General features: G+C 40.1%; 1 protein-coding gene and 1 long non-coding RNA gene across 5 annotated transcripts; one reads left to right on the forward strand and one right to left on the reverse strand.

Moving 5' to 3' along the window:
* The first annotated feature begins 294 nt into the window (after positions 1-294).
* RASSF7 (Ras association domain family member 7) lies at positions 295-61,626 on the forward strand. Of its 4 annotated transcripts, none has more exons than XM_032221246.1 (6): positions 296-659; positions 47,875-48,029; positions 50,113-51,020; positions 57,268-57,436; positions 59,408-59,515; positions 61,547-61,626. In XM_032221246.1, exons 2-6 carry the CDS (start codon positions 47,927-47,929, stop codon positions 61,576-61,578), a joined length of 1,320 nt encoding a protein of 439 aa, XP_032077137.1. In that variant the 5' UTR covers positions 296-659; positions 47,875-47,926; the 3' UTR covers positions 61,579-61,626. The 4 variants fall into 4 exon arrangements, with proteins under 4 accessions (XP_032077161.1, XP_032077137.1, XP_032077145.1 ...); XM_032221254.1 differs by lacking the exon at positions 296-659 and adding an exon at positions 37,106-37,176; XM_032221262.1 differs by lacking the exon at positions 296-659 and adding an exon at positions 37,227-37,336.
* Positions 61,627-78,748: 17,122 nt separating this feature from the next.
* LOC116523789 lies at positions 78,749-88,023 on the reverse strand. The gene is made up of 2 exons (XR_004257152.1): positions 87,686-88,023; positions 78,749-83,279 (listed from the first exon to the last, which is right to left on the reverse strand). It is a non-coding gene; the product is annotated as an uncharacterized LOC116523789 (long non-coding RNA).
* Between the last annotated feature and the right edge of the window lie 17,845 nt (positions 88,024-105,868).

Raw genomic sequence — 105,868 nt, forward strand, 5'->3', positions numbered from 1 at the left:
TACTATTAGAACTGTGTAATTGGCCCTTGAAAGGAAGCGGGTCCTGAAAACCATGCCATGCTCTCTTTTACAACGGTTAACAGGCAGGTAAAGGATGGGATTAAACCGAGCGCCTTTAACATAAATTCCATTTATGACCCCGATCCCCCGCCTCTCCAAACTTCGCCCAGGTCCTGGCCGGCCGGACAGTGGAAGCAAACGGTGGTTGGTCCGCCGGGCTGTCCTTCTGGCTTCCCTGTTCCATTGTAGCTCTGCCCATACCTGCTGGCGGAGAGCAGCATTCGGGGCGGAGCTTAGTCCGGGACGGAAGGCGGGGCTCACCGAGCAGACGAAGAGAAGAACTTTTCTTGCCCGGACCGGTTGTGGCGAGCCGAGGCTGCAGGTTGCGGGGCAGAGAAGGAAAAGCCGATCGCTCCGGTGCCGAGTCGTTACTCCGCCTTGAAGGAGGAGCGCAACCAACTTGCAACTGGCGGGGGGACTCCCTCTCGGCGGAAAAGAAGCAGGAAAGAAACGCCAAGTATCTCGCCTAGTACAGCGGAGCCTGTGACCTTGCGTAGTGGAGGAGAGTGGACGTTCCGAGAGAGCGAGGAGGAGGAGGAGGAGGCGAGGAAAGAAGCCGCGCAAGGAAGAGGATCTGCTTTGCTGAAGGATTCGTCCAGGTGAGGACCTGAAGTGCTACGAACAAATAGATCGCGAAGTCTCGTTTTCCCTTCCTATTTCGCCAGGTCTGCATATATATATTTTGTCCTTACTTTTGTAGTCCCAAACTCCTGGGTTTGTAATCCGGAACACGCACCTGTGAATTAAAATCCTTGGAAGTCAATGCGGACTTCCATCTACTGCTATCTAAGTAGGATAGCAGGGGACTGCGCTTTATCTCCAAGGTCTTCTCAAGGGACCCGCGAAGTAGAATTTGGACTCGCCTTTTCTTAGCCCGATAACCTTTCTCCTTCCCATGTCTTTCAATATAGGGTCGGACTCCTTGCAGTTTAACAGACCTGACTTCCGGGATAGGCTTGCCCTTCCACAAGTTAGGGTTCAGCTAGTTAACAAATTAAAGCTTTTTAATTTTTATTGTTGTTATTATTATTTTGTCGTCCCTTTCTGAGGGAGGGTGGGGCCACTTGGCAATCTGCCTCTCTCCTAAGTCCTCTATGAGTGGCTTAGCCTGTTCTTCCTGCTTCATTCTCTCCCCCCTCTCCCCCTTGTCAAGAGTTGCAGATCCTGGTAATTTTAGCGAATATTTTTGGAGGGCAGAGTCGCTTTTCTGTCATTATTGTTTGTTGGCATTTTAGATTATTATAGCAACATATGACATCAGGTTATCTGGCGTTCCTCTTGCATTATTTGACAATAGTGTGAGGTTTTCTCTCAATCAAAATCTTGAGGGGAAAAAACTAAATTATTGAAAGTAAATTATTGAAATTAAAGGATGAGTGTAGCAATGAAAATTTTAACCTCATACACAACCAGCTGAGGTTCAAATTGTGTGTGTGTACACACACAAACACGCATTGTACATACATACACCTTGCTACCCTTGATTTGTAAGCATGTGGCCTCTTCCTTGAACTCTTCCATTTAGATATTTGGCCCAGCCTATCCCTAAAGGCTTAAGAGCATGTATCAACAGCTATTGTAACCTAGTATGTAGAAGCATGTGAATTGAAATTTTTAATAAACACAAACATGCATAGCACCAGGGTCTAAAATTACAATTCTATGTACTTTCCCCCCAAGTAAAATAGTTATACTGATAGTAGCATTTTTTTTTACCCCCTCTGCCTTTGAAAGTGCCAGGTTTTAGAGATACAATTACTTGTTTGTTTTGGCTCAAATTTCTCTAAATTAGAAATATTTTATTGTTATCTTTCAGTACTTGGCAAGAGATTGGTAAATGATGAAATGAGTGGGCCCAGGTGGCACCAGCAGTGCAGCAGACTTAGCTTTCATGGTGCTAATATATTTGCTCTCACCCTGGCAACATGATTTCAGTCTTCCCATGGCTCCATCTAGAAGTTAAGGAGATGAAGAAAATAAGCTTTTTATTATGTAACTTTATACAGTTCTTAGCATTAACCGAATCTCTTTGTAACCAGTGCAGAAGTGCCAGTTGCTTTCTACTTGCTCTGATTTGTAGACATGAAAAATTGCCTGTCAATGCAAACAATGTATCTTTTAGGTGCTGGCAAATTCTATAGTATCTGTCATTTCAGTTTGGAGTTGATCTGCTTCTTCTTATTTCTGCCTGCATTTTTCCTAATGTAGCACTGTACCCTTTTCAACTTTTTGTAGGATATATGCTACATTTTAGAAATTACTGTGTGTATCTTCTTTCAAGATTTTCCATGTCAGAAAACTATCCTAAGTATTGGAGGCCTAAGTCATTTTGTTGTATGTTATGCAGATCTGGCTGTTCACTTAGGATTTGTCTATATTTGCCTGTTTTCTTATTTTCTATAGTGATATTCCATATTAGGTAACACTTGAATCATGTGCCTGAGGACTGAAATTATCTAAACTCTTGTTTCCAAATTCCTGTTACTGACATTAATTGTAATCTTATTCAAGTTGATCGTCCTCTTTTAAAGAAAAGTTAAACTAATAATGAACATCATCAGGATTACTCTAAATTGCTCAGACTTACTGGGTTCTAATTATAATCAGCCTGACAGAAGCAATGTTACTGTTGCTAAGGAATATTTTTGGTCAGTGAAAGACAGTGCAAGATGTAGCAGTGGATATTAAATACAAATACAATTCTGTGATTCATTTTTTGGTACAAAGACAAGATATTGTAGTGCAAAGGGATGTGGTTCATGTTGTTGGCCCTGTTCTGTCTAAATCATACTCTAAGCCGCAGTGGTTTGTTGCTATAAAGCAACTTTCCCACTGTATGAACTACAGTAGATGGATTTGCAGAAATACTAAGCTAAAACCAACTATTGCTTAGCATAGTATAGAAATAAGCACATTCTTCAGATTACTTTCACACTATCACTTTATTGTTATATACATCCAGAGGGAGTACTGTATTGATATCCAAAGCATCACTGTCTTTGGGATAATATTATTATAAAACAAAAGTAATTAAAATATATTTTATAACCAAAAATAAGCTGGAGGAGTAGGTTTTGTTTTCTTCTTTAAAGACAACATTTTGATAAAAGCTAGAATTAGTAAAGAAGTTAATTTTATCAAGTAATATCAGACTGCTTTTTGCTTTTACAGCATGATCAGATGGCTTATCGCTAACTCCTTATCATTTAAGTAGGAACTAGACAACCTCTGACCCATTGCATCATCCTTTCAGAGATATTTACTTACTAGATTCCTCAGTGCCTTCAACAATGACACAACTTCTAATGTACTGTCTTCATTGGAAAAGTTGGTATATATTCAGAGATCTTGAATATATCCCATGTTGAATGGTTTAGCACAGTCAAACAACACAGGAAATGTTTTATGACACTTTGTATGATGTCATAAACTGCTTTATCCTAATGTGTGGTGAAGGTGTTGGCCAGTTTGGTGTAATGGTTAAGGGCTATCTTAGAAACTATAGTAGGAGAATGTGAATTCCAATCCCATTTAGGCATGAAAAACCAGCTGGGTAATTTTGAGTCAGTCACTCTGTCTCAGCCCAATCCACCTCACAGGGTTGTCGTTTCTGTAGGGAAAGTAGAAGGAGGAAAGGAGTATTTGCCATCTTGTGTTGTATCTGAAAACAAAGGATAACAATCTTACACAGATAATTTACATTTAATTTTTCTGGTTTTAAATATCAGATTCTGTATAATGGCTAATTATGCATCTTAAAGTAGATAAAGAGACAGCTAATTTTGTTGATTGGGAGTATGATTTATAAAGTTTATAAAAGCATATGCCCACTCATTACAAAATAAATGAATATAAATGAGTTCTTTAAATTTACTTGGCTGGATTTTTTTTAAACTTCTCTGATCATTGACCAATTTTCTTATCTGACCAAATAGGTATCTTACACTTCTCAAATTGTTAGTCCAGTGTATCATCTGACATATCATATTTTGTGAATGTGTTGATGCTAATAGATTGAAATTCCATCCAGAAATATTGACTGTTCTCATATATTTTTTCATTTTCTATTTCTGTGAGAAAGCCCTGTTCTATGCTTGTTATTTACATGCAGTGAATCATACATAATCTTTTTTCCCAGGATTCTACTATATGTGAATCACAAGCATAAACTAGGGCTTTCTCACAGCAAGCAAGGGAAAAAAGGACAATTTGCATCAGATTTTGAGTTTGAACAGTCATATTTAGAGTAATTTGCTCCTGCAGAAGAAAATTTAAATTGTTCAAAATTTGCATTTCTTGTGGAAATCTATACAAATGACAACCACAGGAGAGGACAAGTTTGGTCTGACTTGATTTTAATTGAAAATGACCCGCTTCATTTACATGTTGTTAGGATTATCCTGACAGTCAGATTTATAAATCATACTGAGGTTCAGAGTATTTAGCTTTGGTTTATGTGCTGTGTGTAACCCAGTTGTGATTTATTTAATAAACAAGTAAAACAAGTAGTTTACTGTAATATGTGACCTCAACCTGCATATCATTTGAACATAAATTAAAGTTAAGCTTATCATTAGGCAGTTGGTTCACAAAGGACATAAAGCCAGTATCTAACAAACTGCAATATAACTTAGCTGAATGCATTGATTGTCAATTTCAAATGTAAGCATTTAGAATGCTGCAATTACAAAAAAAACCACCTAAAAAGCTATATTTGTTAAATTAATCTTTTCACCTAATTTAAACAATAATTTTGTAGTTAATTTTGTAGGGGGGAAAGGTTTAGAAACTTTATTAATTGACTTTTATTTAAAAGATGTTATAAAGGTATAATGTTATTGGAGGATTTTTTGAAATAGCTAATGAATGCCATTATGTGGTTGTGTCTTTAAGTATGAATGATTTGAGGAAAAAGCATGTTCAAATAATTGTAGTCAAATGAGAATTGTGGTACATTAATAGTAAGATATACAAAGATTTTTGATTTAAAGTGTATAATCTAATATGAAGTATAAGTAATGACACTGGAAGAAATGCACGAAAGCTATCTGTAACCAATCGACACGCTTTCTACAAGATGTAATGAAGGGTGATTCTTTTTTGTGTTTTTGTTCAATTAAAATAAAATAAAAATTCAAAAAAACCCAATAATTTTGTAGTTAAGGCTATGAAAATGTCTTGCAATCTTCCCCAATCTGTGTGTATATGAGACATGAAAATATTCAGCAATAACCATGCTTGTTACAGAATTTGGGGATTTAAAATCCATAAGTCTAGAAATCCTCAGGTTGGGAAAGTTTATTGCAGCAAATTTTTTTAAATGTGACTTTTCAGCACATTTTTGTCAAAAAGCTGTTTAAATGACAGCTAGATGTTGATACACATGTCCAAAAGATATTTTCAGTATTTTCTTACTACCTGGAAAGATATGATTTACCACAGGTTTTTATCTCCAGACAACTTTGTGTAATTAAAAAAAAACACTGCAGAAAATAAAACATTTCTTCTTCAAACTTACAAATGACACCAAGCCAGAATTGAAAGATAAGATAAAATATTCAATGTTTTTGTGTATATGTTTGTGTCAGTGAGTGGCAGTAAAGATCTTTTCCCAGTGATAGCTCCTCTATTGTCTTAATAAAGGATGTTTTTGGGGGTGGGGGGAGGAAGGAAGGTCAATCTTCAAGATAATTTCGGTCTTCATCAAAATAATCTTGAAGATTGATCTTTGGGGAATAAACAGACAACTTATTTACCAGAACTTGCCTCTGGGAATGGGGTGATAGTACTGGGTGTTGCCTATTAAAGACTGATACACTTCAGCTTGTAATGGAAGAGCAGTCAGATGCCATAAAGGCTTATTTGCCTGGTACAAAGTTTGCAAATGTTGGCATTAAAGGAGAAACCTATCTCTGTCCTGGAAACCAAATTCCAATTGCTAGGTTAAAGATTGAAAGCCAGGATAAACCTCTTTCAGACATAATTCCCTTTAAAACATCATTTGTTGGTGAAAAGGACAATTTTAACTTCCTTGTTTAGAGAAAAGATATATTAGCTGATGACTGAAAGCCTCTTATGGTCTTGTGTAAAAATGGGGGGAAATGAAGTTGTGATTTAATGGTTTTGATGATTAGATAGAATAGATTATTCTTAGAACCGGAATATATAAGGTTAAAATTGTACTTATCACTGCTGTGAAGAATATCAGAATCCACTTCTTTATATCTTTTTTCTTTTCTTTTTCTATTTTTCTTCAAGTTTTTTCCCCTGCAGTTTTTGTTTCTTCCTTGATTTTCTGTTTCTTTCTTTTCCCTACTTTATATTACTTTGTGTTAGGGTTTTTTATTTAGAAGTCACAGTAAAAATTATATAAAGAAATAATAAAATGTTACTTGCAGCAAGAAAGTTAAGTGCATTCATAAGATTCTGCTGAAAGGCTAATAATAGTAATATCCCAGCAATTCTAGGTGTTTATAAGTAAGATTGAGGTGCAACTCAGAACAAACTAGGAGTAATAGGCTTCAGCTACAATTAATCAACTACTAATAACATTTTATTTTGTCTTATACTTAACACAGAGAGAGAAAGTAACAAAGCTGCTTTAAAAAATTCCTAGGAGAATATCAGTAGACAATGGGAAATACCTGGTGCAAAAAGAGCTATCTCTAAGGATTGAATTGGAAATTGTTTTGATTGCCCAGATAGAAAGGATACAGAAAAAAGACATATGCAGTCTGATTGGCTATGTGGAAAAATGTATCTGCTAAAGATATTTAGAACAGAACATCACTTGTAGACATTACATGCATTACTTAACAGCTTGCTAAGTTTATATTTTAGCTATTGTTTTATTGAAAGTATAAATTGATGTTCATATATACTACTAAATCATAAAGCATAATTTATATAATTCAGCATAATGTAGTGCAATATGCGAGCCCAGTTAATGATGCCAAACTGAGAAACTCAAAAAAGCAAACTAGAGTTAGCTCCATATGCTGGGAGCTATAATCCACCCTAAGGCAGATGCTCAGGGTGATATGGGGATGAAGAATAAAAGAAATAAGACATCCAAAGTAGAAAAGGTGGTAGCAGGAAGTAAGTTTAATTAGGAAGTAAAACAAACAGGATAAAAATTAACCCAGTGATAATGGAGATTAGTTTTCTACATTTTCTAAATGATTGTGTTAGTGGTTATAATGTGTTTATACTGATTCAGGATAATTATATCAGTGTTGCTGATGTTATTGAAAATATTACCATAAAGATAAATCTTTCTGTCAAGCTCAATTTCTTTTGACTATGTGGCACATGACACATAATTTATTTGGCAATAATGTGGACAAGGTTTTGTTGTTAACCTTCTACTGGGATGCTTCTTCAACTTCTCAATCTGTTCTACAGTCCTAACAATCAGCTAAGATTTTTTAGGTTTTATAAAAATACATTGCACACAAACTACTATAATGTTATTCAATTTAGTTCATGTTTAAGAGGAAAATTGACCAGAAATCCAGCCTGATTAGATCTAAACTGTGAAGCCTGGTTAAAAAGTAAGAGTATAAGGGATGTTAGATATCGTTCACTATCATAGTAATATGGTTCTATTAAATATAATCCTTTAACTATTAAAATCATTCAAAAACTTGTGTTTTATGCTGTTTTGTGACACAAATTGTGAATATTATATTTATCCCAAAGAATGTTTAAGCCACTCAGTACAGAATCTTAACACTCCAAGATCATGCACGCCAATGGGTGGCAGTATAAAACATACTTAGTACAAACATACAGAAAACTATCCCAGAACTTTTGTACACTTCTTGGAAAGGATGCCGAATTTCAGTTTTAGTTACACTGTTCAATAATGGAAGATTAGCTAGGACACATACTGCAAGTCAGTTACATTGCCATTAAAATTAACTAATTTATGTCAAGGAAGATACCGACCAAAGTCTTCCTTCAAAAACGTAAGTTTGGGTCAAATGGGGAAAAAAAAAGGAATAAAAAGTTTGCACAAAAGCAATGCAAATAGAGAATACAGAAAAGGATTCTGATAGTACAATATACAGTTTCTTCCTTACTATCATGGCGATTTTTTCTTCCAAGTTGGCTGAAAAATGTGTGGCTATCACAGGGGTGGGCTGCTGGAGGTTTGCAGGGGTTCAGGAGAACCTTTAGCTAATATTCTGTGCAGTTTGGAAAAACCCCAAATCCCACTCCTGGCTAGCCCTGCCCACTCCTCCCCTCCCAGGAGTCCTCACGTGGCCGGTTTTGGATGCAGATAAGTGCAGGGTGCGTGTGAAGGCTTGGGTAGGGTGAAAAATGGGCCTACCAGAAGTTCGGGAAGGCCAGAAACAGGCTCATTTCTGGCTTCCGGAGCCTGAGGACGCCGTTTTTGCCCTCCCGGAGGCTCGAGAAAAGCTTCTGGAGCCTGGGGAAGGCAAAAACAACGCCCCCGTTGTGGTGCAGGAGGCTGACTAGGCCATGCCCACCAGGGCCACGCCCACCCAGCAACCAGGCAGAGAACCCCTTGCTAAAATTTTTGAAGCCCACCCCTGCTATCCCATGAGATATTTAAGAGAATAAAACCATCTTTGCATTTCACATATCAAAACTCTTTTACTTGATGGAATTCTGCTCTGTTGTGCTGGCTTGCTATTTGAAATTATGCACTTGTAAGGTGGGGTCCCCAACCCCCAGTCCATGGAACGGCTCCAGTCTGTGGCATGCAAGAAACCAGGCCACGCAAACCAGTGAAGCCCTATCCACGGGATGCAGGCAGCACACGAAACCACACCCTCTGGTCTGCAGAAAAACACCTCTCCACAGAATTAGTTCCTGGTGCCCAAAAGGTTGAGGCCACTGTTGTTGGTTGATGGCTGTATGTTTTTTAAAAAGTCATTTTAGATTTTGTGTTGCCACCCAGCCATTTGCACTTTACATATACCGTGTTTCCCCAAAATTACGACATGTCATGATAATAAGACCATGCCATATTTTTCCTGTGGGCAAAAATATACGCCCTCCCCCAATAATAAGCCCCCTAGACAACGCTCCCCTCCAGTCAGGCAGAGCAACACTCACCAACCTAGCGATATCCCAAAGCCGCAGGAGCCGGGGGGGGGGGCAAAGGCGCTCACATTGCTTGACGCCTTTGGGATACTGCTAGGTTGGTGGGTGGTGCTGTGCCCAGCTGGGCAGGGCGCCACTCACCGACCCAATAATACCCCAAAGGCGCTAAGCCGCGTGGCGCTCTGCCTGGCTGGAAAGAGAGGTTGCGTGAGGACTTGTTCTGCCTCTAGCTCGCATCCCTCCCTGCTCACCATGCCCAATTCTCCCTGCAGGGCTGGGCCAGGGTGCTGGTGCTGCCCTGCTGCCGCCGCTGCCACCATGCTCCAAGCATAACCAGCTTTCAAATTCCGGAGATTTGCTGCCGAGTCTTTCAGCAGCGGCTGCTCTGGGACTACGCTCTATGGTTGTGGACTGGCTGTTGGAAGACTCTTCCATGGTCACCTCATGGCGGCTTTGTTGCGCTGCTGCGACAACGCAACATAGCCGTTTGCCCCTGAGGCTGTGCCCGGCTCTTTGGGCACCCGCTCACAAGAGAGCAGCCACCCGGCAACCCCGAACCAATAAGCTCTCCCTCTCAATAATAAGGCCCAAGCAAAATTTTTTGGGGGGGGGTGTCAAAAGAAAATAAGACCCTGTCTTATTTTCGGGAAAACATGGTACTTACTTATCCACAGTGACTAATTAGTTTTAGAATTGAGTATGATGTAAATATACACATTTTCCCATGATTTGCATTTGCCAGAAAGTATTTTGTATTTTCAATCTCACATGTTTACAGCTTAGCAAGTATTAGTTTACTAATCTGTATCTTACACAGTTGTCTTGACTTGTCGTTGCTGATATTGCTGCACTGAAAAACATCTGTGAATTGTGGAGGTGTGAGGAAAAAAATGGGATTGTCCTCCTTTCCCTTTCTGTTTATGTGCTGTGTAGAGACTCACAAAAGCTCATCTGTAAAATGTTTAAGGACAATATAATATTATTTAATTAATGGCAAGTCTAGGTAGAACCCTGGTTGGGAAATAAAATTAACAGTGGCCTTGTTGATAGTGATCTGCTTCTCCAAAACGTCAATGCTGCTATAGTCAGATCATTTCAGTTTCATTCTAAAACATAAATACAGCATAGGAAAAAAAACCTAAATCGTTTTAATAAGTGTTACTGGTTCCACCACAAAACCGCGGTAGACTAAAGCGCGTGTGACTAAAGCGCGGTGACAAAACCGCACCGTCAAAAGCGCCTGACAACAGCGCGCCGACAGAAGCACGCTGTAACATAACCCTAAAAATAACCCTAAACCTAACCCTAAACCTAACGCTAAACCTACCCTAAACCTAACCCTAAACCTAACCCTAAACCTAACCCTAAACCTTACCTTAAGGTAAATCGCGGTTTTAGCGCCGCGGTGTTGTCGGCGCGCTTTTGACGTTCGCTGTTATGTCGTGCCACGAGTGTTACTAGCCGTATTATACTGAATGCACAATGAGAAAGTATTTTTCAGGTGACCAATAATAATTTGTCACTAGGTCATTAAAAAGTGGTTCTGTCCTCAATATTTTTCTCAGGAAATAACTGAGCTAAAGGAAAGTTGCTTTTATGCACAGCTAGAAAACACTGAGGCATTTAAATTTGTTTCATTTATTATTAACTATTATGAGTGGGATAGGAATTTATTGCAAAGCCTTGTCAAACACATGACTTCCAATATAAAGATAAAGACTTATTTAAGTTAAACTAGAGTCTTGTTCATTGTGTGATATACATTTTTCTCAGTAGCAAAACAGAAGTGGTTTGTCTTTTCCACCTTCTGGCATCTTTTTGTTGTCTCTAACTAACTACAGATAGTACTTGACTTACAACCATTTGTTTTTGATCATTTGAAGTTAGAACGGTAGTGAAAGAAGTGACTTACAGCTGGTTTTCACATTTACAACCATTACATCAGCCCCATGGTTACATGGGTCAAAATTTGTGTGCTTGGCAGTTGGTATGTATTTATGACAATTGCACTGTTCTTCAGTCATGTGATCACCATTTGTAAGCTTCCCAGCTGGCTTTGTACAAGCAAAGTCAATGGGGCAAGGCAAATTTGCTTAATGATCGCATGATTCACTTAGCAGCTGCAGTGATTCACTTAACAACTGTGGTAAAAAAAGGTTGTAGAATGAGGCACACTTCATTTAACAACGGTCTTGCTTAGCAATAGAAATGTTGGGCTCAACTGTCATACATTGAGGACTACCTACAACTTTCATCACTCAAAATCCTAGTGCCACTTGCTTAATAAATTAAAAATTAAAAAATACTTATTTTTTGTTTTACGTTTTTCCCGTCTTCATTATTTTCATACATAACTCAAATGGCAAACATACCTAACACTCTTTCTTTCAAAGAAAGAACAACTGTGTGAGGTGAGTTGGAGAGAGTGATTGGCCCAAAGTTGCGCAGCTGGCTTTCATGCCTAAAGTAGGACTAGAATTCATAATCTCCCGCTTTGTATTTATATAAATTGTATTTCAGCTCAAAGTCAATTGCATATTTATTAACATTGAACTGCTAGGTAATAATATATTGTGAAAACAATCGGCAAATCTCCTTAGAATTTTAATATCTGGATATACATGATGCAGTATCAATTTTTCTATTCACCCCATTTATGGTAAGTATGAACCAGCAAGGTGCTGCAGTTACCAAAAAAGACAATGTAGTTTTAGGTTGCACCTACAGAGGGATAGTATCAAGATCACATGATGCAATAGTGCTGCTTTATACTACACTGGTGAGACCTCACTTGGAATACTACATCCACTTCCGGTCACCAGGATACAAAAAAAAGATGCTGGGACCCTAGAAAGAATACAGAGAAGAGCAACAAAGTTGATAAGGGATTTAGAGGCTAAATTGTACAATGAACTGATGAAAACAAGGTATGTCTAGAGTCTAACAAAGAGAAGGACTAGGGGGTGACATGATAGCCGTTTTTCAATATTTGAGGGAGTATCAGAAAAAGCGGTGGCTGACCTATTCTCCAAAGCATTTGAGGGCGGGACAAGAAGTAATGATGGACAATCATTATAAGACAGATCTTGCCTAGAACTAAGAAACTTACTGATTTCAAAAGCAATTCATCAGTGGGACTGCTTGCCTGCAGAAATTGTGGGTGCTTCGTCACTGGACATTTTCATGAAGAGATTAGACAACTATTTGTCCGGAGTGGTATACGGTCTCCTGCTTGAACAGAGGGTTGGACTTGAAAGCCCCCAAGTCCCTTCCAACCTTGTTATTTTGTGTTCTGTGTTCATGACTGTAGCTTTACACTTTTTCCCCATCCTACAAATTCAACAGATCTTCATGTGCTAGTGCTGGCTATCGTATGCTAATAAAAACTGGATTGCTTTTTATCACCTAATTGCAGACTGCAGCTGCTAACATTATCATCCCTGCCTTTTGTTGTGACTGAATGTTATGACTGAATGTCCATGGCAAACAGCTTGTGATAGTAAATATACATACAGCATATTAAGGTAGTGGCAATAGTTGGAAGTAATTGGACCTGATTTGAAATAAATACTGTACACACATTACTGGCTCTGAAGGTGATGTGGAGAGACCTTCAGCTGCAGCGGAGGACATATTGGTGCATATTTCTTTTCATTTTAGAAGCTAGGTAACATTTGATCTCTGCATCAGTCTTCTCACCATTGTATTTTAGTAGGTTCTCTAATCCTAACTATTAATGGTATTTTATACTTGGTGAGGATCTTTCTATTTTCCAGAGAATGAGCTGTTAAACACTCATTTGCACATGCTTGAAGATACATGCTTTGGAGATACTACACATGCATTGGAGATACTGTAGAATAGCAGAACATGTTTTTTTTATAGGAAATTTTTTTATTTTTGTTACATAGACAACATAATCACATAACAATAGAAAAAGAAAGGCAGAGGGAGAAAAAAAAAACACACACACAAAAAAAAGAAAACAAAGCCCATCATCCCATACAGTATGTCATTTGATTACAGGTGTTTTAACCTTTATCATTCTTATACATTCATTGTTTCATTTAATAGATTTTGATTTCGTATAGTTTCTTACTCCCCTGCCTGTAGCAATCCATCCCTACTACATTTCCCTCATACACACACCCCGTGTCTCTCTGTTATATATTTAATAGACACCACAATAACCTAGGGTTAAAAAAAAAAAAAAAGGAAAAAAAAGGAAAGGAAAAAACACAAAAAAGAAAAAAAACATCATCACATGCAGCATGTCGTTTGGTTACAAGTGTTTTAACATCTACATCTTCAAATAATATTTACCGTCTCAAATGTTTCATCTAATATAACTAAAGGCCTCATTTTCATTCTACAATATATATTCAGTTAACATTAGCATTATTTTCCCCCAGAAAGTATACTTATATTCATTGTTATCCTTGCATTTCATACCTTCAAACAGAGATCTTATTCCTTCATTTTTCAACAAGACGTCGCTGCCTATATATACCAGTAATAGCAGAACATGTTTGATATTTTTCCACTGTTAAACTGAATAGAAAGGGAGGAAGACATTTGTTCATGTCAAGGTTCACTTAACAGCCTCAGAGCCAGATTGAACCAGATCAGTTGGCACTGATCCCTGGGGAGAAAGCCAACAGGTACTTGGGCAGTAACAGGTTCAGAAGGGTGTAGATGTTTCAAGGCAAAGCCAATGTTAAATGTGGATTACTGGGAGACAAAAAGGATATGGAAAGGGCTCATTTCAGCTATACTTAGAAAAAGGACATGTGATATATGACCATTTATATAAATGACAGAAATCCGCGAGCCAAAAGGAGACACTTATAGAATGTTTAATTGTGAATGCAAACAAATACTGGGTATGGCAGAAATCTGGTAGAATGGAAACATGAATGAAATACGATTGCTTTTGGGTGTAAATTCTGTAAAACTAACAGAAAGTACACACGTTAAAGAGAATAAACTTGATCATATTATAAAATATTGGACGATTAAGTTTCTTTACCAAAAAAACCCTAATGATACGGTGACCACATAAAAACTTTGAGGCTTGTCTCCATTATACTTTTTAATTAAATTGCCACTAGATATTTACTGTCATTTATTTCCCATATTGTATATATAGCAAAGGGTGTGAACGTCATAAACTTTTATAGTTGTCATCAAGTAGTTTAACTTGATGAAAAGATAATACTTCCACATTCTTCTACAGTGCATAAGCTTTTATTTCACAGCTTTTATTACTAACCATCACAGAATTTAGTGCAGACTTTTCCTGATCAAACTCAGTGCATTGACCAAATATAATTTTACTTGTGAAGGCTTAGCTATCATGTACCAACAGATGATTATTGAAGTAATTCAGACCATAGTTTTAGAAGTCAACTATTATTCACTGTTGCCATTTCTGCAGCCATCCATTTGCAATATTTTCCCTTTTAGTTCTTTTCCATGGATTGAGAAAATAAATGAAAACACTACCTGAGCCCCTAAAGTCTTGAATTTCCTTCCTAGATCTTCAAGTCTATAGTGGTGGGGTTATAATCTGTTGTTTGCCACATTGCTTTTCTGGGCAAGGATTTTCAGGCAGAAAATTATGGTGTTCCTCTCTTTGGAATGCACTGGATCCATTCCTTTATCTCATCCTTTTATGGTTTGGAACCAGGTTACCTGTGGGAACTGGAAGGAAAGCCTTTTTTGCCATGGCACCCACCTATGAATATCATTCCACCCGAGATAAGGCTGGCCTCGACTCTGTTGGCCTTTCATTGGGCTCTCAGAACATGGCCTGGGGCTTTGGGTATGTGCTGGAGCCCCACTTTTGGCTTTGTTGGTGGTTGTTTTTCATGATGTTCATTTTTATTAAGCATTTATAGATGTTTGGCTACGATGGATTTTAATTTTTATTTAAATTAAATTAAAATAAAAAACAATGTTGCTTGTATCTTTACAATTTATATTATTTGTTTCCTAGTATGAATTGATTACTTATTAGTAACCTATAGCTATCACTAAGTGTTGTATCTTATGATTCTTGATTAATGTATTTTATTTTTCTTTATGTACACTGAGAGCATATGCATCAAAGACAAATTCCTTTGTGCTCATTCACATTTGGCCAATAAAGAATTCTATTCTATTCCTTCCCATTCCCATTCCTATTCCTATTATATCTTGTGTATTTTATATACAGTGTTTTGTTATAAGCTGTCTACAGTCACCTATGTGAGATGGGTGACTACATGAATTGAAAGAATGAATGAATGAAATAGCTTACAGACTCATTGCCTGGCAGAAAATAGGAACAATTGTAACATTATATCAGAAAAAGTTACTTTGTAACTTTGGATGCTTTAATAGTTTTTTTAAAAATCAAGACAAACTTCATAATAGCCTAATGGCTGGGAGGGCTTTATGTATCCTTCAAAATGTATAATCCCTCCCTCCTCAGATTTTATGAAAATAAGGTTCTTGATTTTACTTAGAATGTTGTTTAAAATTGTAGGAACTTTCAAGATGCTATTATTGTAATTTAGCCATTTAGATTAGATGTAATAAAGCTGCTGTTTTGGAGATAGCAGAATATGTTGTCTGGTTGTGCTGTAATATATGAATGGGCAGACTTACTCCATCCCTCTAGTATCTATTTATATTTAATGACAAATTTCCTAAATGCGTACAGGTAGACTTTGCTTAACTTTAGCAATTGGAACCAGAATTTCCATCAGTAAACAATGCATGCTGTAAAGTCTAACATCATGTGACCACATTACTTAGCGATTACAATCCCGGCAGTCCCATTGCCACTGTTCAGCAAGGACCATTGGTTATTTAATGAGGATAATAGCAACTTGCATCTTCTGACTTCCAACAAGGAAAGCTGGCAAGAAATCCTGGATGGGTCCCAAGCAGGCTGGCATGTGGGTGAGTGCACCTGGGTGTGTGTGTGACACCACAAGCGTGAATGGATGGGGGAAGGCTAGTCTGGAGTGCCCAGGTGTCTGGGTGCAGCATGACTATGGCTAGGCAGGAGAGAGGGCTGCTGCGGAGTGCAGGAGGGTGCATAGATTAGGAGGGCCCCTGCAGAGCGCAAGATGGAACATTGATGGATGTTGTGGTATATTACAAACATGGCTGAGAAGGGAAAGAGGTGCTGTGATGCCACACAAATGCAGACAAGTGTGTGTGGGTTGGGTGCTGCAAGTGAGGCACATGTAACAGAGTAAGAAATCTCATAGTCTGTGGCTGGGCTACTTGAGACAAAAAATGGCAGAATGGTAGCAGCTTGCATGAGTGACTTGTGACCTTCCCTGCTGGCTTCTCCCTGGAGTTTACTATGCAGTGGCGGATAGGGGCTGACAAATCTTGGTGCCCCCCTCCTGTACAAATCTTCATTGTTTTTTTTTTCTTTCTCAACTTTGTGGTGCCCCCTTGGGCCTGGTGCCCTAAGCACGTGCTTAGTCTGCTTAATGGTTAATACACCACTGCTACTATGAGAAACCTAGCAGGGAAGTTTGCAAATATTGATCATCTGACCATGAGACGCTGTTATAAGTACAAGCCAATTGCCAAAAGCCTGATCATAATCACATGGACATAGGAGTACTGGGATGGCCAGAACTTTAAGGACAGGACATAAATATCGCTCGTTCATTGCCAGCCTAACTTTGAATGGTTGTTAACTAAGGACTATCTGTATGCAGAGAATGAGGGCAATGTTGAAAGAAGTTTTAATGTTGGTCTTTTTTTCTTTCCTTTCCTTTTTGATCTTTAGATCCATGAAGAAGGATCAGGATTATCTTGTAGTTCCAGCATTATTTGCTAGCCAGTGATAACCTTTCAAGAACAGAGATAAAATCCTAAACAGTATACGGCTTTAACTGCTCTTAACTTTAGGTGGGTAGGGAATGACCCTGTTTGTCTAAACGGCAAAGACATCATGATTGCTAGAATTGCTGCAGGAATTAGTCATACATAAGAGCACAAAACTAGTTTCTTAGTTTCTCTATTGCGCCCAAAAAATCTTGATTCATAATATTCACTTGTTACTTCCTCCAATATATGATTGTGCAGTTGTCTTCCACAATACACATTTATTTGATGGTGATTACATGCCACCAAATAGTGGTCACTCCTAGAAACTACACAGATTTTCACCATGATGATGTATGATTTTTTAGCTTTTTCAACAGTATACTCATTGCTGATGTAACTGAGATTTGTTTGATAACAGAATATATTATTTTACAATCCAAATTAAAATTTTTGGGAGAGCAATGCACAGTCTTTCCTCTGGGGAAAGGCATTCTTTCTTAGAGGACATTACTGCTGATAGTGGTATCACACGTTTCACGTTCTTCTGTATATCAAACCCTTTTCCAATTTGTTTTCAACTTATTTTATTTCTTGTCTTTCAAATAATTATATCTCTGTAAGGTCAGGGAACAGAAATGTAATGGAAACAGAAGGGCTTCTTTACCTTACCAGGAAAAATAATAGCAACCTTCTGTAGAAAGAATAAATGTACGGAAGTCAACTATCTGCTGCCCACTGTAGTGGGAATTATCAAACCTAAAGTAGTTTCTGTTCAGGTTGTTTGCTTTTGAAGGTGAGAAATGGAGAATATACCTGTGACATGATGTATAAATGAGCAATGAAGATTGTCTTTGACCTTCAAGTTAGACATGGACTCAATTTAGACTCTCTGTAAAAAAGAACTATCTTTTGTTTCTACCTCACTGGTTTCAAGTATAAGAATATCCTTTTATCATTAAAAAAATAACTGGATCCCATATAACCATGATGGTGATCCTACAGTACACATACCATAGGTGGCACACACAGAACCATATTTGCTGGCATGCCAGCCATCAGCTCCGGTGCCGGTGAGCTGATTTTCGACCTTTTGAAGGCCGGGGGAGGCTGTTTTCACCCTACCCAGGCTTCAGAAAAGCCTCCAGAGGCACACAAACAATTGTGGCACGCCATAAAAAAAAGGTTCGCCATCACTGCCATATAATAATTGCACTTCTGTTGATAGAAATAAAGCAGAGTAAAAAAGGCTATTTTTAACTAATGTTTTAAAATGATTTCTATATTTTATTTATCATATTATCCATATAGAACTTAAAAATTGTGTCCATACATTTATTCATTCTACAGAGGGTTGCTGTTATTTTTCCTGGTAAGGAAAAGAACAAATAATTGTAGCCAATTAAATAATCAGTGAAGGAACAAATAAGTGTAGTCAAATAATAAACATATATTTTAGATAAATTAAAACTTATCTGATTTAGGATTTGTGCTATTTGAAGAATTAGTCTTCTGATTTGAAGTTAAATAAAATAAATTATTCTGGATTGATTAAAATTTCATATTTTTCATATTTTTTAAAAAAGATAAATGACATACAGTAGAATGCTTCTCAGCTGATTACTGAGTGACCAGTGAGACCAGTTGTCTCACTGAAGATGTTTTATGTCTTGTTTAAATCATGATGCCTATTGAGAGTTGTTGAATGAATTACTGAATTGAAACTGAATTACTGATATTGACATTATTGATTTGTGTCTCTCTATTTGTGATGTATTGAACTTTTTTCCCATACTTTAGGTGCTGACAAAAACAATTCAAAAGTAGAGTATTTTATTGCTTAGATTTGAGTCCATAAGGAAATACATGCTTTTTACTGTGATATAACCATTGTAGATGCTTCTGTGAAGTGCTTGCTAACATATCTTAGGATCTTACAGTATCTCTTTTCTTAGATATTTAAATATATTAGAAATTATTTCATATTATAATTATATACATACAGTATTGGGCTAGCACCAGAAAGACCCACGGTGCACATTCAGCTCTGATACTGAATTACTGATATTGACATTATTGATTTGTGTCTCTCTATTTGTGATGTATTGATCTTTTTTCCCATACTTTAGGTGCTGACAAAAACAATTCAAAAGTAGAGTATTTTATTGCTTAGAGTCCATAAGGAAATACATGCTTTTTACTGTGATATAACCATTGTAGATGCTTCTGTGAAGTGCTTGCTAACATATCTTAGGATCTTACAGTATCTCTTTTCTTAGATATTTAAATATATTAGAAATTATTTCATATTATAATTATATACATACAGTATTGGGCTAGCACCAGAAAGACCCACGGTGCACATTCAGCTCTGATACTGAACTCAATAATTGATTTTGGACTAATCATAATCCCTCGATTTAATTTATCATATCTCCCAAGTTTGTTCTGGGGAAAAATTGGAGGAAGGAGTATTATATATATCACCTTGAGTTCTTGAAGGAAAGATGGTATATAAATGTAACAAAATAAATCAGTGATTCCTAGGGGAAAAAGAAAGGTGTAGGATTATTTTATGCTTTTACCAACATAATGGGGCTACACCATTTCTGTCTTAATAGGATTCTTCTAAGACCATCTCGCTGGAGACTGCAATAATGGCAATAATATTAGAAAAGCATTAGCATTATGCTCCATGCTTCTTGTAGTGGTGGTTGCATAAAAATTTCTTACACTTTTTGCCACATGTTTCCATTCTGAATAAGCTAAAACAGTGATGATGAAGGAGGGAAGAGCTCGATTTTTCAGTTGAATTTGGAAACCATGTGTTAAAAGTGGTAATTGGGAACTAAAACCCATCTGAGCACATAATGTTACAAGATTATTTCATGTAATGGCTGTTCTGACATGTTAAAGGTTACTGTAGAGTATTTAATGAACTAAGCCTATTATAGCTTATCCAATAAATCATGAAAGAAAAAGATTAGCATGTTGTGTACCCGTATATTTTTTTGTCTAACATGTTTTATCCCAGTTTCACGAGTGCCTTCTAAGCCTATTCCGCACCAATAGTACGGTAATTAATTAAGCTTAACATGATTTTCCATCCTTGTTTTAAGAATTTAAGCACTCATGTAATTGGAGAAACAATTGTGTCACTGTAAATTGTTAGCAATCACTTTGGCTGTCTTAGAAGCCTATGGATAAATTGGTTCATTGATTTGGCAAAGAATGAGCTGTTTAATAATTAAGAAGAAGACATTTTCAATAAATGAGCAGAAACCCATACTTCACTTTAAAAAAAGTCAAAACTGATTAGAAACCTGGCACAATAACTTCACCAGCTTTGAACTTTCCTGGAATCTTGTTGAGGAGCTTTTTTGTTTACAGAGATGGAATCATTGTATGGGAAAGATGATGGGCATGTAGAGTAATTTTCAGCATGAATAAGTTAGGTAGAGAGTGAGCAGAGCTGGAAGAATGAGCATATTGTACCAGGAAGGGGAATATGTTGATCTCCTTATACTATGAACAATGCTGTGTATAATATATACACTCTCATAAAGAGCATGTTGGAATTTTTTTGATTGAGGGCTTTCTGGTATCTGTAACATTGCTGCAGCAAATCTGCAGTTCATTTGATCTGCTTAATATAGGCCTATTACATTTACTATCTGTCTTTTGTCTTAAAGCATACCATATATTATCAGGTTAAGTGTGCCATGTAATACAGCCTAAACAAATTTGAATGTGGATATTTGTCCATTTAGTCTACGCTGTTTCTAATTAGAATGTAACATTACAGCATCTATAGCCTGAATTTTAAAAGACAAGATGTTTTAAATCTAAAATGTTTACACCCAGAGAGAGAGTGAATATACAAATTGAATTCATATGTCATTACTTAGATCCTTCATTCACTTTCTTTCATTACATTGCTGCTGTGTGGGTGGGTGGGTGGGTGGGTAGAATAGCTGTTTTAATTTGGCTTTTATACTTATTGCCAAAGAAGAGTTCTGTAAAATACAGTACAGGTAGTCCTCAATTTACGATCACAAATGAGCTCCAAATTTCTTCTGTTAAGTGAGAAATTTGTTAAGAGAGTTTTGCCTCAGTTTACAACTTTTCTTGCCACTGTTGTTAAGTGAATCACTGCAGTTGTTAAATTAATAACATGGTTGTTACGTGAATCTGGATTCCCCATTGATTTTGCTTGTCAGAAGGTCACAAAAGGGGATCATATGATTCTGAGACACTGCAACTGTCATAAATGTGAGTTAGTTGTTGTCAAGCATCTGAATATAAATTACGTGACCATGGGGATGCTGCTACAATGGTTGTAAGTGTGAAAAATGGTCATAAGCCGCTTTTTTCAATGATGTTGTAACTTTGAATGGTCATTAAATAAACTGTTGTAAATTGAGGACCTATATAACAACTCATATTCTAACACTTTATTTTAGGTTAATAAAAGCTATAGCTGCTCTGAAAAGATGAGAAACATAGAATAAATCAGGCGGATGGAAAACATATTTCAAAGATGTTCTGTGTACATAATTCTGCCAGAACTTCTTCTTAAACTCATTATGGGAATGAGTCTTTGTATCAGATAATTTTTGTCCACTTTTGTCTCCATTTCATTATCTTACATTTTTCTTCTGAATTTAATTTTAGACAGATCCAGCAGGTTGTCATCAGCTAAGTGGCTTATGATCATGTTAATGTTACAATTAGAGTTACATACTGTCGAATAAGCGTCCTCCTATCTAGAAAAAAAAAATTCCTCCTATTTTTGTGTGCTTAAATTCCAACTGGCTATTCATTTATTTTTAATGTTTACAAAACCCATTTTGTAAATATACTTTACATTTATTTTTTTACAAAACCCATTCATATCTGCATAAGGATGTCCATATTTACTGCTACAGATGTGAATGGGTTTTTGTTCAAGGCCCAAACATCATTATTTTAGAACCTGGCCCCTTTCACTTTCATACAACAATTTATACAATAAAATTATTGCACATCTCCTCATTTAGTTTTATTATTTTTAATTCCTGCAGTCACACTGCCTATCACAGTGCTAGAGAATGTATATCTGGAAATGTTATGATGGATAGCATTTAATCATATGGAATAGACATCTAGCACTGTTATTATATGCTTGCCAGCTGTGTTGCATTTGTTACTTTTTTGAAGGTCACAACACCTTGTTGCAATGTAGCTGTCTCTTAGGGGTTATTATTAGGATTTTTTTTACTATAGGTAATCCTCAATTTATGACAGTTTGTTTAGTGACCATTCAAAGTTACAACGGCACTGAAAAAAGTGACTTATGACAGGACTTTTTTCAGTTACAACTTTTGCAACATCCCCATGATCAAAATTCAGATGCTTGGCAGCTGGTTTATATTTATGACCCCTGCTGTGTACCAAGGTCATATGAACACCTTTTGCAACCGTCTGACAAGCAAAGTCAATGGGGAAGCCAGATTCATTTAACCGAGTTACTAACTTATCAATTGCTGCAATTCACTTAACAACTGATGTAAGAAAGGTCATAAAATGGGGCAAAACTCACTTAACAAAAACTCATTTAACAACAGAAATTTTGAGTTCAAGTGTGATCATAAGGACTACCTGTAGTACACCAAACCGCTTCTGCAACTTGAATATTGGCAAAGCAAAATGTTATATACCGTATTTTTCAGAGTATAAGACACACCATTTTCCCTCAAAAAAGAGGCTGAAAATCTGGATGCGCCTTATAAACTGAATACAGGATTTTTTGTCTCCTGAAACCCTGCCCCCTTCACCAAAATGGCTGTGCATAGCCTTTAGAAGGCTTTCAAAGTGCTCCTGGGGGCTGGGGAAGGCAGAAATGAGCGAAAAATGGGTCATTTTTTGCTCTATTTTGCCCCCCAGCCCCCAGGAGCATTCTATAAGCCTCCTAAAGGCTATTCATGCCCTTTTCCCCCCACAGGAGCACTCTACAAGCCTCCTAAAGGCTATTCATGCCCTTTTTTTAAAAAAATGGGCCCGTTTTTGCAAAAAACAGGCTGTTTTTGAAAGGTCTGCATAGTGCAAAAACTTTTTTTAAAAAGTTGCTTCTTCAAAATCTTGATGCGCCTTGTACTCCAGCGCATCTTATACTCTGAAAAATACAGTATATTCAGATTTTCATCTTAACTTTTTATTTTGTGGTAATAGATTTAGAACCAGGTACTTGTATCCTCTCCACCATCATGCCTGAGCTTTCTCTTTAAAATTTAAACCACTTCACAACAGCATTTTAGTGTGATATTATTGGACAATCTTGATAGAAATAGCCAAGAATCAACTTTCATTGATTCTTTATTCAAAACTGTTGAAGGAACCCTAGATTTTTGCAGGGTTCCTCTTTTCTTGAAAAGAGAATGTAAGTAACAGAGCAAAATCATTTGAAGTTGTTCATTAAATATTACAAAGACAGAATAGGTGGATTGAGGAGTACATGTGGTGGATGCCCTGAAAGTCAATTTAGCAGTTAATCATTTACAGCATGAAAATTACAGGTTTCTCCCAGGCTCTTTCGAGAAGCGCATTTAAAATAATCAAGCTAGAGCTCCCTCTCTGTGGCTACATAATTGCCATTTATATTTTTAAGAAACTAGAAAAAGATGCTGTACTCCTACTAACCACCAACTGTAATAAAGATTTCCTAACATATTTTCTAACACATTTCACTCCTTGAATGAAATTGGCAGAGTGATTTGTATCCTTCCTTTATGAAATTCAGACTGTTTTAGTCAAAATGCATATTATTCATGATGTACTTTAGAAATGAAAACTAAAAATGCAAAATAAATGTTGGGTTACTACTCAACTTGCATAGTTTCTATGTATTGCAAATTCATTTTTCTTAAGTACAATTTTATTTACAATAACAAATACACCTGAGTCATATGTAGGTTTACATGCAAGTAAATATTTGGGGAAGGTATGCATGGTTTAGTTACAGTGTATACAACTGTCTGGAAGCAGGTATCAAATAAATTATTTAATTTCCCCAAACATTTGGAAAAGACCTGGAATTGATTGTGTAGTGTGAAAATTCTGACAATTAGTGCAAGAAGATGCTTTTGTCTCCAAAAGACACACCTTTGAATATGCCAGCCATTCATTTTCTGATTTGGTTATCCCTCTATATTACTTTTTAGAATAGCATGCTACGTAATACCATTAATGTAGAACTGAAATCTGGAACCTCCTATATATATTTAGATTGAATCCAGTTCAAACTATTCAAGCTATTTCTCCTTAGTCCATTTCAAATTGATCTTAAAAACGTGGGGAATATAAACATTGTTGATTTCAGTAGGATTTAAAGGCAATTAATTGGAATCTAACTCGCTATCATATTTATTTGTTTGTTTGTTTGTTTATTTATTTATTAAATTTATAGGCCGCCCAATCCCGAAGGACTCCGGGCGGCTTACAAAGCGAAAAGAAGAGAAATTAATAAAAAAATAAAGGAAAAACAATTTAAAAACATCACACATGCACCCAATCTGATTGGGGCTGGACCCCAGCAATGAGGTCATATCTGTAATGTGTACTGTATCTGGGTACAGTTGGGTTTGTTTTCAATTTTTTAAAAATGGCAGCATCCAGGTTTCCCTCAGCATGCTCATGTCAGTTTCAGTGCTCTTCTAATTTGAGAATGGGGGCTTCCGACCTTCAGCATCAAGTTCTAGCTATGCTCTTTGTCTGCCTTTAAATGTCTCTCTCTCACATACTTTGCATATGTTTTGCTCAGGCATACACTTCCTTGTTTTTCCACTTGATTATAAGCCAAATGTAAACTTAAGCCAAACAATGTGATCTCATTAGTCCATCTGGTCTACATGCCTCAGATGTTCCTATCTGAAGTGTCTGTACCTGGTAACGTTTTTAAGCAACAACAACAAAAAGATAATTGTATACCATCAAGTTAGTGTCTACTCTTAGTGACCACATAGATGGAGTTTTCTCCAAGTTAATAAACAAAAAGCTTTTGGATTAAATCATATCCTACTGATGTGAAATATCTTTAAAAGAAGGATAAAGTTTACTCCTCAGTTATTTTTGCTAGGTATAAGTACTGACTTTACAGCGGTAGAGACTAACTTGATCCTGCACTTAATAACGGCAGCAAGACTGTTGGTGGCGCAATACTGGAAGAAGGAAGACCTGCCTACAACTCAAGAATGGACATTGAAAGTTACAAATTTAGCCGAGATGGCTAAAATATCAGCATATCTTAAAGATCACTCAAATGAGAGATATAAACGAGACTGGAAAAAATGGATTGACTATATACAAAATAAATACGGGACCAAGAAATTCCAGTTAGCCTATGCTTAAGATCAGGAATGATTTAAATTGTTTAAAGTTAGCTTAGCAAGAAGAAGCTAAGATCAATGTAGAGATGTTATTAATTTTTTTATTTCTTTTTTCTCAATAGATTTTAGACTGTGTTAAAAATCTATACCGTGTACGGGTTCTGGGAAGTCGGGGGAGGGGGAAGGAGGTGGGGGGGAGGGTGGAGGGTGGGATATATATTAGGCTAGACACGATGTGTTAGATCTCAATGCAATGTGACTTCACATGTATACTGTTTTTCTTTAATTTTTCTTTAAAAATAGGATAAGCCAAGTACATTAACATATAGTGGAAATACACCAAGGGGAGGAGGAGTAGGAAAGAAGAAAGATGGGTAGAGAGGGATGAGAGGGAGGGTGGGGGGAAGGTGAAAAGGAAGGGGGGGAGTGGATCTGGAGAGAGGAGTGGGAGAGGGGGAGGGGAAGTAGGGTAGAGGGGGATGATGGAGGGAAGATAGAAAGTAGGAGGGTGGTGGAAGAAAGAGGTGTATGGAGAATGGAAGAGGTATATTGGGCTTTTATTTTCTGGAGCATTGTTGACAAGAGGAATTGATGCAATTATTGTTTAATACTGTAGGGTGTATACATGTGAGTGTATGAAAATGAAAATAAAATATACTAAAAGAGAAAAAAAATAAAGAATAAAAAAATTAAGAAAACTACTGATGTGAAAGTGGCACTTTTTGTTTTGAATCTCCAGATTGGGATTCCAAGCACTAGTCTTTTGACTTACATGTGAGTTTGCTTGGAACTTTAAAATAAAGTTTTAAATCCTATCAGATACAAATAGCTTTTATAACATATAAAATGTTTACAGCATCATAATAATCTGAACAATAATAATAATCAGTTTAAAAATGAGTTGCAAAAATGGAATGAAATTGACTTCATCTTGTTTTTTCCAATGCTGACATTTTCTTCGACTGATAGTCCTTGATTTACGACCACAGTTGAGCCCAAAATTCTGTTTTTAAATGAGACATTTGTTAAGTGAGTTTTGCTTGCTCCATTTTACGACCTTTCTTGGCAAAGTTGTCAAGTGAATCACTGCAGTTGATAAGTTAGTAACTTGGTTGTTAAGTGAATCTGACTTCCCCATTGGCTTTGCTTGTTAGAAGGGGATTACATGATCTTGGGACACTGTAACTATCATCAGCATGAACCAGTTGCCAAGCATCTGACTTTTGATCACACGATCATGGGGATGCTGCAAAGGTCGTAATTTTGAGTCATAATAAGTCATATGACTGACATTTTTTTCAGTGCTGTTGTAATATTGAACGGTCATTAAATGAACTATTGTAAGTCAAGGACTACCTGTTGTCACGTTCCGGCGTTCACGTTGAAAATAAACATAGAGTCAGTTTGTTTGGTGAAAAACTTTATCTCTATCTAAGAAACTATGTGATAACCAGCACTAAATGACTATGATACAAAGATAAGCAAATCCAAGTCAGTTCTAACAAAATTAACCCTATCACTGTATATATACCATTACCCCACCCAGTTCCACCCACAAATCCACCCAGTTACCCAGATGATACCCCTAATCACCAGCACCAATCACCATGACCCTCAGCCATACCCCCGCTCAGTGTCATCATTGCCTCCTTCCTTTTCGTCTGCACCTGAGTAGAAGAGTTACTTCAGAGTAGGCAGCTGCACCCGAGTAGAAGAGTCACTTCAGAGTAGGCGGCTGTAACCGAATAGAAGAGTTACTTCAGAGTAGGCTCTGAAGTGCAGCTGCTGTCCAGGAGGCGTACTGCCGAGGACGTGGGTGGTGCGGTGCGCCTGCAGAGTTGTGAGGGAAGCCATGTGGCCCTGAAGCATTGCCACATGGCTGCAAAGAGTCTGCTCCAGAGGAGACAGCCCAGGGGCCGCGCTACTCGCATGCAGCCACAGGCTCTGCCGACATCAGAGAGAGAAGGGGAAGGGCTTTGGCGGCATTAGTGGCACGAGCTCTGGTGGCAGCAAAGAGCAGAGGGGAAGGGCTTCGGCGGCAGCCCTAATGGCATTAGCGGCAGTGTGTAAGCATGGCCGAGTGGGTGTGGCATTGGCAGCAGCCGGGCAGGTACGCCGCTGCTGGCAGTGGTGATGGTGGCGTGGAAGCCCTTGTCGAGGTTGGGAGGTAGCAGCGCCATGGAAAAGCCACTGATAGCTACCCTGCAAATGTCAGCACGATGGCTGACACCTGTATTAGACCCTTTACTTTTGCAAAATAAAATCAAATGACTAAACCTTCCTTCTCCCACTTTTATCTCATATACCAGCAATTTGCAATGCTGCTGGCCTGGGAAGTGAGTAAAAATTTACACTTTCTGTTGAAGCTATGAGCAGCCCTATTAGTTATATAGTACTTAGCAAATGTATTTTGCTACTACATTTGTTGTTGTTTTTGTTCTAGAATTATTAGATCAACATTTTAAGAATAAAGATGTAATGTGTGTGTGTGTAGAGAGAGAGAATGCTTGTAGATTGGGCCAAAATATACCATCTGCTGTAGAAGAGCAGTGGATGCTGACACGAAGATGATTATAACAAGTTTCACATTGCTAATATATGAAATGTTTGTATGTTTTATTTAACACAACCTCTCTTGGCAAAAAGCAAAAACAAATAATTTTTCTGAAGGCAAGCTTGTTTTTTTAAATTGCTACCCTTCTTTGGTAAGTATTGAATTTTATTTCCTGGGTCTTTATGAGAGGCCTTGCTAACTTTATGAGAGGCCTTGCTATCTCAAGTACCTGGGTACTTGAGAGACCGCCTGCTGCCAATTACCTCCCAAAGACCCATTAGATCACACAGGGTCGGCCTCCTCGGGGTTCCGTCCACCAGCCAATGCCATCTGGCTACTACCCGGGGAGGGCCTTCTCTGTGGCAGCTCCAGCCCTTTGGAACGAACTCCCCGCAGAGATTCAGACCCTCACCTCTCTCCAGGCCTTCCGGAAAGCCGTCAAAACCTGGCTGTGCCAGCAGGCCTGGGGTTGACGAGTTCCCCTCCCCTCTTGACCTGTGTGGCTGTGTGATTCTTGGCTATTTTAACTGCTTGTATTGTGTTCTATGTTCCCTTTCCCCCCTTTGAGTTGTTCGCCGCCCTGAGTCCCTCCCGGAAAAGGGCGGCATATAAATAAAACAAATCTATAATCTATAGAACTACTTATGAAGAGACATTTCCATTAAAACCACAGACATTAAATCAAACATTGAATGACAGGACAAAAATGTTCTATCCTTTGGAAAGATCTGCTAATGAAAATTGTTTGATAAAATTGGTGAATTTAAGATTGGGAATTTTTTTAATGTGCACTCTTGGACAATGATATTATCTTAACATTTTTAAACAACTTGTTGATCTTAGATCTTTTCACTGAATACTCATTGCATTGGAGTTCATAAAAATAAATTGAAACATTTTGTCCATTCTGGTCCAGCAGAAAGGTGTTATGTAGTATTTATATTAAACTACCAACAATTTTTTAAAAAGACATTATAACTAAGATATTTTTGATCTTCCCTCAATTTCAGTTACTGCTGTCAAAAATAAGAAACATATATAAATATCTAATGAAATGGGAATCTGTTAAGTATTTTAGGACATGAGGAAATATTGCAAATATTATGGAGCAGTATTAAAATTTTCATTCATTAACAAGAGTTCTTTGCTGATCTACATTAACATCTTCTTGTGCCAAATGTTTTGGAATATCAGTACTAAGATCAGCAAGTTGCATAATTCTATCTTTTAAACAGTGTAAACTTTGTTCTGTAAAACAGTAAGATGAAAGGGAAATCCCCAGTAGTACTTTATTTGTTTTTTATCAATGTCACAGTGTGCCCTGATACTCCCAGAAAAAGTCTGGCATTTCAGTTTCCCATCAACTTCTTCATGAACAAAGTGTTTTCCAGATTTTTTATCTGATGAAGGGGCTTCTGGAAGAAATGAACGCCATTATTAGAATAGTGCCCATGTTCAAACGATTATACCTCCCTTCAAGATCCAGATCGCTTGAAAGTTCTGGAAAGATAATATTGTTTACTCTTTAGCCTTTGAAGACATAATCTATGTTTTATTTCTAAACTCATGTTGTTTCTTTCTGTAGAATGAGTCCATTTTTTTGGTATCTATCATAGAGGCCATATCTGCCAGCATTTCCTTAACATCCTTACATGGGTTCTAAACCAGATCTCCTGAAAGCTTTATCTTGTTTTCGGTTTTATTTAATTACTAAGCATTATAATTTAAATATCTATTTTAGAGATTGTTTTCTCCCAGATTTTGCAGGCAGCATAAATTTGTTAGATTATTAAAGAATTGTTATTAAACATTACTTCTCTTTCCCTTCCCTTTCCATTACCTGTTTTGCTGAAAAGAGTCTCTTGATAAGTTATGGGATAAGTGTTAGAAGAGAACTGCAGTATTCAGAAAAGCTATTTCATACTATTGATAACTGTCATTCTGGCTTGTATCACGTATCCTCCTCTCTTTTTATTTCTGGGTTTCAAAGAGCAAGTTATTCCATTATTTTCTTCTAAATCTGACCATGTTAAAGGAACCCTTGAGAATATATTTTAAATGAACCGCTAACTGGAAGTGGCATGAAGAATGAAACAAGAATAGACGAGGAATTTATCATTCTGAGGAGTCAAATGAGCAGATTCAGTTTACTTGAAACAAGGCTTTTAAAAGGAGTGGGGGCTGGAGTGAGTATCCTGTATAATGAGTAAGTCTCTCTGGAATTAGGGATAAAAATAAAGAAAGCCTCACAGTTGGAGAGATAAAGAGGTTTTTGTTACCTGTGATCTGGTTATTGTAAAAAAAAAAAAAAAAGTATTGTAACCCCAGTCTGAGATGACTTGATGTTTTCCAGCAACTGGAAATACCTGTTCTTTGAAGCAGTGTTGCAGGCTTTTATCTTTATAAGAACTTGTTTAAATGTAAATACACTTGCTCATCTGGTTTGAGTTATACTTCCTGGTATCATGGAAGTGCTGATGTGACCTGCTGCTAAAAATCACAACATAATGTACATGTGGGGAATGTTGGCATGGCTCTTCCTACCACTTGGGAGTCACTTAATTAAACCCCCGTGAATGATATAAACATTGAACATAATCCCTGCACTCTCTTTCACAAGGATTAATAGGCTTAGTATTCTAATTGTTCTGCTGGTTTTGATTGCAAAGAAGAGAGAAAAGAAAAAAAAATAGCCTGTTAGATGTTTGGACGAAGCCAACCATTTATATATGGGGGGGGGGGGGAGTATTATTTTGTGCCATGTGGTGAGAAGGCAGAGTAAGTTATTAGTCTCCCATTGGTTTATAAGCAGCAAATTGTTTCCTGCTCTCCTTTCAGTCATATTTTTAAAATTCTTTTACACCAATTTGTGTGCCAAACTGAAAACAATTGGATCCCTTCAGATTATGTTTTAAATTTAACATATTGCCTAAATTCTCCTTGATTTTTTTGTTTGTTTTGTCACAGACACACACACCCCTCTCTGTGTGAAAATTACTTCCGCAGAAGGAGGCCCTGGTTATAAACCTAGCATTGTTGTGCCCTTTATTTATTTATTTTTAGCTTGGGCCAGTTTTCTGCAGTTAGACTACACAATTGTGATTATGGGGCAAAGAATCCACAGGTAATGCTTTCTCTTAATGTAATTCCCTGCTGGGAAGGATTTCTCAATTGTGTGTCCAATGTCCAGAAAAAAGTGGGAAATCTAAGATTACAACTTCTTCCATTTCTCAGCATAATTTAGAACAAAGTTGTCAAACTGGAAAAAATATTTGACCGGTCATTTATTTGCTTGCCTTTGCTTCTTTAGTTTATTACATTTAACAGGAAAGATTTTTCTTCCTCAGTAGCCATCTTGATAGAACATTTGGATGTCAAGGGATGAGGTGGGTGACCACTATGGTATATGAACTTTTTCATCCTATAATACCATGGTAGCATTCAGAACAATACTACATGGGGGCGTTCTTGGTGCTCTCTGAACCTGGTTGTTTTCTTGCAGACATTTTATTATCCAAACTAGGTAACATCATCAGTTTTGGTAATGAAATATCTGCAAAAACAAAACAATACACCAACCTCAGAGAACACCAAGGACCCCTGATTTCAACCCTGAGCTACAAACATTCTCCTTTATCAATAGAACATGTCTCCCTATAATGATTTGCAAAATATATCAGAAAGTTTTGAATCTTCTTTTTATTGACAATATTCATTTTTAATGCCCTGGGGTGTCCCAAAAGTGCTTTTCAAAAGACAACTGATTTTTTTCAAGGGGAGAACCAAGGAAGTCCAGTTACCTTTTGAAACGCATGTTTGGGACAACCATGACCTGGATGATTGAGAAGCTCCATAAACACTCTAGTGCAGGGATGTCAAACTTAAGGCCCCCCGGCCAGATCTGGACTCTGGGTGCTTAAATCTGGCCTATGGGGCCAGCCTGGAAGTCTCAAAGTACCAGCTCCCTGGGTCCCTGACCCCACTGCAGTCTGCTTTCAGCCTCCCCAACCTCCAGCAGCACTCTGCTGGCTGAAAATGGGCCCTGTGAGGCTCCCGCAAGGTCCGTTTTTGGCCTCCCTGTCCTCTACCAGCAGTCTGCTGGCCAAAATCGGGCCAGTCCTGCATGGCCCGTTTTTGGCCTCCCCAGCCTCCAATAGCACTCTGCTGGCCAAAAATGTTTTCAGCCAGCAGAATGCTGCTGGAGGCCAGGGTGGCCACAAATGGGCCATGTGGGGCCTCTGCGCGGCCCATTTACAGCCAGCAGAGTGCTGCAGGAGAACTGGATTTGACTGGATTACAATTGTGGCCTCAAGTAAGTGCCAAATCTGGATAGAAAACAAGCAACACCCTATGTTAATACTACAGTTTAATGCCAGATTTTACATACTGTAGGTCCCTTTAAATCTACAATCTACAATCTATAATTTCTATTTGTAAATGGTTATAATAAAGAACTGTGGAAGGAAAGAAGGGAAAAAATGCATCTTGAGCCTATGTCAAACACCCACCTTGGCCATGCCTACCCTGGCCACACACACACATACCCTAGCTCTCCGAGGTCAAACACAACATTGATGCAACCCTAAATCAAATCGAGTTTGACACCCCTGTTCTAGCATGTCATTTCCTTTTGGATCTTTTTCTGGTCGAGAGTATCTTTAGTACATTCACTGTCTATGGCACAAAAAGTTGTTTTCCTCTAGAGAAGCTCAGAGGAATGTTCATGTGTAAACTAGAAATCCATCCAAAAACTCACTTTGCTGATTCATGAAAATCAGTAGTTTGCAGCTAGATTTTAGTATGCCCCAACTATCTGGATAATTGAAAATCTAGTCACAATCATTTGAAGAGTACCATTTTGTCCTAGGTAAGGAAGGTACAGGTAATCCCTGGGTTATCAGCATTCCCTTAGCAAACGTTTGAAGCATTAAGCGCCCCCTATTTACAACAAGTCCCAAAACTACCAATCTTGCAGTACCACAGCAATTGTTTGCCCTTATGAACATCCACAGAGGCTCTGCAACATTTGTCCTGCACTTTGCCAGCCAAAACAGTGTTTCCACCTTTCCAAATGGCGTGCAAAGTGCTGGACGAGGCCTTCGCAGGCCTAAACGGAGCTTCTGAGGGGCGCACACATCTGAGTAGCTAGAGAGCAGACAGTTTACTAGATCTTCACAAGGCAAGTGACCCAGCATGGCAGGTGTGGGGGGAAGCAATTGTGGGCAGCATGAGGTATTTCAGGGGGGTCGGGGAGGCCTTGGGTGGTCTTAGGCAAGTGGCCTGTTCCATCACTAGACTCGCCTCCATGACCTTCCCCACCCTGAAATACCTCATGTGCATCTAACGAACCGCACATTCAGTTAGTGAATATGTGGGCAAAAGGAGGGAGTGATGCCATTCAAGGTACGAGATTCACTCCCACTAATCCTCAGGTTACGAATGGAATGGGGAGGCTCCTTTACATTTGTAACTCGAGGACTATCTGTATCTTTCTTCAGGGCTTTTTACAGAAGGATTTGAGGTTGCAGACTCAGACCTACAAAAAACCAAAATCTAGTACTATCTTACAACTTCAGTTGACTTGTTAATGGATCAGATGGTTGAGGGAAGGGTGTAGTGCCTGATTATAGCCATTTGAACTTTGACTCCAGAAACTTTGCGATCATATATCTTAAAATAAGGCTGGGGAAAAGTCAGTTCTTTCACTGTTCTGTTTCTACTCAATGTTAATCTGAATTTGTCTTCTTCCAAGTATTGGTTTTTAAGAAGATAAAATTGAGTTCAGTGGTCATATATCTCAGTAGATTTGGGACTAAGTCAGGTACTGGAGCTGACAGGACATAAACTTGATCAGCTGTTAATCAACAGCTGTTATTTTAGAGGTGTTTCCTTCTCCGATATGCTGAATAGTGACATTGTTATTACATTCTTAATATCTCACCTGTGGAAGTAGTTCATTTATTGGAAACTGACTAATTAATGGGAGTCAGGGTAGTGTTGGAAATAAAAAATGCAATTTCAGGAGATTTTTCTTACGGTAACTGCTATAGGTATGCAGTGTTGCTAGAACACTTCTCAGTGCTAATTTATTTATTGATATCCCACTATTTTTTTAAAAAAATAACTCAAAGCAGTGAACATGCATACCTTCCACTTATTTTCCCCACAGCAACCATGTGTGGTGGGTTGGGCTAAGAGAGAGTGACTGTCCCAGTGGTGGGTTTCAAATTTTTTTAGAACCTATTATGTAGGTGTGGCCTATATTGTGGGAGCGGCTTCACGGTCATGTGACTGGGTGGGAGTGGTTTGGCAGTTATGTGACCGGGTGAGAGTGGTTTGGTGATTGGGTGGGCATGGCTGGGAAGTCATGTGACAGGGTGCACGTGACCAACTTGTAAAATGTGGTGAAACTCACTTAACAGCGCTCTTGCTTAGCAACCAAAATGTTGGCTCAGGAATTCTGGCATTTGAAGCATGCAAGTCTTAAAGCTTTCAAGTTACAAGACCCTTGTAAGCCTAACCCTTTACAAAAAAAACCCAGGGGCGTTCAAACTTGACAGCTTTAACATTTGTGGACTTCAACTCCCAGAATTCATCCTTCCCTCGCTCAGCTGCTATCACTGAGGTGAGGCGTGCAATAGCCAAGGGCGAAGGAGCTCTCCTTTGCCCTTGGTGGCAGAGATGTTTTCTCTCATGCTGCTATCACTGGGGTGCCGCCAGGAAAAGTGAGGTTTTGGGAGGGACCTTCCCTCCCCCTCTAGAGAACCCATGCCAGGAGAGAGAAAGCAGGCTGGTTTGAATGTGGGCGATCGGGCGGTTTAGTGGCCAGTGAGTGCCTTCTTCACTCATTCGGGCAGGTGGCGAAAGAAAGGAGGCGTGCGATAGCCAAGGGCGAAGGAGCTTTCCTTTGCCCTTGGTGGCAGAGATGCTTTCCTCTCATGCCTCCTTTCTTTCGCTGCCTGCCGAACGAGCGAAGGAGGTGCCAACCCCAAACCATCAGCTTGCCCACATTCAAAGCTCGCCCAGCATGGGCTCTTTGGAGCGGGAGGGAAGGTTTTTTCCAAGACTGGCTTCTTTCCTTCCCTCCTGTGGTATCAATCCGTAGGGGGAGGGCACAGACTGTTCAGCAGCGACGGGGAAATGGAGACTTCTTTGCCAACCTCCAAGTTGGCAAAAAACACATTTTCACAGTGGCGGCTGAAGCACAATCCCGGACACTCAGTTCTGGCTCAGCCTTCCACAAACATGATCCGTTGTTGCTGGAGCGCTGGCAGCCGCTTCTTGCCATCGTCACTGCGCCGGATATCGCGCACCTCCTTTCTTTCTCTGCCCGCCCGAACAAGTGAAGGAGGCACTGCCATCTGCCCGGCCCTCCTCTCTCGCCACATGGGCTCTCTGAATGGGGAGGGAAGGTCTTTCCCAAGACCTGCTTCCCGTACCTCGGGCCCAATTCCGGGACAGTGGAATATTTTTTTTCCGCCGGTATGGGAAGTAGCCTCGACCCCTGCCTTCCTGCCGCCTCCAGTCCAGCAATCTCCCCGCCACCCCACTGACCTGGGGACACTCCCTGCTGCAGTTGACATTCTCCTAGTGATCCTTCCTGACTGCGCCCCCAGAGCGGTCACATGGCAGTGGCATGTGGGCTGCTGACCGACACAGGGCCTGCCTGGATGCCCAGAGAGGAAGGATCGGCAGGAGAAAGCCAACTGCTGCTGGCAACGGGGCACAAAGGAGCAGCTGCCCAGCAGCCGCAGTGTCCCGTTGCAGGTACCCAGGGTGGCCTTGATGTCCCACCTCCCTGCCAACTCCAGCCCCACACAACCTCCCCGCCAACCCACTGACCTCGGAACACTCTGCTGGATGGCCTGTCCTTCATGTCCTGTCGCCGGCTGCAGCCGCTTCCGGGCAGATGCTTCACCTCCAGAGTGGTCACATGGCAGTGGCACATGGGCTGCTGACCATCCCAGGGCCGCCCAGTTGCTTCTGGAGGGGGCAGGCAGACAGGCAGCTTCCCCCCCCCCCCAATCTTCCTGGCCATCTGCAGCTTCAGAGCCTCGGATGGGTGAGCGAAGGAAGAGGGTGGGCGGGGCAAGCATGGTATGGATGGGCAGGGTGAGCAATGGGTGACCGGGCGGGTGGGGGGAGCAAGCGAGGGCCAGGCCAGGGGAGCAAGCGTTCCAGTACAGGGCGTCCAGAAGATCAGGTACAGGAAGGCATGGTAAATTTCACCAACTGTTATGCCTGTACATACCAGTTGAAACCCACCCCTGGACTGTCCCAAAGTCACACAGCTGGCTTTCATAGTTAAGATGGAACTTGAACTCACACTCTCCCATTTTCTAGCCTTAATCACTAGACCAAATTAGCTCAAATCCTCTGAAGGCAATTTGAGTTTCTCCCATTCCTATCCTCCTCTCTCTCCCCATGTTGGTCACATTGGTAGTATGATTATATTGCTGTTAATGCAACAGTTCTATTGCTATTAATGTAACTGTTCCAACACCTAATGGCATATTGATCCCATTCATATCAGTACTCTGTTGGGACCACTGTCTTCCATTTTTATTTCTCTGAAGGACAGTCTACAGTAGTAGTTGGTCTTATAGCAGAGATGTGTTATTTATCAAACAATCATTGCAATTGAGGTAGGTCCCTGTTGCCTGTTTTGTTATCTTTCCTTGGCTGCTGTCTTAAAAGCTTCCTTCTTCACTCCTTAAATCTGTAGAGAGAATAAATATTGTTCATATGGGAATAACATTGTCTGCAGAACTCATTTCGAACAAATTCATCTATTCAGTCATAACAAAAGTGCTGTTGTGCCTCTTTACTTTTTAAGGACCACTCAATTGGTAGCTTGAACCAAGTTGGAAGATTGGAACCCTGGCCAATTATGGACCTGGTGAATGGAATTTTTCACCAAAACCCCAGATAAAAAATAAATTTCTTGAAATAGTTTTTCTGTGTATACGCAGATGGGCAGAGCCAACAGGAAGCAGAGCAGGGAATAAAGGAGCATTGTGATATTACCTACAAGGAAAGAGCAATTTTGATCACACAGGTTGTTTGGAATGGTCCCCCCCCCCCTTTCATTTTTAGTGAAAACAATTGTATGTTAAAAGTAAATGCAGTTCACTCTATTTTTCCTACATTTTGGATGGAAGTAGTACTGCAAAAGAAGGCTGGTTAATGATTGCCATGGGTAAATAAGTGACTAGGGCAGGACAGCAATGAAGCAGTAAGTCGAGATAATTTTTTCCTGTTTGAAATGTTTGAAACAAATTTGATAATGTAAGTATGTAAAAATAGCTGGTTCTTTCTGCCTGAATAGATTGAACACAGCTGCAGTTAGCAGCAGCTTGTGTTCTTTAATGGTGCTTCCTCCCCTGCCCCCACTCCACCATTTATTTCTGACTTTCCTCCTCCTTTAGAAAGAGAGAAGCATTGAATGGTTCGTAATAACTGCATGGTTTTTTTATTTGCTGTTTTGCTTTCAGGAAATGTAGCATTGTTTATTAGGACGTGCCACATAATGCTTAGGACTATGAAGTGGACCAAAAAATAACTGATTTAAGTGCTGGATTAGTTAGTGGCAGGCTAGGGAAAAGAAAAAGGTTTATAATTGAAATATTCTCTGCCAGTTTGTTATTAGAATAATTAACTTCCTCAAAATACAGTCTTTTGTTTTCTTTTATTATTTACTAAATTAGAAAAGTGCATGTTGCATCTGACTCGATAAGGAACTAGAAAATTTAGTATTGCTGAAAACTCTATTCACCAAACAAAATAATCATATAATGTAGTTTTTAAATTACCAAGATTTTATGTTGTTTGTATAGCAAGCTTGCTGAGCTTTGCTACGTAGCAGAGATTTCAAAAGTTCTAAAATTACATAGAATTTTATATGTCAATTAATCTTATCTTTGAGTGTTTATTTAGTCAATGTATATCTCGTGTCTTTCATTCAAATGATTTATGAGTTCCTCATCTATTTCTCCCCATGGTAACCTGTGAGATGGCTTGTGCTGAAAATGAGTAACTAGCCCAGAATTGCCTAGTAAACTTCCATGGCTGATAGTAGGGTAGTATTTGGTGCTCTCTGCTCCTATTCCAACACTTTAACCTCTATACCACGATGCCTCTTTTGGTGCACTCCCTGAGCTGCTATATACAAGTTCTATAAATACTTGGCTAGTAGATTAATGAGCTCTCTGGCCTGAGTTGCAGAAGCTGATTAGTGAAGATCCCTTCAACTTGATCTCAACTACCTAGACATTGTTTCTTGGAAATAATACAGAGGTGGTTTGTCATTGACTTCTCATGTTGACTTTCCCATCTAAGAAATGCCAATATTTTCACTCTCTTTGGAGGGCATTGTGGTTTGTGTGGGAGTCCAATCTGAATTTGTATAGATTCCTAGTTGTGCACATGATTAAACATTGTCTTGCCTTGCCTTGCTGTCTTCTTCCTTCCTTCCTTATCTTTCCCAAGCCACTATTTGTTGTTGGTAACTCATTACGTGCACAATTTTCTTCATGGTTATAAATCACATAATGAAATTAGATTGAGATTTCACATTGTGAAAGGACCTAGAAGGCATAATTACCATAAGAAACAACGGTAAACACTAGATAGGTACATACACAAAGAGAGCTTCTTATCTCCCATTAGTGCTGATTTGTAGAAGGCTGGGTTTTTCTCCCTTACAATGTTATCTTCTCTTAAAGTGAAGTGAATCATTTGCATGGGTTACCTTAATTATAATACCTGTGGGTAGATGTAATGGAGGCCTGGTTTATAGATTATAGGTTAGCATTCACTGTGATGAAAACAATATCACCTTTATTAGACATCCATTGCTGTGCTTACAGAGTGGAGCAAAGCAAAGTGAGCTTCTATTTTTCTGTTTTAAGGTAAAAGTAAAGCGCATAGGTGATAGTTTGTCCAGACTCTAGGGGGTGGTGCTCATCTCTGTTTCAAAGCCAAAGAGCCAACGTTGTCCGGAAACATCTCTGTGGTCATGTGGCCGGCATGACTGAACGTTGAAGGCGCACGGAACGCTGTTAACTTTCCATCAAAGGTGGTTCCTATTTTTCTACTTGCATTTTTACATGCTTTCAAACTGCTAGGTTGGCAGAAGCTGGGACAAGTAATGGGAGCTCACTCCATTATGCAGCACTAGGGATTCGAACCACTGAACTACCAACCCTTCTGATCAACAAGCTTAGCCACTGTCTTAGCCCCTTAGTCTTAGCCACTGAGCCATCATGTCCCTCTGTTTTACTTCTTGCTTACTAGCTTGAGGTTTCCAGATAAAATGTCAGTGATCAACCAGCTGCTACCCACATTTTCAGTAATCATAATCTATACATGATTTCTGTAGAGGCTAGTAAGGTGAAAGTTTCTGATTCTCCTGTGCGCTACTTGGAGAATCCAAGCATGGGTTTAACTTCAGTTTGCCTGCCCAGTGACTGAGTTGGTTTAGAGTTTTTAGCCATGCCTCCTAGGCTTGACTGCCTCAGATTTCTCAACTCTGTCAAGCCCATTAGCTGTGACTTTGACTCTCTCTGAGAGTCTCTGAGCAGAGAAAGAGAAATTGGACTCAATCTGGGGGGAAAATCTCCAGCAGCAGCCTTGCTAAACCTTGAATAGCCAAAATAGACTCATCTGACAATTGGTGGCTGTCAATATTCTCGGCGAACTTAGGAGGCCTGCTTCAGTCGCCACGCAGCTGTCAGTGTGCTCTGCACTGTCACCAGGCTCCGGAGACAGCGAGGAGCTGAGAATCGATTGCACAGCGGCCCTAAATTTATCTAAACTTTTTTAGTTTGCAAACTGAGAATGTCTGTTGTTGGTGAAATGAAGAGAGGTTGTCAGATCACTGCTCCCATTACTACAATAGAATAGCCAGAGATTAAGCAACTATTAATAGATGCCATTGCAAACCTATTGTTCATGAATCAAGTCACCAATGCCTTATTGGTGTGCTCAAGATGGACCAGTTAATTGGCTTGTTCAGCAAGCACAATTCTTTTATCCTCCCCCCCACCCTTTATATATTTTACATTTCTAGTTCCAGAACAGATTAATATTTTGTCACATAAGATCATATTTTTTCTTCTATAAACTTCCCCAACCTTTCCCCCCCTTCTCTCCCCCTCCCTCTTCCATTTTTGAGTGTCTGCCCATGTGAGATGCTTGAAGCTGAAGAGGACATTTCTTCTCTTAACATCTCTAATCTATGCTCAGCATTCATGAGGCCATTTGTGCCTGCTCAAATAAATGATATTTAGGAGTCCTGCATCTTCCCCCTTCTCTTCTGTTGGGAACAAAGAGAACTGCATCAAAACAAACAATATATATCCCTCCTCTGATGGGAAAAACCTGTTATCTCTTCCTTGACAGCTAGCCAACTGGACACTTTGGAAATTTAAAATGAACCATCTTTTTTTCCATGTCTTACTGTGGTCTCACATTAAAGTGATATTGATTCTTTTTTCTACTACACCATGCCACTTACCCACAAACTAACTGGAGTGTTGTTGACTCTCCTCTCCTCAATATCCTCTCCCAGGCCACGTGTGCAGAAACACCAAATAGTAGTTTGAAAGGAGCATTATTAGCAAAAACAGGCAGCAGTAACAAGGCATTTGTACGCATATATAGGAGCAAATTCCCAAATCTTTGGGGAGGTTACCCACTGTTGAGTTTCAAAGAGCCAGAGTCCAAAGTGGGAAGTCATATCCTAGTCCAGAAATCTACATAGGTCATCAACTGGTCCAGATTCTAAGGAATAGGGGGGGTTGTTTGTTTTTTATTTCTTTTTCTTTATTGGGTTGTTATAAATCTTGATAAATTGCATTATTTCACTTCATTGAAGTTTATTTAATATTAATTGAAGAGGGCTGGGAGGAGATCCTAGATCCAGATGCTAATGCTGCCTCCAGATGCATGTAAGCCTGAGGTGCCTGATTGCTAGGTTAGTTGGTTGGTTTATTTTTATCAAATTTATTGGCTGCCCATCTTACCACAAGGTAACTCTGGACCCTTCCACTGAAGTTGGTATTTGAGGCACCTTAGGTGACTCCATCTATCTCAAATTCAACTTATCAGGGACCTTGGTACACATTTTCTTTAACCGTTTATTAACCTTTTATTACTGGCCTATCCCGTGTCTCGGCCCTGGATCATTTAGCAGTGTCTGATCTGGCTCTACACTGGCGTATTTGTTTCTTTATTGTAACTTCCCTTTTACTTTTGAGATAGCTTGTCTATTTGTTTGACATGTTTTCCAGAAAGATAGCTTGCTCAATCATCTGATTTCTGATAGAGGCTCACACACTTTGCAGAACATTGTTGGAAATCTCTATATCATTAGATGTACAATGTCACCTATTCTGTGCCCATCATACACAGTGGGATGGTAAACAGAGAGGACAAATTCTACATGTATTGCTAGGTTAACTATCAATTGACCTAATCGTTTACTGAGGCCGAGTTCACTGAATAATTCAGTTCATATCTTTAATCAGATGTCATCATTTCAGCACACCTACAGTCACTGCCTGAACCTGCTACTTAATGCTTCCCAGTTCCTTCCCATCCCAGAATCTTCTCCTAGGCGCTGCTTGGAGTGTCCAAGCTCGGGTTAACTTCAGCTTGCTGCCCAAGGAACTGAGTTTGAAACTTTGTTGTAGCTCCGCCTCCTGGTTGCTCCAGAGGCTCAGTTTTTAAAAACTCAGTCGCCCAACAGGACGTATTTCCAGGGGCTCCAGTCCTTGTGCAGCAAAGCTGGACCCCAATTTAGTATTTCCTAGAGAGTTTGTAGCTCCTTTTTTTGCTAGTTTGGATAGATAGGTTGCAGTTAGGGTAAATTTATCCTGCTTTTCTACTTCTTCGAGAATTCTGCCTTAATCCATCGCTCAGGCAGGTTCCCTGGGGCGATCGCAGCCCAGCCACCACCTGGGCTGTTTCTAGGTCGGGTCTCTCAAAACGCCGGTTCAATGAGTACGTGGGGGGGGGGATTCGGCTGCTAAAGCCTTCCTGAGCCCCTGACAGGAGCGCTAGGCTCCGTGCCGGCCCAACAACGCTCCAGGCGCGCGGCAAGAGAGCCACCATTTTAAACGGCCCGTTTTGGGCGCGCTTTCATTTCCAGGCCTCTATTCTTGCCGCGCAGCCTCCCTTGAACAGCGGATCGCCGCGGAGGGCCGCCTTAAGCCCGGAGACTCACGTGGGGTGCTCACGCTGTCTCTTGCCCTCCTTCTTCTTCCAGCGGCTGCAGGGAACCCGGGCTTCAAACCCCCGCCTACCTGCCTACAGTGCGGATCCGCAGGCGCTAGGCCGATTCTCTCAGCCAGCTCCAGCCTCCCTCTCCTCTCTTCAGCCGGCTAGGCCTCTGAGCCTTAAAGGCCCAGCGTGTGGATGGCACACATGGCTTTCTACAGAACTTCTCCCCTGGACGTACCTTGGATGCCAAATGTACTCAACAGTTTCTTATATTTACACACTGCTCTGATCCTGTTTTATGTGTTGCTTCTGCCGACACTGAAGATACATCCTGTTTTCCTCTATCTTCCTAATGTTGGAATGTCATCTTGGTATCTGAAATACTTCTATTGTATCACTCCCTGTTTTGATGGAGGAAGAAAGAATTCAAAGTTGTGTATATTGTTGACCCAGCGCAGAAGAGGCAAATATTTCATTCACTTGGAAAGTTACCCAGAACTCAGAAAAATCCTGGGAAGTAATAGGATGTACCTGTCTCTTCCTCTTTCAGTAATTGCAGCTGCAGTATCCTCACACCTTATATCTCCTGACAAGCTGCATATTCTGGCCTTGGCATCTCTTAACAGAGGGAATATGAATCTGTTTGGGGAGTGGGAAGGTGGCATTACACGACCCCGCGGCCAGGGGAAAGGGTTAGAAAAGACCATGAGGGTATAATCCCCTTCAGATCCAGTCAAGAAAGAAATGGAAATTTCCTTCCCTCCTGATATCTGTACTTGGCTGGAAGAAATGAACATTCTATACTCCTGAACATGGAAGAAAGAAGGAATGATTATTGGGGCAGTGCGGAGAGACAACCTCTTTAAGCCTTTTGAGTCTGCTTGGGAATGCAGAGTGGGAAAAGATGCTAATAGTTCTATCTGGTACAAATCTTGATGGTCCTATCCCTGATTTAAGGAAAAGTGAAAGACTTTTGTATAGTCTCTGGTGACAGAGAAATGTATGATCCTTTTGGAACAGGGCCGATAAATTGCTTATGCCTTCTCTGCTTAGTTGCTTTTGTGAATATTAATTCTGCAATATAATGTGTAACTACGCAACTGTTTTATATGGATGGATGGGAGGGAGTGATGATGCTTGGAGATTCTTACTGAAACATTTGTGGAATCAAAATATTTTTGAGGAATGGTAAAGCTATTTTGCAACTGGAAAATAACCTTTACCTCGAGAACGACCATTCAGGTAAGCCAATGGTCTACCTCACCTAAAATATGAGTTTCTAAATATGTCTTCAGCAAGATACTCTCTGACTAGCTAAACCTTGGTAGCTGAGTTCAACTTAGAGCAGATAATGTGCAGATAATCTTACAGGCTGTAAATAAGCAAATTAGAGACAAACGCTTCTGATGCTATGGAACATTCATAAAGCCAAGTAATAAAACCCCACCCTTTTCAGTGATTGTAATTCATTTTAGAAGAGGGGACTATTTAGAAGCACAAAAGGCCTTAATTGCATAGTGGTATATATATACAGGCAATTGCAGTTACTAGAGAGTGTGTTTTGTGTATTTGTGTGTGTCTGTCTGTGTGTTGGATGCTAAAAACACCTGCATATTCATGCTATTTATGTACTCAGTACTTCTCTTCTTCCACCTCCCCCAATTGTGTCTTTATCTCTCTCAAGAAGTGAATATGTACATTTCATCTTGTAAATGAAAATAAAAGAATGATCAAGTCAGATCTGTTACGATTATATCCAGATCACGTAAGTTGAGCTTAAATATATGTATGACTCCTGAACTGTCTGGAGTCATCTTCCATAACTAGCTACTGGGATGTTTTTCAAGTTTCCAGTCTTGCCTACAGTCATGTATTCCCTGATAGTGTTCTGTCTAAACATACAGTAGTCTCAATCCTCTTCATTTCCAATCTCAGACAGAGTAGCCAAGTACTACCATCTGCTGAGATTCTTCTAATCTCCAGCCCCAGAGAGCCATTTTTTAATTTAATGTCAATTTCTTCACAGGTGCTATGCTCTGGGCACCATTGATGTCAATCCCTGTTGCAGCTGTAGACAGCATTTATAACATTCAGCTCCAGGACAATTTCAGCTCATAATAAATAAAAAATGTTTTCAGGTTAGCTTTCCCACCATGTGCTGCTAGAAATAAGGTTAGGATGAGCAATTTGCTAAGCTTTCTGTCTTTCAACAATTGTAAAAGTGTACATTTCCTAGAAAGGTTTACAGGTGAAGGTTATGTGGCTGCTCTCCTAATTTACTTGATCCCTTGACATTTATGCAAATCTCTTGAAAATCTTAAATCATTTTTCTTTTATTATATTAAAAACAGTAGTTTTTACCGTAGGAAGGTATTGCCCAGCCCTCTCCCAGAAAAGTGAAATATCCTAGGAAATATTGAAAAGGCAGAATATTTCTCTGGATGTGAAAAGGAAGAAACATGTTTTAAAAGACAGAATAGCTTCCTGCAACTTCCTGCCCATCCCCCTTTGTCAATGAGCCATTAAAGCCTGAGCTAGTCCACTTTACATAATAAAGAGTTCTCCCCTTCAGCTCCAGGGGGATGGGATTAAGGCATGATAATATTGGCCCTTTACCCAACTCACCACATGGCATCTGAGAACTCAACCAAACCTGGATTCAAAAGGCAGCTTGGAGAGTTGCCCCTGCATGGCCCCATGGGAGTCTGACAACCAATCAGAATACAAGCTCAAGATCAAAGGCCAGAGAGGGCATAAAACCAGGGACTCAGCATCTCAGGCTTCCCTTCTCTTTTTCCCCAACAACATTGAAGCATGTGATCATCTTTTCTGTTCAGGACTCAAGCCATGTGATCCTGTCCACCAATAAACCATCTTTCCAAGCAGCCTTCATGTCTCCAGTGTCTTTTTCCCCACTTGGAGCCGAACCCAGAAGGACATTTCTTCCAACATTACAATTACATTGTCGATTCCATTGGGCTGTACTGTTAACACAGAGCATGATTGGAAAAATGATCACAAATTTGTGAATTAATATTTTTCCTACACCGGAGGAATGTACTAGAGATCCAGTTTAGAGCTCTGATAAATTAATTTTGGAAGATGCAATGTTATAATGTTTTGTGGCATGGTACAGATAAAATTATCATTTTTTAAAAGTGGCAGTAGAAAACTTAATTCAAAGTAATTATCTAGGAACATATCTCTGTTTATTAAAAGTTTTTCAGGTATAATTTATTGTATCAAAAACATGAATAAAAAGAAATAAATAAGAAAAAAATAGACCAAAAACAACATAAAAATGCAAAAAAAAGGAGAGAGTAAAGGAAGGATGCCTTTCAACTTTTTTTGGTACAGATAAAGAATGCATCCAGATTTTACTCTAAAATTATCAGTAGTCTATATTGTTCCTATAATCTCATACAATTCTAATCATCAAATCCCAAAATCAAAATTATATATCTCTTAGTTTATAAGTCCAAAAGTGGCTTCATTAACAACTTGATGTTAATAGAGGTATCTATTTACAGTATCTTTTCATTATTCAGAAGAGGTTGGCTCAGCTTTCTGCACAATGCCTTCATGAGTGGGTAGAGAGAAATTGTATTTGGCAACATAAATAAAAATATATTATATAATAAGAATATAAGTCAAAAGTCAAGAAGTTCTTTACAACAGCTTATAGAGGCAGCTCAACTGGGAATGGGGATTTTTTATGAGGAATAGCTGGGTGGATTATTAAGTGGATAGGAAAAGAATGCCTGTGATAGTTCATAGCCAATAGCTTGTAGTGAAAAATAGTATGTAATTCTCAGTGGTGGGTTCCGGATGGCCCCGGCGTCACCCTCATGGACTCGTGCAGCACGCGCATGTGTCGTACTTGCCTGCGACGCTTCCGCAAGAATCCGTGACACTCCAGGTGCTTGGCAGAGCGTCACACAGGTGCTGTATGCGCCGTGCGCAGAAGCACCAAACGCTTAAAGCACAGGTAAGGAGCTTGGGCAGGCAGGTGGTACCCGGTGTTTCGGCAGGCTCTGGTACGCCCGTACCGGGGCATACAGCCTGTAACCCACCACTGGTAATTTTAAAGTGAATTGTTATGATTTTAATACTTTTTTATTATGTAATACACCCTGTTCATTAAATTCAGGTTCAAGGGAAAGTTGAGGGGGAAAAAACTATTCATTGTTCTTTTGTTAATAGTTTAAGGATTTTCTGCTACTGATTAAGTAACATTTGTTTTGTTCTAAAACGATATTGATGCTCTCTAAAAATATATTTTATGCATGCTTATTACATAACTTTTGTTTTAGTTTGTTGTCATTGGAAATGCTTCTATATTTGCTGCTTCTTGTTTATGATTCATTTGAGTTCAAAGTATGTTGACCAAGCCTGATTATTTCCTATTAGGCTGTGCATTTGGACTTTGCTCAATCCCACACATCAGCATCCTGAAATTGAAATGAATCTTCTCATCCATTAGATAACAGTATAATGTGATGTATTCTGGTAAAATGTTCCTCTGTTTGAGGGACTGTCCCATACACATGATATCTAAAGACACGTCCCTGAATAGGACGATTTTGGAAATGGCAATGCGAATATAAGTGTGCAGAAATAAGAAATATGTTTCACTTTACACCCAGAACAAAACACCCCTGTGAAAATATTCCATTGGAGTCATCTGACTTGGCTACGGGCAAACATTTCTTTCTTTATTTGACTTGTATGGCAGCCAAAACAAAAAGGACTCAAAGCTTAAGAAAACAATATGACCTCAGAATAGATCTTCAACACTTATTTATCGATTTGCAATAGACATATACTTCTAAATCGTATAGATTCATGGCAGTTTATAAACAAGTAAAACCAGAATAAAATAAAATTTCAAAGTTAAAACAATCAGGACAATAGCCAGTAAAGCAATGATAATACAGTACTCATGTTTGATAGCCAAACTATAAACAGCAGAATGAAGTGGTAAAGTATGTATTTTTGAAGCATGGGATTTACATCTTTAAACATTAAGATGATTTTTTTTGCCATAGCTGTATTTACATGACCTGAAACCCAAAATGAACCACAATATAATAGATCAGATGATAAGAGAGCCTTTGAATTTCTTTCATTGCCAACATGAAACATTGACAACCATGTATGCTAATCAATAATAAATAGAAGTTAAATCCACTATATATCCATATATGTTTAGTTGACTACAACTCCACAGCTTACAGAGTGACTCTTAAACTGAGCAATTTAATTCATTTCAGCACTTTTATGCTTACAGGTGGCATGCAGGCAACATATATTGCTCATTATTGCAATGAGCTAATGGCTAGAAAAAGAGAACTACATTGTCCAGTCCTGTTACTTTTCATTGATTTAAGGGCCCAATACTGTTTTGTATTTGAGAAATCACACACAAGCAAAAATAGCATAATTGTAGTTAATATTGACTTGCTTAGAGTATTGAACATTCGTATTTATATTATGTAACATTTTGGAGTAGTGGATAGAATATCTATGAAGCATTGAAACTGAAAAGTTTTCTTTGCTTATCCTTTCATCTGAACTTCTACTAGTGCCCTATCTAAAACTGTTAGAGCAAGAGAGCTAGAAATGTGAAGTGTGGAAAGAAGACATGTTCAAGCATTCCAAAGCATTGCTTCTATGTTTCCTTGCTCATACTGCTTACATGTGAACAAAATCAAATAACATAATGTGCTTACATTTCGGTTTGTGTTTTAATTGTTGTTGCAGGAACAAATCACAGAAATGATCCAGAAAGTTTAATCCTCTCTACCTTGTTGTGATGGAGTTGAAAGTCTGGGTAGATGGAGTCCAGCGAGTTGTATGTGGTGTTTCAGATCAGACAACGTGTCAGGAAGTTGTCATAGCACTGGCACGGGCCATTGGTAAGTAGTTTTTATATTCATGATGTCTAAAAGAATTTATGCAGTCCAGTCCTAAGCATGTTTACTTCGAAACATCTACCACTGAGGAGGTTTACTTCCAAGATAAATGTATATAGAATTGCAGAATAATCTCCTATCCAAAATTCTTTTTAAAAAATGATTAGAAAAATAGTGCTTTATTCATGTGATAACCATGTCTTAGGGAAAAGGAAATTGTAAATTTATGCAAATTGTTGCATAAATACAACAGCCAAAATATGACAGAACTGACTGATACTGTTCATAATACAAGCATGGAACACAGCATGTGGTATGGCTATAACAAAAGCTGGTCACCTAGACTACAGCTCCTTTATCTTACTAAATAGTGTTATTCAAAACCAAGAAAACCATATCAGAGGTCAGTATGTAATGACTGTGATATGCAGATACTTATTATTTGGAATGTAAAAGAAATTTAAGATAAAAAAACTTGAATTCACAAATAATTAAAAAAAATTAAGAAAGGACGGAATAGATCTGCATGAAGGTGTTTTCTAATCTTGTAGTTTTCTGATCTTGTAGAATGGAATTCATGAATAGATGCATGGAAGTAAGGATGTAATTTAATTATGAATGGAAGGGCAAAATTCAGTATCAGAAAGTATAGCATATGACCTATCTAGATTGGTTTGAGTAAATATACAGGTAGGAATTCAGGGGTTGGTAATAGTTTTAAGTTATGTTACGGTTGAAGTTTGGGAGTGTAACATTTTGTATGAGTGCAGTTGAGGTAGGGTGGGATGGATTTTTGTTAAATGACATGAATGGAAGTCTGGAAATAAAAGAGTACAGGAGGGGTGGAGAGAATGACATGAATGAATGGGAATGATTATGAATAACTGGTTGGAAGAAGGGCTGTTTGTTTTAAAAGCTGTTTCTTTTAAATACATGGCTTAAACTTATGTCCTTTCATGTATTCATATGGTAAAGGAAAGAATCTTGAAGCAAGATGGAATTGATTGATTATAATGAAATGTTGAGAGAAGTTGATGAGAGACTGTTGAATTTGGGACAGACTGCTATTCATACAGTCAAATGAAGACAGGGGGCATGGAAAGGGCATAAAAGGAAGGAAACTTGAGTGCAAATACTGCTATAAAAGGACTCCAGAAAGAAAAAAAATGGAGTTTGTTGAGAAAAATTGAATGTGAAAAAGCATGTATTCTTGTATACTATGGAATGAACTGGGAATCCAACTGATTTGCAACAAATATCAGAAAACTATATGATGGAACAAGGAACATATATCTGAAAATTAATGTAACAAAGACCAAGTTAATTATTTTTCACAATTGGACTGAACAGTTGGAAGTGATACATGAATGATGAAAAATAGAGCAGGTATTCAAATTTGTTACTTGGCAGGATATTTGTTACATATGGAAAAAGTAAGACTTCAAAGTATGATAGAAACATTTTGGATAATATGTGTTGTGTTGTGAGGAATATTTGTTAAATGAGCAAAAATGCTGCACAAAAGAGCATACCCATTTTGTTATAGTGACCATGAAGAGCACATATAAAAGTAATGCATTTAGTGTGACGTTTTTCCCAAGTGTTTGTGTAAAATTAGTATATGAGGCATCAACATAGATACATAGGTCTTGGTGAAAGTCATGTCTAAATTGAAGAAATGTTGCTGTATGAATGCATAAGCCACTTCTCAAATTCTCACTTCCCAAATCACAACTGCTTTTAATAAAGCAATTGGTACTTCCAATTAAAAAACTGTTTTTCTAAGGCTAAATCTTAGTTCTCTGTGAAGGCATCTTATTAGGTATGTAGATACAATTAAAGAAGAAGAAAAAAGACCATTGGCAATTCTGCTTATTACTTAAGTATTCACAGGCTTAACTATGTCTCTTTGGGAATCAGCTGCCCAATTCTCCAAAGTTTTTTACCTTCAGGTGGCAATGGGTGTGGGCTGGCAAGGAAAATTACTGTGGAATGTGAGCCTGATATAGCTGGATAGGAGAAAGGAAGTTTACTGGTGTTTTTGTAGGGAGGGAATCTTATCATAATATCTGCCTTGTTTTCTCAGGTCAAACAGGCCGCTATGTTCTCATCCAAAGACTACGTGAGAAGGAGAGACAGCTTCTCCCACATGAATGTCCTGTAGAGACCCTATCCAAATGCGGCCAGTATGCTCAGGATGTGCAATTTATATTGCAACGTACTGGCCCCAGCCTCATAGAGAGGCCTTCTTCAGACAATGCCGCCCAGATACCTGAGAGGACGTTTGTCAGAGCTAGCTTGCCTATTAAACCTAGACCACTCAGTACAGAAGTACCTAGAACCAGGCAGCCCAAAAAATCTTTAACCTTCAACTTGGGTCCTGTGAATTCAAGTGACGCCTCTGCCAAAAACAAGCTGAGACAGCCCAGAAAGGACCCGATGTGTGTGAGAGATGGAGCCAGAGGGGGGGTACTTTCCAAAGAGGAGCTATTCAAGGCTGTCCTACACCAACAGGAGCATCTCTGCACCCTGGAAATGCAAGGTGATGCCTTGGAAATGGACATCAGGCATTGGGAATGCAGCCAAGGCTCTTATCAGGAGGATGAGATTTTGCAGCTGGAACAGCTGATCCACCAGAATGAGAGCCAGATGAGTGAGGAAGAATTTTGGCAGCATGAGCTACAATCAGAAAAGGAGCATGAAAGGGAGCGGCGGGAGAAAGTGCACAGCTTGAGGGCCACAATGGAGGAGTACACCAAAAAAATCCATGAGCTTATGGTAAAAACAGAGACCTTGGAAAGAGAAATCCAGTGGGAAATTGCTGAGAGAGCCAAGAAGACCAAGGAAACTCCTACCCAGAATCCTTCTGAGCTAGAGGGGATAGCAGCTAAAATAAAGAGAGACCTGGACACCAAGGCCAAGCAAAGCGCCCAGCTTCAAAGCAGCCTGGATACTGTGGGGAAGGCCTTGGAGGAAACAGAGTACAATCTGCAGGTTTGTGCTTAGAGCTAAGGATCCTTTTCTTAGCAAGCCATGTGTGAGTCCAAAGGATTGTTCTTCACCATGTGTGTTCATGATTTTGCTTGCTTCTAATGGCAAGAGATATTCCACACTGCCTCTTTGCTACTTACATGTGTTTTCTCCATGATAAGTGCTGAGAAGTAGAATTGGATGCCTATAATAGATCTCTTTGTGAACCACCTTCAAATTATGTTCAAGTATGAGATAATCTGACCTAAACAAACATGTTGCAAATCAACATAATAACTAAACTGCATTTTTAATTTAAGCTGGATATTAATTTCCTCTCTCTCCACCTTATACATATGCTCCATGGCATCATGAAGCTATCTTATAATTAAAAGTTAGGTGATGTTAAAACAGTTTTCCAGAATGGGAGGAGGGAATGGTCACACGTGGGTTTTATCACAGCCTGATTGGTCCAAGGCTGAGAGGAAATCTATAAATACCGGTGCCTGTCCATTGCTAGCCCAGATTCTCTCTCAGCCTGGTCCAAGCTGTAGAGTAGTTGGATAGGGATTGTCCCGTGGGCCAGACTCCATCTTCGGCCCCTTCAATGGGAGCTTATCCCCTATCAGAGGGGACGAATGAGCAATTCCCTTCGGACTCTCCGCATCTCGACGGGAGTCCGTGCATCCCTGGTGTGGTGGCTCTCCCCGGCCATCCAGCGGGGGTGTCTGTTCTGGGAGCCGAACAGGGTGACCGTCACCACGGACGCGAGTCTGTTCGGGTGGGGGGCCCTGGTGGGCTCTCGGTTGGCTCAGGGCAGATGGACGGCCTCGGACCTCCGTCACAACATCAATTGGCTGGAACTGAAGGCCGCGCGTCTGGCTCTGAGTCACTTTCGCTCCTCGGTGGAAGGGAGCCACGTTCTCCTCCTGACGGACAATGTGGCCACCAAGGCGCACATCAATCGTCAGGGCGGGACCCACTCGAGAGCCCTCTGGCTGGAGGCTCTGCGATTGGGGTCGTGGGCGGAGAAACACTTACAGTCCCTGGTGGCGGAGCACATCTCGGGACTCTCCAACGTCCAGGCGGACTGGCTCAGTCGAGCAACTCTGGACAACGGCGAGTGGCAACTCCACCCGTCGCTGTTCCGGGAGATCTGTTGTCGGTTCGGGTCCCCCCGGGTGGACCTGTTTGCGTCTCCCGAGAACACACAACTCCCGCGTTTCTTCACCCGTTTCCAATCCAGCTCGGCAGAGGGCACGGATGCCCTCAGGAGCCGGTGGCCCCCGGGCCTCCTCTATGCTTTCCCCCCATTCCACTCATCCCGGGGACCGTCAGGAAGGTGGTGACGGAAAGGGCCCTGGTCATTCTGGTGGCCCCCGTTTTGGCCCAGGAGACCCTGGTTTGCGGACCTGGTTCAGCTGTCAGTGACTTCCCCGTGGAGGATTCCGCAGGGGGAGGTGGTCTTACGGCAGGGGGCCCTGATTCACCCAGAGCCTCAGTGGCTTCAGCTGACCGTTGGCTCTTGAACGGCGGCTTCTAAGGGGGGCTCATCTGTCTTCCGGGGTCATTCGCACCATCGAGGCGGCCCGTCGTCCCTCAACGACCCGCATTTATAACTCCACCTGGGCAGCGTTCGTCCGCTGGTGCTCCCCCAAGGGCATCTCTCCCGTCAGAGCCACCATCCCCAAGGGATCCCGACATGGTCATGTTCTCTGCCACGGCCACCAACAAGGAAGAGATCCCTGCCCCTCCCTTGTTCCTAGAGGTTCTGACCGACCAGTGGGCTAAACCTTCCACTTTCTCTTCTCCAGGTAGTACCGACCGTCGGCATTATAACATGGAGCAAACCTTTGCTCAGGCCATTCAGCTCCCGACGGTTGACACCCCTGTGGCCGCATTGGTGTCCTCCTCCCGGTGGTGTCGGGCGATGCGGCAGATAAGATGAAGCCGGAGGATAAGCGCGCAGAGCTTACGTTGCGGAAGAACTTCAACGCCACAGCGTGGGCCATTAAGGCGGCGGCCTCGGCTTCCTACTTTAATCGTGCCACGGTCATGTGGCTCAAGAAGCTGCAGGCACGCATTCCCATACAGGAGGACCGGATCCATCAGGATCTGGTCAAGATTCTGGCGGCGTGTCAGTTTTCAGCTGACGCGACCTTGGACACGGTCAGGTTTGCTTCTAGCGCCCTGGCCACCTCGGTCACCTCCCGTAGGCTCCTGTGGTTGCGCCATTGGCAAATGGACAACAAAGCGAAATGGGATTTGGCGGCTGCCCCCTTCAAGGGGCCCGATCTCTTCGGGGAGGCTCTTACTCGCATCCTCGTGGAGGATAAGGACAAGAAGAAGGTCCTACCCTCCACGGCTAAGAAGGCCGAGAACAAGTCACGTCCCTTCCGTAGGCAACGGTATAGGGCCCCTAACTTCGGCTATAACCAGCGCTTCTCTTCTTTCTCTTCTGACAGGCATTTCTTGGGGCAGCCCTTCCAGGACAGGAGCCGTTTCCAGGGCCAGGCTCGGCGGCCCTTTCGGGGGGGAGGCGGCCGTCCCTTCCGCAGGGGGAAGTGACTCGAACCCGAGTCATCCCATCGGCGGCCGCCTCGCTCTTTATGCGGACCGGTGGGACGACATCACGTCGGACGCCTGGGTTCGAGCCACGGTTCGTTACGGGCTCAGGTTAGAATTTCTCTCCACTCCTCCAAATCTCTTTCGGTCGTTCCCTCCACCCCGGAGTCGAGAGCGCCGCCGCCTGATGAGTCGGGCGATCGCCCACCTCCTCGAAATCCATGCGGTGGAGGCGGTTCCCGCAGGGGAACGGGGCCGGGGCCATTACTCAAATCTCTTCGTGGTCCCGAAGAGCACGGGGGGTTGGAGAGCAATTCTAGACCTCAAGCGCCTGAACAGGTTTCTGGTCTACAGGCGGTTCAAAATATCATCGCTCAAGTCCATCCTTCAGGGCATCAGGAAAGGCGATTTCCTGGCCTCCGTGGATCTCACGGAGGCCTATCTTCATATCCCCATCCTGCCCGCTCATCGCCGGTTCTTGAGGTTCTCCCACGGGCCCCACCATTACCAGTACAGGGCTCTTCCCTTCGGCCTGGCCTCGGCCCCGAGGACCTTCACAAAGGTCCTGGCGGCTCTGGCGGCCCATCTGAGATCGTCCCGGTCCGCCTCCAATGTTATTTAGACGATGTCTTGCTTCAGGCGGGCTCCCTGTCTCAGGCCGTTTCAGATCTTCAGATTACCATTCGAAGCCTCCAGGCCCTGGGGTTCTCGGTAAACTTCGAAAAGAGCCATCTCACTCCCTCCACTCGCATTCTGCATCTGGGGACAGTCATAGATTCCAAGTTGGGGGAGGTGCGTCTGTCTCAGGAGAGGCAGGTCAGCCTTCGTCGGCTGGCAGAGAGCGTTCGCACAAAGCGCTCCGTTTCCATCCTCTCTCTGTCGCAGTTATTGGGCAAGATGGTCTCTTGCATAGGGGCATTAACAGGGGCCCCGTTTGAACCTCTCCGCTCGGTGCACTTGCGCTTCTTATCACTGAAGGTGGTCTTCCTGGTGGCCATCACTTCCGCCCGGCGTATATCCGAGCTGGGCGCCCTGTCTTGTAAGGACGACCTCTGTCATTTTCACCAGGACAGAGTGGTCCTTCGCCTTGACCCGGCGTTCGTCCCCAAGGTAAATACCCCCTTCACAGGGCTCAGGAGATCGTCCTGCCTGACTTCTGCCCGAGTCCGTCCACTGACAGGGAGCGTCTTTGGCATCGTCTGGATGTCCGCCGTGCCTTGCGGATCTACCTCCGGCGGACCAAGGATTTCCGCAAGTCGGAGGCCTTGTTTGTCTCCTTCCTACCTGGAGCTCTGGGTTCGAGGGTGTCCTCGGCTACCATCGGCCGTTGGCTGCGTCAGGCCATCTCGGAGGCCTACGTGGCCTCAGGGCGGCCGGTTCCGTCAGGCGTCACGGCGCACTCTACAAGGAGCGCGGCAACCTCGGCAGCGTGGGCCACGAGGGCCCCGTTTGAAGACATCTGCCGGGCGGCTACCTGGGCCTCTCCAACCTCGTTCATCCGGCATTATCGTCTGGATGCTTTCGCGTCAGCGGACGCGTCTTTCGGTCGTAGGGTCCTACAGGGGGTGGCAGCTGAGGCTCCCCTTGGTTCCTAGAGTTCCTGTTCTCCCTCCCTGGGACTTTAGCTTGGGTATGTCCCACGTGTGACCATTCCCTCCTCCCATTCTGGAAAAAGGACGTTGATCTTACCTGAACGTCTATTTTCTGATGGGAGGAGGGAATGGTCACAACCCGCCCTGAGTTCTGTCTGTTGGGGCCAAGGGGAGGGCCCGGGGGGTGTTTCCCGGGGTTTGTTGTGTTGTTTCTTGTTTTTCAGTTGTACCGTTCATGTTCGAGAATCTGGGCTAGCAATGGACAGGCACCGGTATTTATAGATTTCCTCTCAGCCTTGGACCAATCAGGCTGTGATAAAACCCACGTGTGACCATTCCCTCCTCCCATCAGAAAATAGACGTTCAGGTAAGACCAACGTCCTTTCTAGCTACTTTCATGTCCTATGAGATTTGAGCAGAGGGGGGATGGTAGTTTTCATTAATTGCATGTGGTAAGCTAATTTTGCCTTTCCTACAGTTCTGATATGGAGGCACTACAGTGCCCAATATGTCCAATCAGCACATTCATTTTTTATGCTGACTAGAAATTCTATAAATTATATAAACTTCTTATCCTCACGGTTCTTTGTTTTGAAAGATCAAGTTGCTTTTCATTTTATGGTATAATGAACATATAAGAATATATTACCAGAAATATACCAGTAGTAAGCCAGTAAGTTAAAATAAATGAATTTATTTTTCCAGTTAAGTATAAGGATTAAAGCATTGGATGTATTATAAATCTGCAGCACTTCATAATATGTTTTCTTTGATATAGGTTTTGTTTGCTATCTGAGAATTTTCATTCTTGCTGAAAGGAAAATCTAACTACATATTGTACTAGGTCATTGGGAGATTTAAGACAGTTCTTTGCTCCCAGTATAAACATTTTTTTTACTTCTTGCGCCATACAATTTATATTCACTCCTCAAAATATGACTAACATAAATATGTTATCTTATTGGCCTTTTTTTGATTGGAGGCTGACTAATGAGAATCCCATAAGAACGCACACATGATGTTCAGCTATTGTCTACTTCCTCACTTCTTCCAAGATTCATCCAGTGTGGCATCTGTATTAATTGATTATGACCTCTATCTAAAGTAAAGTAGTAAAGATCTTCACTACTTACGAATGGATGAGAAAAGCAAAAGATGATACTTTCTAAACTGCAATTCTCTGCAATCCTGCATCATATTTCATTCTCTGCTCAGCTATATAATAAGCCTGTAATATATTTAACATTATTTAGAGTATTATTCAAGTTCTGGGTGCTTAATTCCACTGGATGCACAGTTATGAGGCAAAGATATTTGTGTCCAAATACTTTCTTAATCTGTTGCCTACTCCTACTGAAATGTTACTGGTTATCAGATTCCTAGATTTTCTCTGTCTCTCTTTTAACATAGGGACTACATTAGAAACAGTGTCTGTCTGTAAAACATGTCTTTATATGCACTGAAACACCCTCCTCACAGCATTTCTCCTTCTTTATGGTAGAATATTAGCATTGTCCACCGAATTCTCCATGTCCATGATAAAATTGAATATAGGCCCTCTCTTTTCCACTTTGTAAATAGAGATAGATTTATAGCAGTTGATCTTAACCAAATCCCTGAAATGAGGAAAGCACCCAAAGACCCACCAGGGTGATGTAATGTGAGATGGGCAAGACTATCTCTGCTGCCTTTGCCAAAGGGTATTTGACTGGAGGAGAGCTGATCTTAAGATATGCATTTTGATATCTTACATATTACAATAAATTGCCTTGAAGTATTAGATGGATTTCTACTTCTATCCAGCACCCTCAATAAACACCATCACAGGTAATACCAGACAATGGGCTGCCAATTTAATTGTCTCTGTAACAAAGGAGACAATTGTCTCCTCCACTTTTGAAGGATCAGATGGGTGTGTCTGGTTAGCATTTACCAATTGCCTTGAAAACTCTGATTGATTTCTACTACCTATTTGAGGAACAAAGAGAAAGGAGTTAAACCTTGGATGAAGGTTAGATGAAAAGAAAACTTTTATTCCCTGCAATTCCAGATTATTATTTCAAATAAAGACGAGATTTGGAATTTACTCTGCCTGTTCCTCCTCTGTCTTTCAGGCCCAGAACCAAGAGCTGGAGGAATTGAATAAGGAACTCAGGCAATGTAATTTACAACAATTCATCCAGCAGACAGGAGCCATGGTGACTACTCCACAGGCCAGATCAGAGGCAGAATCGCAGCTGGATCAAATTAGCCAAGAGTTGCCAACTCACCAGAGAAACGGAGGTCAGAATATAACTCAGTGGGCGGGAAAAAGGAGGGAGACAGGAGAATTGTTTTAAGGCTTTCCCTAACTGGTAACCCCTTCAGAGGTGCTTTATAGATTATACAGATAGTGGCCATGTCATTAGGCATTATGAGAAACATTAGCCAACATATCTAGAAAGCACTAGGATGTGAGAAAAAAAGAGTATTATCATTAGTGTTTCCATCAAACCATTTTTGATAGCTGTAAATAGAATCCATAGAGAAGGTAGTTTAAATAATGGAATGAGAGTGACTTCTATTTAAACCTGAGGTGAAAGCATCTTTCAGAGAAGTAAGTAATTAGCAAAAACAAACCCTTTTTGTATAAAATAAGATATACCAACTATAAATTTCATTAAATGCTCAAATTGGCTGCTATTTTGTTCTAATTACTTTCTTACTTGTTAAATCCATGACCTTTGACCATTTAATGCATAATCTTTGAAGTACAGTAACATTTTCTCTGCAGATTTTTTAAAACCAATAAAACTTATTGTGATTGAGCTCCACACTGTGTACACAGAGCATGTGAAAGAATAATTCATTGGCCATCTTTTTTTTTAACTTCTGGATAGATGTGGAGGCTTAGCCCTATTGAGTATTTAGTGCACTGTTGACTGGATTAAAACTGCAGAAAATTGAAACAAGATAGTGCATCGTGGAGGTTTTGAGTTAAACATAGCAATTCAAGAAGGAGAAATTCAATCCTAGTTACCTTACATCCAATGAGGGATGGGTTTCGGCAGGCACTACTGCTAGTTTGCTCATGGATGTGCTGCATGCGCGCATGTACATTACAATAAAAATTGTTCTGCACATGCGCAGAAGCAAAAAACAAGATGGCGGTGCCTATGGCACCGCCAGGAGTAACAGTTCGGGGGCGTGGCAGGCCTTGGTCGCTGCCAATTCCAGCGACCCAGGCCGCCAAACTACTACTGGTTCAGCCGAACCGGTAGCAACTCACCACTGCATCCAATCTAGTCCCTTTTCAGATGTGTTATGCTTTGGGGGGAATAGGCATGATATTTATACAGATTTTAATTTTTCTCTGCAGCAGACAGACATAAGTGTGGAACATTGAAGTCTTGGTAGTGATATTTGAAATATGAATCCTTTCTTACCTCTACAGTACTTTTTTACTTTTCAGATTGGTCTCAGCAGGTGTCAGAACTTGACTACTATTATTTATGTAGGCTTGGAAGTTATGCAAGGCTAAATGTACTTAGGTCTTGAATAGGAGACTGTCAGGAATTCGAAGACTGCGGGTTAGACTAGGAACATTTTTAAAAATCCACACTTTGCCTTCCAAGAAAACTGCCTAGGATGTGCCCATTTGGACACAGGATTTGTGCTTGACTAGAATTTAGAGTAAATATTATAGAGGTTTAATCTGTGTTAACGTCCCATCTCTGCTTTAGAAGAAACACCGAAGAGTATTGTGATAATAACCCTGATGTGTAACCTTCAAAAGTCTCATTTTAAGTAAACAATCACTATAAAGACAATATCCTTTTTGGAAAGTGAAGCATTTGACTAGCTGTCACTTAACCTGAGTTAAACTCTCTGAAAAATTGGTATCGCCTATCTGAGTCAAAGCTGTTGTGAAACCTGCTGATCTACTGATTTCCCTGGCTCTGTCTTGGCCTAACCCATCAAGTGCAAAAGATATTGTAAATTATATTTGCCTTCCTAATTGTTAGGCTTCAAATTCAGGCTCAGAAGTAAATTACAGGTAGTCCTCGACTTTCGACCACAATTGAGCCCAAAATTTCTATTGTTAAACAAGGCAGTTGTAAAGTGAGTTTTACCCCATTTTAGGATCTTCTGTGCCACAGATGTGATAAGTGATCCTTGTAGTTCTTAAGTGAATCATATGATTGCTAAGTGAATCTGATCAAAGAAATGCACCTTTGGTTCAAAGAAGCTATATTAAACTATCATTTTCTTTAGATTGGTTGGAACTCAACCGAAACTCACCTCCCAGACCTACAGCCAAGCATTTCCTCGGCAATCCACGGAACCTCCAGAATCCCCTGGTGTCCAGCTTGAACCCTGAGGGTGTGTATGTTTGAAGGGACCTAGGTCTCTTTTGTGCTTAATGCCTGGTCTTGTCAAGCAGGTCTCCAGACATAATATTTTTCCAGTGGTAGGGTAGCTTCCGTCTACAAGAAAATTACAAATGCCTTAGCCTCTCACCTTTCTTTCCTCTTTAGAGCTTGAATGGTTTTGTCTTTCCATGGTGATCAAAGCCAACAATCACACCTGGCAAGTGGGGGAGGGGGGAAGCTGACCGCAGGAGTAAGTAGAGTTTCAAGAACGGCTCCTGTTGTTTCAATTGACAGCCAAGGGCTGAAGACTTGATACGGTCTACTGCTAGCATCCTTGGGAGATGACTTGGAGAGTGACGGATATAAACATCCTGCTTATGGTTATTCAAACTGCACCATTTTTGAGGCAGTTGCTTGAGCAGTTTGCCACTTTAGCATTGTCCGTTCAGCTGATTTGGGAGGGTGGGATTGTGCAATCACTAGTTCAGAATGCTTTACAACTTCACTAACAAGGTCATTGCCCTACATGTGCTTATTGGTCATCTGGGATCTTCCTATGAAATTCCTTCAGTGTGCCAGATTTGGTTTATGTGTTTGCACTTTAAAAAATTGATGTCACAAGAGTGTTTGTGTATTTTTTGTTTTACAGTATTGGCCATATCTTGTAAATTTATCATAGCCTTTCCTTTTTATTCCACTTCCATAGTTTTCTTTCAGAAGTACTTTAATATATGGGTTAAGAACATAAGTCCTGATTTTTTTGAAAATATACTAGAGTAGTACAGTTGGTCCCTGACTTATGGCCACAATTGAACCACTATGTATGTTGTTAAGTGAGACATTGTTAACTGAGTTTTGCCCCATTTAAGACCTTACTTGCTGCAGTTGTTAAATTAGTAACACAATTGTTAAGTGAATCTGGCTTCCCCACTGACTTTGCTTGTCAGAAGGTCAGAAAAGATAATCCCATGACCCCAGGGCACTGCAACCATCATAAATATGAATCAGTTTCCAAGCATCCAACTTTTGATCATATGACCATGGGGATGCCGCAATGGTTGTGTGAAAAACAGCCATTTTTTTCAGTACCATCATAACTTCAAATGGTCATTAAACAAATGATTGTAAGTCAAGAACTACCTGTATATGTTTTTGAGGTGCTTTTTAAAAAAAAAGTAATGAAAGAATAGGAAATGAAAGGGAGTTCATTCAAAGGCCTTAAAAACAGTTTAAACATCTGAGGAACTATATTCCACTGATTTTAAAAATGTACTTGGGAGGACATGTACTATAATTATAAACAGTCTAATTCATAGTGAATAATTGTTCCAAATGAAAAGATAACTTGTCAGAAAAACCTCCTACTCCATGATCTTGAGTTAGATAAACTCAGAGCAGGGTTCAGGCTCAAACTCCAGATTTTAATCTTGGAAAACCTAATTGATCTTAATTGGTGAAATTGTCTCTGATGCTTTGAGAATATATTACTGTAAACTGATACTGTACTGTGTATTTCTCCTGGGCAAGCCCCTTTTATTTAAATCTACAATAATTATTCCGCTATCATATTCTTAATCCCAGGAACCTTCATTAGAATGCTTTGAGTATATTCCTGAACCATGATCCTAGAAAGAAGAGGCTAAAGAAGACAGATCTTCAGTATTTCTTTCTTTCTTTCTTTTGATTCTACTTGGTTAAAGCAAATTAGTTTCTTCAAACTGTTTTTCTTTTGCTGGAGGATGTTGAATGTCGAGGTTGTTTTTAAGTCCAGGAGCCCATAATGATGAAATCCCAATTTTGGCTTGCAGTAGATAGAAAGTGTTATGTTTACTAAAAAATGGAGTTACATACTGCATATCAGATTATTTAAAATATGTAGCAACTTCCAAATCTGGAGTTTATTTCTGAACGAATCATCATAAAGACTATCACTATTTTTCATTAAATCTGCAGTTGCACAGAATGACATAACACCCTTTTGTTTCTCAGACATTCAGCTTTAATAATGGGTTCACTTTGTTTATTTTTATGTGTCTTGCAGTTGTATCGGCAAAGCAGAGCATCTGGAGGTAAAAAGGCCAGCCAAGGAGGACTGATAGTTTTGCGAATACAACAGATATACAGATAAAACTCTTACATATGTATATTCTCCTTCTTAGATGGATATAGATGGTTGAGCAGAATATTTTTACAGGCTTTTTTTTAAGTAAAAAAGATCTTCAGAGGAAGTAAACTGCTTGTATTTTTTTTAAAACGTGCCTGTTATAATTTCAAATGGAAAAACTGGAACGGTTTTGTTGAAAATGTATATAAGACTCCATTCTATAGACAATGCTTTGGACTGAATAGCAATTGCCTTGGGCGACTATCAACTGTGCTGGAGAACTGCTCAAGGCAGAGAATAGCACATCTCTAGATCCATTCAGCTGCCCAACAAAGGAGGTGTGTATTACCAAGCAGATTTCTTTACTGAACTCTATCAATGCACTGGAGCATTTCTTATTGTTTATTGGATGATAATTTTTTTTGTTGGATAATGATTATATTTCGTAAAGTAAGTGGGTTTTTATTTTTTTGTTTTAAATTTGATGAGAGAGAAATTATTCCATTCCTGATAAGAATATAAAAACAAGAAATACTGCTGTGGGACAGAAGTTTTGTGACCATCCACAGATGCCTTTTATGGTGTGGTTGATCCTGAATCAGACATATATATATATATATATATATATATATATATATATATATATATATATATATATATATATATATATATATATATATATATATATATATATATATATATATAAAATCTTCAGATCTGATGAAAAATGGGATTGAGGTGCTAGTCCTGTCTTGCCATTTGTGTCTCATGCCAAGTATTTTGTCATCCAGTGTTGTATGATGTAATTTTGCATATGAATTGCTTCAGCATAGAAGTATGTATTCTCTTCTCACACAGTAATTCTGGAATCTAGACTATTCTTAAAATCCAAGGTGTAAAAATAAAATTTTCCAAGTGAACAAATTTTTGGTACTTTCATACAGCGGGAAATAAATGTGTTCCAATGGAAGCCAGTCACAAGAACGACTGTCTAATTGTTCTAATTAAGAGCAACTGACCCTTAGATTCGTCTGTGGGTCTTTCTTCTTTTCAAAGCAGCTTCTGAGTTGCACAAGAGAATGGCCAATGCAGAGATGGTGCAACAGAACCGCAGTACCTTATGGTCTCCACAGGGGATGAGCAATTCGAAGCTTTTCAGATGTTTTGGACTATAAGTCTCCTCCAACTGCTACCATGACAAAAAATAGGAAATGGATGGGAATTGCAGTCCATAGCAATAGCAATAGCAGTAGACTTATATACCGCTTCATAGGGCTTTCAGCCCTCTCTAAGCGGTTTACAGAGAGTCAGCATATTGCCCCCAACAATCTGGGTCCTCATTTTACCCACCTCGGAAGGATGGAAGGCTGAGTCAACCCTGAGCCGGTGAGATTTGAACCGCTGAACTGCTGATCTAGCAGTAGCCTGCAGTGCTGCATTTAACCACTGCGCCACCTTGGCTCTTTCAGTCCATCCTGAAATGTGAAGCTTGTCTATCCCTGATCAGTCTTTTGGCAAAAGCCTGAATAGCATTTGAAAGGTATTTCTTATTAATAAGACACTTGCTTCGGCTTAAGGATAGAGAACCAATATTGCTACCTCTGTTCCTCTGACTAGCTGCAGCTTATTTGGTCTTCTAATGGACTTAATTCATTATGCATTGGAACCTGATTTGAGGATTTTAAAGCACACAAGGAAGGAGAAATCTGAAAGAAGCAACAAAAGCAAGGAAAATATACTCTTCCCTTTCATTCCCAGGAGCAACTTAGCTTTATAATACAATTTGGACATGGTGTAAGGAAAGAAACGAGGCCATGTGCATGCTCAGACAAATCTGTGAGATGGCCACTGCCCAAAATTACATATGTTGTTCTATGATTATTACTTTCTGGCTGCTTTCAATAGCTTCTTCCTTTGTTGGTTGGTTTTGACCACTCTCAGAATAGACTGAGAAGTTATATAAATACTGATGTGGATATGTTGAACTTCGATTAATTTGTGGAATAGCTAAAGTAATCTTTAGTGGAACACTCAATGAGCCAGATTATTTTCCAGATATACCACCCATGCCAGTACAACCATTTTTGAGGTCGTTACCCAAGCAGGAAAATCCTTAATATTTTTTTAAAGTGCTCTTCCCAAGTAGGCTAACAATCAGTTTTGGACAGAGAATCAAATCATTATTTGTTTCTGAACTTGTGTGCCATTTTTGTACAATTCAGAACTTAGCATTTAATACTTTCTATAAACCGATTGTATTTCCGTAAAAATGAGCTAAAATTTTTTTCAAGTTGAGACACTTTCAACAATTTTTTTTTAAAAGAAAAAAAACCTTCTGGACTTTCCTTTTTCTTTTAAGTGCTTACATTTTTGAAGGCAAGTGGTGTTCATGTTACCACTTTTAAATGAAGACTGCAACACAGATTAGAATGGGGGGGTGACATTATTGCACTTAACTCAGTAATTAACATTTTAGTATCATCTTAACTTGCAAACTCAATTTACTTCTAAATACTAAACAGCATTATGACAGTAGCACAGGGGAGTTGCATTAATGGAACCAACTAAAAACCCATGCATATTACTGAGCTGTGTTCTGCGTAACCTAATCATGTCTCACTGACAATAGACAAAGATAGCGCCATGTTTTGAAATGGCAGCCCACACTCTTAATAACTGCAGATTACTGAACTAAGAAAGTAATTCCTGGTAGCATTTCTTGCCAATCTCTGTTACTAGGCCAGTACATTTTGGAGGGTTTGTATGTATTTGTTGCTGACGGCTGATGTATGACCAAGAAAAATAAATGTATGCATGAAAGCCTGGGGGACTGTCTGGGGGAACACAAATAGCCTTGGAATCCTTGAATTTATTTTTTAATGTTTGATGTACAGTATATCATGTATATGAAATATGATTTACCTGCTTAAAAAGTGGGGGGAGGGCGTTACATGTAAGAATGTATATATATCTCATGAACTAATGATATTTTCTGGATTGAGATTGTAATAAAATATTGGAAAGTGTTTGCAAAGGTGTCTCTTGTAATTTGTAGCAAGGATTGCGAAGAACACGACTGCCATCCTCTTGTTGTACATTTGCTGCAGTGGAAAGGTTTCTATATTCTGTGCTTGCAGATGGTTCTAGAGAGATTCTCTCTAGTCATACAGACGGCTGCTGGAGGCCTGGGATATTTCCCAACAAGAATCTCCTTTTAGATAATAGATTCAAGTTGCATCAGGCCAAGGTAGGGATTGCAGTGAACTTGGAGAACTCTCATTTGTAGCGTTGCCCCGTTTCAGATAACACATGTGAAGTATGTAATGTAGGAAGTTCTCAACTTACAACCATAATTGAGCCCAAAATTTCTGTTTAAGTTGTTAAATGAATTTTGCTCCATTTTACAACATTTCTTGCTGCAGCTGTTAAGTGACTCACGACAGTTCTTAAGTTAGTAAAATGGTTGTTGAGTGAATCTGGATTTCCACATTGACTTTGCTTGTCAAACGGTTGCAAAAGGTGAGCACTTGATCTTGGGACCCAGCAATGGTCACAAGTATGAACCAGTTGCCGAGCATCTGAATTTTGATCACATGACAATGGGGATGCTGCAAAGGTGAAAAATGGTCATAAGTCACTTTTTTCAGCACCATTGTAACAGTCATTAAATAAACTGTTTTAAGTCAAGGACCACCTGTATTCATTGCATTCAAGCAGCAGGAATAAGAAGCTTTTAAGCATGCACCAAACCCATTTAGCCCACAAAGCTAGCAGTCTTCGCCAAAGTATATTGGTAGTTACCTATAGGTTGCATACATCATTCAGCCAATCTTTTAGGAAGATGGGATCAAGAATACGAATAGTTGCCTGTCTACATATTGTGTTGTGCGGAATGGCTCTCCTCTCCCCTTTTAAAAAGGAATATATTGGAGTCGCATTTAAAAACTTGGGAAGTTGGATAAGATTACAATACAGGAAATAATCATTGACTTCATCATAACCAAACATGATGAAGAGAGGTAAGCAAAATTGCAAGCAAGGAGAAAAATTCAAAAATATATACAGTACTTAAATGGCCAAAATCTTGACAGTTTAGCTAAACCTTAAAAAATTGCCAGTGGGTGCCACCTAGTGGTATTGGATACTATAAAATATCTCTCCCTCTCTTCCCCCCCCCCCCTCTCTCTGACACACAAACACACACACCTTCTTTTATCCAGTAGTAGTCTCATAAAGACATCTTCTGTCTTTTTTGGAGCAGTTATATTCCTTCAAATGGTCATCCATAGATTCCTTTCTGTGAAAAACTTTCTGGTATGATTGATGGGAACAGTTGCGCCTGCTCAGAGTGAGGGCATGCAGGCTGCACACTCTCAAAGGCCCTCTTGCTTCTTCGATTCCTGGCTGAATATCCCTTTTTGGGAACTACCTATCAGATCCATGTGATTTCTACTGGGAAAACAATGAGAAAGGCAAGTTGTACTTCCTTTATAATGTTAAGAGAGACTGAGGAATCGTGGACTCAGTCTAATCAAACAGACTGTTTTTCATTGTATTCCCAGTAAACAGTTATACGGTCCTGTGTGACAGTAGCCATCTCTTCTCTGTGGAGCACATACGTGTCTTTTTTCACAAGGAAAGTTAATAATCTCTGCAGGCTCCTTTTAAAAGTAATCTAATCATGTCTGCCTGTTTCTGCAACAAGATCAATCACGCTTTGTAGAATGAAGCAAGTTTTTATCCTCTCTTATATCCTGCCTGCCTGCCACCATTAGAAACTAGGCATGGGACAAACAATCCAGGGTTCATGAGTAACAAAACACACACAGCAATTAACCCACACTGGTCACTTCCAGATAACCAATAAATATCCTCTGCCTTGTAAATACTGAAGAAAATGCAAACTCAATTTGAGTTAATGACACTTGTTCCTAACCTTTAAAAAGACATACTGCAGGAAAATTACAGATTTTTATGATGCTTAACGGGACCTGAAAACCAAATGTTAGCATTTTCCTGAAACCACCACAGGAGTATTATGGACACAACTTTTGCCACAATAGGGATGTCCAGTCACAAAATTCTTCTATGTTAGAAGTGTAAGTATTAGGGTGCAGCCGTCCAGCACTTTTGTTTTTGGAGTCCAGATGAGACTCTGAGACATTGAAAGAAAGTTATTTATGTTATTGATTGGAGCAGTGTTTCTCAACCTTGGCAACTTGAAGATATCCGGACTTCAACTCCCAGAATCCCCCAGCATTCGCTGGCTGGGGGATTCTGGGAGTTGAAGTCCGAACATCTTCAAGTTGCCAAGGTTGAGAAACACTGGATTAGAGGCTCTAGCAATCGGCAGATAAAACACCCACAGTACAGATTGATACAATTGGTAAAAATTAAAGATGGTGAGAGTTCATTAGCCAGCAGTGCTCTTCAAAGAGCCCCCAGAACAATGGTGAAATCCTCTGAAGTCTGCTACCGGTTCGGTGAGTCTACTACCAAGTGTGTGCTTTGCGCGCATGAGTCCCTGAGGTGTACCCGCACAGTGCTAAAAAGGAACATTTTGAATCCTTCCGAAGCCAGCGAGGGGGGGGAATTCGCTGTGCCACACAATTTAGATTAGCTAGAAACCAAGAAATCTGATAATTCTAGCTCATATAAATTATGTGTCACAGCTGATCGTCACCCAGCTGATCTTTGGAAATACCGGTTCGCCCGAACCAGTAGCATTTTTTTACTACGAACCGGTAGCATTTCACCCCTGCCCCAGAAGGTTGTAATAGATGGGGCAAGTCTTAATTCTAAAAGGCAGCAAGTACCACAAATCCATAATGATGATGAAGCAGCAGCATTATTTGGCCTTGACTTTCCTCCCTTTCTAGTAGTGAAATACAACCAAGAGTTGAAGAAGCTTCTTGGATGTGAAGCAAAACATCTTCAAAGAAAAACAAGAAAGTCCAGTTAGTTGCCTCTTGAAAAAGCATCTTTGAGACACAACCAAAGAGTTCTCCTGAGGTGAACATATTGAATGCTTCCAGAAGGTCTGTTAACTGCACCAGATGAAAGTCGATGAAGGGCTGGCTGCTTACAGCATCTGCAAGTCCATTTAGCAATAGTTCTGAGTCCAGCTTGGTGCTTTACTTTGCAACATGCTAATTTCCATTTTGTTTTTAAAAATCTAAATCTAAAAAATGTGAAAGATGGAGAAGGCGAAAACATCTCAAAATATCTTGTCACAACTTACTGGTGAACATCAGCTTGGGCTAATACTGTATTTCTTAAAAATGCCAACTGGGACTTGATGCTTATGAACAGAAGAGGACAAAATAGTCCAGGGGTGGGCAATGGGGTGGCACTATATCAATGCTACACTAAATTTTCATTTTATTAATCGGGTATGTTGATTCAGCCACTTCATTTACCACTTATAAATTAACCAATCACAATATGTAGGTTCATATTTGGTTTAGCATATTTGCAGATGAAGAAGGCAGGTGTCCTCCATCAAAAAAAACCCCAAAATGCGAAAGAAATTGAAGAACAGCAAGAGTGTTTATTTAACAGTAGATCATTATAACAGAAAATTTACCAACTTGCATATTTTTAAGAACTGTTTTAGCAAACCTTGCCTTATTTTTTATTAACTTCCCACACAATATTTGCAACAGTTAAGCACACATTCCACTGAACCCTGAAACCTCGGAGCTGCATGTATCAACTGGATTTTTGCCAACAAGGAAGCTCTAATAATTGCATGTTGCTTGAGCAGGCAAACAAAAGTGCTCAGCCACACTGCCCCTTACGCAGAGTGATTCAGCCGGTATTTACCAGCCCATTGTGTGGAGTGGGGGTAAACTGGATTATTAGTTGATAGCTTAGTAAGTTCATCATTAATCAAAGGCTAGAGCAACTCTTTTATGAGAAAAGACAATACTCAGACTTTATAGCATTGCATTGAGGGCAAATAAAGAGACACCTGATGGAGGTACACAAAATTAAAAATAGTTTAGAAAGCGAGTAAATTTTTCTCTAGCATTGCTTCCAGGCAAATCTTTACTGAATGACTTATACACTTAAAAAAAAAGGGGGGGGGAGGGAGGATACAGAAAATATTACAGGTAGTCCTTGACTTACGACCACAATTGTTCCAAAGTTTCTGTTAATAAGCAAGACAGTTAAGTGAATTTTACAACCTTTCTTGCCACAATAGTTAAGTGGATCACTGCAGTTATTAAATTAATAACATGATTGTTAAGTGAATCTGGATTCCCCATTGACTTTGCTTGTCAGAAGATCACAAAAGGGGATCATATGATTCTGGGATACTGCAACTGTCATAAATGTGTGTTATCAAGCATCCATATATAAATCATGTGACCATGGGGATGCTGCAACACCATACTGTAAGCGTGATAAATGATCAAAAGTCACTTTTTTCAGTGCTTATAACTTTGAATGTTCCTTAAATGAATGGTGGCATCAAGAACTATCTGTGCTGCCCATTTACCCCTGAAATTACTGAATTATTTTACCATGTTAAGAGGTAACCCTTGGGGGTCCTCCACGGATACCAATACAATACAATACAATAGCAGAGTTGGAAGGGACCTTGGAGGTCTTCTAGTCCAACCCTCTGCCTAGGCAGGAAACCCTATACCATTTCAGACAAATGGCTATCCAACATCTTCTTAAAGACTTCCAGTGTTGCGGCATTCACAATTTCTGAAGCCAAGTTGTTCCTCTGATTAATTGTTCTAACTGTCAGGAAATTTCTCCTCAGTTCTAAGTTGCTTCTCTCCTTGATTAGTTTCTTGCTTCTTGTTCTACCCTCAAGTGCCTTGGAGAATAGTTTGACTCCCTTTTCTTTGTGGCAACCCCTGAGATATTGGAACACTGCTATCATGTCTCCCCTGGTATTTCTTTTCATTAAACTAGACATATCCAGTTCCTGCAATCGTTCTTCATATGTTTTAGCCTCCAGTCCCCTAATCATCTTTGTTGCTCTTCTCTGCACTCTTTCTAGAGTCCACATCTTTTCTACATTGTGGCGACTTTTCTACATCGTGGCAAACAGTCATAAGGTACCACAAAAGCAAGAAAGCTGTTGGTGCATGTAGGTGTATTTGCACTGTCAGCAGCACTTCCACAAAATTGCTGTTGTGAGGTGTAACCATTAAGAAAACAGGGTGAGGCCAACTAAAACTTAATTGAATTTCAATGTAATTCCTTTAATTGCGCAAACAGGTGAAAAAAATAAAGACATGTCTCCTTAAAATAATTATGCCGATTTTCCCATCTAACCCTAATAATGTTAAAAGGGCATCTTTTGCTTCCCTGGACCAATTAAAGCACATTATTTTTATATATATTTTTGGGTTAAAACAAGTGATAATAGTAGGAATTCAAAGCTCAATTGATACTAACTGAACATGCATTAGATTCTTTAGTTCTCAGGACAATTACTATTTCTTTCTGGTCCCGAGAAATTAATAATGTATTTAAAGTCTGTCTTAAATGAGGAATAGAAAAATAAAAAATTCTATAAAGTTAGAGATTAATGTATTTCTACTGTCTATATTTTTCAAAACAAATGGTCTTAATTTTTTAAAAAATTAATCCTACACTTAACAGATTTTATCAAACTTGCAGCAATTCACATATGAAGAATGATATAAATCATGATAATTTGGGAGAATGGGCCTTAATCTATAGCATATGCATGACATCACTCAAATTCCATTGTGTATTTGTTTCACATGCTATGGCCTCATTACATAATCATGCTATGTGCACAGTAAAGTAACATATGTCATTTGGACTTTTGAGTTCAGTGGGTAGATATGATTGAGTGACAAATTGCCCAGATGATGGTTCAAAATATGATGCCTATTGCCTTTTCCCTTGCTCTGCCATGCCTACCTACTTCTCAAAGGATGTGGATGTCCTGTAGCCTTCAAGACTTTTGTCATGCAGATGCTCTCACCTGCAGACACCTCTCCCATTGGAGAAGGAGTTGTGATCAGTTCTAGTTGGACAGATCAAAGGTTCAAGGAATAGCGTTATAGACATGGTGAGGTGGGGGTAAGCCTCAGGGTCTCCCTGCTTTGGGAGAAAATCAACTAGACTACAACTCTGAGATCACAAAAACAACATGGAAAGCTAGCACAATTGAAAGCGGACAGCACTGCCACAGGAGCAGCTGGACTGTTTACCTAGGAGAATCATACAACAACCTGATTTAGAAAAAGTCTTGCAAGTTTGAGACGGTGGAAAGCTCCTGGTTCAAATTGGAATAAGAAAAAAAGCCAAACAGAAACTGGCAGAGATTTATAGATAAATACGGTAAACAAAATTGGTCAAAAAGGGGAACTTTTAACTTGACAATGAAACTTCTGAAAGTTTTTTTTTTTTTTGATGAGAAGAATTAAAAAAAGAAATGAAAATGGGCTGGTGGACCCAACTTTCAGATGACATTTATCCCTGCAATCCAGAAATCGATTATAACACTGTCTCAAGGCTCCTCCCTGTAATTTAGCCAAGAACAAAGTTAACTCTATTTGGGTATTCATAGAAATACTAGAAAATCAAAGAAGGAACAAAAAAAACCCACAACACTGTTTAGAACACTATTGAAACTCATGATGCAAAATGTGAAAGGCTTTTAATCATGCACAGCTTAGTGCTAAAAAAAAAAAAATCTTAAAGCCATAGCAGGGGTTTTGTGTGTGTGTGTGGGGGTGAGTGTGTGTTTGTGTGTGCGTGAATTACCTAGACAAATACTACCACAGTGCCATTACAATCAGCATAATCAGCTTTTAGTTTACTTAATATATAAATAATAGAACAATATTTTTTTAGTTTTTGTTTGCCTGTCTCCCTGTTGAATGGTTTGATTGAATTTCACATGAACCTTCCCACCTGTACACCAGGATTAAGCATCTCTTCCTCCCTGCTGAGGACAGATTGAAGACTGTATGCAAGAACAAGCAGGGAAGTACGGAGTTTTCTGAATGGGTGGGAGATGCTACATTGTCAGTGTTAATGGTGATAGAAAGAAGATATCAGTATTTTTGCTTGATAAGCATTTAACAGTGTAGATCTGTGCAGAGAGGAAGTTTAAACATTATGCAAGTCTATCTCATTAAAAGCTGAATCTCTCTAGTAATAAAATAGTGTTTGGAAAGTGAATGCAGGATCTGGCCACATCTGCATCGACCATTCATTCTGGTGTGTGAGAGTCTTGTGTATATGTTGTACATTGTGACTTGTGTAACTTGAATGCATGTTAGAAGAAAGTTAAGAGGTTTCTGTTGTTCAGATTCTCTGCCATCTAGTCTTGGTTTTTTGAAGTCTTTCTCCCATTTGCCTCAGCTTCACGTTGGCTCAGGCTCCCTCTTCATACTCTCACCATATCTATCTTCTTGCCTGCTTGTTACGTGGTTGAAGATCAGAGCAAATGGAGGAGGAGGGGAAAGACAGAGGGGGGCACATGCCTTCACCCAAAATTTAGGGGGGCTGACACACTTCCCCCTTTTTTTTCAGGACTTTTGCAATACTTTACACACTGTGTTTTATAACTTCCCAAGATTTCCTAGGTGTTTTCAGGTCTCATGCTCAACCAATTTAATTCTTTGAGTTTATGCAAAGATTTCACTGAGTATTTTTACAGATTTAAATTGCCTTATCCTTGCATTTTTGAGACCAAAACATTGATTTCTGTTGAATTACTATCATACAGAACTATGACTTTGTTTCCAGGCCATGTTTTTTTTTCTTTAAAAAAAAAAAAAGGCTAGCAGAGTTTAAGGCCAGGGACCAATTCCATCTAATTATGGCTGTAATACAGCAGCTGCCAGCAAGAACCACACAACACTGTTCCAGATGAGTATGTGGGAAGGGAAGGAACAGCTTATGAAGTTGTTTTAAAAGCTGTAAACTTGCCTATTGAACATTCTTGATAGAGATCAGCCTTATCTCAGCACAATCTGTGCATAAAGATTACAGGTAAGTGCTTGATAACAGAGCATCTTGTTCCTTACTGGCTGTACACCCAGAGGAAACTGATTTTAAATTATAAAGATTAAAAAAAATAATTTCAATGGGGAAGAAGGGTGTTGATGGAATCGAGTATCTACAGAACCCTAGATAGCCCAAATCAGTGATGGCTATCCTTTTTGTTGTTGTGTGCCGAAAGCGCATTTGCACCCATAATGCAATGTGTGCTTGCCCCCCCTGCATGCCCCATGCATGCGCGTGTGACTCCCATGCTCCCCACGCATATGCACGTTCTCCCTGCTCCCCATACTCCCTTGTGTATGTGTACGCAACCTCCCCGCAGGAATCCTGCCCCCACCCATGCATGCACGACCCCATGCATATGTGCACCCCCACCCCCTGCACATGCACGTGCATCTCCCACATGCGCCCCGCCCCCCACGGATGTGCAGCAGAGACCTGAAAACCGGCTGGTTGGCAGGAAACGGGGCACATGCGTGTGGAGCTGGGCGCTGGTTCACCATAGGTTCACCATCACTAACCCTAACCCTAACCCCTAAACATAAACCTTTGCTTACCGTAAGGCTCATCTATTAGCTAGATTTTTAAAAAATTATTGATGTTCATGAATCAATCTGAGGTCAGTCCTTTACTTTTTCATTTTTAAAACCTGATGAACTCCAAAGACGTGACTCCTTCATTTCATAGCCTAAGTCACTGGGCCTTACTGTGCACTCTTTTTCCTGCCAAGATAAATGCTATTTTTCAATTGCCACTATCTTCTACCAAGCACCCAGTGAGAGACCTACTTGGAAGTTGAGGCTTCTGTAAGCCTTGGATACCAGCCTTTGGCAACCTACTAAAATCTTTATATGCAAAAAGTGACCTGTGGCCCACTAGACACCCCCAGACCCTATCATTCATTGTCAATAGGTTGCTTGAGATCCTTGGTTGCTACTATCCTTGTTCAAAATATCTAAAGATTTGGTCTCCATAGACAGTGTTTTGTCTATGGAGATTCCCAATCATCCAGGTCATAGTTCTCCCAAAGGTACTTTTTTCCAAAAAAGGAACTGTTTTTGTTTTTTTGCTTTGAAAACATTTTACTTCTTAGCCAAGAAGCATATTCAAGAGAAGTAAATTGTTTTCAAAAGGAAAAAAAACTCCAAGGAAGTCTAGTTGCCTTTTAGAAAAAGCACCCTTGAGACATTGACTATTTTGTTCCACGTGAGGCTTCTGCCATTCCCCTAGAATGACCAATTCCAGCCTTTAAGGATCAGTCTGTAGCCACTTATGAAGAAGAGCTTCTAGCTGCTCCAAACTTAACTTTGTAGCAATGTACAATTTTGAATCCCACAATAGCAATAGCACTTAGATTATATACCACTTCACAGTGATTTACAGCCCTCTCTACGCTGTTCATAGAGTCAGCATATTTCCCCCAACAATCTGGGTCCTCATTTTACTGACTTTGGAAGGATGGAAGGCTGAGTCAATCTTGAGCTGAACAGGATCAACCTGGTGGCAGTCAGAAGAATTAGCCTGAAATACTGCATTCTAACCACTGCATCACCAAGCCACCTCTGCTTCCCAAGACTACAGACAATTTACCTACAATTCTTTGCAGATCATAAACCTGGTAGAGAAAACCTCTGATCTCAAACCGTAACTTATGGGGCCTTACAAACTCCTGACTTTGAACTCTTTCCTGATAAGTCTTTTGTGGTTGAGGGAGTCTGTTTAAGAGGGACTGCGTTTTTTTTTTAATCTGCTAGGAAGAACCCTTGTTACCTTCCTTGGGAGCCAGTAGTGGGATTCAAACATTTTTACTACCGGTTCTGCGGTGTGGCGTGGTGTGGCTTGGTGGGCATGGCAGGGAAAGGATACTGTAAAATCCCCATTCCCTTCCCACCCCATTAACCTGTTTTCCTGCTCTGTTCTCCTGTGCAGGACAACAGAAGAAGACCCAGACTATCAGCTGGGACTCCAATCATCTGGGATTTGGGAGGCAGAGAATAGATGGGGGCAGAGCCAGCCAGAGATGGTATTTGCCAGTCAGTGGTGGGTTTCAAAAATTTTTGGAACCTCTTCTGTAGGTGTGGCCTGCTTTCCGGGTCCACTGGTGGAACCTCTTCTAACTGGTTCGGTAGATTTGACGAACCGGTTCTACTGAATAGGTGCGAACTGGTAGGAACCCACCTCTGTTGCCGGTTCTCTGAACTACTCAAAATTTACGCTACCGGTTCGCCAGAACTGGGTCAGAACCTGGTCATTTTACCTTATATCATTAAAGGCAATCACTTTGCTGGTCAGGCTTGCTCAACAACTTTGTGTTTCAGTCTTTGCACTTGTTTCAAATTCCCTCTCTGCTGCTTATCAGAAGTTTCTTTCAGACTCTGGGACTGCTACTTGCAATGTCTCTCTGGTGTTTATTTGAATGGTTCCTAATGGGTGGCCAATTGCCTCCTTTTTTTTTTTTTTTTTTTTGTCTTTTGGCTCAGCAGCTACATGTAAAAGATATTGTGATACCCAAGCTATTCTAGTCTGGCTTGCCTCTAGAGCAGTGATGGCTATCCTTTTTGTTGTTGGGTGCCAAAAATGTGAGCGTGCACAAGCGATAGCATGCATGCGTGCCAGCACCCATAATGCATAGTGCGCCCCCACATGCGCATGTTCGCACACATACACACCCCATTTCCCCCCATGTGTGCTGCACTGCTCGCCTCCAAGCTCAGCTTGGTAGTTCTTCGGGGGTGGCGGGAGAGGCCATTTTCGCCCTCCCTAGGCTTCAGGGAAACCTCCAGAGCCTGGGGAGGGCAAAAACAGCCTCCCCCAGCCCCCTGGAGGCCCTCTGGAAGCTGGAAACAGATTGTTTCCAGACTTCTGATAGGCCCATTGGGCCCATGTTTTTCCCTCCCTAGGCTCCAGAAGCTTTCCTGAAGCCTGGGGAGGACAAAAATGGCCTCCCCCAGCACTCTGGAAGGCCAAAAATCAGCTGGCTGGCATGCGCCTGTGCCCTGGAGCTAACAGCTCAAGTGCCAGCAGATATGGCTCCGCGTGCCACCTGTGGCACGTGTGCCATAGGTTTGCCATCACGGCTCTAGAGCGTATGTGGAAAATCCCAAGAATTTTTTCTAGGGTGAGAAGGACTCAGAAAGAGGAGAGGTGACTCTCTGCCCTCTCAGTACATCTATGGGTGAGGAGGATGCCAAAGTTTCTATCCTTGCAGAAGCAGCAGTAGCAGAGAGCTTTGGAAGGCAATTGGGGTAGGGGTCACAAGGGGTCCTTGGTGCTCTCTCAGCACTGATGAGGTTACGTAGCTTCAGTCATGGGATTCAAATAATTTAACAACCAGTTCTCTGCCCTAATGACCAACTGTGTAGGCAGGGCTCGGTGGTCATGTGACTGGATGGGAGTGGCCAACTCAATGTCACTCACATCAATGGGCACTTCGCCTTAGCTATTGCAATGTAATAAGGGTTGACCAGAGAAACAGTTTCTGTAAAGCAGGGCAATAAAGATTAGGCTAGAAACAGCACCAGAATGTTTCCTCCCTGCGTTCCTTACAGGATTAGCCCTGCAAAATGGAAAAAAAACACAAAAAGAGGTTTCTTCCAACAACCGGTTCTCCAAACTGCTTAGAAAGTTAACAACCAGTTCTCCCAAATAGGTGCGAACTGGCTGAATCCCACCACTGCCTAGGTTGGATAATGAAATGTCTGCAAGAAGAAAACAACCAAGCTTAGAGAACACCAAGGACCCTTCATTTCAACTCTGCACTACAAATATTCTCCTGCATCAGTTCCTCTGAGTGCCAGATCTATCTATTCCAGCTGGGAGATTGCCTGTGCCTTAAAAAGTTCCATAACAAGACTCTCAATCCAACCTGGGAGGATCACCCAGAAATTGTTGGCTACTCCAAAATATTGTACATGTGGAAGGAAAAAGGTTCCGGATTCACAGGCTCACTAATGGACTGTTGCTGATTTTGCACAACTCTCGGAACTTGATGAAACTTTGTGGACTTCTTTTAAGCAACCATGATTTCTGTTGCACTTTTGCTCTATTTGCAATTTTTTTAATGCAGCAAGTGGGGTGGGATAAGCTGGGAGAGCAACTCTCTTGCCAACTCAAACTTCATGCAATCACAAATGCTGACCTGCAAAATCAAACTTGTTGGAACTGCGCTGAGTCAACCCCTCTCCCTATTTTTTTCTTGTGTTCTTTAGTACTAATTGGTGGGTACATCATACAATTTTGCTTAATCCTCTTCTTTGGTAGACAGGGTTTTTACTATATAAACTTGTTGCAAATTTATCTATTACATTTGAAGTTTTTGTTCATGACACTTCAAAGAACTGTAAGCTACTTCAGGATGGAAATTTCTCTGGAAAATGTATTGCAAAACAGGCAGGTCTTAGAGCAGCTACTGGGGGCAATATGGAGGGGGGTGTCCACATGTATATTAATCAATGTTGACATACGTTTCATGAAAGCTTAATTACCCAGCAACATAAGTTAGCTAAGATAGTTCCTATCCTCACCAAAAAAAAACCCCACCCAGGGAAATTTTTTTATAAAAAAAAACCTCACTTGGAACATGGATTACACATTGGGGTGAATGAAGTATTTATTATTCGTGGTAATAATTGTGATTGCCTTGGCTCTGCTTGAGATATTATCTTCTTTGGTGTGCTCCCTTCAATATGTGCTACCCATTGTTGCTATTCTTCTCTGGGTCCTGCCCTATAGAAACGCTCCAGCTATGAATCCCATGCAATTTCAGATGTTAATTGCTCACTTGCATACTAAACACTACCATGGGTCAGCACACTGTTATTCATTTGAGAACCAAATGGGCGATGTGTTAAATGGAATTTTAAGCATCATCATGACCATTTTAATAAATGGCAATATTAGCATTTGAGCATGGCACCTGTGCCTCCTTTGAAGTTTAGGAAACCATGTTTTTCCTTTGAGCCCAAACCATTTCTTTTGATGTGCAAAAACTAGCCCTTTCAGGGACATCAGTCAAACAATGGGGCTGCAGTCATTGAATGAGAAGGTGCAACGTATCTTAAGGGCATCTGTATTTTCTCCCATCTAATCAATATCTTTTATTATTTGATTTGTTGTCTTCTGATACATTACATATATATCCAATGTATCCTTTGTCTCTCTGCCCTATATAAAGTCTTAATAAAATGCTTTTCCCTTTGCCTACAGTACTTGTGGTTTATGGGAAGGGGATGGGGGAGGCAAAAAAAGCCAAGGATATTGGGGTGTTTCTTTCACAAATTCAGGAACTGGCTTTTTCCCAGCGCCATGCCAACTTGGGTGTTTTGAGTTTTGGGGACCAGCGTGTAAGTTGAAAAATTAACAGTTCCAAAGATTCTTTAAGACATTGTAGTTAGTGACCGCTATATTAAAATCCGTATCATTTCTTACCTATGCTAATGTTTTTATTAAGTTTACATGACATATTTTCTGCGTACAAACACTGACTACAGTTAATCGTTTCATTTGCTTCAGGCTTTACTTTTTTCTGTTTTGTAGTTTTCTCTCTTGAAGTTGTATTATTTCAATAAAAGAGCAGTTTAAAAATAACCAGGAGTCAGATATCAAAAACAAACTAAAAAACAGATGTTACACAAAGACTTGATAATGCTAAAAGCAGTGGTCTCTGCATTCATACTTACGTTTCTCAAACTGAGTATTTCTCAATTCTTCTAAAATGCCCTAGTTTTATGGCTTTGGGGAGTATATATAGATCCAGTTTGGTCTGGTGCTTAATATACCATACTAGAAACCAGGAGAGTATGAATTCTAGTTCAGCACCTGGCTGGATAATTTTGGGCCAGTCACTGTTCCTGCGCCCAACCAACCTTTTAGGGTCGTTGTAGGAAAAATAGGTGGAACGAATATTAGTTTTTTTTGCCTTAAGTTATTCATAAACATGCGTGCGTGCGTGCGTTTGTGTGTAAAAAGAGTTGGCTGGTTGCTGCCATTTCAACCAGATAAAATTCTCTTTTACAGTGTCCTATGCCTGATTCGCTCTCCCACACAATGTCCCACTATAGAAACTATTTCTTCCAGAAGTTCTTTTCTCTGCAACTGCTAGGCTCCAAAACCAAGAAAGACACATGGTGATTGTTCCAAGCTGGGTTCTTTATTATCCTGCGCCTATAAGTAGAATTCTGCCAAACCAAAGTACATTACTATTTACATCAAACATAAACTCTGAGAACTATTAGGGAAGGGCTGTCTTCTCCCTCTTTCTCTCACACAAAATACTGTGGACTGAGCTCCCCCTGATTGCTCTGGAATCCAGTGTACCTCATTCAAACACATCAACATAACACTTCCCTCAAAAAATGCTAACCACAAGTTAACAAGCAGTTTTGTGAGCTAATTAGTTTATTAGAATCTAGACTAAATCCTGCTGCTTCTTGAAACTGACTAGACCTTAATCAGTTTCATAGTGAATGATTTTGTTGTCAGGCCCATTAAATTTACTTATAACCTCACACACAGTTTGGAAAATTATTTTTTAAAATTTCTGTCATATTTGCCAATGCCCTTAACCGAGGTAGTGATAAACAAGGTGTGGTTGTAATGTATAAATATTTGAATATACATTTCTATCTTATCTTTCCAACAAGTTATGACAAGTAGTCAAGTCATGACTTTTGTTGCCAATTTCCATTATATATTTCAATTTATGGCTAGTTCTAAGATCTATTTTCTTTATTTTCAGAAAAAGGCTTTGCATATTTTTCCAGATTCCAAGAATCAGGCTGCACCAATATGAACCAAAAAATGACCATAATTAAACATTTTTTGCAAGTCACTTTCCTATTGGTCAAATAGATTTACTATTCCTTCTCATTGATTATTTCTATAGTTGCTCAGCAGCCTGTTTCTGGTTAATATTTATATTTCTGCTACATGTATAAACAAGCCTGGCATATTAGTAAGCTATTAGGTTTACTTTTCAGACAACTCGTTGCCACATTATTTCAGTTTAGCATGAGACATAACACAGACCTTTCTGTGGAAAAATTACTGAACTCATATTGTGGTGTGACTTCAGTACTAATCTACAGCTAACGAAAGGGCAAGACAAGACTTCTGAAACTGGAGAAAAGCATAAAATTCACACTTTGTCCTTGGGATGGCCTTGAAATCATGTCATCTTTCAGGAAGCTATTTCCTCTTCTCTTGTTTTCTTCCAGCCATACCAAATATATTGCTGGAAGGATTGGATACTGCCTTCGTTCGCACTGACCTTCTCTGAGTAGTCTGAGTAGAAGAAATATTTTCATGAATCACAGCATTTTTGTTATTTGTCATCTGCGGTGACTATTAAGGAGCAGGGTGCACAATTCTTAGAGGCGCAGAGTGTCTGGTATTCCAAACAATGAAACCATATCTCAATAAATACGTATTATTTGGTAACTTTTTCTACAAAACCTCCCTTCTCTTGGGAGCTGTATCAATCAATCATGGAAAAAGCCTTACAAATTTAAAAAAAAGTTATTTTTAGACCGAATCAAATCAAAAAACATAATAAATAAAAATACTAAAATACACAATAAAAGCAGAATTATAGCTCCTTCATTAAATTATGAAGTAATCACTATATTAGTTAATGAAACATCTATATAAGACAGGAAGAAGCTAGCAAGGAGGAAATATTACATTTTATTAAGTCCACTTTAGTAAAAAATATGGATTGGATGAAATCCAACATTTATACAAGCAGAAGACAAGTATACTCCATAAATACTTTCCAACTCCTAGCAGTGGCTTATGTTGTATTGAATCAAATTATCCTAGCATATTATTCTAGCTGCTCCGTTATATTCTCTTGATCCTCCTGACTTATGGTGGCTTACAAAGCATGGTACATTTTACTGAGCTTCAGGGAGGCAGAAAAACTGCATAAGCTCCTACCTCCTCCAGTGAAATTCAGACATTTTCTCTTCCTTGCTACAATCTGGCTAGAAATACATTCCAATGCTCCATAGGTCTCATGCTTTTTGACAGATGCAGGAGGAGATGGGATATGTTCTGGGCATTAAAGTCCAACATTTAACTTTGGCCTTTATGTAAAATATGCCACTGTGAACAGAGATGGGCTTCACATAATTTAACAACCGGTTCGCCTGGAGCAGAACTGAAAATGTGAACATGTGCATAGCAATTGCTAAATAGCAAATTACATGACCTGTCCCTGACAGGCTTACATTACTTCCCATCTGATTGTTCAGTGAGACATCACAGGATTGTGAATTTTGATTTTACTTCGGTGTTCTCCATTAAGACAGTTTGCTACAAGCCAGTTGTGAAGCACACAAATAGCAATCATATGACTTGCAAGACATTATAACAGTTGTAAATCTGAGGATTGGTCACAAAACTGTTTTTTTTAAAAATACTGTTGTAACTTCAAACAGTTGCTAAATGAAACAGCCGGTAAATGAGGACTACCTGTATTTCACATACTGTTTGGCAGTATAACACATTTTTCGTTTATTCGTACTTGGTGATGGAATTCATGCTTGGCATGCAAAAAATTCCAAATTCAACATCAGAAAAAGCTAGGAGAACCCCTCTCTAAAACTGCCACCAGTCATAGCACCACTCTTAGGCTAAATGTCCAAAAACTGATGCTGCAGAAAAGTTCCCTGCATAAAGATACACTCTTCATATCTGCCTTGCAGCTCTTGCCTTTATACTCCCTCCTCTTTTTCCATGAAGAACACACCAATAGGTTCATAAAGTACAAGCAATCCTTGGGTTAACAACATCCAATGGAAGGGCAAACCCTAGATATGAATGGGCTGTCTATTTGGCAGACAGTGTTCTCCTTCCAGCCAATGAAGTAAAGACGTGCATTAATGCAACTAGCTTTCCGTGGTTCCTGAAAGCATTGCTCAATTTAAGTACTTTGTCAAGTTTGAAGACGAACATCTGCCATTTTAGCAATTGGCGAGTTCTGACTTAAATACAAATTTGGATTAAAGACAGAGTTAGGGTACAGAACTCATTCTTAACCAGGGACCACACTGTATACTAAATAAGCAATTTGGCTTTATAAAGCCAGCTCTGAAGTTTGCAAAAAATGGCTCATGATTTAGTATGTCATGCCAGCCCAGCTAGTGTAGTATAGATCAGTGTTTTTTAACCTGTGATCCAGGAACGCCGGGAGGTCAGCAATGTCATAATGGGAGGTTAATGAGAGCTTGAAGAAATGTTACTATTTAAATCTTCAGTTAAGTCTTGGGGGACCGTGGCCACAAGAGGAATTTAAAGGGGGTCTATGGTGAAGAAAAGGTTGAGAATCACTGTTGTAGATTATTCAGTAAGCCATCAAGCTTACTTAAATCAAGCATAGATTAGCATGTAATGGAAACTCAACTCAAGACTGATGATACTTTCAAGATCTTTAAAGAACCAAGTATAACATCTTGTTTTTGTCAGACAGCATCTTTAAACATTGTATCTTCATTTGGTCAAGAGAAGTTGACCAGCTTCTTAGAGAATAACAATCATTTTCTGGAGCAATTTGAGATTGCCTAGCAATTCTGTTTATGTAGAAATGATGAGATTCAGCAAGAGCACACTCCAATCTATGATTGAAATGCCTATCCTTAACTGATGCCCCCAAGACCTCTCACTATGATTGCCACTATGGGTTGGATCAGATGATTATGATCCAGTTGGGAAGCTCACTGAATATTAAGTACCAGCTCTCTTTGAGCAGCGTTTTGGTTCTACAAGTGAAGAGATGAAGGCCTTCCAGTTTACGGCTTCATGCGCTTTGACAGAATTTTTAGGACCAGGCACATAGGCTGTATCAATAATACATTCCTGTCATTGAATATTTTATTAATTTGACTTCTGCTGCTTGCTGTTCCCATTTCAAGGCTGCCGGGTTGTTTCTAATTAAAATTTTATGTCATGAGAGAAAACTGCTCACTTCAGGGGAGAGTTTGCTATTCTGCCTCTCAACAATTAAAGCAATAATAGGAGGCATTTTTGGCTACTGTAAATGGCTCCTAAGGACTGGATGGAAAATGAGGAAGACCTACCTACCCAGTCTTTAGCCAACATAACATATGGACATAAAATTTGCCATCTCTGCTGCTGATTATTCTATCCCTGCTGCCTCAATTCTAGCTAGGTGTGCAAGATGGAAGTCCTGATTTTGGGTGCACAGGGTGTGTTAAACAATGTCAGGAGTTCCACCCTCTGGCTTTGACACCCTCCCCCTTTTGAATGTCCCCAGCCAAGAAGAAACCATCTGCCAAGCACAGCATTGGTATAGTTAGCAGAAGGTTTGGACAGATGGCTGGATTTAGCCATCGGCGCAAACTTGTACCTGCAAGCCAACTGATTAGCAGGCTTCCCCAGGTGTGGAATTTTGAAAGAACAGTAAATCTGGGAGGTTTAAGCCACGCTGATGGTATTAGCAACTGGCAGGCACTCCCAAATACACTGTTCAGTGGGCAGGGGAGTATCTAATAAAGCAGGAGAGCTTTAATCTGAGTCAGTCAAGAAATATTACCGGAAATATAGAGTCCTTCTTCTGGCAACATATCCCCCTCCTCCTGTTGTCTTCCATGCTTCTTCAAAATCTCTTCCGGAGAGTTTGGAAATCCATCAAGTAGTGCTAGGGGATCCAAAGGAAGAGAGAGTCTGAATCTATTGCTTTTATTTCTCCTGGCCAAGGGGAAGCATTCTTAGCTCTTTCTGATGAGAAAAAAAGCTAGTTTTAATTCACTATTGTGCAGTACTCCAAACTAAGGAAAACCACAAGCCTCAGTTTTTCAAAAGGTTATCACATGGCTCTTATTAAAGGCCATTCTTCCCCAGTTTGCTTTTTAGCTTCTAAAAATGCCTTTTGCAATTCAATGTTATCCCAAGGAACCCACCTATTTCAGTTGTAAACTTATTTTTATGGGACTGATAGAATTATCTACTGATAAAGGGTTAATAATGAATCAGCTAGTGTCAGTTTGAAGCTGAATCCTTTCAACAGATAATGGCCTAGGTTTAGAGAAGCAGTTCCACAAAAATGATTTTATGGTTGTAGATGATGACTTATATTGCCATGCACAAATATAAACAGTGCCCTGTTGGATCAAACTTCTGGCCCTTTTAGCCCACAGCAGTCTGTTTTCACACTGGCTAACCAACAGCACAAGGAAGCCCATTAGTCTCTCAACAAATGTCCTGCGGAGACAGTTATACTGGCATCGAGGCTAATAGTCCTAACTGCACTTTAATATGACTGCTGTAATGAGTAATGTCAGATGCTCAGAGCTATTTCCTGACTGGAGTGGCATACAAATCTAAGCAAGTAAATTTTAAAAAGCCCACTAATCCAGTTGAAGCTGCTGCTTGGGAAAAAGGAAAGGTCCTTAATTTTTAACCCCTTTTTGCAGTTGTTCTACCATTCTTGCTATACTAGGTGGCCCTCAGTTGTTTGAAACAGATTTTCAGGGTATGAAAGGCTGCAGCAAGAATTGACAATAATCATCTCTTAGAAAGTGGAGTTCCATTCAGAGGATTTGCAGGGCTGATACAAGGACGAGGTGGTAATAGAAATTGTTTTCTGACCAACTGGTTTAATTTAACTGATTTAAACTATCAATATTAAATAGAAGAGATTTTTATTGAATGTACAGCTAGAGTGTCTTTTCCCGAGATCATGCTTATATACTTAGTTTTATTAAATGCCATTGGATATGGCTCAAGAACACCAGCTCACTGCCAAGCTTTTTTTTAAAGAAATCAAACCCTTAGTGCTACCTGTTATTAGGATTTAATAAGATCAATAACAGTAGCCCTTTTAACTGTAATGCAAAAAAACAATACTATTTTGGATAGTTGCTATCATATGATGAAATTCTACATTATAATTTAGGAAATCAGGTCCAGGGAATCAATTTTATAATTTTAATTAAAGAAGGCAGTTTATAGAAATGTCTAAAGAATATATAGCATAGAAAAGCCAATTGTAAAATCAGACATTTTCTCCAGGCAATTAAAAATAATATGGGAAAGAAACAGAAGAGGGAACAGAGATAGATTGTATTGCACCTTCTCAATGTTGTGGATTTCAATTCTGATCTGTCCCAATCAGCATAGATAATGACAGTGATAACTAAATTCTAAAACACATGTAGGAAAGGAAGTTATCTATCCCCGAAAGGATTAATGGCTTCAATTCACTTTTATGAAATCTCAAAAAATGTCATCGAAGATATCACAAAATTTAATGAAAAAAAGAAGCTGGAATAAAATGGAAAATGAAAGTACTTAGACAAGGCATAGTAAAAATGAAAGAAAAGGACTATTCATTCCAGTGAACACTGTAAAATCTAATCAGTAGACTAACAAATTGGATTAAGATTGGAAGGGGAAAAAGCAGCATGAGAAATTAATATATCACTATATGAAGTAGATGAAAATTGAATAGAACAATTTGATTTATGAAGTATAAATTTATAGTTTATATTACAGAGGTCAACAGAAATATTTTAAAAACAGATTGTCTGAAACACAACACAAAACTTCCAGAATTTAAAGAACTATCCCAACTATGAGGTATGCCATCTGAGTAATAATAATTGTGAACCAATTCTTACCACATCCAGCTAGGTGGCAGAATTTAGCCAGTGCACTCATGATGTTACCTAATTTAGGTAATGAAACATCTGCAAGAAAACAACCAAGTTCAGAGCACCAAAGACCCCTCATTTCAACTCTGAGATACAAATATTATCCTTTATTGGAATTTAGCCAGTCTTGGCTGCCCTCAAGAAGCCACACGGAATTGGATCTAGTTAATTCGTACACCTGGATTGAATGCCTTCAGAAATGCCAGAGCTATAAGATACATTAGGAACTTCAACAAACATCTTAGAAGAAGTTAATAGCAAGTCTACTGAGACACTAAGAGGCAAGCCAGGTTTGAAAGGTTTTACTGTTTATCCTGTCCGAATTTTCCTATATATGCACATGGGCACCCATGCACAAACACAAACACACACACACACACAGGGGGGGGGGAGAGAGTTCAGAAAGACACTAAAAAAAAAACCCTTGGCTTTAGTGAAGTCCTTACTCTAATATTAGTAAAATTCCACAAGCGGTAACATTTGAGTAGGAATAGGGCTATAAAAAAATGAGGTGACAACTGCTGGAATTGCTTCTTTACTAGTGATGCAAGTTAAGCATGCAAATAATAATCCATTAGTAAATTACCATCCCTCCAGCTTCACAACACAGGATTTTAACCAACTTTGGAATCTCAGTAAATGCACAGGTGCGTAAGAAAACCAAGTTACAGAATTCTGCTATTCTAGGGCAGAAGGAATAGCAACAATTTATTTGTTGTGAGCCGCCCAGAGTCCCTAGGGAGTGGGCGGCATACAAGTCCTATTAATAAAATAAATAAATAAATAAATAAAATAAAATAAACAATATTTGTAGCAATTTAATTCTGTAGCTTTTTACTGCAACGTCAAGGTGATGTTTCACCAGCTTATGGACCAAAATATTTCCCCCTTAATTATGGCTTCATAGAAAACATCTATGTGAGAGACATGGGAAGATCATTTGTAGCATTTTAGGAGAAAGTGATTAACTTACTGAAATTATTTGTGATGAAGGGCTAAATAATCACTTTATAAGCAATATTTCTTTTCTTTTTCTTTGCTATATATTTTCTTTCCATTTTTTTCCTTTCTGCACTTTATATTTTGCTATTTTTGTCTTTTTAAAAAGATTGCATTAGTTTTCATCTTTATATTTGTAATGTTTAATAAAATGACCACCCAAAAAATATCTATGTATCTAGAGGACAAAGTGATACTTTCCCTGGAAAACAGAATCTAGGCAGTTCCTGGAAACAGACAGAAGCAGTGTAAGATTGGGTTCCCTCATGCTGAGATGAAAGGCAAAATGGAAGACACCCTGGATTCAGTAGATCAGAGGTGAAAAAAAAACAAAGGCAATCTTCACTCAACATGACAGAGGTGGGCACATTCTGTTTTTCCAGGAATGGCCTGTTTCATCCTGAACACACTGAATTATTATTGGTTCAGAGATTAACTTCCCCACTCCAAATGCTAGATCCTTTAAATGGTGGAATTGGCACAACTTGGAAGAAAGAAAGTAGTATTTTGGAGGTCCCTAACAACATATTTTGTATATAGCCAATGCTAAGCCACTTTTTTGTTTAATCATAGTTTACAGAATAAAGCATAATTAGCTGGGTTCCTGTAACACAGTAAAGCATCCAAGATGATTTACAAACCATACTGGTTGTATTCATGTATCACATTAAGCAACAAACAAACCATCGTTTGGCTTACTACGGTGCGTCAAACTATTACAAACTATTACAATTTGAGTCATGTGGCATCTTGAAGCATCATAGTTTTATTATATAGTATATATAGTATACAGGACTACACTTCACTCTTCTTTTTATGCAGCATTTTAATAGCCCCCTGGAAAAAGTTATTCAAGTAAAGTTAGGGCAGGATTCAATCACAATGACTGGCTACCTTGTTGCTCTCAGGTATAACCCTTCTTTTCCAAAAAGACAGCTAAGATTAAATGCAGAATCATATGCTGGCCAGGAATATGCTTTTTCACTAAGCTGATCCCTTGGTAAGCGGGAAAGCTGGTAAATTCTAGACTATGGATGGGAGAGGCAAAAAAGGAAAAACAACAACAACCCAGGCCTGGTTCCTGGGGCAAAGGCCTCACTCTGCCAGGGCAGTTTATATCAACTAGGCCACAGGATTCTTTTCAGCCAACCTGCTTGGAAGGTACTCAGATGGTTTTAGCAGCATCAGCCAATCTTGGTTGATCTGGATCAGAAGATTCTGGCTGTTTCTGGATGACTGAGAACTATCTCCTGGTGGAATTTCCTGCCAACTAGTTTTAAGAAGCATTACATAAGACTGTGCTTACACTTTTATGTAAGGAACATGTGCCGTTCTGGTGCTCTTGGCCCAAAATGCTATTTATAGTCTCTTGGGATCATGCTGGTATACTTACAGACTCCATAATACATTAGAAACCAGAACATTTCATTCATCTTTGCTTCATCCTCCAGCTGCCTTCTCCAGATAAATAAAAAGAAGGAAAACAAGAGCATCTTAATGAAAAACACATTAAGAAATTGAACATCCTTCAATGCAGATTCCTTACAGACTGAAAGCATTTTTCCTATCTGCTTCTCAGATTGCATAATTTTGCTTTTCTCTTTTGCTTACAGTTCAATACTGAAAGGGTTTGCTGTGGGCTTGACTCCTGTCACCAGAATTTTCACATTTACAATACAAAGTTATTGATTATCTCAGTTCTTAACATGCTGATAATTAATCACACAATAGATTAGTAGGCATTTACCACTGATACTACAATTGCCACATTGAGCTCCTGAAGGAAAAATGTGACATAAATCACTTTGTTAAATAAATATTGCTGCCTAGTACCAATATAAGCAAGGGGTTTTGAAACATCCTTCTCTTAAAATTATGAACTTTTTAAAAAAAGTATAGAAAGTCATTTAACCTTTTTTGAGCATAAGCATGTGATAGTCAGGATAGCACCGAATATTAAAAGGTATTTGACATTATTGTGTCAATGTTTTCTATTGTTATTATTTTTATTCTGTTGGTTTTGAGTGTTCTGTTAATTCTGTTTATTCTGGTTGTTCAACACCCAGAGCTACAATTATAAAATTGTTAGCTATATAAATCAATATAATAAATATATCAAGGGCTGACTTTGCTTAGTGTTCTAGGTCAGTCAAAGCTGACTATGCGGCAAATATAAAACTATAGAGGCTTCACTAATCTGAGGATTATGATCCACTACAACTCACAAAAACACTTTTTAATAAATGTACATGAATAGGTTGCAAAATATCTGAGTTAGTGTAAGGTACATTTTGTGCACCTGCTTTTTACAATCAGACTTTCTGTAGGATAGACTTTCTACAACCTGCAAATCATCAATTACCAAGGGATCAAATTTCCATTGCTCTTCGGATACATATGGGAATGTCCAAAAACAAACCAGCACAGCTTTTAACTAGATTCTTATTTAACCAAGGAAACCAGAAAAATTATTACTTGTTTAGAGTAATCTTGTGTTTGCATCTGCACATTCCTTTCTTAACATTTTCAATATCATGTTCCTGAATGTCCCAAGACTGTGAATAAATAAACTGTAAGAAAGTAAAATAGAATTATTTTAATAATGAACCACTACAGTCTGCTGTATTGGGAACTTTGGAAGACAATTATGTTGGGAATTTAGCATGAACATTCCATTCCAGTTTAGCCATGTTTTTAATAGATGCTGAGGTGGTCTCTCTCTCTCTCTCTCTCTCTCTCTCTCTCTCTCTCTCTCTCTCTCCCTCCCTCCCTCCCTCCCTCCCTCCCTCCCTCCCTCCCTCCCTCCCTCCCCCCTCCCTTCCAAACATAGTTCTCTCTAGTAATGTGGAAGTTTCATTTTTTATTTGTTGAGACTGTTGAAAGAAATGATTAAATAATAAAATACACAAAAAAGTTTAATAAAAGGAAACTGTTAAGTGTTAGAAACCATGGCAATTTTTGTTGAGACACACAGTGAATTGGAATATAAAGGTTCTATAACCTAAAAGAAAACTCTTATAAAATAAATATTTTCATCGCACTATATTATTTCCAATGAACTAAATAAATCCATTCACACATCTAACGTAAATCCTTTTTCAAACCTAAGTGCAAAATTTGATATAATTAACATTAAAATACCAATTATAACTTATGAATCTTCTCTCCAATATATGTTGCATATTAGTAAGTTATGCTCCCCACCCAGTGGTGGGTTTCAAATTTTTTTAGAACCTCTTCAGGTGTGGCCTGCTTTGTAGGAGTGGCTTGCTGGCCATGTGACCAGGTGGGCGTGGCTTCCCAGTCATGTGACTGGGTGGGCGTGGCCAACCTGTAAAATGTGGTGAAACTCACTTAACAACGCTTTTCCTTAGCAACCAAAATGTTGGCTCAGAAACTCTGGCATTTGAAGCATGCAAGTCTTAAAGCTGTCAAGTTACAAGATCCTTGCACCCCTTACCCTTTAGAAAAAACAAACAAACCCAGGGGTGTTCAAACTTGACTGCTTTAAGACTTGTGGACTTCAACTCCCAGAATTCCTCTTCCAGTCTTGTTGGCTCTGGCATTGAAGTGTGCAAGTCTTAAAGCTGTCAAGTTAAAAGGCCCTTACACCCCTAACCCTTTAGAGAAAAACCCCAGGGGCGTCCAAACGTGACAGCTTTAAGACTTATGGACTTCAACTCCCAGAATTCTTCCTCTCACACTTCATCTTGATGATGTGTGGATGGGCGGGGGGAGGGATCTGGAACCAGTTCTAAACGGCACTGTAGATTTGTGGAACCTCTTCTATAGAAGAGGTTAGAACTGACAGGAACCCACTCCTGCCCCCCCCCACATTCTATTCAATTATGCCCAATTCTCAGAGACTGTCCAGACAATTCCCTGAAATTTTTTGGCAATTTTTCAGAAGGGGTTTCCCATTGCTTCTGTCCTAGGGCAGAGAGAAATGACTGGCCCAAGTTTACCCAGTTGGCTTTATACCCAATGCAAGAGTAAAACTCATAGCCTCCATTTCTACCCTTGTGCCTTAACTACTACACCAACTGGCTTTCTAAATTATGCTATTTCCACTTAAATTCCATTAAATCTATTGCAGTTTATATGAGGGAAATCGGCCTACCCTCAGCTGGCCTAACTCAGATGCCAACCAGCCTATAGCTTTTCCGGATGTCATTCTTCAGCTACTTTTCTCTTCTGATTCATTTATGTTACCAGCAAAACTAACCAGTTCAGAATAAAGTCCTTTTCCATTGGTTGAAGAGCAGCTGCAAAATGAGGCCCAGGGAAAGGAGGATTTTCCCAGTGTTGGATGAAACTCACCATAAACCATTCCTCTTTACATTCTGGTATAAAATAGAAAATGTGTGAAAATAAGCCATTTTACAATGTGCAAAAACTGTATGGAAAAAAGGAAAGATGACTAAAAATTGCACATCTGAGCCGACACATTTTATGGCAGATGACAGTGAACGGAAGAAAAATTAAACAGCAAATGTAAAGCTAGTTGTCTGCATAATTTTGAAATATCTAATAAATGATTTAAAACTGCATTGTTGTTTTCATCAAAATTTGAGGATAGATTCCACAGTGCCTTCAATAGCACCAGCCAAAATCTGCCTCAAATGAAGGAACAAGCATTCATTGTGGGAGGACGATAAATTTAGGAAAGAGGAGGACTCCAGAGATATCTTACATATAAAAATAGGTAATGGAAATTAATGCTCCAAAGATTAAAGTCTCCTTACCTGTTTGAAGAATACATTTCTTCATTACTGTGCGCTGTGACAGATCTTAAATTCAATAAAATCTCCTTTATGGAAGTTTTCAAGAAAATGATGTCTGTCTGATTGACTGAGATGCTATCTGTTGTACGTGCATGTTTAAGGGAGGGGATGTTCAATTCCTTACTTATTTTATAATCTTTCTAGGCAGATTTAGATCTCATCACATAACCATTTTACTGGAAGAATCTGAGTCATTCCAACTAAATCCAGACCTTTTTTAGTCTAAAGTTCCTTGGACAAAAAAAAAAAACCCAGACTGCTTAAAATGATAACAAATGCATTTCATTCTGAGTCTGTCTAATACACTCAATGGGAAAAAGCATTCACAGTGCAAGTCTGCTTTCTTACAGTAGATATGGTTGTGCAAGCTGTTAAAAGGTTGGACATTCAACTCTTTCAGAGAAACCTTTCTCCTTATGGTCTTTAGGTTGGAAGGGCAGTCATCAGGCTCCAAGATGTAGCCGCTTCTAGAGGGCAGGTGAGTTACAGAAGAAGACACAGTGATGTCCGAGAAGCAGGTTAGCCGCTGTCACACGCACAGTGGGGACATAGCAGCACAATGTGCGTTAGTCAGTGGCTCACCTGCTTCTGGAGAATTAACCAAACAGGCATCCGCTTCTAGGTTACAAAGACAGGCAATCACCCTATCTCACCCCACCTCACCCTCTAACTGAGCACCTGAAATAAAAATATATATCAGCAGGATCACTGTCCTTATTAACTGTTTGTCTGCATTATTTCAGACATTTAGACCCAATTCTAAATAATCTCAAGGCAGCTTCCTTTTCAGTCTCCTTGTCCTTTCCAACTTCTGTAACACAATAACAAAACAACAGAACTTTTGGGCACAGCCTTACTTTCTCCTATGCCCCCAGATCTGCAATTGCCCCCATTCCTCAGCATAGCCATTGGATTTGAGTTGGGGAGCATGGAATTGTAGTCTAACATAACAGGAGAGCAAAAGTCTGTTTTATATTCATCCTCAGCTCTGTAAAATATAAACCCACTCTTTAAATAAATTTAGGGGACCTTTCCATCACCACTCATACCCAAGACAAAATTGCTTGGAAAAATATTTAGGAAAATACTACACTACCCCAAGTGTTTCAGAAAGGCAAGAGATGCTACGAGGGGAGGTTTACACTGTTGCAATAAGTCCCGTCTCCCTCTGGAGAACAATTCCCCCACTTGTCAGAGTAGTAACAAATTCCCATTGATTTTTAGCGGAATGAATCGGATCTTTGGTCCTGCAGCGATTTTCTTCGGGGACACAGTACATACTTCCACGGCATTCGTCCTCCTCCAAGCCAACTTGGTGTTTTATTACTTTTCAAACCCGCAGTTCAACAAGCAGTTCGCCAACATCCTCCAGGAGCAAACAGCGATCCTCTCTCTCTCTCCCTGCGATCCTTAGTTCAGAGGGCGTCGAGGCAGACAGGATAAACTTTTCCAGCGACCAGGCAGGGCTGGTTCCTCGTCAAAGCATCCCTCCCAATTTGCAATTTCAATACTCAGCGGGCAAAGGGGCTAAAAGCAAATCGCCACACCGAAAGTCCAAGCGCTCTTTTTTTTTTTTTACCTGCCGGGCGAAGTCAGGTCTGTCCGTGACCTCGTTCGAACCCCACCGACTCCGGATACTCGGGCGAAGGTCCCACCGCCTTGCTTTTTTTTTTTTTTAGTTGTCTGCAACGCAATTCCTTTTGCCGCTTTGGAAAGAAGGGGCTTTCCTCTAATCAGCTCCCATTGGCTAGGGGGACCGCAGCCGGAGTCCCCATGCCTCCCTTCCACTCTCCGCGGAGTTCTCCGAAGTGCCTGAACTTCGAGAGCGCTTGCCAGGCACTGCCTGGTACAGCTTCGCGCTCTCATTCCACGGCGCCAGCTTCCGGGATTTCGAGCCTTCAGGGACTGTTTTCCCTTTTCAGCCGGAGAGGAAGAGGGCGGTGGCAAAGCCTCTTGTTCTCTTTGCGCTCCCTAAAACAGTCAGCCCAGCCCGGCGCGGCTCGCACACACCAACCCATGCCGACCCACTGCAGCCGTGCAACCTGCTTTCCCTTTGGCTCCCCCGCCCCGCCCTAACTCCATGCAAATCGAGCTCGTGACGTAATGCCGCGATGGTCCAATGGGAGCTGCGTCCGGCAACCCGGCAGTCGCGCCCTCCGTCGGCCTGGCCAATCCGAGGGATGCTCTCCGTGCCCGAGGGCCGGGCAACTCCCTCCTTCCCTTCCCTGTGAGTTACAGCGCGGGGTGCGGCGCGTTCGTTTCTGCACGTCCTTACTTTAGGGAGGAACCAACTGTACTTGCCCGAGCTTCAGTACCGCGCTCCCACACCTCCCTTCCCCGCAATGATTGCCGCCAGCCAACCTCCTTTTTTTCCACTGGGGAGGGGGGACAAGCTTTCACGCCAGGGTGAGTCTCAGGACTCCGTGCGTTGTTTTTGACGCGCGTGCTTCGGCTCGCCGCCTTCTCTCCCTTTTTCGGCGGGTGGGGGGGAGGATGCTAAATGGTACAGCCCGGCTTGGGCTTTGCCATGAGGACAGTGTCAGTGTGCACGTAGCAAGCGCAGAAGCAGCAGAAGGACGGGTCCCAAGCGACGCGCGGTGCCGACGGGGCGGGCGCGCGCGCGCCCCTGGATGTTCCCCGGACGGCCGCCGAGGCAGCTGCTGTTTGCAGCTGGCGCGCGCTGTCCTCAAAGGCTCTTTTGAGCTCCGGCGCCCGAACCTTCCTTGGCCCCGTTCTAAGGAAGGGGAAGAAGAAGTAAAAGGAATCCCGCCCCGCTTTTTTTTTTTACCTCATTTGCTTTCTTTCTTTTTTTTTTTTGTAAGGATGCGCGTGCGCGAGCGTGTGTGCGTGCAAAAAGCTCAAGGGACCTAGTTATCTTTAGTACTGGAACAGGACATTCAAGACGCTGCAAATCTTGCATGCTGCCTGGGATGGTCCGCTTACTTCATGGGCACCCCACCTGAGTCCCCTGCTTTACACGTTGGCGTCCCTTGTTTGCTCCAAACAAATTCTTCTTAGCTGGCCTTTATAAGCAAATAACGCAGAGAAGATGCATTTAAGACCACTGAAGAAAAGTGATCCACCAAGCAAATCCTTCAGGAACGCTTTTACTTATGTAGGAAGCCACAGATTAAAATATTCTTTATTCTTAATATTAAAAAGAGGCAGGATGGAATATTTCCCCTAAAGGAGAAGAGAAGAAAATTTTTAACGAAGGCAGAAAGTGGCCCCAATCTTTCTTCCATAGGAAAACAGCCTCAAGCAGAAGCATAAGAAGCTGGTCTTTAGGAGATTTTGTATCCATGCAGAAAGACTTGGTTAATCTATTCATAAGCAAAGAGATTCCAAATAAGCAACACAATTAGGCAAGCCAAAACTGACAAGATTAGCTCAGACAAACACCTGGGATGTGCATTTCCCCTTTTGCCTGTAAAACCAGCCATGACCCCTACAGGACACCCTAGGAATCTGGCAACAGTCATTAAAATACTCAAGAACAGGCATCTCAATCACAAAGCCCCAAAGAATGTATACAAACCTACCTACTCTCAACTCCCATTTTGTCAGCCACCCCCAGAATCATGCTGCTGTCAACTAGTTTCTGGCTACCAAATAAACAGAGACTTCCTTTCCTGCAGCTTGCCTCCATTTTATTTCCAGCATCGTTCTCCTGGCTTGGAACTGGACTGGATTTTTCTTCCAACACTTTGGCACACCAGATGGGACTCTAAGCTAACCTAACCAACAGATCTGGCCCAGGTAAACCTTCACCTTGATGGCAGCAGACCCCTTGTGTCTGTGGGTGGGTTCCCCAAACCTTGCCTGTTTGGAGCAAGTGTATAAAGGGCTGCTTGGAAAGCAGGTGAGTACATCTAAATTTTAACTTTTAAAGCCCAGGAGAGTGAGGGAACTGTGTGTATGCCTGTGTGTGAACAAAAGGACCCTTCTCTCAGCCACAGCTAGATCCTGCTCCTTCCATGCCTTCCTTGCCTTTCCTAGCCTCCAAAGGCTAGTCCCAATGGTTCTCTGGGACTTCACTAGTCCCAAAGGACCATGACTGACAGTCTGGAAAGCAAGGAAGTTTTCCTAACATAAGGTACAGGGCTGTGTGAAAATGGAACAGAAAAGCGAGTGAGAGAGTGGAAATTGGAATCGAACCTGAACAAGTAGCTGGGAAGTCACTGAACAAAGTCCTATCCAAGGAGGTGCTGGTACTACTGCTGAAAGGAGCAGAGGTCTTTCCAGACTCTTCTGGGTCTGAAAACCGAAAAAGCAGGCTGCGAAAGGAGGTGCACATACTACTGCAGGGGAGCAGAGGTTGTCTCAGAACCTTTTTTGGTCTGAAAACTGCTGACGAGCTGTTTCCCCTAGGAAGGAGGTGCCGTATTCCGAGAAGGGAACCAGAGTCGTCCGAGACCCTTTGTTGTTGTTTTGGTCTGAAAACCAACACAAGTAGGACAGGAAGCTTGTATAGAAGTTTGACTGCAAGGGAGACCCTGCAGAGCCAATTGAATCTCTACAGTGGATATAAAGAAACATGAGAAGTTTCTGCTTGAGGATCTTGCCAGGATCCCCACCAGGAGACTTGCTTGATGCTTGGGATGAGAGGCAATGACCTGTCCTGGCTGGTATGAGGAAGATACAAGCAAAAGAATTATGCAAGAGATGGACTTTGTTCAGGGACGCTGGAAACCAATCTTTATTTGGCTAAATAAAGATAGTTAAAAGAAAAGAAAAATATAGTAACATTGATCTTTCTTCCCTCCTAGATTTTTGTCTTTCCTAATTTAGATTAACTAAGATTTATGGTGAGAATGACCAGGATGTATAAACCTGAGAGTTGTTTTCCCTTTCTTTTCTCTTTCTGTTGTCTTTGTGTGTGTATGTGTGTCAAATCTTTGTTGTCCTTAAGGTAAATGTAATGGCTAAATGTCTCTAATCCCTAAAGACAAGAATTTACAATTCTGTTAGGAAAAAATGCTAAAATAAACCATAAAAAAATAAATACCTTCACCCTAGTTTGTCTGTGGTCCCCCCCCCCCGCCCCCTGGTGCCTTTAAGAACAGCCCAAGGTTGTCAGGAGGGAATATTTTAAGCTCATTTTATTCCATTGGTTACAGAGATTTTCAAAATAACGTAGAAAGATGGATAATGAATATAGTAGGGATGTCTGTGTGTCACAGCATTAATTTGGTGGGGAAAGCATTATAATGGTGGTTTAATCTACCAAAACACTATTAATTTTATTATATTCCAGGATTTATTCTGTGGCATAGTAGAAGAGCATTGAACATTTGTATGTGCAAATTCAGTTAAACATAGTTGTGTACACACACACACACACACACACACACACAGACACACACAACTTCTAGACTGACTGACTATGTGTCTCATGTGATTCATCACATGAAATCAACTATTTACACAAAGGAACAAAAATGACCATATGCTTTAGCAGTTCTTAAATAATGTGTATGATTTGTCATTTTATAATGTAGTTTTCAGAATGGGAACACCGCACCAGCATTCTGTTGCTTTGCTCATGCAGAAATAATGCATAGTTTTTAAATAAATATGCAAATAAATAAATGTAAATTCCTTAGGAGGAATAGGACTAATATATCCAGGCCACACCTGAAGAGGTTCTAAAAATTTTTGAAACCCACCAGTGGGATGGGGAGCATAACTTACTAATATGCAACATATATTGGAGAGAAGATTCATAAGTTATAATTGGTATTTTAATGTTAATTACATCAAATTTTGCACTTAGGTTTGAAAAAGGATTTACGTTAGATGTGTCAGGGGTGGGTTTCAACCAGTTCGTGGCGGTCCCCGCGATCCGGTTGGTCGCCGAACCCGGAAGTAAGTAACTTCCGGGAACGGCGAAGCCCCCCCCCCCGTGCCTGCGCACCCGCACCCGCGCGCGCGCCCGCACCCACTCCTTACCCGGTTTTGCCGAATTCTGCGCTTCCACACATGCGCAGGACACATACAGCGCCTGCGCGATCCTCCAGGAGCAGCTGGAGCATCGCACAGACGCTAGTATGCATGCGCGCGCTGCGCGTGTGCCCGCGCGCACCGCGCTCATGCGCGAGGACGCCGCCGGCCTCGTTCCAACCGAACCGGTTGGAACGGGGCGAGAAACCCACCCCTGAGATGTGTGAATGGATTTATTTAGTTCATTGGAAATAATATAGTGCGATGAAAATATTTATTTCTTATATAAGAGTTTTCTTTTAGGTTATAGAAACTTTATATTCCAATTCACTGTGTGTCTCAACCAAAATTGCCATGGTTTCTAGCACTTTAATTCCTTTTATTAAACTTTTTTGTGTATTTTATTATTTAATCATTTCTTTCAACAGTCTCAACAAATAAAAAATGAAACTTCCACATTACTGAGAGGGAACTAAGTTTGGGAGGGAGGGAGAGAGAGAGAGAGAGAGAGACCACCTCAGCATCTATTAAAAACATGTCTAAACTGGAATGGAATCATGCTAGGGCTTATTTTCTGGTTGGATCTTATTTTGGGGGAACAGGGTAGGTGCTGCCTTCCTGTAGGCCTATTGCATGCAGAAACCATTGGGGCCCAAATCTGAATTATGCTGAAGCGATTAAGATACACATATACTAGCATGGGGGGCTGTGAAAATCTTTGTTGCTCTGACCCCTTCCTTCATTGCTGAATGATAACAAAATGCATTCTGGGCCTTTCCTTCCTTGCAGTTCACATTAGCATATGAGTGTTCTGGCAACACCAGTATTCCTTTCTGAACACATGACATTGGTTTATTATCTCATTCTACACCAGGGGTGGGTTCCTGCCAGTTCTAACCTCTTCTATAAAAGAGGTTCCACAAATCTACACTGCCGTTTAGAACCGGTTCCGGCTCCCTCACCCCGTCCATCTGCAAATCATCAAGATGAAGAGTGAGAGGAGGAATTCTGGGAGCTGAACTCCACAAGTCTTAAAGCTGTCACGTTTGAACACCCCTGGGGTTTTTTTTCTAAAGGATTAGGGGTGCCAGGGCCTTGTAACTTGACAGCTTTAAGACTTGCACACTTCAATGCCAGAGTTCCTGAGCCAACAAGACTGGAGGAGGAATTCTAGGAGTTGAAGTCCACAAGTCTTAAAGCTGTCAAGTTTGAACCCCCCTGGTTTTTTTTTTTTAAGGGTTAGGGGTGCAAGGATCTTGTAACTTGGCAAGACTCGCATGCTTCAAATGCCAGAGTTTCTGAGCCAACATTTTGGTTGCTAAGCAAGAGCATTGTTAAGTGAGTTTCACCACATTTTATAAGTTAGCCACACCCACCCAGTCACATGGTTGGCAAGCTGCTTCCACCCAGTCACATGGCTGGCAAGCCACTCCCACAAAGCAGGCCGCACCTACAGAAGAAGTTCTAAAAAAATTTGAAACCCACCCCTGTTCCACACCCATGTTTTAAACAGCCTTACACAGATTCTTAATATTCAGGAAAATAACTGGTTATTTCTGCTTTATTTGACATTGAGCCATAAGTTTTAAACTTTATAGAGCTTTATGTCCCTTTAGAGAGATATGATCATGTAACCAGGCCATCTTTGGTCAGACTGGTACATTTCCTGGAAGGAGTTTAGCTTAGTTTAGCAAAATCAGGTCTGCATCTTACTAGCAAATCAATACAAGAAGGGCTGAATTATGTTAAAATTCCTAGTGAGGAAAAGCTCCAACTCACCAATCTTACAAAAAAGTCACTGTAAGTATTCAGACACTATACAGAAGATGCAACAGGAAAATAAGCACAAACTGAGTATGCCTTTCATGTAAATACTAGAATAAACCACAAGTGCATGGGAGTTTCTCTCTCACTGACATTCTTCCTAAGCTGGGCTAAATTAGGCAACTGTAGTTTATGAGATACATAAGCTACCAACTCCATGTTGGCAGTCACCAGAATACTCCAATTATCCTAAATCCAGCCCAAAATATCCATAGTACACCTCTGCTGGGCTAGCATCAATTTTGTTTTGTTTTTGTTTTATTTTATCCCACTTATTTTTTTATAAATAGCTCAAGGTAGCAAACATACCTAATACTCCTTCCTCCTCCTATTTTTCCCTACAGCAACAAACCTGTGAGGTGTGTTGGGTTTAGAGTGAGTGATTGCCCAAAGTCACTCAGCAAGCTTTCATGCCTAAAGTAGGATTAGAACTCAAGGTCTCCTAATTTCTAGCCTGGTGCTTTAACCATTAGACCCAACTGATCTACTATACTTACATATTTTACATTACATATTCAATATTACTACTATTCAGTCTTCCCACCCTCCCTCAAACTGGGGGAAAATTTAGCTTTGCTCCCTCTGGGACATCATTGTTATTACCTGTATGATGTTTATAGACTTTTTAAATATGGTATATAATATAAATATTTATTTCTCCTTCTCTTGACAAAACTTAACTTTGGAGGAGCTTGCATGCATGAAGAAAATTTAACTGCTTTCCTGACTAATATTTATGTGAATAAAACCCTATCAGAACACTGATATGTTTGCAATTTGGCATTCTCTGAATTTCAATCAGATCCAATGTTGAGATCTCTTTTAAAAATCAATAATTAAACCTTTATTTGCCTTCATGTGACTCACTTATGTGGCTCAGAGAGAAAAACTTTACAGCCAGGCAATAAAACAGAGCACTTCATGATGGTGTTTACGTGGAAAATGTGTCTGTAGTTCTAATTATCCCAGTGTTTAGCTGTGCATGACATACAGAGAAGAGGACACTAGAGTTTGGAGTAGATTCAAATCCATTCTGTGAAGACAAAGGGTGTGATCATCCCGGTCAAAGTCAGGGATTACAGATATTACAATCAAGAAATAGTCATGATTCCCACTAGAAGAAATGTGACCCGAACTACAGGATAGATTATTTTAATCACATTATTAAATAGATTGAGCAAAGGGTTTCCATCACTGATTTTATTTAGAAAACAAATACTTTGACTCTTTGGAGGATCCCTATGGAAAAATGATCCATATTTGTCAAGGTATATGAGCTTTTTCTTAGAGTAATTGAACTACTTTTTTTCCTATCTATGTTGTAAAGTTAGAGAATTGCAGGCATACTTATACTTATTTTTTCACTTCCAAGAAGAACAGCAGAAAAGACATTTACATGATAAAGATACATGAGAAGCTGAGGTATGATTTCCCTCCCTCCAATTTCACTTTTTGGGGTTGATTAAAAGTTTTTCTTTTAAAGTGTATATATATTCTTTAAGAGTTGTTGAATCTTACTCCATCTAATTTACTCCATTAACCTTTAAACATCAGCAGAAAATAATTCTACTCTTGTTTAAAGGTTTTGGAAGATTCAGTGGACTTAAAAAAGAGAGTTGGGGCCCACAAGGGGGCAACTATCCTGGATTTTGACCAATGCTTTCTTTCTCTTTTTAATAATATGTGTTTCTGGCAATGTAGCTCTGAGCTTTATATATCTTTAGGAAGTTTAATATTATAATCCTTTATTCTAGATAATGCATTTGTCCAAACCAGACATGTACGTGCTATGCTGATGTGCATGTCCATTTTTAGAGACTCACCAAGGCCTATGAGTAATATTTTATATTGCTGAGAATGACATTAGCTATTAACAGTTGTTGCCTTGCCTTTCATGTACCTTAGTTGTATAATTTCCTATGAATTATTTAAAGCATCGGGAAAAGAATAAGCTAAAAACTACATTTGCTAACTAGTTTAACATTCTATATAAACAAGAAAAAGCAATCAAATCCTCCATATGATTCCAGGGTTGACTATTTTTTAAGATCGTACGTGACTGAGATTTTGAAAAGTTTTATTCAAATGAGTTGCTAAGGGAGGTGTGTTGTCAATTCCAAAATATTGAGCACAGCTTAATTTGGGCTATCAGTCAGTCCTCTGACTGTTTCTTGACTTCCCTTCAAAGTATTTGCATTACTTTTGCATTTCTGAACAGCCTAATACTATATAACTTTACAGTTTATAATCTTGCACATATCATTACTTGGACTCAGCCTCTAAGATTCTCTCCAGTGGTCCTCAACTCTGCTAACCATATGGAAGTGTTTGCCATTGTCTTATTATGGATATTTCCACTTTAGTTTCAGCCCTGGGATATCTTGGTGGTCTCCTATCAAAGACTAATCATGCCCAACGTTGCATGTTTTTTTTCAAGGCGATCCAAAGTGAGATAGCTGTTGTTATCTGCAGTGACTCTGCCAGTTTTAAGAAAAGGCACAGCAAAGAACCTTTCAGCAAAGGTGCCCCATCTATGGAAGGGTCTCCTGTGGAGGCTTGCTTAGCATTTCTGGATCAAAAACTGGGAGGGATGATAACGGGGAGTCCCTCATTGGCAAAGACTCTCTTCCAAAGACTCTCCATAAAAGATCTTTATAATAAACAGCTACCGATCAGAATGAACTACCTGATACCCCCAGTCTCCTAAATCCAGCCTGAGGAGAAATAGAAAGGTGCACATACTTTTTTTTGTTATCTCTCTCAAACATTTTGGTCAGAAATGGTTCTTCAATTTTTCACACTATATTTCATAGGGATAGTTGTCTTATTTCAATGCAAGGAAGATGTGCTACAATTACAAATTTCAAAGTGCTATATTAAAAATGACATTTAAAAAAAATAAAGGGGGTCCTAGAATGGATCATGAGAATTCTTAGAATCAGAAGGGCACTAATTGGAGGAAGAGAATTGCAATTGATGAAGGAAATTGATTTGGGACTTCTCAAGCTGTAGGCTGATTCTGCAAATCACAGGGCCGCCTTTTCCAGCAGTTTCTGATGAACTGTTGTTTTTCCAGCAAGAAAATCAACTACCTCCTTTTTTGTAACATTGCAGTACTTAAAATGACATCTGGGTAGCCACTTTTTATAGTGAGATGTTTTTGTTTTCTCCAGAATATTCAGTATGTCTGTTTTCTCACTCTTCTTGCTTCAGCTCACTGTTGAAGATGTTGGAAAGGGACAGCTGACATGTACATCATGCTTAGCTGCATTTAGCACTCTGTTTTTGTAAAGGTTTTGAAAAGGAAGAAGCATGATTTGTGCTGCCTGTATAGAAAGGAAAGAGACAGCTTGTTCTATACACGTTCCAATTTTCCTGTGTTGTTTTTTTCACCCATACCACCCTAACTAGGTTTCCTAGCAAACAACTGTATTCAATGCTATTCAGATTATCTGACTTTGTATGTAGAAAAACCTAGGTTCAGTTCCAAGTAGTGCTGAAAATCTTGACAAGACGATGATAGAATAAATGGTCAGAGTTATTATATTGCAGATTCTTCTATGAAGCCGAACCTATGTTTGAACCAGTTGAATTAATGAATTGCTGAGAATGTTTACACCAAATTAGATTTTAATCTGGACCACAGAAACTACAATTCTCTCTTTTGCTCTGGTTCCTCTAAATCCCATAGGATAAAAACTGTATTAGAATACTTCTGCAAATAAAAAGGGTAATTGCCGGCCTCTCCTTTGAGAAACAAACATGAGGACGGCACACCTGGCCTATTCATTGTGTTGCTAACAGCATCCAGAAACAGAACACAGTTTCATTCATGATTAGGTGCCAAAACATTATATTTTTCCGTCTCTTTCCCTCTCCCATTTACTGTTTAATTTTATAGGGTGGGCAGCTATTACAACAGACTGGGATGAAGCACTCCAATAACAATATCAGAGTAAATGTATCATAATACATTTTAGTAATAACTTTATTATGCTCCAGTATTCCATATTGAAATTGTTGTCTTTCTTTCAATTAATCCGTTTTCTTCCCCAAACCTTTAAAAATTCTTTAAAAGATTTTGTTGTAGAAGGAAAGTACAAATCTAATAAAGAAAAAAAAATAAAAGAGAAAAGGAAAAAGATAGTACAATGCAAATGGGGAAAAAAGAAAACAAGGGCTCCAACTTTTTCAACAGATATTAACAAATCCATCATTTCCCCTTCCTCTTTAACTATTTGAGAAATCCAATCTTTTCCCCTAATCTGAGGACTTCTAAATACGCTGGATTTCCTAGACAAGGTTTTTCAGACATTTTCACCATTGCCTCATACCCAGTGCTGGGAGAAAGTGACTGGCCCAAGATACCCAGCTGCCTTTATGCCTAAAGGGGACTAGAATCTCCAAATCTCTTTCCCTCAGTCCTGGGAAGAAAGTAATGGCAAACCACTTTTGAAAACCCTTGCCCAGAGAACTGCAGGGACTTGTTCCACAAAATGGACATGATTGAATAGAAGAACATACCCACACCCCTCAAGGCAAATAGCAGCTTAGATAAATAATTAGGAAACTGGTATGAAGGACAGACTTTCTTTCTTACCCAGCACTGTTATCCCAGCCTGATTGTGGGGTGGGGATCAGCTTGGCAGCTCTTATCTTTGAGGGTGGGTGAAGAGGAGAGAGTTCTGAGGAGTAGTGATTGCTTTTTTTTTGTTTAACCTGGGGGGGGGGGACTAATATCAACACACAGCAAATGGGAAACTTATCCTTCCCTGCCTGCAGAAGTACTTCATCAATTGGCAATCCTACATCTAGGATCTCCTCAATCTTTCAGTTAAGTATCCTTTCCTTTTAAGATCCAGAATAACCTTAAAGCAGGGCCACCTTTTGGGCACCAGGGTCCTGTTTTGTGGAGAGAGATTTTTCCGTGGACCGGAATATGGTTTTGAATGCTACCTACATGCTACCTACACCTCACAGATGGGCCTTTGCTTGTTTGCGTAGCCCAGTGTCTGGAATGCCGTGGGCTGATGCCAGTCCACAGACCAGGGGTTGGGGACCCCTGCCCTAAAATATTTATCAATTTTTCTGGCAATGGTAGGTCACCAGCTTGATATGGAGCAGGTTATTAATGAAGACTGTCATTTTGTTTGGAATCAGAAATGTATTGTGATGCCATTTCTTGGGGAACTGTTTGATCATCTAAACAATCATGCAGCCAAAAACGTTATTGTACAATAAATGGATACTGTATACTTGGAGTTTTTAGTCATTCCTTCTAAGGGCTCAGAAAACTAAATCACTATAGAATAATTGGTGAGGTTTGCTTCTCCTTTCCTCAGGGTGCTTCAAAAAGGAGAAACTTAGAGGGGTAGAAATATTGTGCCTTTCAACAAAAGAGGAACGATTAGAACTGCAACGTAACTTCTACCTGAAAATAAACTCTGAATAGAAGTAAAGGTATATAACTGTGCTGTAAAATAACTGGCAGGAAAGATGATAAAGGGTTATAAAATGATGCCTGTTAGGATGAAAGGGAGCAAGCTTTTCCTCGTAATTATAAAACCACACCTTAGCAGGAAAGCAAGCAAGCATTTCCTCTAACACCCCCAAGTAAATGGATGGATTCACTGGCAGCATATGCACGGAGGGCTGCTTAGTTTACGATCGGAGCCATAAAACCGGATTAAGCCAAATTGATATACTGTACTCCTGGCATCATCCGATAGCAGCTTGATTCGTTTCCTACTCTTCTACAACCGTGGTGTGTACGGTACAACACAGAGGCAGAAAGCGACGTTTTGATCTCGCTGAGCTATTTGGAGCTTTAGTTACACCCCGGTAGGTTCCTCTTTGGGTTAGCGACGTAATCCTTATAATCCCGAACGCCCTAGCGGGAGAATAACGCTGGCATGCAGCCCTGTCGTCTCCCTCATCCCCCACCCCCACCCCGGTTCCGCGGGGTTTAACACGCACGGCTCGCTCTTGTCAGACTGCAGCGTGTGGGGTCACGGGAGGGATATTGCAGAGACCTCTTGTGGTGGAAGGCTTGCGCGTTTCTTCTGGAGGAAAACGTCCAGACGTTCACAGGACCCGATGCGAGGGAGCCCTTAAACTAAGAGAAGGTTCAGTGGCATCTTACTTGGCAACTTTATTGGACTCAGTGCTATTAATTAGCTAGTAATGTTAATTAAGGAAGACAAACGTTTGTATTTTAACGTTTAACAGAACAATTAATCCTTCACTTTAACTGCTTTAAAGAATCCCAAGAAACACCATACTCTTGTCCTGAACTCAGTGCGTTTGGGCTGATTTAGGACTTCCTTTTCCCCAAATAATACATCCAGATATGAACCTGTCTAAACCATCATTGCAGCTTGCTTGCTTTTTATTGAGTTTGTTGTGTGAACTCGACTATCACCGTAGTTTATTAATCATGCTTTGTAAGAACTGGGTTCACACAAGCCGATTTAAGAGCATACGGTAGTGGTATTTAAATCAACTAATTGTATTTTATTTCACAAACCTTGGTTAAGTCACGGACCATACAAGAATACATTACCTAGATATCTAATACTCATTTGAAAATCTGCACGTTTTAACTTTCTGTCGAAATCATTAGGAGGTTTTATGTTATTTTCTGGTAACTTTTAAGAGGGATTCTCGACATTTGCGTGAACGATTGTATTGCTCAAATTAAAACGATGTGTATGCATCACATTGACTTATTTCTTGAGTAAGTACGCACAAGACCGGGTTGTCCGAAGGATCATAATGTGCGTTCGCTTTTGCAGCTGCATAAAAATAAAGCACCCCGAATAATGTGCAGAGTTCATGGGAAGAAATCGCTCTTCGTTTTAAGAGTATATTTAAACACAGCTATCCCTATCAGAAGGTAAAGGTGATGGCTCTAGTTAAAAAGATCGCTAAAGACCTGCTTGGCAGCAGCTGCCAATTACAATAAAATGTTAATAAAATTTAAATAACCAAGGAAGATTGTGAATAAAGCAATTTGGCAAAAGCCA

This window comes from Thamnophis elegans, chromosome 1, assembly GCF_009769535.1.
Source record: "Thamnophis elegans isolate rThaEle1 chromosome 1, rThaEle1.pri, whole genome shotgun sequence".
In the NCBI taxonomy this organism is placed as follows: domain Eukaryota; kingdom Metazoa; phylum Chordata; class Lepidosauria; order Squamata; family Colubridae; genus Thamnophis; species Thamnophis elegans.

Bases quoted from the DNA above. Each gene is read 5' to 3' on its own strand.
- RASSF7 (XM_032221246.1), top strand. From the start codon at position 47,927: ATGGAGTTGAAAGTCTGGGTAGATGGAGTCCAGCGAGTTGTATGTGGT. The intron at 51,021-57,267 runs GTTTGTGCTTAG...TCTGTCTTTCAG, and splicing joins AAACAGAGTACAATCTGCAG to GCCCAGAACCAAGAGCTGGA. The intron at 59,516-61,546 runs GTGTGTATGTTT...TGTGTCTTGCAG, and splicing joins GTCCAGCTTGAACCCTGAGG to TTGTATCGGCAAAGCAGAGC.